This window comes from Pleurodeles waltl, chromosome 1_2, assembly GCF_031143425.1.
Source record: "Pleurodeles waltl isolate 20211129_DDA chromosome 1_2, aPleWal1.hap1.20221129, whole genome shotgun sequence".
In the NCBI taxonomy this organism is placed as follows: Eukaryota; Metazoa; Chordata; class Amphibia; order Caudata; family Salamandridae; genus Pleurodeles; species Pleurodeles waltl.
In genome coordinates, this window is record NC_090437.1 from 418,651,383 (window position 1) to 418,795,561 (window position 144,179).

Here is a 144,179-nt window from a genome sequence, read left to right on the forward strand (position 1 = left end):
ATCGTACAACTAGAATTCACTTCTGCTCTCCTTCTAGTGAGCTATGTTTATCCAATAGGCCTTGACAGTGGTACTGCATATCTACCACTCCAGGACAGGTGTCCACTCTTTGTCTTTCTTGCGACCTTCCGCCGGGAATAAACTACCCCTTGACATTTGCCATGTGAGATCTGAGCAGATCTTTATAGAAGAAGTTGAAAACTTGGCGTTTTGCTCTGACTTAACTTCCTGCCTTAGAGGACTAATGCTGGGACACTCCACTCAGACTTAACTTCCTGGCCAAGAGGTCTAGTGCGGGGACACTCCAGGAGCATCTGCATGCTTTATCAATTTATGATCATCATCAAAGTCAAGCCAGAAGCTTAACTGCTCTTACAGCCTGCAAGTGGCGGGCTGGGAGTCTAGTTTCACTCGTGTCCCATCCAGTGTGGCGCAACCAATGCGGCAATCCCTAGGGGGACCCTCTAACTTATATGCCATGGATAACATTTACTAGGGACATACAGGTAATCTAACTCAGCCAACTGGGTAGAAGCCAATTCGATATATCAGTTTAAGGGTAAGGGTCCAGACACTGATGTCTTGTTAGCAGGCATCAGTGCACCCTAAGGATTATTGAAAAAACAGGAGGTTCAGTCCAAAAACCTGGGGTAACCACAAAAAAGAGGCATTCCCTTACAATATCCTTTATCTCTCTTGGTGTCACCCTTTTTTGTATGCATCTGTCATTACTTTGTGTACTGGCTATTAAAAAGCTCTTGATTGAAAAAGTGGAAATGCACAAACCGGACCCTTGACTGTCTCTTTTCTGCTCAGAGAAGGCAAGAACCAACATTTTCCTCTGAGAAGGATTTGATAATGCTTTTTATTTTGAGAAGACAGAAGCCCACTAGGGTGGGGCACTGAATCCTCTCAGTGCCTAGGTTCACAGTAGAAAGGAAGCTGCAGTACATTCATTGCAATTCTAATATATAAAGGCCTTACTGTCTTATCACCCACATCACATACTAATATAGAATGGGGGGCACTGTTGCATTATGAACAAGGATTGAATAAAGTTCCCATTTTCAGATGATGTGCATGTCTGCAGAGAAAGATGTGACCTGTAGATCAGAAGGTTAAAGATCTGTGTGTGGGACTCAGATTCTATTCTGCCCAAGGTGATAAATTAGGGCCACTGTATGGGATAATTCAGACCTAAGTGAGACAGAAGTATATGAAATATAATTTCAGATTGCAAATCTAAAGATAGCATCAGAAATGCTCCAAGATGGAATTTGCACTTGAAAAGCCATGGAATGTGGGGATAGGCTGCAATATCACTAGTGATCCTTTCCTCTCACTTCCTGGAGAGGTTTACATTTAGCAAACTAGAGCATGACACGTGGTGGGGGAGATAAGACCTCCTTGCTCTAATGTGTCTGTAATGTTCAAATGCTCATCAGTCAAATAGTTGATAATGTGTTAGCAAAACTGAACAGTTGCAAGTGGCAATATCATGTGTGACACCTTCAGCCAGTAGTGCCTTTTTGGTGACTAGCACAGCAAATTGCATTGTGGGAGTTAATGTTTCACTTTTTAACATTGCAAGAATATGTTGTTACCAAAAAACAGGTTTGACTGTAAATGTTGCCAGCATCTTCATGGGGGGACTCCATATCCCACTCTGCACCTGTGGCTGACTTGCGAGGAGGAGGGGCCGCCTTCACCTGCAATGAGACATACAGCTCTTGAAAAGCAGCTCCTTCCACCCGTGGCTCTGGACTCCGGCATCTTCAGGAGGGACTCATAATCCCACCCTGCACCTGTGACTGACTTGCAAGAAGGAGGGGCCACCTGCATCCGTGATGAGCCGTACAGCCCTTAAAAAGTGGCTCCTTAAGCCTGCTGCGTGGGACGCACATGGTGTGTGACCAGGCCAAGAGCAGGCCCATGTTCTCCCATCCACGGCCCGTCATGGCTGGGCCACCCACCTTTTATTTATCGCCTGGTCAACCTCTCCATTGTTAAGGCTGCGATAAAGGTGGAGCATTTGAAGTCAGAGACTCAGTAAGACTTTTCTGCTGTTTTTATCTACTTATAAACTGTGAAGTATGGGGAAGCAGAAAACTCAGCGAAGTGGCGGTTCGAGGACTACGTTAACAGTACCATCACACAGCCCTTCCATTATAAACTATTTGTTATCAGTAATGGGGGCTCTTAACTCTGAGGTTGTGCGCTGAAGGAAAAAATTGGTGCAGCGAGACGGCAGTCTCTGTAATTAATAGCTGCTCCACAGCCAGTGGTACAAACAGCTTGTGACAGCCTCTTTCTGGTGGATAGTGACCTGTCAATACCCAGGCTTTCCAGAGAGGTCATACCCGCAGTTACAGGCAATCCAGGAAACCGCATCTCTGATAAGCAAGAGCCTAGGATTGACTCTTTACCAGTTCAAAGAGGAATGAGTGAGGAGAGGACCTTAATTATCACTCCGCCAGTAACTGACTTAGATTCCGACTCCCAGCAGGATTCACCCTAACAAAAAAGAATAGGTGCTATAAGCAGGTTCATACTACAAGGAAATTACTGTCCCAATTAACTTTGGCAAGTGGACTTAGTAAATCTCCAATGGTGGTGGAACATTTGGAGGAATGAGCCACTCCTCATATAGTAACTCAAGTAGAGAACCTGATAAAAATAAAGAATGAGATCTTACTTAATAGATTAGACTCACTGGTGAATTCTCTAAAGAAGGTCCTCATAGCCAAAACTGAATGAGGACTGAAAGAAATTGTGGCTTCCTATGGGCAGCTGTACAGATTCCTCAGGGAAAGACCCTAAAAAAAAGATTGACGTGACGTTGGGCCATATGTAACATCAAAATCAACTTCTCTGAATTTACTGCCCCTCCCTGGTCCATCCTTGAGTATGATGGAGGCTGCATCCAATGCTACATCCGCAGGACCCAACATGAACCAGGATAACCTTGGGACACCGACAACAGGCCCCCAAGGAGGAGAAGTGGGACAGGAAGGGGGAGGGGAGATATCCAGCCGGCCTAACAACAATACAGGATATAAATATCTTAAGTGGCAATATTTACCTCCCACTTGAATCAACACCTTATGTTATTATTTTGGACCAAGTCCTAAAACCAAAAATGGGGAAGACAGAAAAAGAGGAAGATCTGAAACATAAAACTATGCACTGTTTGTAGACAAATGCTTGCTGGGTGGGTGATCTATCAAGCGAAATACTAACTGTAAGAAGAGTAGAAGGGGCTGGTTGTAGCCCTAAACAACAATTGAGGAAGGTGTAATTGTAAACTTGAGATCTCCACTGGTGGTGAAGAATTTACTCTCAGCGCTCCCAACCCTTAATGATTGTTTCACTGCTCTAAGCAATTTAGAAAACAATTATTGATGCCCACCGGTCTATAGTCATTCCTCTCCTACTCCATACAATCTACTCCTATATCTATGCTGAGGGAGGGTGACCCCTCCCTCCATTGGTGAGACAGGAGTAGATGGACACTCAGGGTCTTTAGTCAAAAAGATGAATAGTTTCACTGGCTGAAATGATCTTGGTCAAACTGGAAAAGTGATAGCTTGGGAATATTGCTGGGATCTGGGCAAAATTAGGAAATTGGGACTAGTTGGCATTTGTGTCAGATTTCGAGTTCATTTGTCTACAAGAGACTAGGGCAGTTGAGGATTTCCATGTGGATGGCTTTTTCTCTTATTGTACCCCTGCTGTCCCTGCTGCTTCAGAGATGGCGAGGGATGGATTGACTACATTGATATCTGTCAAGTGTTATATGACAAAGACAAAACTACTAGATTCCTCACCTTGGTATCAACTGTTACACCTTACTGTTTGGGGCAACTTTGAAGTGTTGATCTAGAACTTTTATTGTAATATTTTTGATCATTGAAATACCTTGGTTGTGGCTTCTTTGAATGAGGCTATCATAAAAGCAATTAGTTACAGCCCCCACTTTCTTATTTTCTGGGTAGGGGATGTTAATTGTTCTATCTGCCCATTCAGTGATGAGAGGGTCTGTGGTATAGAAAGTAAGGAGGGCCATGCTTTATCACATTCAAACATTCTGATTATGGGGACGCTTTGAATAATATTTTGATTGCAAATTAATTTTTTATCGGAATGTGTGAAAAATCAATCTACATCATCTCCTACCTTTAGGGAAGGTAATAAAAATGTTAGCACCATAGATTTTGTTTATCTCTAGGGACCTCAGCAGTCTAGTATCTGCTTTTATGGTAATCCCCCACCTCATCAGTGATCATAATCCCTTACTGCCTATTTAAAAATTGATCTTTTTAAATCCAGGGCTAAGTAAGCAACTGTACCCATTCTAAGGGACAGGAATAAAGGGCCCAGAATAAAATGCACCTGCTTGATCTAAACATTTTCAAAGAAAAAATTGTGAACGAAAACCTTGATCAATGTATTAGCTGTATAGCAGATAAAGCTTCACCAGAGAATGTAGTTAAGGATTTTGAGAATATATGGAGAGCGGCATCACAGGCTCTACCAACTACATATTTGGTTTCCCCCACACGCTGGTTTAATAGCACTTGCTCAAAAGCGCAAAAGCAATTAAAGTTGGCTCTTAAGGCTAACCCAAGAAATAAGGAGATGATTGCTGGCCCTCGTAAATTTGATAAGGATACCATTAATGCCAGAAAAGCCGAGCAGTGGAACGAAGCCTGGGCAGATTTGATGGCAGAAGGAAGTGTGAGGGATATGAGACAATTTTAGGAGTTTATAAATCGCCCGATTTTTAGGGAAGGGCCCCCTTCTAATACATATTGCCTAATTCCTGAATCCTCTTGAGTAACACATTATGCCCATATTTTCAAGCCTTTCAATAAAGAGTTAGTTCTGCAAGAACAAGAACCGGATCTGGCAAAAGAAAGCAAATTGACTCACCTCTTTAGTCCTACCATCTTAGTAAAAAAGGTTGAGACAGCAATTAAACAAGGTAAATGTAAGAAAGCCCCATGCCCTAATAGAGTTCTTATGGAATTGTTTAAATAAAGTTCAGGCCTCTGGGCCCCCCTCCTTGCCAATGTCATTAGAGCTGCATTCATAGGCTCATTCCCTCCTTCGTGGAAAGAGGCTACAGTGGTTCCGATCTTCAAAAAGGGGGACAGAGCCAATCCGGTGTGTTACAGGCCGATCTCCCTAATTGAGTCTACAGTCAAAATCCTGGAAAGGGTCCTTCAAATATTATAGTCTTCGAGGCCCAATATGGCTTTAGACAGGGAATGGGCAAGGTTGAACAGTGTCCAAACGTATCTCTTATTAAAGGTAAGCACACCAAGTCCATGAGGAGGTCATTACATCTGGCCTTCGTGGACCTGTTGTGTGCTATTTACACAGTCAACTGTGCCAAACTGTGGGATATGTTGGGCAATATGTTGAGAATCTCTAGCCAACCTAGGAATACTACAGTTAAGATACATTATGGACCTGGTGGGGAGTGTACTCCCTCTCTAGTCTCAACTGAAGGTGTACGCCAGGGTTGTATTTTGGCTCCTTTTTTGTCTTTGGTTTATATAAATGGTTTGGAAGCCTATCTGCTACAAAAAGTTGGATTTTCCAAGGGCAGGACCCCATTTATTTCCAACACACCTTTACACAGACAATGCTGTCATTTTGGCAAGAACAGCAAATGGCCTGCAAAAAACCCTTGGTCCCTTTATGGAGTTCATACTTTCTCTGAATTAAAAAAATAATCACCAGAAGTCTTTTGTAATGGTTTGCGGTCCAAAAAGGATGAAATCCAAAACCTTTTATATCCAGGGAAACGTGGTTAGGAAGGTAAAACATTTTTGCTACCTGGGTCTCCTCTTTAACATACAATTGAACTGGGACTCCTTGTTGGTGTTAAGGGCCCAACAAACAAATACAGATGTGGAGGCAATCTATTGATTTGCTGCTGAATTGGGCCACAGACTGCCAAAAGAAATGGTAACCCTATACAAAGCAAAATGTCTCTCAATTGCGACTTATGGGGAGGGTGTGTGGGGGTATCACAGGTGCCCAAGATTACAAATTGTAGATTATGGTTTCATCCAAAGATTATTGATGGTCCCTCAAAGAGGCTCAACAAGTTTTTGCCACTTTGAGGTATGTATACATTTTTTAGATGGGGTGGGTTGGACCCCTTGTTATTTTGGATAAAAATATGGGTAACCCCTGAATTAGTTCTATCTAGACTTATCTTGCTGGATTGCGTAGGTTCGAGTAATGCTGGAAGTATCCCTTGGCTCAGGTATGTTAAACGTAATTTTGGAGAGTTGGGATTTATATTGTATTACAAGGAACCAACTAATATCCCTGCCACAGCCAAAGGTTTATTAAAGGCAGCCTATTATGAACAGGTCAAGTCTAAGTGGGGGATTCAGTTTCTCGAGTGTACATCTTTGGTGCATGTGGGAGTTGTGACACACCCACATGAGATGAAAGCTTATCTTTTTATTTTGGATAATCCTCAATATAGATTTAATTTAACAAGGACCCTTTCAAGCACTGTGCACTTTTTGGTGGTATTCCCAGTTCAAAGGAGGTGGTATAAAAACCTCTCCCCTTGTTATAATTCTTCAAGCCAGTCTACTTAACATGTTTTACTCTTTTGTGCACTTTACAAAACTGTACAATTAAGTTTTTTAATCCCTGTATTATGCATGCATACTTTTAACTCACGTAAGGAAGGGTTGAGTTTCTTAGTGAATTTTCATTTCCCCTTAGTTTGTTATGCTGTTATAAATATTATCAGGGGAGCTCTTTATATCAGGAAACAATATGGTTAATCATTATTTTTTTACTGATTGGTGTGAGTTTTGTTCTCTTTTTAAGATGGTAATCAATGTGGCAATAACTGAAGGGCGGTAGTGTATTGTAAAATGTATTTAGTTTTATGCTTTTATGCCATTTATTATGCCGACTAAAGATTTTATGACTGACTGACGAGCTGTGACACAGTGACTATGCTAAATACGTGGGGCCTGATTTAAAAAGGTACACTTTTGTGTACATTTACAATTTTTTTGCTATTCACAAACTGTGAGTTATTAGTAAGTTTATGACTGCGGAGACTCTGCAGTCTGGGTGGAGAATTCCACACAGAAAAGGATAGACAAGGCCTATCTTTTTGTGTGTGGAGCTCTCCGGCTGACTGCGAAGTCTCTGCATTCATAAACTCTTCTTGGGTGATTTTCGAAGCTTGGAGGGCCTCTGGGGTTCTTTAGAGTTTTTCCAGTTGTCCAGCAGCTCCTCAGTAGCAATTGTCAGATCCTGGGTGCAGCTGGCAGGGTTTGGTTCCTTTTCTTTGTTGCAGCAGGTCCACAGTTCTCATGCCTTGGATCTTCATGGTGCTGGTCTTCTTTTGTCTGTCAAATCTAATTACTTGGTCTAGGGATGTCCATTAAATACTGAATTTAGGGTGCATTTTATGGGGAACCTGGTAGGGTCCAATGGGCCACATACCTTTGGTTGGCTACACCCACTACAGTAACCACTTCCTTAGGGAACAGTCACCTCCCTATCCCTGACTGGCTATTTTCCTTCCATCTAAGATGGAGGAAAGTTAAATGAAGTGTCCACCTTGCAGGCAACACCTTAGGGGTGGTGCATGCCAGGTGGGGCCACTCCTCCTACCCTTTGTGCAGTTTCCCGCTTTGCTCCTGCCAAAAGTGGAGGTTTACAAAGGGGGTGACCATCTGCTGCTAGCAGCAGGCCTGGGGTAGAGTTTCAAAAGCGGTTAGCCCTTTGAGGCTCACCACCAGGGCAGTGCACCATCCTGAGGGTGGGGGTGTTAGCTCCTCCACCCAGTAAGGGCTGTGTTTAATAAAATAGAGTCAAATCTCTCCCCCAAAGTATGAAGATTGGGTGTCTGGAGGTGGCAGGCTGGATAGAACCAGTCAGCAACTGTGCCTGGGTAGTTGTTGTAGGGGCCACCTCTAGGGTGACCCCTGTGTAATTTGTATAATACTTCCAACACTGGCACCAGTGTGGATTTATCATTCGGAGTGGCTTGATACCAAACAACCCGGGGATCAGAGTGGCCATCATGTAGCTGTGAAACTCGTATTGACCAGTGTCCAGCACATGTTTTAAAATGGCTGCTCTGTTCACTCACTATGTCCCAGGTTTGGCAAGGGCACAATGGGGGCATATTGCTCATGCAGCTATGCCCTCACATATACTATGGTGCACCCTTCTTAGTGCTGGAAGGCTTGCCAGAGGGGTGTCTTACCCATAGTGCTTGCAGTGTATGGTGGGCTGAGCACACAGGCAGTGTGTCATGTAGAGTTTGTGTTTTAGGTTTGCACCATCATAATCAGCCTGCAATGGAAGTGTTGGGTGCATCTAGATGCATGGCCCTAGAGGGTAGCACAATCAGTGCTGCTGCCCTCTGGGGCCTACCCTTAGTACACCATGCCCTGGATACCCAAGTACCTTTAACCAGGGACTTATACCCGCAGCTAAAGATGTATCCAATTGTGCCAATGCGTCACAACAGTTTTAGGGAAAGAGCTCTGGCACAGGGAATCTGGTTAGCAGGGGACCTGGGCACTACAATTTCTAAGCTACATCATACATCAGGCAAAAAGTGGGGACTAACCATGTCACACGATCGGTGAGTTGTAAAATGATTTTGAAATATGTATTACAAGCAATCCAGAAGGACATTTAGCTGGAAAAAATGGTTTCAATGACTGCTGCCTGGTGCATCCTGCTGTTCTTGCACATGATTCACGTAACTCATTTACATTTTAAATTCATCATCTTATCTGCATCCCAGGTGATATCATTCTAGGTGACATCCTAGAGCTCTACATGCAATGTACCCAGCTTTACCACAATAATCTTAATTGGATATAATTTTGTGATAAAATAATATAAATGTATTTGACTCTTAAATTTTGCCGTTTTAATATTGTAAGGCAAAATTGACTTTTTCTAAAGAGTTACAGGACTTAATTTTTGCCATTGTATTTTGAGCCTGATTCACAAAGGTATTTACTTGTATTAAAGTCACAAGTGCAGAGTCCTCACACTTGGGTCTGAATGTCCACACTGCAGTACTCAGTGTGGCGATTCCACCCTGAGCGCTGAGACTCTGCACTCATAACTTTACTACACGTAAATACTTTTGTGAATCAGGCCCTACATGTTTAGGTAGCTCATGTACTCTCAACATGTTAACAAGCATTATTATCAGGCTCAATGGGGTTTCATGACAGTGCCACAAGACTTCAGGCCACATATACTAGTGCAACATTTTACGAGTTACTAATTGCAACTTTTTGGGACTCGCAATTAGGAACTCGTGAAATGCGATGTACAACAGTGTCTCAGCCACTGTTTGAGATTCCCAAATGGCTCGCAAAGTACCTGTCTCATCAGTATTCTTAAGGCAGGTTGCAATTTCTAGCGTCTGACGGCACTTACCGTCACATTATGACATTGGTGGGTGAAGCCAACCTGCCAATGTACCACTCCGACCACTATGGCGGTAGCAGGCGGCAGGCTGGAGATAAACATCTCCAGCCCGGCGGCCGTCATTGTGCTGCCGGCGGTATAATGACCCTGCCTATAGCCATGGTTTTCGTGGTATTCGTAACGCCACGAAAACCAAGGCGGTAGGGCCTATCAGAACAGGGAATTTCTTCCCTGTCACTGATAGGAGGCCCCTTCCCCCAAACCTCTCAAAACACCCCCCACCCTCCTACATCCACACCCCCCATTCACACACACACACACACACACTCACCCACACATACATACATGCACTCACACACCTTCAGACACGCATGCAAACAACACTAAACACACACTCGCATTCATGCATACACATACATGCACACCCCCCCCACACACACACAACAGCCCCCTCCCCTGTTGGAGACCCGACTTACCTGGATCCAGTGGGTCTTCTGGCAGGGGACTGGACAGGGTGCTGCTACCGCCAGCAAAACACCGCCAGGCCGTATTATTTTCCATAATATGGTTGGTGGCGGTCTACTGGCGTGGCGATGCTGGTGGTAGCAGCGCCACCTTACCGCCATCTGCCAGTATGGCCACAGCCGGATTTCCGCCCTCCTTGGGGCGGAAATCCGGCTGTGGTCATATTATGGCGGACGGATGGTAACTGCGGTGACGGTCTTTTGGTGTCTGTCGCCGTGGCGGTAGGCGGTTTTTTGCCACCATTGTCATAATGGGGGCCATAGTTTATGAAATCAAAGACAACAGGTTATCCCACAGCGAGTATTCTGAACTCATGTATTTGAAAGTGCTTACATATGTGATAATAAAGAAAAAGAAAAATCGTGAAATAAAATACTTGGCTAAGATTACACAATTTCAAATGACCAGACTAGTGGGGAAGCCATAATTTATCCAAGTTTTCTGGCTTCAATTTGTACAACTCAGCCATTTAATGGGTATATGTCTTTCCTTTTTCTCTGAAAATATTAATGCTTTGATTTTGCCTCTTTCTGCATGAGGGTAGAGCAATGGTGGCAAGAAGAAGCCACAGGAAATGTTGGCTTGTTATGGGCTGAAGGTTCCACTAGGACCTCAAGCTCCTCCAGAGCGAGGCTTCAGATTCGAGCCTGGCTAGTGCTTTCAATGGTTCACTTACCCCTGAGGTCCAATGTGTCCATTTCTGAAAGCCTCAACGAAGGTATCTTACTGAAATGTAGTGATAATATTTAGTAGACCGGCAAGTGCTTTTCGAAATATCACCTTAATGTCGAATGAGGTGATGAGGTGTTATTCTTCACAGGAGGTGGGTTTCAGGACTGAAGTAGAGCAGCAAAGTTTGGTATGAAGGTTGTTTTGTTTTTAATTGGGTGCAGTGTACGAATACTGGATGGGGATGGGAGAAATGTGTTGATGCCTGCAGATTCCAGGGCTTTTATTAACAGAAATAAAAGGAACAAGTGTGATTGTAGCCAAATTTGAGGTTTGCAGGGCATTCTGGGTAAGACAACATAGTGGGATCCACACGTCACACCACCCTGTACTTCCTGGGTGTTTAGTTTTCAAAAATGTCTGGGTTTAGTAGGTTTCCCCCAGTGGAAGCTAGCTAGGGCCAGCCCAAATACTGCTGCTAGCTACACTGCGAAAACTGGTCAATTTGCAAGGCAAACATTTACATTCTCCACATACTTTGGAGCTGTGATATGCCCATGTATACTAGTGGGGTACTCTTTTTGAGGAAAACTGTGGAATATCTGTTACCAATTGAATTTAGCTCCATTTCTGGCTTCAAAATGTAAGCCAGCATGCAAGAAAGAACACATTTTTCAAATATTCCATCTGAAAAATGTGATGGTGTGGGTAACTCCAAATTCACAGTTCCACAAATCACCACTATTCCTGAACTTAGTATTGTGGTCACTTATCTGTACATTACTTCTGTAAATCATTTCAATAATTAGTTTATTTGGGAAAACCATTAACTGTCTAGAAAAATTAGCCCTTACTTGATTGGGAATTTCGGGCCTAATTTATATATAGGCAGGTGGCCTGTTTCGCCACCAGGAAGACACAGTAAATTACTCTGTGGCCCTGATGAAGGTGCTGCCTGCCTAATTTAGAAATGATTGCCAAGCTTGTGGTCCTTTCTGAAGCACTGACAGGAACTACTATCATGGTGGTTGCTATCAATGTTGTTTACAGTTTGGATGAGGGCTCCGTCAACATGATGGAGCCTAGCACTGAAATTATTTTTATTTTTTACTTTCAAAAAGAAAATCCTGAAATGGGATTTTCTTTTTGAAAATAAAAAATAAAATTCTCCCCAAAAGGAGCATTTAGCAGTTTTCACTGCCCCTTACAGCCAGTGTTTTCCTGGCAGCGATGAGTAGTGAAAACTGACCTTTAATTCCACCCATCTAAATTAGGTGGGTGGAATTAAAGGTCTGCCTCAGATGGCTTTTACTCCACAGGAAGAAGGAGCAGTCTCTAAACCTGAGGTCAGCCGGCTTTTCAATTTGGTAGGAGGACCTTTATCTTAGAGATATGAATACTTTGTTGCTGTTGCAACAGAGTAAACCTACTGACAAGATATAAATCTGGCCCTTTGTCTACTTGTCAGAAATGTACAGAAAAACATCTAGTGTATTTTTCTGTACAAGCCTTTGACAAACAAATACCTCTGCCACAATGCAGAGCAAGAAATGCAGCAGATAAATAAAATGGGGTAACTCTTATAGGAGGCTGGCCCTCTATGTAGTGGGCAAAACTAGACACACTGTGTAAAGGGTCAAGCCAACCCTTGTTGGTTCACAGAGGTAAAAACTAGACCACTAAATGCTCTAATTTTTATGGCAGCTTGGTTGAGCAGTTAGGCTGTTCTTGGAAAAGTGCAAAGCATTTGATGTACTCAGAGTATCACTAAATGAGACCACACACTCAACAGAATAACTAGACACCAATTTACAAAAATACTTCAGATTTTTATAAAATGTTTAAGCCCAAGATCATCAAAATGAGGTAAATACGTTTTAAGTTCGGGTAAGTACTTTTAAAGTTATTAATTTTTAAAGGTCAGCTAAATTAGTCTTTTTGAGCGTAATTACACACCATAGGAATCAATAGAGAAATACTTTTAAAATGCATCTAAAATCAGGCAATGTATTTACCAATATCTCCTTTTGCAGGTATGCCGAGGTCATCAGTGTGCATTATGGACCAATTGGAGAAGTTTGGGTGGTTCCTGGTTTTGGTGGGAACAGGTGCAGAAAGTCTTTGGAGCTGGTGCCAGGCCACTGCAGGGGACCACTTGGAAAATCACTGCACAGGTGTACTTAAAAGTGAGTCCGGTGGTTCCCCTTGGAAAGTTGAGGTCACAAGGGGTGCGAGACCCTTAGGGCACAGCTGGTTCTTTGGTCCAGGGCACAGGGCTGTGAGCAAAGGTGCCCTTGGAAGCAAGAGGTAGGTCACTTTGAGGGTCGCTTGCAGTTAAGCAGGGGCACTCTGGTGGGAGGTCCTGGTGGTTTCTGAAGTACCTCAATGGGGCTTCCTTCTGGTGCTTTTACAGTCCGGAGTGGACTGTCCTTCAGGTTGTTCGATGTTAGGTGACCACTACCTGGGGCAATGGTGCACTTCGGCCACTGGAGGGTGCAGTGCCAGCAGTGCCACTAAACAAGGCAAACTTGCAAGGTTTGTCCTCATGGTCTGTCGGGTGGAGATTGGTCTGGCTGCGGCATCCTGTTCCTTGATCAGCAACCAGTCAGTAAAGTGGCCTTCACTGGGTCTTTGTTTGCAAGAGAGTGATGCCTTCACTCTGGAGGGAGATCTTTGGTGATTTTCAAAGAGTGAAGGTCCTCTGGAGGTTTGTACAGTTCATCCAGTGTCCAAACAACCCCTCAGCAGCAATTGCCACGTCCTTGGTGCAGCAGGCAGGTTTTGGCACCTTTTCTTGGTGCAGGAGGACTTCAGTTCTGGAGCCTTGGGTCTTCTTTGTTGCTGGCTTTCTTTTGCCCTTGGCATCTGATTATATGGTCTAGGGATGCCCACTAAATACTTTATTTAGTGGGCATTTAGGGGAGTAGCTATTAGTGACCAATGGATCATCAACCATCGGGTGGCTACTCCCACTAAGTGACCACTTCCTATGGGCAGAGATCACTTCCCTACACCTGATTGGCTATTTACCTTTTATGCAAGATGGAGGAAAATGAAATGGAGGGGTAACTTCGCATGCAACACCTTAGGGGTGGTGCAAGCTGGGGCTAACCACTCCTTCTGTCCTTTGTGTGTTTACCCGCCATTGGTTCTCCCAAAACTAGCAGTTTGCAATGGGGTGGTCATCTGTTGCTAGCAGCAGGCTTGGGGATCACGTTTCAAGAGTGGTAAGCCCTCTGAAGCTCACTAGCAGGGCAGTGCACATTCCTGAGGGAGGGGGTGTTTGCACCTCCACCCAGGAAGGACTTTGTTCTGGGAGCCAGAAAGCAGGATCTCTCACCCCAGGGTTTCAGAATCCTGTTTGGTGGTGGCAGGCTGGTTATGACCGGCCAGAAGCCATGCCAGGGTTGTTAGCTTTTGCAAGGAAGACTTCTAAAGTGACCCCTGGGTACATTCTGTAATCCAATACTGGTACAAGTTTGGATCTATAACTCTGATCTGTTTGATATCAAACAACCCACAGTTTAGAGTGGGCATAATATAGCTGTCAAACTCATACTGACCAGTGTCCAACACATGCATTAAAATGGCTGCTCTGTTCACATACTATGTCCTAGGTTTGGCAAGGACACAGTAGGGGCATATTGCTCATGTATCTATGCCCACACATACAGTATAGTGAACCCTGCCATAAGGCTTGAAGGCCTGCCAGAGGGGTGACATACCTATATTGCATGCAGTGTGTAGCGGACAGGGCACACAGGCTTTGTGCCATGTCGAGATTGCTTTTTAGGATTGCATCAGAACACTCAGCTTGCAAAGGCAGTACTGGATGCTGCTAGATGCATGGCCTTAGAGGGTGGTACAATCTTTGCTGCTGCCTTCAGTGGCCTACCTTTAGTATCCCATGCCCTCAGCACCTAAGAACCATTTACTAGGGACTTATAGTGGAAGTTAAAGGTGTTGTCAATTGTGCCAATGCATTACAAATGTTTTGGGAAAGAGATCTGGCCCAGAGAACCTGGTTAGCAGAGGCCCTGGTCACTAAGAACTTTGAGACCACATCAAATACCAGGCAACATGTGGGGGCTAACCATGACAAAGGAGGCCTTTTCTCACAACTCTTTACAGAGATACATTACAATGAAAGCCATTAGGTGTATTCCAATTTAGAGAGGTCCTGGGTTGGCAGATTGGCTGGAATGTTCCCAGTGCATTAGGATCAGAATTGCTTTGCATACAGCTAGGTCCAAACTGAGGAGGCATTGTGTGCAAAACAACAATGGACCAGGATAGGGCCCCAACTAATTACTAGTGGCTGAGATTAATTCAAGCATTCCATCAATCATGTTTTTGTATACTTGAGTATAGGAAGGCTGGTAGATATGTGGTCAGGCTTGTGTTGCTTCAGTGGTGGCAGGTGGTATGGTCCCTTACGTTGTAGAGAAGTACATCTAGGGTATTTAGAACAAAGGGCAGAGGGAGGAAAGGTACTTGAAATATTTTTGAACATGGGGGAGAGAGAAAGGCTGTCCCAGAGACAGAGTTTAAAAGAACCAACTGTACTGCACCGAATACTTGAGAGAATTGCATCTACAATCGCAAGGAAAGCATTTAATTCCAATTATATGGAAAAGGGTTTTGGCCCTCGCTATGACAAGTTTCTTCCTATAAGATGCATGTTTTTTAGAACCTTTTTTGACATTAAATAGACTTGAAGTCCTCAGATCAAAGAGTTAGGCAAAGATAATTAGAAAGCGTATAAAAGACACACAAAATGTACATAATATATATTTTTATTGCACTTGTTATATGCTGTAACCCTGCTTAAAGAAAAGCTTGCATCAGAATGACTCAATGGTTAGAAAAATCATCATCAATCTTGAGCAATCACATGTGTGCTTTTAGCCGTTTTTCAACTGCGTTGATGTCAGCTCCTGTGCACACGTTAACCTGCAAAACAAAAACAAGTATCCATATAAAAATGAGAAAGTGAGGAGCTATCCTTCTTCCCAACATGTATTATTAAAAAACAGAAAACATCAGGTTAAGTACTAGGGCACATATTTCCTAAAGGCTTGAGTTGACCTTGTGCCAAGGAAGGCAAGGCAATGCAAGCCCTTAAACCAGATTAACTGGGCCACGCAAAGCTACTTGCATGGCTCTGAGTGGCTTAGTAAATCTAGAGCAAAACACGATAGTCCAATCTGCAGCACACATGCAGAGGAAAATGCATCTGAGGATTGTTTTTGTGCAGAAAGGGTCCCTTCCTGCATAAAACAATCCTACTGGTAACACAGGCACCCTTGTACCATGTGTCTGCATTGGAGCTAGGCAGCACTCAGTGCTACAGTGGAGAGAGCAAAACGCCATATCCTAGTGAATATGGTGCAATTCTGCTCTCTGTATGTGATGCAATGCAGCAAGCGGTCTTGCTGCGTAGTGCCAAATGTTAATAAAACAGAGTCTGATGTATTTTTCTGTAAAAAGCCTTTGGGGAACACATACAACAACCACAATACACAGCAAGAAATACAGAAGTCAAATAAATAAAATGGGATAACTCTGTACAGAGATACATTGCAATGAAAGTCATTAGAGGCAGGACTGCATAGGATTCGGGCAGCATCAGCTGGGATCAGTGTTCACTGTTCTGCCCCTCACTGTAAGACGCAGAGTGTGATAAATTCGGTTGTTGGCTGTCTGAGGGGTGAGCTATGGTCAAGCAGCCACCACAATCCTTGACAGGATAAGACACAAGCCAACTCCAAACTAACCAGAGCTCAGTCCTCTCATAGCTTAGTACAGAGCAGTCAGGCTTAACTTAGTGGCAATGTGAAAAGTATTTGTGCAACACATCAAACAGGAACATAGTACAGACACACCACAGAAGGAGCCCACAACATATTTACAAACATAGAGTAGTTTTTAATAAATAAAATAAGATCCAAATCACAAACATCCAATTAGTAGAATCAAAGATAATGAATTTTAAAGTCTTAGGTAAAACTAGCACTAAAAGGCATAAAGCGCTACTGGGGATGTGCGGGCCAGCTACAAGGATCCAGTTAGGCCCGCTGAACAAAGTACATTACATTCTGGTTGTGGAGCGTTGCGTGGATCTGTGTCGCAGATGCGTCACACAGCAAAGTAATTCCATTGGTTCCAAGTTGACAATCCCATTGATAGGCTGGTGCTGCTTAGGCCAGTGTTGGAGGATGCGATGCGCAGTTGAGGCAATGCGTCTATTTCAAAGAGTGGTGAAGCTGCCATGGGAAGATTCAAAGTTGTCGAAGCTTCAGTCGATGAGAGAAGCAAGGATCTGCTCCGGGAAAGCACCACAAAGCACCAATTCTGAAGGCGATGCATCAGACCCAAGATGTGGGATGTAGTGGCAATGTAAGTCTTTTGTGATGGGTCCATCCACACAGCAGTAACGATGTGTCGGTTCTGCTCGGAGGAGCACTGCTCAGCTGAGGAGATGCATCAATCCACTTAGAGATGCATCGCTTAGAAGAGGGGATGCATCTGTCCACTGTTAAGCACCTTGGACCCACTTCCAAGGGTCCTGGACTATGGTGGCACCACTTGGCAGGGTAGGCTCACAGATGGCAGAGTCTAGGTACAAAGGCAGGGTGGCTGGAAGTCTGTTATGTCCCTGAGATTTCAGATCAGAAAGCCAGCCAGCTGGCCCTTGAAGTCACTGTGTTCTGGGTTGAAGAGATGTAGGTCAAATCTCACACATGCAAGAAGGCAGTAGTTCAGCACTGCAAAGTTGGCAACCAGCAGAGTGGCATTCCTTCAGCAGCACAACAGCCCTTCTTCCTGACAGAGTATCCACAGGTCCAGAAATGTACTGAGGTTTTGGTGTATGAGGTCCATCTTTTATACCCTTTTGCTCACCATGCTACCCCAGTTTGCACCCAGCCATATGCAAATCTGAACCCTAGGTTGTTTGGTATCAAACAACTCAGAATGATAAATCCAAACTGATACCAGTACTGGATTTATTATAAAATGTACCCAGGGGTCACCTTTGAGGTGCCCCCTGCAAATGTGAACTACCCTGTCATGGATGCTGGCTAGTCCCAACCAGCCTGGCCCCTCCAGACACAATTCTGAACCCCTGGGGTGAGAGCTCCTGCTCACTGGGATTCAGACCATTGCCCTTCTTAGGTGCAGGTGCTAACACCCCCTCCCTCGGGAACGTGCACTGCCCTGCTGGTAAGTTTCAAAGGGCGTACCGCCATAGAAATTCGACTCCCAAGCCTGCTGCTAGCAGCAGCTGGCAACTGGCATCCCCCTGTTGCAAACCCCCACTTTTGGGAAGAGCAACAGTGGGAAAACTAAACAAATGGTGGGAGGAGTGGGCCCACCTGGCATGCACCAGCCCTTAGGTTTTTGTGAGAGAGGGTCTCTTTTTGACATGGTTATCCCCCCACTTTTTGCTTGATGTTGGACTGTCCCAGAAATTGTAGTGCCTAGGGCCCCTACTAACCAGGTTCCCGGGGCCAGAGCTCTTTCCCTAAATCTGTTGTGATGCATTGGCTCAATTAGGTACACCCTTAGCTACCACTATAAGTCCCTAGTAAGTGGGCACCTATGTGACCAGGGCATGGCGTACTATGGGTAGGCCCCTGAGGGCAGCAGCACTGATTGTGCCACCCTCTTAGGCCACGCATCCAGATACACCCACACTGTTGTTGCAGGTTGAGTGTTCTGGTGCAAACCTAAAACATAAGCTTGACATGGCCACACTACCTGTGTGCCCTGTCCACCCTACGCTACATTTACTACGGGTAAGACACCCCTCTGGCAGGATTTATAGCCCTAAGGCAGGGTGCTCCATGTTATATGTGAGGACATAGCTGCAGGAGCAATATGCCCCCCTCTGTGTCCTGGGACATAGTGAGTGAACAGAGCAGCCATTTTAATACATGTGCTGGACACAGGTCAACACGAGTTTTCCAGCTGCATGATGGCCACTCTGAACCCTGGGTTGTTTGGTATCAAACAACTCAGAATGATAGATCCCCACTGGTACCAGTCTTAGACTAATCCCTAAATCCACCTTAGGGGTGCCCCCTGCAAAAGGTAACTATCCTGGCATGGCTTCTGACTGGTCCTATCCAGCTGCCACCTCCAGACAGCCAATAATCAAACCTTGGGGGAGAGCCCTGCCTCTTCAGTGTGAGAGGAGGCCTCTTTTTGCATGGTCAGCCCCCACGTTTTGCCTGATGCTGATGTGTTCTAGAAGTTGGTAGTGCCCAGGGCCCCTGCTAAACAGGTTCTCTGGGCCAGAGCTCTTTCCCTAAAACTGTTGTGGTGCTTGGCACAATTGGTTATACTCTTAAATACCCCTATAAGTCCCTAGTAAATGGGTACCCCAGTACCCAGGGCAAGAGATATTGAGATTAGGCCCCTGGGGGCAGCAGGACTGATTGTGCCACCCCCAAGGGCCCTGCACCCAGATGCACCCAGCACTGCCATTGCAGACTGAGTGTACTGGGGCAACCCTAAAGGATAAACTCGACATGGCACATCCTCTGTGTGCCCTGTCCTCCATACACTGCATATGTTATGGGTAAGCCACACCTCTTGCAGGCCTTTCAGCACTAAGGCAGGGTGCACCATACTATATGTGAGGGCATAGATGCATGAGCAATATGCCCCCACTGTGTCCTCGATAAACCTAGGACATAGTGAGTGAACAGAACAGCTATTTTAATTTATGTACTGGGTACTGGTCAAACACAAGTTCCCCAGCTACATAATGGCCACTCTGCACCTTGGGTTGTTTGGTATCAAACAACTCAGAATGTTAAATCCAAACTGATACCAGTATTGGATTTAACCCTAAATGTACCCAGGGGCCACCTTAGAGGTGCCCCCTGCAAAAGCTAACCCTAACTGGAAGAGTTCCTGGCTGGTTCCATCCAGCTGCCACTCCAGACAGCCAATATACAATGCCCTTCCTGGGTGGAGGAGCTAACATCCCCTCCCTCAGGAATGTGCAACACCCCGGCGGTGAGCTTCAAAGGGCTACAACCCATGAAACTCGAGCCTCCAGGCCTGCTGCTAGCAGCAGAGGGCTTCCCCCTTCGCAAACCCCCACTTTTGGCGGGAGCAAAGGTGGGAAACCAGACAAAGGGTAGGAGGAGTGGCCTCACTGAGCATGCACCACCCCTAAGGGCTTGCATGTGAAGTGGACCCTTTGATTCAGTTTTTTCCATCTTGGAATGAAGGAAAACAGCCAATGAGGTTTATGGAAGTGGCCCTTCCCAAAGGAAGTGGTCACTATAGTGGGTGTAGCCACCCAAGGGTAAGTGTCCCATTAGACACTACCAGGTTCCCCCTAAAACGCCCACTAAATTCAGTATTTAGTGGGCTTTCCTAGACCAAGATTTTAGATTTGAAAAGGATCCCAAGAAGACTAGCACCAGAGAAACTGCCAGGATGAGAACTTAGGACCTGCTGCACCAGAAGAGGTGCCAAGACCCCTGCTTGCTGCACCAGAGTCCCGACAATCGCAACAGCGGAGGAGCTGAACACTGGACCGACCCCAAGAAACCCAGGGGACCTCCAGGCTTCAAGGATCACCCCAGATCCCCCTCCTGAGTGGAGGCACCACTCAAGAAAAGCAAGTAAACCACAAAAGACCAAGAAACCAATGAGGGACACTTCACTTAATCACCAATATCTCCGTGACCGGAAGTCACAGCTGGACCCAACGACACACAGATGACAGTCCGGAAGTGCCTCCCCAACTGTACTATGTTTGGTGGTGCTGCAACCCCCAGTGGTCGAGATAGAGCAATACCCTGAGTCCTGGTCAACTGATGTCGGGCCAGGAGAAAACCAGCTCCCCCCAGCTGACAAAGGATCAGGAGGAAGCCCCAGTTGAGGGACTTCAGAAACACCCCGGACCTCCGACCAGAGTGCCCCCGTTGTCCTTCAAGCAGCCCTCAAAGAGACTTACCTCCAGCTTTAGTTGACTTTGTTGCACACAGCATCCAAGACCTCCAAAACGCCCTGCACCTGGCTGCCCTGGGCCTTGCATCGTGGGATCTGCTGTGTGTCCCGGGTCCCCAACCCCTTGTGACCTCGACAGCTTAAGGAGACCCCCAGGCACCACTTTGAATTTGCAAACCAGCTCCTTTTCCAAGTGGCCCATCCAGGTGGCCATGTGCCTGTGCCAAGAACTTTTCCAGCGCTGCTCCTGCTGAAACCAGGAGCTGCTCAAAGCTGCTCAAAGCTCTCCAGCTGGCATGAGTTGCCCACTGACCACTGCAACCACCCTGCAAAGGAAGAGACTGGTAACTCAACCGTGCAATTTTTAATGCATTTTTAAAAGTGACTGCCTATTGATTCCAATTGTGCGTAATTACGCACAGAAAGACTAACTGTTAAAACGTTAAAAAGTCATAACAAGAAAAGTACTTAACCTATTCTAAAGATTTTGGTCTCAAAAATTATATAAAAGTCTGAAGTAATTTTATAAATTCAGGTCTTGAATTATTCATTGAGTGTGTGTGGTGCATGATTGGATTTGTGAGTACAGCAAATACTTAGCACATCTCTTGGATTAGCCTAACTGCTCGACCAGCTACCTTAAAAATTAGAGCATTAGGTGGCCTGATTTGTACCCATGAAGACTAACACGTGGTTGTTCAGACCCTCTGCATAATGTACTTTGGTTTTGTACTCTACATAGAGGGCAGCCTCCAACATCTGGTTTTTAAGACAATGACCTTCCTGGGAGGAGGCGCTAAGCCCCCCTCCCTCAGGAATGTGCACTGTCCTGGTGGTGAGCTTCAAAGGGCTTACCACCCTTGAAACTTGACCCCTAAGCCTGCTGCTAGCAGCAGCTGGCATCCCCCTTTGCAAACTTCCACTTTTGGCATGAGCAAAGGCAGGAAACCTAACAAAGGGTAAGAGGAGTGGTCTCACCTGGCAAGCACCATCCCTAAGATGTTGCCTGCGAGTGGACCCTCTACTTTACTTCCCCCATCTTGAATGGAAGGAAGCTAGCCAATTAGGTTTAGGGCAGTGACCCTTCCCACAGAAATTGGCACTACAGTGGGTGTAGCCACTCAAAGGTAAGTGTCCCATTTGACACTACCAGATTCCCCCTAAAACGCCTACTAAATTCAGTATTTAGTGGGCATCTCTGGACCAAGAAAAAAGATTTGAAACAACAAAGAAGACTAGCCTAAAGAAGATCCAAGGCACGAGAACTGTGGACCTGCTGCACAAGAAAAAGGCGACAAACCATGCCTGCTGCACCCAGGACCCGACAATCGTCGGTGTCGAGAAGCTGGACACTGGACTGACCTTGAGAAACTCAGAGGTCCTCCAGGCTTCACAAATCGCCCAAGATCAAAGAACCAGCACCCCAGTGAGGGTCACTTCACTGGCTGGCAGATATCTCCGGAACCGGAAGTCGCAGCTGGATCCAACGACACACCGACAATCACCAGGACAAACCCTGCATGTGTGCCAAGTTTGGTGGCACTCCGCCCTCTGGTATGCGTATCGTACCAATACCCTGGGCACTCTTCAGCTGATGTCAGACAATAAGAAAACCAGCTCCCCCGGAGCTGAAGAAGGATCAGGAAGAAGCCCCAGTCGAGGGATTTCAAATCACCCTGGACCTTCTGCCAGAGTGCCCCACTGTCCTGTGAGCATCCCTCAAAGACACCTGTCTCCAGCTCCAAGGGCCTCCATTGAGCACAGCTCCTGGATCAACAACTCGCCCTGCACCCGACCTCCCAGCACCCTGCAACGAGGAACCAGTTGTGTCCCCAGGGTCCCACACCCATTGCAACCTCAACACCACCAGGGGACCCCAAGGCACCACCTTTAAATCTGCAAGAACCACCCTTTTCCAAGTGATCCCTTTGCGTGGCCCTGCACCTGCTCCAGGAAACTTTCCAACGCTGCTCCGCCGGAACTGTGAGCCACCTGACCCTCTCCATCTGGCACAGTGTGCCCACTAACGACCTTGACCAACCTGCAAAAGCAAAACCTGGTAACACATCTGTGCAATTTAAGATGCATTTTTCAGAGTGACTGCCAATTGATTCCTATGGTGTGTAATTATGCACAGAAAGACATGATTTATTAAAACTTCAAAAATTCATATCTTAAAAAAGTACTTAACCAATTTTGATAATCGTGCTCTTAAAATGTATATAAAAATCTGAAGTATTTTTATAAATTGGTCTTGAGTTATTTCTTCGAATATGTGGGATGCATGATTGATATTGTGAGTACAACAAATGCTTTGCACCCTTCCAAGATTAGCCTAACTGGTCAACCAAGCTACCTCAAAAATTAGCACATTAGGTGATCTAGGTTTTGCCTCTGGAAACCAACGTGTGGTTGCCTGGACCACCTACACAGTGTGCCTAGATTTGTACAATACATAGAGGGCCAGCCTCATACAGTGTTGCCTGTGAGGTGGGCACTCCATTTCCTTTTCCTCCATCTTGGATGGAAGGAAAATAGCCAATCAGGGATAGGAAAGTGACTCTTTCTCAGGACGTGGTCACTTTAGTGGGTTTAGCCACCAAAAGGTAGGTGACCCATTGGTCACTACCAGAGTCCCCCTAAAATGCACACTAAATACAATATTTAGTGGGGACCCCTAGACCAGGAACCAGATTTGATGGACAAAAGAAGACCAGCATCAAGAAGATCCAAGGCACTGGAACTGTGAACCTGCTGCAACAAAGAAAAGGTTCCAAACCCTGCCTGCTACTCAAAGGATCCTACAATCACCGCTGATGAGCTGCTGGGCAATTGGACAAATTATAAAGAACCCCAGAAGACCTCGAGGCTTCAAAAATCGCTATAGAATTCTCTCCAGAGTGGAGATAACACTCTACAACAGCAAGTAACCAGCAAGTCAGCGAGGGTCGCTGTACTGACCAGCCGCTAACCCCCGAACCGGAGGGTGCAGCTGGACTAAACAACACACTGTTGACCATGGAGACAAACTCTGCAAGTGTGCCAAGTTTGGAGGCACTGTGCCCTCCACTGGTCCCACCATACCAATAACCTGGGTAATGGTCAGCTAGCATCAGGCATTGAGAAAACCACCCCACCCAAGGCTGAAAAAAGACCAGGAGGGGGCCCCAGTTGAGGGACTTAAGGAACACCCTGGCCCTCCTGCCAGAGTGCCCCTGTTGTCCTGCAAACGACCTTTGAACCAACTTACCTCCTGCTAAAGAAGGCATCCTTACGCACAGCTCCTGGCTCACCAATTCACTCTGCACCCGGCCAGCCTGTGTCCTGCAACGACGAACCTGCTGTGCCATAAGGGTCCCCCACCCTTTCTGACCTTGACATCCTAAGGGACCTCAAGGAACCTTCTTTAAACTTACCGGTGCTATGCTTTTCCAAGTGGTCCCCCGCAGTGGCCCTGCACCAGCTCCTGAGACCTTTCATCACTGCTCCCGCCGGAACCGGGAGCTGCCCGAACTTCTCCAGCTGGCACAATGTGCCCACCGACAACCTCGACCAACCTGTGAAAGAAGAACTTGGTAACCCAATTGTACGATTTTATATGTATTTTCAAAGGTTACCTTCCATTGATTCCTATGGTGCATAATTACACACCAATAGACTATTTTTATTAAACTTCAAAAATTCATGTTTCCAAAACTCCTTAACCAATTTTGATAATCCTGGTCTTGAAAATTATATACAAATCTGAAGCTTGTTTATAAATTGGTCTCAAGTTATTCCTTTGAGTATGTGAGTTGAAAGACTGGTGCTGTGGGTACAACAAATGCTTTGCACTTCTCCAAGATTGGCCTAACTGCTCGACCAAGCTACCTCAAAAATTAGAGCATTAGGTGATCTAGTTTTACCCTGTAAACCAATGTGTGGTTACCTGGACCCCCTGCACAGTGTGCCTAGCTTTGCACACTACATACAGGGCCAGCCTCCTACAATGCTACAGCAAACACATTCCATCAGTTCTGAATTTACTCAAGTCTTGTTACCAATTACCAGCTCCCCACCACTTCCAACGAGAGCATTATACTTGGACATAAGCTACATACTGGACAGCTTGATTCTTTTCAGAAAGTCTTCTGCCAGGCAACAATCTCAACCAATATTAATTATTAGTTTGCGGCCCCTACATTTCTGTCTGAAACTCGTATCTTTAAAGAAATAAATCACCCCATATGTTAGGTTATGTGGCATTTGGATAGTCCACGTTTACCAATTTCATGGCCCCTTAGCACTTTGGTGCAGAGTTTGCCTGTGGCTGTGGGTTTATCCATAGTACGGGGATCTGTTGGTGAACATGGGAATGTCGTAGTCCAAAGAGTGAGTGTGAAGTAAAAAGAGTGTAGCCCCCCTGCCCTCCAAGGACTAGGTGCTGGGGAGAGAGGGGGAATCATTCAACCTGCTGTCCAAACCCATATGGATTTGTTATATGTGTATCTGTTGTGGAAACTATCACAAATTAATTGTTCAAAATGTATAATTAATTTGTTTTGTTAGAAATCAATGCTAACAAAGTGAAACTATGAAGAGCAGACAGCATACTTTTCATTAGAAAATTGTTGGATAGTGTAGAGTATCTTTGAATACCTTTTTAAAAAATACATACATTACATTATTGCGCTATACATTTTAGTAATGTACCTTTCTAAAGTAAAGCGATCAAAAAACTTTAAAAAAGTGTTGGAAAGTGATTTTGCTGATGGTGAATGGGTGGTGAATGCTGCTAACAGCCTTGTGTACTTGTCAGTTTCAAGTTGGCATGCTTGTAGTTTGGCCTGATCCTTTCTTTCAATTATATTAGGTGTGCTGTCTAGCTCTGTTTGAATCCTTTGTGAGGTTATCAGTTCTATGATACTATCCTAACATGGCCCATTGTCCCAGTTTGAGTTTCTTAATATCCGCATTCCTTCCGATTCCCAAAGGTGAAGTTCTCAGTCACCATCCCTGCTGTATCTGATCATTTAGAATCGTCGTATGACTGCATAAAAACACGTTTATACTTAACACACAAGGTTTGAGGGTGTTACTTTATGACTCCTGATCAGTGTAGGGAAAGGTGCGGAAGACATTGTGACGCGAAGGGGTAATTAGTCTGAGCAGTGTAGATGAGCGTGATGCCTGCAGAAACCTGAAACAACGTGGAAAAGTCCATGATGTCGGTTTCAAGCTTGTTTTCCAACATTCCATAGATAAAATTATCCGCAGCTGCATGTGTAAAAAGCAGGAAGTGTGGGAGAGGGACGCGAAAGTCGTTCTAACCTTGAGAAAGGGAGTCCAGGAAAAGGGCGGAAAAATAATGGCTAGTGAACAACAGAGCAGCCAAGGGACATGTGCTGATAACATAGCTAGAAGATGCGAGAAAGGGATAGAATCCAAGCTTCAGGTTATTTAAGCACTGAAGCGCGGGTGAGGGGATTGAAGCTCGCAGGTGGAGTTGAGCAAGCTGCCATCGCCCACATCCCTGCCTCCCTGGCTGTGCTGTTCTTAGACCGTGACGCTCAAAGGGGAGAGAGGTCCGAGCAGGCGGGAGATTGCTTCCCAGCATTGTGGATAAAGTTAAGTTCCACCCAGGGATGAAAGGCCTTTGTTTCTCTGCTTTACTCTGATTGATTAACATACTTGCGCTGTGTTTATATTCTGACGTATTCTGCACATTTATATTTGCTTTTTCTTTGAACGTCTTAATGTGAATATGACGCAGTAGCTGAAATATGCATTTCGTAGACAGTCAACCAATGCAGTGTTCCTATTGGTGCACTCTTTGCTCACATATGAATAGATGCTCTTTCTTGCTATTTTTCATTCTACTTTGTTTATGTGCCAAACCCATATATTTACTGAAAGTTCTATTAAAGCTGAGTTGTGAACATTATTGGTGAATGGTCCTTCATTGAGCGTCCTTATTGACTTATATCGATCAGATCAGGTGTCAATCAATCACCTGGATAAGACAACTCCATAAAATCTGATTTATACAAGAAAGAAAAATGATTAAATAACATAAAAAATGAAATTATTACACGACGTACCTTCTCGCAGTTCTTGATGAAAAGAAACGTGGGCATTGACGTAACTCCATATCTTTGGGTTATAGCCTATGTTGGAAACAAAAAAAGTAATATCAGACGTGCTCATCTCCTGTTCCTGCAAGCGGTTAGTGTCAGGGATGTTGTAAATATCACTCATAACTTATAGCTTAAGTAACCTTGAGGAGCCCCAAATGACACCTGGCCCAGCAACATGTAAAAACAACCATGAGTGTAAAAATACGTTGCTTAAGTATAATACATACTGCAAAACGCAAAACAATTACAACATCTATTGTAGCCTTCTTACCAGAAGCATATTGTCATAATCTGCAATTATCAGCCCTGGGTATCAGCTTTTAATTGAACTCACAAACAGGGACGATTAACTTAAGTGATCCCAAACAAAAATAGCACAACACGTCTTAAATGTAGAGTGCCACTTTTAAACATCCTTGACAGCTAGAAACAAACCTCAGGAATGTTAATCGATGGCAGGTCTGTATTTGCAGTGTCGTGCAAATGTGGAAATGAACAGTGAAAGAGACAAAGAAAATAACTCGTCGTTTTGTTTGTGGACTTGTATAGTGCATGCAAGGCAAAGGGCTTTACACAAATGCAATAAGGTTATTAGAATGTAGGCATTAACAAAAAAATGGAGCAGGAGAAAAAACTAGAATTCACCATCAAAACGTTATGAAGTGGTGTAAGTCCACAAACATAGTACGGTCGAGGTCAACACAACAACTATAATACTATTAACGTAATTTCTAGGCTACAGAAGTAAACTAAAACAAAAACATACTAAATACTACATAAGATTTCACAAAAAGAGGGTCCCTGTGAAATAGAATAAGAATTAATATAACAGGTAAAAATAAATGGCATAAGAATGATACACTTAAATCCCCGTTGCAAATGGGGCTAAATTCCGATCCCTGTGCAACCAGTCTTTGCCCTCAGATGGTAATTCAGAATCCTATGATAATTATTACACATTGTTTTCCCCTGAAAGGTTTCACGAGTTCAAGCATATCAATATTTAAAGGGCAAAATGATCGGGGGAAGAGGATTGGGAAAAAAACAAGCACACATATCTGCACCCCAGCCTAAAAAAAAAAAAAAAACAGTATCCAGATACTCACTGGGCACAGACATGCTCACGTGTGCGCCCAGTGAGGAGATTGGTTGCTGTTTGGGCTTATTTTTTACCACACATTTTTTTTCCTCAGAACCTGGTTCATTGGTGGGGAACACTTGAAAGCCCAGCGTCACCCACCACCTCAGGAAATCAGCCAAATTCTTGAAAACTAGGCACCCAGAAGATTCTTGACTGGTTTGGCTTGTGAGGATGCCACAACTTTTTCTTATGCAGAAATCTCTGCATAGGTCAAACATTGGTTATAAACATTATTTCCTCGCATTTATGAAAGAAAGCTCGAGAACGTGTTTAGAAAAGCAAAATTCCCAATATACAGTCTTCCAGCACACCTATCAATTAAAACAATACCTAATATATGTGAGTGGGCCTTCCATAACTGATAGGAGCAGACCAAATATGTGACAGTAAATATACTATCAATGTGGTGTTCACACAGTCTCAACCATAGCCTATATGTGCACTAGGCTCATCTACACATGTGGGGGACCAATTTTATTGTGTGAAATGTTGGAGCACCAGATGGTAGGTGTTACAAATTAGGTCTCCAGCTGGCAGAGTTTTGCACCCTGTCCAAATATAGACCATCACTCTAGTCAGGGCAAGACAAGTACACAACCTAAATTAACCTGTGGTCACCCTCTAGTAGCTTGGCACTGAGCAGGCAGGTGTAACTTGGAAGGCAATGTGTAAAAGTATTTTTCAACACACACACAGGAATCACACTGGGTACATCACAAAAAGACTCCACACCGATGTAGAAAAGTAGGCAATATTTGTAATTTTAAAAGTAGGCTACAATGACAGGAATCCAACCAACAGAAGTGGAGATATTCAAGTTTTCATATATTAAAGCAACGTGATTTAGCAGTAATCTGCGGATCTCGTTCTATGAGGTATGCAGTAGTTCCTTTGAGTAGCTATGAAAAGGTATTGCAAGTGTGCATGTCGCTTTGATATCGGGGACAGCACGCACGCTTCATTTGTAAGGATTACAGTAATATGATTAGCCATGCTCTTCCTGGCAGAGCAGCCGGCTGCTACAGGATTAAAACAGGTTTGTAAAGTACGGTGAGGGGAAGCACCAGATCGAGTGTGGGGACCACTTGGGGCAAAAAGAAAGCTGTAAAGTGCATTATCCCTGTTTCACAGTACCTTGTGCTTAGCTCTGTAGTTGTTGGACGAGGGGGCCAAGCTTCAGTCAGATTCGGTGGAGAGCCCAGAGAAAACTGCTGCCAACCTTGCAGCACAAGGTATCCATCACGGGAAGACTACTGAGGACTGGGGTGAGTGTGTGGCTTCTCAGAGTGCTCGTAACTGCAACAGCACAGTTTGTGTGACTGTCAGAGTCCTCAAGGGCATCTCTTAAGCTTTCGCAGTTGTAGCAGTACCGCTTGTGGTGACCGCTGGTCTCCCCCCCAAGGGCTGCAGAAAGTGTCTTTGCTGTTGAGATAAACACCTGCAACACAGGGAATATTGGTGTGGGAAAGGTGTGGGCAGCTTCGTTCCAGCAAGTTGTGGGGTTCTTGTGACCAGGGTGGGCAAGCCAGCTATCCTGGGAGACACTCTGGAGGTTGACTTGTGATTTCTTGAGCAGGGCAAAGCTCAGCAGGCAGGAGGGCAGTCCATTCAGGCAGGGCAGCAGTCTTTCAGAACAGTGAGCACCACAAGACGACAATCCTCCTGCGCAGCAGCATTTACTCCAGCGTCGTTTCTTCCAGGTCCAGGAGTATACCGCTTGGTGGAGTAAGAGACCCAGCAATTATATTAGAAAGTGCCTTTGATGTGGTGGGAAGGACTACAAATGAATTCTGTGAAGCGTACAGGTCCCTTTTGAGCTCAATCTCGGCTCCATACTATCAGTGGGGGAGTAATCAGCCCCTTTGTGAGCGCTCTGGCCACTATCCTTCGAGATGTAAGTGTGAGCTCTTCCCAACCTCCTCTCCAGGAAGAACCATCAGTATGCAGTTGGATGCAGATGTAACTGAGTATTCTATGCTGTGGGTGTCTGAAGGGAATGCACAAGTATAGCTGTCATCTAACCCTTGCCAGCCATGTATTGGAGACAGACTGTAGGCACACAGGGAAGAAAATGCAGAGCAAAGGTCCACTTTCTAAAAAAGGCATTTCTAAGACGGTAACAATAAATCCGATGTTACCAGCAAAGAGTGTTTATTACCATTCCAATGGTACTAACCATGATGCAGCTACTCCTCTCAGATCAGGAATTACAGGTTAAAGATATTATAAGGAATTCCTATTGTTGGCCTATGATGGAGGCAGGCCTCACAGTACTGAAAAATGACTTTAGGAGTTTTTCATTACTAGGATATGAGAAACCTAAAGGTACATGTCTTGCCTTTTGCTTACATGTCCTCCTGTCCTATAGGCTACCTAGGGTCTATCTTAGGGGTGACTTAAATGTAAGAAAAGGGGAGTTCTGAGCTTTGGCAAGAGCTTTTAGATGCCAAGTCGGAGCTACTTAAGTGGGTGGCACAATCTGTGCTGCAGACTCACTAGTTGCATTTAATTCACAGGCCCTGGGTATATGATATACCATTTTAGAAGGGACTTACAGGTAAACTAAATATCCCAGTTGTGGATACACCAATGTTACCATGTTGAGTGAAGAAGCACATTCACTTTAGCACCAGTCAGCAGTGGTAAAATACTCAGAGTCCTAACGACAATAAAAAGATACAGCAACAAAATAGGAGGTAAAAAGCAAAAAATATGGCAGGTCTAACAGTAGAACATTTGCCATTTGCTTGAAGCTCTTGAGTTTGTTTCACAGAGAAGGGAGAGATAGTGATTTTTTAGATTTGGGCTACTTTGTTATTCTTGGGAATAATACATATTGCACTTCATGTAAGATGCATCACAGTGTAATCCCCTGTGACTTTCGTTTCTGAAATGCCTGGGGTTGGTACATTAACCAGAGTGCACACAGACCCTGTTTTAACTACTGCAAACAACACTAATGGACTCCCCCCCATATCAAAAAACTGCCTTTTGTCTAGAGTGTGGCTCCATGAACAAACACACTGAAAATCCTGAACTAAAGGAAACTGTTTTGTTTTGGGGAAAATTACTGAACGCCTGCCAACTGTTTTGTTCAGCATGCTGTCCAGGTCAGCCAATTTGGGTGAGGGCAGACTGGCACCCAGTCATAAAAACCTTATGATGTGCAGATATTAAAAATAGACGGTTCCCATACAGAGCAGGGGTGATACATGAGACCAAAAGATAGGTACCCTACACTGGCATTTCACTTATTACATATGAATACCCTAAAACTATTGCTAGTATCTGAATACTAAGGAGACCCAGAGAAACAAAGTTTGTGGTTAAGTTGTGAAGAGATATGTTCCTGCACAAGATAAACTGAAGGGAATTACCATGTTTTGGAAAAACATTCAAAATAAATCTGACAAACATGGTGAATGCGATATCACGACTATCAAATCAGAGTGAGTAAGGACTGGCACCCAGAAATAGAAACTTTAGGATGTGTAGATGTTAATAAATATATGGTTGTGCTGTGTTTCGATATAGCCAAGGTCGTACTCTAAAGCAGAATTTTGCTTGCAAAACCCCTTATAAAATGTCAAAAATGCACAATACCCATTTTATCACCTTGGAGCGCCCAAATCCCATACATTTATACTCCCGCACTCATAAAGAGTAAAACGTTTAAAAAGAAATGGCACTTCATAGCCAACAGATGCTCTTTAGATCAGATATGATGGTAGATGAACTTTCGAAAAGTTTGGAAAAATTAGCCTAAGACATCTCAGCTGAAAGGAACCTTCTAGACAAGCACAATCTTAGAGGATATTGGCAAAAAATTACAAAAAAGGATTTGAAACTGAATATTACAACATTTACAAGAGAAACAAAGGATTATGAATGACCAGGTGTACACCTCGGCTGAAATATACCTGGATACTCACTATGATGAGAAAATAAGGAAGTATCAGTACAGAATATCAGTAGTTCAGATTAAGAACAGATCGCCGCCATGCATCTTAGGCTAGGGCAAATATGAAAGAAACAAGTCTGAAGAGTTGTTTCTCATCAAGTGCCTTTTTAGGCAGCTGTCTGGTTTGCTAAAGACATCATGGGGACTTTCAGAAAGTTGACCTAGGAATGCATTCCACTCATTAATTCTCAATGGCTTTGTGGTTTACAGCTCATAGTTTCTTGCTCTCCATTTACTAGGTTTTTTCTGTAGGCTCTCCAGGCTCAATTCATCCCTCCTGTTGCCGAAACTGTGTTTTCTGTATCCTTTCACAAACTTGCTTTTTGTTAACAGGCCTTTCCTCACATTTACTCACATTCCTCACATTTGCTGTGCATTTAAAGACTGTGGTAAAATATCAGAAGCTGTCTCCCAAGGGCGCTTGTTTACTTTTCTTTCTCTGACTTCAAACGGAGAGGATTTATGTGACTATCTTGCTGGACACTTAGGGTAAGAAAAATATTCTTTCCAGAACGTGACAGCGTTTAAATGAACTGTGTAAGTATTTCAGAATATATCAGAATTATGAACAAACAAATTAAGCACATGTTTTGTTTTTTCTAAAGTGTGCTGGAAACAAATACTTTTAATCTAAAGTAATCATTAAACTAGGTGATGCAATTTCCACACATTTTCGTCTGTGCACTGTTAAGTTTTGTTAGTAAAAGCGTGCAAATGAATTTGTCATTTCAATTGAAAATGTGTTGTCCGTAATGGTAGTATTCTACCACACTATGAATAATTCACTCTACGCCACTCCACTCCACTCTTCACCACTCCACACCCCTACACTCTACCCCACTCAACTTTACACCATTCCATGCTAATGCACTCTGCACTACTCCACTATATGCCACTGCACTTCACGCACTTTCACGCTACACCACTGTAATCTACCCTGTATCACTCGACTCTATGCCAATGCATTCTTCACCCCCCTACTCTACACCACTGAATTCTTTGTCACTCCACTCTACACCAATCCATTCTAGGCCACACTAATCTACTCTGCACAAAGTCACTCTATGCCACTTTACTCTACGCCACTCTGCACCACTGTACTCTATGCCATTGCACTCAATGCCAATACACTCTATGCCAATGCACTTTACTCTGTAACATTCAACTCTATGCCCCTGCACTCTACACCAATCCACTGTGTGCCACTCCTATCTACTCTGCACCACTGCAATCTATGCCACTGCACTCTAAACCATTTTACTCTACACCATTACACTCTATGCTACTCTATGTAACTGCACTCTATCCTTCACCACTCCACTCTACACCACTTCACTCTGCTCTGAAAAATCTGCTCTATGTCACTGAACTCTATGCCACTCTACTCCACTTTGTGCCACTGCACTCTATGCTACTCTACTCTTAACCACTGCACTCTGCATCACTGTACTCAATGCCACTTTACTCCACACGACACCACTGCACTTTGACACTCTACTCTGCAACACTGCACTCTCAGCCACTGAACTCTATGGAACTCACTCTGCACTACTCCACTCTACACCACTTCACTCTATGCCACTGTACTCTAAGGCACTATACTCTACTCTGCACCACTCTATGCTACTTTACACTGCACTCTATGCAGCTTGATTATACTCTGCAATCTACACCACTGCACTCTGCAACACTCAACTCTGCTCTGCTGCCCTCTGCCTCACTCAACTCTATGCCACTCCACTATGAACCACTCTACTCTACACACTTGCATTCTACTCTACTCTGCACTACTCAATTGTGCACCATTGCACTCTGCGCCAATCCACTCAACTATGCACCACTCTAATCTACGCTACTGCATTCTATGATACTGCTTTGTATGCCACTGAATTCAATGCCACTGCACTCAATGCTACTGCACTCTATGGTATTATACTCTGTAAAACTCTACCCCAGTGCATTCCACACCAGTCAACTCTATGCCACTACAGTGTAATCTATTCTAAGCGACTCCAGACTATGCCACTCCAATACACGACACTCTCTGCCACACCAGTCTAAAATACTCTACTCCACTCTTCACATTCCACTATACAACACTCCATGTCACTCTCCTCCATGCCATTAACTTTTAGCCATGCTGAACAGCAGCCATGTTGGTGGACAACATGGCTAAAAACGCATTGTCAAAGCCAATAGCTCTTGCATTGACAAAACCTACTGCCTTTGCCAGTGCTTGTTTTAAAAGTGGGTCCATCCTGCAAAAGACCAAGCAGATGGGAAAGAAAGCACAATTGAGAGAACAGAAAACCTAGTGGTAAATATATCATACCATGAATTGACAAAATGTAAGCAAACGTGGTATAAATGTTTGTTCTTTGTGCCTAACTACAACAGCTCAAGAGGTCAAACCTGTGTTATGGGGAAAAGGCAAAAACAGAATTATTGAGATACCTATGTACAGCGAATTTAGATCAGTTACTAACTTCACTCTTCCAATTATCACTGGATTGTACACCTATTTAAAAGATGTGTTAAGAGGACTTAGTGCCAGTTAGCAATCAGAAAGAATATGTTATCTAATCAAGGAGGAGATATTGACACTACGTAAATTACAATCTGATATGAATATGCTTATATGCACTGCAGGCAAAGGCGGTGCTAAAGTAATAGTAGATGAAAATATTTCTGAAGCACAAATAGAAGAACCACTATGAGATAAGAACATGTATGGATGGATGGAACAGAATCCTGTACATGAAGACAAATATGAAAGTTATTTTTTTAAGTGAAATATAAGGTTTGGAGAAAGGCAAAAGTAAGAGAATATCACACTCAAATATGTGCCAAAGTACCCTATTTATCTAGCCCGAAAGATACATAAGAATCTAAATGATTTGCAAGTAGGTGATTCATACAAGATGCCACTGCTTCTCACAACAAAATGGCTCATTTAATTATTTTTTACCTTGGATGACTCCTTGTGATGCAAAGAATTCAATTTAAAACCTTAGCCCTTTTAAACAATGTGGCCCATGGTTGTGCTCCACTGTTAGAAATGTGGATCTCTAGTTGGCAGTGGTTTGCATCCAGCCCAAGTAGGGACCCTCACTCTAATCAGGGTAAGGGAGTCACACAGCCAGGATAACATCTGCTCACCCCATTGGTAACTTGTCATGAACAGTCAGGCTTATCTCAGAGGCAGTATGTAAAGTAATTGTAAACACACAGAGTAACATAGTGAAAACACCACAAAAGTACCCTACACCAGTTTAGAAAAGTAGACAAAATTAATCTGAGTAAAACTAGATAAAAATGTCAAAAATCCAACATGCATAAGCAAAGATACAATTTTTTGACAATTAAATATTAGTATAGCTCTTAGAAACACAATTGCTTCAACTGAGGCTATCAAGACGTCTTGGCAGAGTTGTTCCCAACAGTCTGACACTACTTGTGAGGGAGTGTAGGCCAGTCATGGAGTTGCATAGACCCCAGGTACAGTACCTTGGAAAACGAGGAAACAAAGACGTTACTTAGAGTGAGGGAGGTGAGGCATCACTGGAGCTGGTGCAGCATTAGTTTCTCACTGGTACTGGAGAGGTGAGGCATTGGTTCCTTACAGTTAGGCAGGGGAGGTGAGGCCTCGGTTCCTTATGGCTCCAGGGGAGGTGATGCATCGGTGACGAGGCATTGGTTCCTTATGATCCAGCGGGGTCGATGAATCCAGCAGGGCAAGATGCAAGGCATTGACTTCATGGTGTCATGGTCACACCGCAGAGCAACATTTGCGGTGGCGGAGTCGAGTGTCACAGATGTTAGTGACACGCACTCGGGACTCATGCTGAGGTGGGACTTTGGAGGCGCTTCGGCAGCCTCAGGCCTGCGGTGTCAGCCACGGCTCCAGTGCAGGCAGTGGTGCAGAGTCAGACAGTGGCAGCGGTTCTTCCTGGTTACACCAGAACTCACTCCCAAGGGCCTGTGAACTGGACTTAGCACCACTTGGTAACACCACTTGGTAAGTCAGGACTCTCAGCAAGTGAGCCCACGTGCAGGCAGATGAAGTCGTTGATGTCCCTGAGACTTCTTAACAGGAGGCAAGCTCAGTCCAATCCGTTGGAGAACCTTTGGAAGCAGGATGTAGAAAGCAAAGTCCAGTCCTTTCACTCTTAGGACAGAAGCAGCAAGTAGCAGGCCAGCACAGCAAAGCAACAGGCAGAGTGGCAGTCCCTTCTACAGCATCCAGCTGTTCTTCCTGGCAGAATATCCTCAGTCCAGAAGGATTTTGACTTTGTGGGATCAGAGGTCCAGTACTTATACCCATTTCTGTCTTTGCAGTAGGCAAACACCAAAGATAAGTCTCTGTACTGCACAAGACCCTGCCTTTCCTGCCCTAGCCCCAGACACACTCAAGGGGGTTGGAGACTGCTTTGAGTAAGGACAGGCACAGCCCTATTCAGTTGCAAGTGTTAGGTCCTCCCAGCACTCTAGCTCAGGATGACCTATCAGGATATGCAGGGCACATCTCAACTCTCTTTGTATATCTGTCTAGAGTGAAATCACAAACAGCCCAACTGTCATCCTGACCCAGATGTGTATTCCAGACAGGCAGAGGCACAGAATGGTTAAGCAAGAAAATGCCCGCTTTCTACAAGTGGCATTTTCAAACTTACAAATTTGAAAAACAACTTCACCAAAAGATGTATTTTTAGATTGTGAGTTCAGAGACCTGAGATCTCTATCTGGACAGTTTGAAGTACACTTGCCAGGTTGAAACAGCAATTTAAAACTGCACACACACACACAGACACTGCAATGGCAGGCCTGATACATATTTATAGGGTATTCACGTGGGTGGCACAATCAGGGCTGCACGTCCACTAGTAGCATTTGATTTACAGGCCCTGGGCACACCTAGTGTACTATACTATGGACTTACAGATAAATCAAATATGGCAATCATGGATAAATCAATCAGCAATACCATTTAGACAGAGAGCACTTGCACGTTAGCACTGGTCAGCAGTGGTAAAGTGTCCAGAGTCCTAAAGCCAGCAAAAATGAAATTCAGCATAGAATCAAAAACAGGAGGTAAAAAACAAAAAGACAGGGGAAACCACACCAAGAGCCGACAGGTCTAACATGTGTCCACTCCCAGCTGAAAGTGGGAAGAACTACCCAACCTCTTGGGAGTTCTCTTCACTAAGTAGGAAGAACCAGGACAGACCATCAGCATTGGCGTGTTCTGTGCCAGGGCTGTGTTACACCGTAAATTTCACTCTGTGTAGGGAAATGGTCCACCGCAAAAGTTTGGGATTTTTACCCCTCATCTACAATAACCATCTGAGGGGCCTGTGGTGTGTCTAAACCTGGAAGAATGTCCCAGCCAAGTAGGGTCTTTGCTTTATCAGTACCCAGACCACATCAAAAGCTTCCCTTTCTATTGCGCTCCACCTCTGTTCACTGGGAAGTAACCTCCTACTAATCCACCTCTGTTCACTGGGAAGTAACCTCCTACTAATGAAGGATGCAGGTTGATCCAGGCCCTCTTAGTTCGGCTGTGAAAGCACAGCTCCCACACCATGCTCTGATGCATCTATCTGCACCACAAATTCCTTGGAGATGTCAGGAGCCTTGAGCACGAGTGCTGTGCACATGGCATCCTTCAGCAAATCAAAACTAGTCTGACACGCCTATGTCCAGATCACCTGAGGGACTGCTTCCTGAAAATCAGTTCTGTCAAGGGGCAACAATGGAGCCATACCCCTTGATGAATCTCCTGTAGTAACAGTGAGACCTAAAAAGGATCTTATCTCTGTCTGGGTCTTGCAGGGGATGCTTAACAACAATGGTGTCAACTTAGGTTCTAGGGGCCAATTGGCCACTCCCTTCCTGGTGTCCCAAATAAACAACAGACTCCTGCCCTATTTGGCACTTACTGCCTTTGATAGTGAGGTTTGCACCCTGCAGGGACCTCAACACTTCCTGGAGGTGGTCCTCCCAGCTGGAGCTGAAGACAGCAGTGTTGTATAAGTAGGCAGCATTAAAGTCCTCCAACCCTGCCAGAACCTGATTGACCAGCCTCTGGAATGTGGCAGGGGCATTCTTTACTCCAAAGGGCATAACACGGAACTAGTAATGCCCCTCTGGCGTTGAGAACTCTACCTCTCCTTGACCCCCTTGGTTAAGGCAATCTGCTAGTTCTCGGACATTAGATCAAACTTGCTGAGGAACTTGGCAGCTCCAAACCGGTCAATAAGTTCACCAGCTCAGGGGATGGGGTGCACCTCAGTCTTAGTGACAGCATTGAGCCCCCGGTGGTCAACAAAGAAAATCAGTTCAGCTGTGATTCTGGGTAGAGCAGCCTTGGGAACCAGAACAACTGAGCTGTACCAAGGACTGTTGGGGTTCTCAATCACCCCTAACTCCAGCATCTTAGAGACTTCCTCTTTGATGCTGTTCCTTACTCTATCACTTAACCTGTAAGACTTGTGCTTAACAGGTAAGCTGCCCCAGTGTCAATGTCATACGTACACCATTGGGTGACTCAAAGGGTGAGCCAGAACATGGAGGCGAACTGTCCCAGTAACTGGCAACAGTCCCTCTGCTGCTCTAGGGTCGGAGTAGGGGAAAGGTTCACACCCTCCACTGACCCATCCTGCTCTTTGGAAGACAGGAGGTCGGGAGAGGTTCACTCTCCTCTTTCACCCCATCATCCGTGACCAAGAGCATGGTCAACTCAGACCTCTTGAAGTGCAGCTTGATGCGGCTCACATCCGTGACCCTCAAAGGGTTCCTAGGAGTCTGCATGTCCACCAGGTAGGTGACATTGCTCTTGTGCTTCTTCACCTCAAAAGGCCCAGACCAACGGTCTTGAAGAGCACAGGGTTTTACTGGGGCCATCACCCACACTTTTGGCCAGGCCTCCTTCACCAAACTGAGAGGACTGTTCACAGGGTGCCCATATAGAGGCTCAAAAGGGCTGAATCCAACCCCCTTCCGTGGTACCTCCCTGTAGGCAAACAACAGGCATGGTAACAGGATGTCCCACTTACGCCTCATAGGTTCTGAGCGACCCATAATCATGCCGTTCAGGGTACTGCTGAACCTTTCAACTAACCTGTTGCTTTGGGGGTGGTATGGTGTGGTGAACTTGTAGGTAACACCACATGCCTTCTATGGTTCTGGCTATCAGCATGCTGTCAGCCGCATACACCAGAGCCGGTGTCAGCAAAGACCCAATACGTGGAATGTCCCTAACAGATGAACTTAACACTGGACACGTTATCAACATATAAGGTAAACAACAAAGGGGCCAATACACAGCCCTGTTTCACCCCTTTAAGAATACTAATCTGGTCTGAAAGAGACCCTTCATGAGTGTACATCACCACTGCCGTTAATTTCTGGTGAAGGTCATGCAAAAAGTTAAGACTGGTTACCATCCCCATATCAATTAACATGGACCAAAGCTTGGCTCTGTTGGCCCGGTCAAAAGCTGAGGCCAGTTCATGAACAATAAATACAACCTTTCATGTTTGGCCATTGTGTACTTACCAGCTATCAAATTCAAGTTCAAACACTGATCACGGGTGCCCGACCTCTCCTGAACTCATATTGAAAACAAGAACTCACCTCCTTTCCTCTAACCAATCCGACAGCCTTGCCAGAATTACGCTGCCCAATTCATGACGGAAGAGTCAATTAGTGGCATTGGTCTATAACAACTAGGATCTGACCAAGACCTTTCTTAAACACTGGGATAATGATTGTACAGCAACAAGAAGAAGGGGGGATGCATTAAAAGCACAGCTAGAACCTTTGCCCAAATCTCAGTATTGTGGCAAAACAAATCAGTGGGCATCCCATCATGTGTGGGGCCTTATTCTTTGACATAGCTACTATGGCAGTCCGACTTCCTCCTCAGTAAACCAGGAGACCATTTCTTTGTTAGGTCTGTGCTGGACCATCAATGTCGAACTGTCCACAGTACTGCCATAAATGCTAGGGAAATGCTTAACCCACCCAGCTGCTGGGATAGTACATTCTGTGGCCTTACAGTTTTCCCCAGTAAAAAAAGGCAACTAATAAGTTCCCAGTACAACAATTTTTTAAGAAATAGGAGTTCACCAAATCTTCCTACGCCTCCACCCTAATCTGTTTCTTACGGCCGTGTAGGGCTTACTCCCTCCAGAGCGTAGCAATTCTGGTCTTATTTATTGGATCCTCCGTAAGCACATGTTTCAAACTACAAAGCGCTTTGGTGCATGTAGTATCAAACCACATCTCACCTGGAAATTGTCTCCGTTTTCCAGTAATCCTAAATTTAACGTTAATCTGCCTGCAGATCCTAGTAAAAGCCTCCAGAACTAGGCCATCATTCCCCACAGTGTTCAAACACTGATCCAAGTCAGACTTACAGTGATGGTACAAAGTATCTAGAAATGAAGCTTGGGGAATAGTGCACCATTTTAATCTGCACCCTTGTATTGGGGAACAATCTCATCATTAGAAGGGTCCCTCCTCACAGACTTATACTTCCCAGCCAAAGAATCAAAGGCCAGGGGTAAAAATCTTAGCTGTTCAATGGGGTCTCCTAGTGCATAAGAATTATAGAAATGTATTACCGTAATGCTCAGGGAACCATTTAAATCTATTTTAACAGCCTGCAAGTGCCTGGCTCCCAGGTCCACCTGGGACCAGGTACAATTTAAGCAAAGAGAGATGAACAGCAATAAGCCACCTCTTGCTCTACCAGAGCAAGCCGGCTCAGCAGGGACTGAGAAGGTGACATAACCATCTAGGAAAAAAAGTGAGTCAACATCCCAAATCTCTTGCATGGCCACAATGTCAAAATCCCTTAATTTGCCCAACCAAGTTTGACCCTCTCTTTCACCTCTCAGACCCGCTATATTCCAACTGCATAACTTCAAAAAAGGGAATTTCTTAATCACAGGCCCAGTTGGTGAATTAGCCCCACTTCCCAGGAAATCCCTGAAGCCCAAACTCTGTCAGTCATTAAATTCAAATCCTCCAAAGGATGAAACCTATTGCTAAGTTCCAAAGGCGCCAAGTTCCCCTCACGCAAATAGGCTGGGTCCCCTTTCCTAGCAGGGTGCAGGGATTACGCAATATTAATGATAGTCCTGCACCTAGAGGGTAAAAGAAGCCTAAAGGAAGAACTTTTATCCCCAGCCCAAGCCCCTTAGCCCTGCTGATGAAAAGCGGTAGAGCAATCGTCCAGCTGTCTCCAGGAACCTAAAATTCAACACCACACAGTCCCCTTTTTAATGTTTTTCCCGTGGGCCTACCCACGCAATGCACCTGGCCATGATGACATTTCAACAGTCATAATCCGTCAAGCCCCCTTCCCACTACACCAATGTTTAGCTTTCCAAAGACGAGCACAAGTGAATTCCTTAACCCCTGAGCTGAATTCCTTAACCCCTGAGCTCAAGGGAGGGGCATCTGCCAGAATAACTTCCAATGGGGTAGCAACCGGGGGGAGCTGTAACCTGGGCAGGGCAGATCGCTGTGCACTATAAGTATGATTAATTGGGACCCCAACTCCAGGGGTGTCCCTACCATCCCTTTTAGCCATGGGTAACATGGTGGAAAACACCAGAGTCTGCTGATCATGTAGGGCCCTCGAACCACCCCTCTCCACCTGGTCATGTTGAACTCACGCTCAACTTCTGGCCCATCTCCAGTGTAAAGGGCTTTGTATCTAAACCCTGCAACACCACCAGTTGCAATGCTCTGACCCCCACCCTGTTTAGCGGGTGGCTGCTCCTCACCCACAAGAATCCTAGGATCAATTGGTCCAGGTTGCAATAACTTCCTATTGGCAGACTGGAGGTGCATGATATGGGTAGACTCTAAACGAGATTCGATTGAAGGCAGCCAAGCTCTAATGAAGTCTAAATGGGTGACCAATATCGACTCAAACCGATTGAAAATATCTTTCAACTCAGCCTCACCAAGGGTGAAGGACTGTGACTCCCTAGTAGGTCCAGAAACTGATGGATACTTTCTTTTCCCCCCACATTGGGGCCCTTGCTTCTTCAGTTTAGAAGCTGGTTCTGTAGGGGACAACAGAGTCTTCTCCTTCCTACAAGGCCCCCACCCGTCTCTGCAACCCTGGACTGCCCATGCTTAACGGAGCTCCTCCACTCTCTATGACCTTCTCAGAACAGTTAGCTGCCCCCAGCCTAGAAAATCCCAAACAAGCATCACCTACAGCCAAATTGTCCATTGGCCCTGTAGACGGTTTCCTTTCCGCTAGGTCGATCTCCCTTGACACAACCCCGATGACTCGCTCCAACATGGTGCAAATACAGGTGGGCTTGAGAGGAGCTTCCTGACCTCCCACCACTTTGCACTTACCCATGATCCATGTGATGGTGTAATAAACTTTCACTCCAGAACTTTCAACCAAACTCCAATGTCACAGCGATGGCCCAGCCTCGCCCAGGCACGGATGGGGGCAGACAGGCCTGCTCTTTGCTCAGTCTTCGCCTGGGCATGCACCCGGGCACATCTCACATGCATCCCTTGCAGCGGGGAGACTAGAGCTCTCTTATAGTGTGTGGCCTCCTCCTGCTAGCACAGGGTAAGCTAGGGAATGAAGTCCAAACCCAGCAGGGCCTCTCAGTCCCTGGTGAAAGGCAATAGCCCAGCAAAGAATGGCCCGCGGGGAGATTAGAGCGCTTCAACAGCACATGGCCCCTCCTACTAACACAGGGTACAGTGGGGAATGAAGCAGGGCCTTTCAGTCACTTGTGAAATGCAATAGTGCAGCAAAAAATTTCCCCTGCCGCAGGGAGACTGGAGTGCTCTTATAGACAAAGGGTTTGCTGGGGGATGAAGTTCTACCCCAGCAGGGCCTGTCAGACACTGGTGAAATGAAATAGTCCAGCAAAAAACGTCCATGCAATCAAATTGTTCAGCCCCAGACAGTCTGTTAACTTGCTCCCCTTCGCCCAACCATCCACTGCTCTGCAGAAAGAATCAACATACTCCACCCAAGTTTGAGACCCAAGTTTAGTTCTTTCCCTAAACTTCACCCAGCAACTCTCTAGGGTGAGACCATACCTCCTGGTCAGGGTGCCCTCTTGGCAGAGTACCTCATCCTATCCTCTTTTTCTAAAGCCAACAAGGTGTCCCTCTCCTCCACTGAGAAATACTTTCTACAGGCCTGTCCCCCACAATTTCTCTCACGGACCCTGTGCAACCTCTCTGTCCCTTAATAACCACTGAAACACTGCTCTATGTCATCCCCCACAACAAAATCCTTCCCCACATCCTTGGGTACACATATCTTCCCCTCAGACCACACTGTAGAACTGCTGCCACTATCTGTGCTGGGCCTACTTTTTAGATCCAGATCCTTCAACTTTAACTCTTGAGCTAAAGGCATTTTATTTTCCTCTTTGGCAATTTTCTCTTTCTCCACAGCAATTTCCCCTTTCTTTGTCTCTCTTTTGGAACTGGCTAGTTCCAACTGAAGCTCCATCTCATGCTTTAGCTTGAGCTTCTCGAGCTCCATTTGGAGCCTCCTCAGCCTACCTGTCCTCCAGTTCCTCTGGGGACAGACCTCTTGAGGAAACACTGGTGCTTGCCCTGGAAGGTGCCTTTCTCCCAGGCAGATCCTGTTTCGCTATGAAATCATCATGCAGATTTTGCTCCTCTCCCTCCACAATAACATTCTCCTCCCCTGTGTGCTCATCAGCCTCCTTTGCTGCCAACCAAGCCCTCAACTTCTTTTGCAGCCCCTCCTTTTTAGTGAGGCCTTTAATTGGACATTTGAGCTCCTTGCACAACATTTTGAGCTAAGGCACCGAATAGGTCTCCACCCTCTCCTGCTCAAACACCAACTCTGCAGCTCCAACTGATGGCTCACCCAACTGAGACATAATGGTGAATCAAATTCAAAAGTTGCAAAAAGAGAAAAATCAAACCAGTATGTTGGGGTGTAGTGGTCTGCGATAAGGAAGTAGTGTACACCACTCAATGAATGTAAAGTACAAATACAAGTCCTATCCTCACCGCTGATCACCAGTGTTAGAAATGGGGTCTGTAGTTGACAATGGTTTGCACTGTGTCCAAGTAGGGACCCTCACTCTAGTCAGGGTAAGGGAGCCACACAGCCAAAGTACCCCCTGCTCACCGCCATAGTAGCTTAGCACGAGCAGTCTGGCATTTCTCAAAGGCAATGTGTAAAGTATTTGTACACACACAGTAACGCAGTGTAACTACCTCAAAAGTACTCTACACCATTTTAGATAACTAGTTAATATTTATCTGAGTGTAACAAGACCAAGACGACAAAAATCCAACAGACACAAGCAAAGATACAAATTTTCAAAGACTAAATCTTAGGAAAGCGCTTAGATACACAGTAGCTCCAACTGAGTTGCCAGTAGACATATGCACCCAAACCTCTGATTAGGTTAAAAAAATAAAAACCTTATTATTTAAAGTAGTTTTCAATCTGTGTTAAATCGTGTTATCTGTTTGTTATTCCTAGGTTATTTGACTTGGCACCAAGAACCTCCAGTAATTGTGTGTTTAGGAAGTATCTCTGTAGTTACACAGACACAAGAGAAACCCAAGGATCAAAGGGGACCAAGGGCAGTCTGTGATTAAAGGAACAAGTGTCCCTAACAATAAGAATGAATACAGTACTCTGGGGAAAAGATATAGTACCCAGGAATTGGCCAGTCCACAATAAAGAGAACTTTTTATTTTAAACATTAAAATTAAAGGACAGTTTCAGAATTGCACCACGCGAGGGAGTACAGAACAAGTGTAAAAAACAGAAGAAACAGAAAAACATTCAGGCAAAGAACATAATGTGACCGACAACCACATACAAAATTAAGGTCACTATTTACAAAGCAGACACTACTGCACCCAAAATAGTTTATACAAAATCTAGTGGGTCAGAGTGTAAGTCGACGATGTTTCGATCTCTTTGAAATGTGAGATCATCATCAGGACAAGTCATAGTTTGCCTGGATCTATAAATCAATAATACAATGATAGTTATTAACACCTGGAACTTAATTATTCAGGAAGGTCAAAAGCGACAGCCAACCAGAGGCAGAAGCCCAGAGGGGGACAATAACTTGTGTGGACCATCTAGCGCTGATAGTGATGGGTCTCTGTAATATCCATTAATTAGTTCAGCCGTAGTCCAATGTCACTGTGAGATCACAATCCAAAGCTGTTTCCAGTGATGTTTACAGGTTTGCAGAGCAGGTTTGCAATGAGAATACTGTCGGTCGAGGGGGCCGACCGTGACCTTGTGGTGCCACTTGAGGAAGTGAAAGCGTGTGTGGAGTATCCTTAACATAACAACGTAAGATAAACAAGGCGGACACTATTACTGTGCACTGGACTTTGCATCACTATGTAAGTCAGTTGCACATTAAGAGTGTTTACAGAGTTAGGAATGGTTTACTCCGAGAAAGCTCCTAACAGTGATTAGTTCAAACCTGATAACCAAACCGATGCATAATGTGCTTTATTGCAATGTCGGTGTGGCAATAAATATTGCCTGTGAGCAGCTGGAATTACCACAGGGTCGACTGCTGCACCAGAGTAGCCAATTTTATATTCAAGTAAAAAACAGATGAGGTTTTACAGAACATCGATGGAATACAAATGCTAAATCTTTGACCAGATTCACTGTCAATTCTTCCTTGATACAGTCTGCTACTAACGACTCACTAGAAGTAAATACTGTACAGTGGAATGGTATACATGAGGGAATACAATTCATGCCTACCACCAATGGATATCCCTTAGCGATGCTGCGGTAGAAAAAGTTCTTCAGTAGCTATTAAAATGCCAGCTCATTGAAGTCACTGATTTATTAGCTTGCTAGACTGCAATAGTTTTCAAGCTTTTCAAAACTATTCAGTTTTCACAACGTATGAGTAAAAAGCAAAAATCAAATGATTATGGAAGTCAAGAACTGAGGGTCCCCTTAACACTACTGGAGAAGGCAACTGTAAACATTAATTTTCGTTGAGATAAATTACACTGCAAACTAAAAAAATAACAAAGGAAATTAATTTTGAAATATTCAATCTTTAGTCCACCAGTTGAAAGGCAATGGATAGGCATTGGACTGTATCACAAAATTACAATTTGTAACACAACTTAAATGAAAAGGCATGATTCGAGTATCAACTATCTATTATTGTGATGCCTTGATCGGAGTTATCTTCAAACAAGGGCACTCATCCACATTTAGGTTGCATTCACTGTACAATGTAATATTATTTCATCCTCACCGAGCAAAACATATTTCACTCAAAATATATGAGACACACAATGCTAAATCTTGTGAGTACAGGTGGAGATGTTAATACGGACTTCCTTATGTGGACAAAAATGACATGTTCAGTAAAACTAAGGTGGATATTATATGAATGTAATATGCAAGCCAGAGGAGTAGAGGGGCCATTATAACGAGGGAGATGTGGTGGGTTGATCCTTCTGGATCTTTAGGCTGCTTTTCACACAATGACCTACTCCTTAGCAAACCTTGACTGAAGCAGGCATGGCAGAGGATGCTACATTCCAGTGGGTTGTGACTATACTTAGCCTGTTAATCATGGACATTTTAAATATATTAGCACTTTGTTTTCCTTGAGATTCTCAAGGCTCCTCGCTGTTCTGAAAGTTGTTTAGTTTATATGTTTGCTCATTATCCACCATTATTGGATAGCCTAGCTGTAAAATAGTGCCATTTACAGACAATACTCACGTCCTCCCCAGGAAATCGGGTCCCATGCCCACTGCACAACCTACAATGCACTCTGGAAGCGGTCCAACAATTACTCCAGTGCAGTTTTCTTAAACTGAGCGCCAACAAACCTTAGGTCTTGACTTTTGTCAATATGGAGCACTTGAATGACACTATATGGCAAAAAGGTATGGGTTTTGCCTCAGTTCCACTCACAAATGACAAATCACTGGTGGACCTTCTCGCTAGAGAGCTCACTATGAAATCATAGATAAATGCAATTTGTTCTTCTTGATTTCTCTTGAGGGAACAAGATGCCCACTTGGTAGTAAGTAGTCTTTTGTAAAGGACTGATTATTACAACACCTTATGTGTGGTCGTACCTCTCTCCACCCTGCCAAAAATGCAGTCTACACAAAATACTGCTATGTGTCTCTTCATCCACAGTAAAGCATGAGCAAAAAGCATAGGAAGGTCACGAACTCCCTTGGCTTAGGGTGGCACAATGCATTTTCTGCAAGCGTTTAGACATCAAGTATCCAATGACTGAACAACTTAATGATTCACCCTATCCCAAAAGTAACAAAGACAGATAACCCATTTTAACCCAGCTCAAATAAAGAGAGACCTACCTGTTAATGAAGCAAGAAAGAAAGGTGGGTTTAACAAATGTTATTGGTTTTATCTGAAGTAATGATCAGTTTTATGAGGTTGGATCCAGATGACCGATTTGTAAAATCCCAGGGAATATGAAGTAACCGAAAAACACAAGATGCTATATCAGGGATTATGGTGGGGTGGTTTAAATTAATTGTGCATTCAGAGTGTTTGCCTCGCGCTATATAATTCATAAACCCCAATACATAAAGACTAGCAACAAAGCATGAAACAAACTGTTTGACAGAAAAGTGGAAGAGATGAAAATGAACTGTAACCTTGAACATCAGTGGCAGAAACCAATGTAGTCTAATCATATGGTTTAATGCAAGAGAAATCACCAAAAACTTACCAGTTCTAAAAATAACAACCCACAACCGTCAGCGAGGCACAAAAGCAACCAGGGCGGATCCTGACTGTCTACCACAAAGTAGCCACCTATTTTGTTTTTAAAGACAACAACACTTGTGTGAACCACCAGCGCTACTCCGCAGCAGCATTCCCCTACTTTTCCCTCATCTTTCTGCTCCACCAACCCAGTTCTGGTTCATACCTCCTTCACCGCCTTCCAAGGATTATCCAAGGAAGGCTCTAGACTGTGGAATGCATTGACCCCAATCATCAACCCAGTGTCAGCCATCTAGGTTTCAGGAAGGCCCTGAGAACAGAGCAGTTACAAATTGCGTTACCCAAAAATTCTTGCACTTGGGATCACAACAACGAATACTGGTCTTTGATGCCAACTATACACATTTCCCTACACAATGTTCATGCCACTTATAACACAGTCCTCTAAGGGATCTGAAAGCTTACACTATCTGCCTACAAAAACTTTTAATAAACATGCATCAGTAACTGAGCACATAGAAAAACACTTGCAACACAAATTATGGAAAGCACTGCAACTAGAGGAACATATACAACACAACCATGATGTTTCTGCCCTGTGTTGCAGATAAAGAGTGGGAGAAACCCTGTAAAAAAGTCAAGGTGGATGTAAAAATAAATAAATACAAATAAAAATGGAACTGTTCAGAGAAGGGTCCAATAAAATTGTTGTGGATTTTACATCATGATTAATACCAGTTAATGCCAACCCAAGGGAGTCCAGATCGAAGTTGCATCTACTAAAAGGTGGGAGTCAATGTCTCTTTGATATTAAATACATAACAAATGACAACATTATACCTATTAGTGAAAAGCTCAGTTTAATAGGGATCTATTTTAAACCAATCACTAAGATAGTTACTGAATAGGACCAAAAGCTAATAATTTAATTTTGGAGATGCTTTATTAAGTAAACAGTGCAATCTTGGTTAAAATGAAGACTCCAGTGTGCATACATTTGGAAGATGGAGCTTCTATACTCAATAAATCCTGGTGTCAATTCTCAAACTATTTTCAACAACTGGGAAGCTACTGCTCCTAATGCTTTGAAGTTGGGGGAAATGATGAGGCACTTGTTAAAATATGCAGACTGGTCTAATGTCACCTACGTTCCAAATTAAATTGGCATGTCAATCGGCATTCAATTTTTGACAGGTAGTTTTCTTTGGAGTTACATAAGGAAGCAGAGTTCCACAATGGCCTAGATATTATAGAATGGCTCGGTTTAAAATGTTAACCAATAAAAGCAGAGTTTAAATTCTGTTGTATTGTTGTTGCTGAGTAAAAGTAAAGAGGTATTGCATGAGAACTGAAAGATGTACTATAAGAAGCACTGCCAATACCAGCTCGTCTCACTAGTGCACAAAGGTAAAAAGATTACAGCAACCAAAATTGACGCGAAAGCCATGAAATCTTGAGAAAGATTTCACTTGCGGTATTGCAAGTAATACTCTCTGTGGCAGATAAGTTAAGTGGTCTACAGGGAGACCGCAAAAATATTTATTGTGGACATTTTCTCCTCAAGCCAGTCAGCCTGTACCTCAAGTAACCAATGAAAGTGTAGTTTCCCTTCGAATTTAATTTTCACTTGAGGTGTTTTCCCACAACCCCTACTCAGCAGGTGTACATTTCCCTGAATAGATTTCTCTCCACGTTTCCTCCAAACATGAAGGTGCATAAAGACTGCTGGAGTAGGATTCTAGAATAGCAGAGTACATCTAGAAACCATGTTCTGTGGTTACTCCTTAGGATTTGGTGAATCTCAAAAAGTGAGTAAATCCGAGGTTTGAGGCATTAGTGTATTATGCACTTTTTCGTAAACTGTGTCCATTTTGTGGCAAGAAGATTAACTACTAACAAAGTTACTTACTACCACGTCAATACAGAGAGATTTAAATAGTTGAGTCTCATTTAATTATAATTGTGTTTTCATGGGTAAAAATGTGAAGTTTTCGTGACAGCTCCACTTAACAAATAAACAACTTCTAGGAAGATGCTCTATTAAGTCATTTAGATACCAATGAACACAAAAAAGCTAGGCCAATCAGGTATTTGTGGCTTCCTGGGGATGTACAAATACCGGATTCACACTCTTCTGCACACATCTGACTACTCAGTGAGGATCTTGTTTTCGGCGGGTTATCAATGTTTTTGATAAATGAGGTCGCAATTTGGTTATTAGATATTAGCACACCCCTCAGTGAGTACCACAAGACTCCCAACAGTGCTGCTGTCATGCTTCAATTACTTACCAGTAATTGCAACACTTTTAGTCCTGCTCCCGCTGTTCAATTAATTTTACACTACGAGTCAGCCCTGCCTTCATAGACAATCTTATTTTCAAATATAAAAGTGCCCTCTGCCCGCCATGTCCTGCTTTTGCAGAAAGCAACAAACTTAACATACCAAGGCCCATGTTTATACTTTTCTAGCGCTGTATTTGCGTCATTTTTTGACGCAAAAACGGCGCAAACTTACAAAATATAATTGTATTTTGTAAGTTTATGCCACTTTTGCGTCAAAAAATGACGCAAATGCAGCGCTAGAAGAGTATAAATATGGGCCCAGGTTAGTCTGGACAGGGCAGGATGGACAGAAGTAATGAATTTAAGCGAGAAAGTAGAACTTTAAGCATTGCCTCATGGTCTCTCCCGCACTTAAAATCAGTACACTTTGAGTTATAAATAAGCAATTCCAAGACACCCTCATTAGCATGCACAATCATTTACTAATGTATGAAACGTGCTTTTCTCCTCTATTTACTACATAATGACAGAATCCTGCACCCAAAATCCTTCTTCTCATCGTTTGCGTTTCTAAAAGTGAACACCCTATCCAGGAAGATGATAACAAAGAAAAGGGTGCGTTACCAAGTGAAGGGAAATACTGTAAAACAAAGTCTTGCTCTCTAAAGAACAAAAAGCTTACATGGGGAACATACGAAGAGACGAGGTGCAGGATGATCCTATGCTGAAACGTTCTAAACAAATGTATGTTCACAGGATAAGAACCCCCAGGTCCAAGCCTTCTGGCACATGCGATTGTTACAAGAAAAAAGCAGTGTCAGCAGTCTAATGTCCACTGAATAGAGAGGTTCAAAGGTCAGGTCTTTTAAGCGCTTTCAGCACTACAAGGAGATTCCAAGAAGGAAGCACAAGCTCTGTGGGAGGTCGAGTGTAATTAAACCACCTAAAATAATGGACTAAACCCTTGATATCTGAAAGGGTTCCTCGTGACCTCCTGATGGGCATCTAATGGATCTTAAGGTCTTAAGTCTTAACTGCAAACCATCCTGAAGGAGCGAAAGATACAGACTAAATTGACCACTAACTGTGGTTAAAGTGCTTTAATCCACACCATTTGGTGATAGTATTCCAGCAATTAGAATACAATATTCTAACATCATGCCATTCTTGAACCCTGCAGTGTAGTACCTAACTGATCCGAAAGACCCCTCCTTAATACAACCATCTCCACCTCCCAGCCGTCATTTGAAACTTTGCCAGTGTACCCTAATGGGGGATTAGAAAAGTCAGAGGGGAAGGGGATGTGGGAAACACCTTCTCTCGATTAATCTTCATCCATATTAGAAGAGGATACCAGCATGAATCAGGTCAGACTGAAGTGATCAAAATCTCTGAAGCCTTCTGTCTCTTCACTATAGTCAATAGCTTTAGGATCAGGTGAAAGGGCAAGAATGCAGGGACAAGGCCTGGGGCCAAGGACAGAAAAGACCATCCATGTCTGCTTCCCCCACTTGGCTTTTTGTCATTTTGGGGTCAAATTTTACTCTATTTTTCTAATTCGGTTTAGGATTTTTATTGTTTTTCATTTCGACATCATACCTTTTTTGATACTGTATAAGTAATTTATACATTGCCCTAAGCTAAGGCTGTCTGCTCTGTGCCACAGCTAACAGGTAGTTTACCTCTGCTTAATAAAGTGACTTTGAGAGTTCATTCTGAAAGGGGTTGTGATTATCGCTTGAGGTAAATATTTACCCATCCCAAATAATGATCCAATTTCTTTCAGTCTCAAAAATCATTCAATGCCACAATAAAAGTCTATTAAATAAAATGAACTATTCTGTTGGTGTACTCCTTGTGAAAGAGCAGAATATCATTACTAACTGTAAAGTTGGCCAATAGATGATTCTGGCTCACCCACTGCCCATTCTGTATGCTGTAGTGGGAGGTAGGAAAATATGAATGACAGACAAAGAGCACCTTTCACATATGCAATATTCATTCTGAATCAGTGCTTTTCAAATGAATAATGCCAGTTGCATTAAGATTGACTAAACTAATTAATTATCTGTTCTCCAGTACCTTCAAAATGAGGCTACCTACTATGCAGTTTACAGCTGACTCGGAACTGTGGAAGTACCAAACTTTAAGAAGTAAATTGTAAAGGCAAAAATAGACTAATGATTAAGCAACATGAGGATATATCTTTGTATCACCAGCCTAATAGACATATCTGCTACAGCAATATAGTTAAAGATAACTGTAAAATGTACTTACTTCATTGTCATCAACATCCACTTTCAGGAATATTACTTCACTGTACTTGGTGCTGAGTTCCTGCAGAAATGTACAACATTTTGTAATGTATGCCAGTTAATGCATTTAAACCCATGACAAAAAACACATGCAGTAGGTGGATAGTTGTACACCAGAGCACATGGTATTTTATTGTTTTGGTGAAAAAGAAAAAGTTTACTCCTTACTACTAAAATTCCCGGATGGGGCCTGTGCTTAACAGCAAAGGAGGGTATTTATAGAAGTTAAACCTAAGATTTAATAGGTGTAAGAGAAGATACTTTTAAGAATGTAAATAAAAAAAAACTTTGGCAAAGCTAATATGTTAGGCATTGTCTTGCAGGCTTTTGGCTTTATCCATGCTTGTTTTGTCATGGCTTTTGGAAAATCTTATTGTTGGGGAGCTGCTAGGCCCTCACAAATATATAATAATAATAAACACAAAAAATTGCCATATATTTTGGTCTGAAGAAGCACACATTTCTTTTAAGATCACAGCAATAAAGGGACATCCTGTGGGCAGATGTTCTTCTGTGAAAGGATAGAGTGCTGCTGCTGGGAGTGAAGATAGCCAATGACCCACTGACCATGCTGTAGTGGCCAGGATAAAGTACCCTCTGCCAAATGATATAAGGATATTGCAAGCCACTAAGGAGTTCCATGACCATATAGAGGAATGGACAAAGTCCGAGTTCCTTTATAAGGTTATGGAATACAGGGGTTATTTGCAATATCCTTATGTACACACAATGGCAGTTTATTCCTTGTAATACCTGGTCACACCATTACCAAACCACCTAAAACCTTGATGCATAGCTCTTTTATAAGAAAGACAGAACATATTTGCAAACATGAACAAGAAACATAGAATCTTAGTGTAAAATTAGACACATCAAAAAAGCTGTTACATATCTGTTACAAAAAGATATTAGAATCAGTTTAATGCAAGCCAGTTTTTTTTTTTTTAAAGACGCAGTAGTCTGGAATGTGTAGAAACATGCAGAAACATTCAACGTTTTCTATAATTACCTAAGCAGTGCAAAAAATAAACATGCTACCATAAATAGCTCGTTTTTGCTTGTTACAGTACTGCTAGAAAAACAGCAGTAGAAAGAAAAACAACATTTCGTTTTGTTTCTTAAACAGCTGCACTAATTATGCTCTGTGATCTGACCTGTATTTCCCTTCAGCTGCTGGCTCTGTCAGTAGACATTGTGACATAAGAACTCAACTGTAGTAAGTTATTACAGTTGATTTCTGGCATCATAGTTTTTGTAATAGGTGAAATTAGAGATAGGTTTTTATTCAGGGATAACATATATGTTAGTACAAATAAAAGGCCATGGCTAACACCAGACCTAAAATGGTGGCAATTACATATACAAAAGCTGCTGTGTTAAGCACCAATGGTGTTCCTGAAACGTATTTGCTGTGCTGCCTGAAGTACAAATTACATCTGGTTACGTTTATATCCTATTGATCAGTAATCATGTTTGCATGACCATGATTTTTATGTACTATATTCAGTTTTTAGCAGTATGCAGTTCTTCAAGCTGTGGTCTAAAGGATACATCACCCAGTCAGTGAGTGCATTCATATAGGGCCAGATGTATGAAAATATTTTGCACTCGCAAACGGTAAAATAGGCCGTTTGCGAGTGCAAAATAGTGGTCTGCAATGCATGAAAGACACTCGCAGACCACAAAGATTAAATCGCTAAAATTGTGATTTTTAGCGTTGCGACCTGGATTTTGCGAATCGCAATTTGCAATTCGGTAATAGCATTTGCGATTTTTAAGAAATCGCTATTACCGAATCGCAAATGTGATATATGGCACTTTGCGGGTCGGTAATAGCGATTTCTTAAAAATCGCTATTACCGAATCGCAAAGGGCTGTGATGATACATCTGGCCCATAGTGCAGAGTTATTATCAGTTGCATTAAAGACTGCTCCTGAAAAGACAGAGATGCCTTAACAGCACCCAAACATACTAAACAAATACATACCTCAAACAGAGGTGCGATCCTTCTACAGGGCCCACACCACGATGCAGTGAAGTCAACAATCACCAGTTTACTACCTGCGTTTTTCAGCTCCTCGTCAAACTCTTTCTGCAAGAGAAAAAGAACAATTCTGAAAAAGGGAACACAAAACTGGAAATAAAATCCACAGAAAATTGACATTTTACTACAGAGATGAATTGTGCCGCATACTAACTGTCATTCAATAAATTTGCACAGAGGAGACGAGGTGAGAGGCCTAACTTAGTCAGCCTTTCTGGGACTGCGGCACATGGTGTGGTGTGAAAGAAGCAGACTATACACAGCATAAAGGAGTAATCTCTGCTGTCATTACACCAAAGATCAGCCGGCATTGGTGGTGGAAATGGTAATCTGTTGCTGTTGTCAAAATATAAAACAGCCCCAAAGTCTGGAGCGGAGATGCTCCTATTTTGAGTGAAGATTCTGCTACATTCAACTGTACTGTGCAAAGCTCCTACCTGCACTTGCTGAGAAAAGGACATAAGTTATGCAGTGATGAGTTCACTTCTAATGCGCATGTTGCAGACTAAGTACAGAGTGCCTTTATGGCACCCATCAAATCTCTGGCTGTGATTGAATGGATTCAGTATGTCCCAATGGTAGCCTAGGGTGATCAGACGTTTGTGTTATCAATTGTGGGACTCGAATTTCTGGGAGATTTTATTTAGCTCTAGGGTGATAGGCTTGGGTTCCTCATTTTAAAAGAGGTATGGGATATGGAAAAATAAATTACATAAAAACGCAGATGGTACAACAAAACTATTTTTAAAATGTATGATATTTGTTTATTTCAGTAAACGTAACTATAAAACGTCTATGAAAAGCACATAAAACATTAAAATCAAGGGGAAAAAACACTCTACCAATCCATGCTTAACAAGCACTAGCAATGCCAATAGGTCTCACATACGAGAAAGACAATGGCTTTGCTAATGTCAACTGTTTTATTTTTCATTTTCAATTTATGTGGCAAGAAAAGTCTAGTTAGGAATTTACAACGCTAATAGCTCTTATGTGAGCAAACACGAGACCAATTGCATTACAAATGCTTGTTTAAACTGCTAGCACGACAAGATGCAATACTGAGGGAGGGGGCAAGAGGGTGTGTAAATAATAACTAGGACGCATCCACATCTGGCCGTGTCACAGTGATTTATTTTGTTTGTTTATGGTAGATTGTGAGGCACGATGAAAGACGGAGGGTTGGTAAGGGGAAACATGGACAACATGCTGGGAGGGAGGAGAAGGGAGCAAGCTGAAAGAAGCAAGCAAATGAGAGTGACAATAAAGCAAACCAATGGTAATCAATAGGCTAGTCACTGTGATAAAACAAAAGGTCTCAAAGAAACAATGCATATGCTATCTAGGCAATACCTAAAAAGTAGGCATGAAGAAATATGAGCACAATGCATCCAAGACAAAATACTGAAATGGCCATAATATGTACAATCCACCATATAAATAGCAATAACATTGTCAACAATCTAAAAAAACAAACTATCATTTGTATTGAAAAATAGATATCCATTTTACAATTTCAAGCTAATTCAATCTGATTCCACTCAAGTAGTACAAAATGAGACAGGCATAAAACAGAAGAGGGGAGGTACCCGAAAGCACAATTCATAAGGCAACCAATCGACTGTGAATGCCCATATTACAAAAAATACTAATAATCCATTTCATCATGATTTTGAGCTAGAGGAAACAAGATAGGGGAAATGAACGACTGTCACAGGCTGCCTGTTACAATAACAGCAATAATGGAACAGTTTTTGGCAATTACACCAGTTAACAGTAAAACATGCTGAGGGTAGAGCACCAAATCTGAATTTCAAATATAAGATTTTAGCAATATATAGCTGTACAGAATCTAAGTAAGCTTGAAAAGAAGTATGCTTGTGTAATAAAAAAGGCTTACTGAGGTTAACATTAGTACTACAATATATTCTGCTCTGATCCATGGTTGCCCAAGTAGATGTTTTAAGGACTCTAGCGATAGAAGGTGTTATGAGTTACCTAAATGTTATCTCTAAATTTGAGTCCATTTGTTAATTGTCCAGCTCATCATGCTTGGCACATTCTTGACCCCGACACTGTCCTGCCCGTTCGCACCCTCGCCGTAGGACAACAGTACAGTAGGACGACCCATCGCGCCTATCCCTCCCCCAGACCCATTTGGAGCATCACTACCCGCAAGTAATCCCACCTCACTGAGGCAAATGCCTTCTCGAGATCTACCGAGAGGAGCACAGCACCAGGTGGTCGCTTGGCCCGCGTTGAGTGTAGGAGGCAGAATAGTCATCTAAGATTTAGGAAGGTGTTGCGCGCCGGTATGAAACCATTTTGGTCATCATGTATGAGGTGGGGGACATGCTGGATCAGCTGGTTAGCCAGGGCCTTACTTAAGATCTTGAAGTCGCAGTTCAGCATGGACAGTGGTCTAAAGGCCTCGTGTGATTTGGTCTTGGGTAAGGGAACCACCAATGCCTCCCTCAGGGTCTCGGGACTCACGCCCGCTCGAATGCCTCCGCATAAAGCTCAACTAATGCGGGTGCAAGTATATCTGAGTATGTCTTGTAAAACTCCATAGGGAGTCCATCCGTGCCCAGTGTTTTACCCGCTGCTATTTGTGAGATGGCGGTCTTTACCTCCTCCAGAGTCACTGGGCCACAGAGGGGATCTCTGTCTTCGGGGGGCAGAGTTCTCATTGGTAGGGGCTGTAGACAGGAACCCAGTGATCCCAGTAGGTCCACCTCTGGTTGTCTGTAGAGCGATATATAGTAGAATTTAATTGCCTCATTTATTTCAGACAGCTTGTGTACCTGGCCCCTACCCGTTCCACGAACACTTGTTATCAGGGCACCCTCCCCACTGGGCCGCACCAGTCATGCCAGCATCCTACCAGACCTGCCCTCTTCTGCATGTAAGGATGCCAGATGCTTCTGGTAGCTGTGACAGCGCAACCGTTCCAGAGTCAGGTTGTTGGACTCTTTTGCTCTAAGAAGCCTTTGTCGTGCAGTCTGGTCTTTTCTCCGGTCATTGTCTTCGTCGTGGATTACTGTTTCCAGTCGGTTTAACTCAAGCTCAAGGGTCCGTCTGATCCCTACTGATTGTCCCATACAGTAACCTTGAGTTGCTACTTTTAGGGTTTCCCACTCTATATGGCGTGATGTAGTGAATCCCTTGTTAATACTAATGTGCTCCAGAAGGTGAGATCGAAGTGCCTCCCTGTGGGCCAGGTCCTCAAGTGCTGTTGGCTGGAGTATCCACATCGGGATGGGGGGTCCCGGTTTCTGCACAACACCAGGCGATAAGTAATGGGCTGTGATCGGAGGTACTCAGAGTGGGTTACTTTGGGGGTTATGTTTCCTATGCACAACTCCCGGTCTATTCTAGTGGGTACCTGGTGCAGGCCTGAGTAGTAGGAGTAGTCCCTATCCCCTGGGAGCTGGATCCGCCACATGTCCTCTAATCTCCAATGAGTCGCCCATTCCACCAAACCCCTAGCCGTCTAGTGCGAGGTCGCTCGGGCAAAGGGAGGGAGGGAACGGTCCATCTCTGTATCGAGTACACAATTAAAGTCCCCCCCGACCAGTAACTGCCCTCCCCTGGTTTAGTCAGGTGGCCTGAGAGGTTCTGCAAGAAAGGGATCTGCTCCTGATTGGGGGCGTACACACAGCTCAGCACAACATGTCTTCCATGCAATCTGCCCTCTACTATCACAAATCTACCATTTTGGTCGACGTCTATAGATATGGCCTCGAATGGGACCCCTGCCCTCACCCATATAACTGCATCCCGTGGAAATGCTGGGTATGTGGTGGCAAATATCTGTCCCCTCCATCTACGTTGTAGTTTGTCTACTTCACGGAGGCAAGGTGTGTCTCTTGGAGCAGCACTATATGCACTCCCCTCCTTTTCAAGTAAGTCAGGACCTTGTAGCAATTGGTCATTGTCCCTATCCCTCGGATATTCCAGGTTAACAGTTTATAGTCTGCCATTTTATAGAGGCAATATCAGAGAGGGACATCCACCCCCGCCCAGCAGCAGCTGCTTCTCAGTTCCAGTGCCCAATCCCCAAGCATCAGAGTTAATCTTGGACCAGAAATTCTCAATCTCTTGCACGCAACAAAAACATGCAACTTCAATCCCCAACTCCCCATCCCCAGGGCAACACTCCAACTGTTGGTTGCCCAATAGGTGTAAAACAAGCATAACAGTAACATTAAGTCGTTCAGTATTCTCGCCATTCGTACTGCAGCGGTAGAGAAACCGGGGGGGGTCTGTAGCCAACATGGCCCCGTATTCAAGTAGAAAAACAGGTCGCAGGTGTCTGGGGAGTCACCCTGGGAGCCTCGTCAGAGTGACAGGACTCCGCATCCGAGGAGTTAGTATTGTGGTCAGAGCCCCTCTCGCTGGTGTCTTCAGGTGGGTCTGCGTTCCGCAGTGATGCCACTGCTTCCAGGGCTGCCTTTCTGTCCGATTCCTTCTGTCCCGGGGTCGGCCCAATACCAGGACAGAGCCTATTTTTCTGTCTCTTTGTTCTCTTGCGTCCATTTTGTGTCATCCGTCCCAGTGTGGCGTGGGGGTCCCCCCGATTTATTTGACTCCAGCCATTCCCACACCTCCTCAGGAGTCTGAAGGAAGGTGGTGGGCCCCTCTGTGATCACCCTCAGTCTAGCTGGGAATAGGAGGGAGTACTGAATGCCCTTGTCCCGGAGTGCTTGTTTCACCCCCGCATAGGAGGCCCGCTTGCCCTGCACCTCTGCTGTGAAATCCGGGAAAAGAGTTACATTTTTGACACGGAAGGGCTCAGCTTCCCTGGCTCGCTGTAGTAGCACGTCCCTGTCCTTGTAGTGCAGCAGCTTAGCCACAACCACCCGTGGGGGCCGGCCTGAGGCAAGTACTCTCAACGGTACCCGGCGCACCCTTTCCAGTGCAAAGAAGTGGGTAAGTTGCTCCGGAGCGACCTCTGATCTTAGCCATTTCTCCAGAAAGGTCACCATGTCGTTACCCTCAGCACCCTCCGGGAGGCCAATAATAAGCACATTGTTGCTTCGATTTTGGCCTTCAGTGTCTTCGGCTCAGCATTCCAGTCATTGGACTTGATCGTTCAGCTGGAGGACGGTGGCTTTAAGTTCCTGCTGTGCAGGTGAAAGGTCTGCAACCATGGTCTTGATGTCCAGGACCCTGTCTGACAGTTTCTGGTGGTCCGCTCTACACAAGCCCAGTTCTGCTGACAACTGGCCAACTTCTCACTGTAGGGTTGTTTTGGATTCTTCTATGACACCAGGATCTTGTCTAGCGTGGCCTGTAAGGAGGTCGTTATGAGGCTTGCCATGTCCATTTGGGCCATGTCGCTTGCTCAACTCTGGCCCTGTGCCTTAACCTGGTTTCCGGCTTTTGGTGGTCATCCGGTGTAATTGATAGTATCGTTGGAGGGTGCCCGATGGCAGCCCCTGCACCCCCAACCAGGGTTGTTTGTCTTCTCCTCTAGAGTAGGCTAAGTAATGGGGGTTCGATCTCACAGTGCAGCCCCTCGCTGCTGGGGCCACTCTCCACTGTGCCGCCTGCTCCTCTCTGATATGCCTTGCAAGAGTGGGGAGGTGTAGGCACGATCCGCAGCCATCGGCGGCCAAGAGGACCGTCCGGTGCCCCGTTGGAAGAGTGCCGCCACCCCCCTCAATGAGCTGTGATGCTATCCCAAGGCTGTCAGGGACCAAATCCACAATGAAATTTCAGGCGGGCCTTTCCCTGGCCAGGGGGCTCCCAACTGGAGCCTTGCCATATGCACCGCTCCTTTCGACCATCTGGCTTGCACTGTCCCCTTGCAGTGCCCCCATCAGCTCTCTGTCGCAGTCCACAGGCGTTGAGCTCAGCGACTCGGCCCTCTGCCCAGCACGGGCCATCTCCACCAGGCCCACCGCCTACCACTGTGTCCGTTGCCGGAGGGGCCACCGAGCCCCCCTGTTAAGGCATCGCAAACTACAGGGAGCGTCAGCGTCCCCCCGCCGCATGGTCTCTCGCAGCTTCTCCATGCTTAAGAGGGCACCCCCAGGTCCTTCTCACCGCACAGGGCCTTGATTGCACCGGCGACTCCTCCAGGTGCACAGTTGCCCCGAGTCACACCGCACCAATCGCCGCCTGCGCCTCCGGCGCTGCGGCCCACTCGCAGCTCACTTTCAGCAACTCCAAACCGCGCCCGGTGCCTCTCAACTGGGCTCCCACTGCAGTTTCACTGTCGGTGCACATCTCCGACCCCTGGCGGGGTGTTAAAAATCAGGATTTATGCTGGGCCCCAGCAGAGCGGCGAATTCTCGCGTCCGCCATCTTTGCCGGTTAGGCCACGCCCCCCACTCTACCACCATTTTAAGAAATATCCACTCTGTGAAAGAACGCTTTATGAACCAAGTTGGTCTTGAATGGTGCAACATGTAAATGTTGCAGACGCATTATGAGATAAATCCCAACATATCTACGTCCAGTGTAACTTGCCTCCTAGTTAATGTACCCCACTTCTGGGGACATAGCTTTCAAGTACCTAAGCATGGCAAAGGCAATTTGATCATGCCATATAGCTAAGTTAGGATTTTTGCCCCCGAGTTTTCCCCCCATGACTACTACTATGATACTGTAAGTACAACACATGCTTTGAACTTCTCCAAGATTAGCCTAACTGTTCAACCAAGCTACCACAAAAATTAGAGCATTAGGTGGTCTAGTTTTTACCTCTGTAAACCAATGTATGGTTGCCTGGACCCCCTGCACAGTGTGCCTAGTTTTGCACACTACATAAAGGATCAGCCTCCTACAACAGTGTTATTGACAATATTTTGAGGGTCATGAGGATGTACAGTTTGGACTCCAGTCTGTGCATTCTACACACTTGGGTGTAATGGCTTTGATCCTAAATATTTAGAACTAGAACAATCATAGGATAGCCAGTCGGCTTATAGGAAAGATTAAAAGTTTCATATTAGGTACCCTCAACAGGATCTGTGTTAAAAGAGGACCAGCATTCAATCATAACATTATTCTTCCTTGTGTTTATGCTATCTACATGGATGTAGATATCTCTATAGTTCTGTGATATAGTGTATGGTCCCACAAATAACTGCATGTATCCTATTACTTTGAGCATATGCGAGAAAGGAAAGGGTGCCAAATATTGATAAATATTGCATATAATTTTTAAGTCTACTTATTAATTGTTCATGCAGTGCCATCATCACCATCTCTCTTTCACTGTCCCAGTATACAGAGCTTGGCTATAGCTTGTGCTGTGTTGGCCCTTTGTTATTAGTGATTCACAATTCCAGGGATATCAGAGATAACATGTATTATGGTTAGCTTGTCTGAGATTGGACTCTCTATGCTGTTTGTTCTGAACAGTGTGAACTTTGTGCTGTTCCAGTATATTTGAAGAGCTAGATGGCCCCAAACAATACATACTATATCACGGGCTAAGTTACCCACCTCCACCAGTTAAAATTCATTGCTGGATACTGGGGAAAACTCCAAGTTCAGATTCTCCCACAAGCCTGTGATAGATAAAAGCACATTCCATGTACGTCATTTGTTTTTTTCTGGAATCCTGGACATTTGGTCACTGCATGGACAAGACTTTTGTTGCCTCACATCTAGAGGAGGTGAGAGGGGTGGGTCGCAAAAGCCATGGACTCACCAATGATGTGCTTTCCAAAGAAACCTGCTAGAAGCCTGTAGGCTGTGGCTGAGACCAATGGCAAGACAGACTGGGCACACAGGAGGTGCGCAGGTGTGGTCAGTGTTTTCAGATATGGATTTGTCTCATGTAGCTAAGCATAATGTCACCATTTGTGCAAGAAAATAATGAATTGTGAGAGTGCTCATTTAGTTTAAAAGGGGACATTCTGATTTTTTTACATTCTGGGTTATGACTTCTTGATTATGTGGTGCTCATAGCTGGTTGGCTGGCAGGTGTGGAGCTAGGCAGGTGACTGACAGTGTTAGTAGCTGTAGGTATGCTGTCCAAGTTGCAGCCTTTTTTCAGGAGGTCAATGTTTTGAATCTTACCTGCCACACTTCACCACATTTTTGTCATCATGGGCAAGTAACATTTTCATTGTATACCCCAGTTCTCATATACTGTGAGTGTCTTGGGGCAATTCAGGCGTACTTATTGAAAAGCAAATGCCCTATGACTGAAGATATTACTGACAAGAAGTAAACGTGTCGATGACACAGGACCATGTTTAAGGAACACATTGTCGGGGTTGTTTTCGGAATATTAGACATTGCACTTTGTGACGTCTAAACTTTCTCTTAGCTTATTACATACTAGTATAGAGTTTGTAAATGTAGAAAAAATTGGATATGACTGTTTTGATGTTCACTAAGATTGATTTTCAACCTATTTTCCAAGAATGACGTTTCATGTCTTTGTTAGCTTGCAAAGAAGCCTTCATTCCCTTTGCTTGTTTTGAGCAGATATGGGGATTAGACTAATCATTTTTAGACATTTTTGAATACCACTACACTTTTGTTTTCACACATTTTTTGGCGAAAGGCTAAATAACTTATTTGACATAGGTGTTACTTCCCCTTAGACACATCATGCAGGGCTAAATGTATCAACCCCTTCCCAATGGTTTTGATCTCTCCGCTGTCTCACAATTATCATCCCCATATGCATTTCTCCAATAATGCTACTTTTGTCCAGAGCATATGAATATTTTTTACTGTGAATTTTAACAGCTCCTGCGTTACATTGTGGCACATGTGCCATTGTTTCAGACTCTGGCCATACGGACGTTGCATTCTGGTACTAATAGTTTTTTTTTTCTTAGTATGGGTGTCGGCCTAAAAGAACTATCTCATACATGCAAAAAGTCATTGCTGATACCTTATTGGTAAAGAGGTATTACTAAAGTGTGACATTATACAGTGCTAGTTTCACATGTTCTTAAGAAATTATTTATACATTTAAAAAGGTCTTCCTGCCTTTATTGATTACAATCACAAACACTGCTCAAAGGTTTGATGGATCTGGCATGGTCAAGCACAGTAAATCATGTTTTTGGCACTTTTACCACTAAAAATTACAAATATTGTAGTTAGTTTTGGCATCGTTTTAAAAGTTCAATTAAAAGTTCAATTCAGAAATGTTTCCTAGAGGCTAGGTTGATGCTAATTAAATTATACCTGGGGTTGCACGTATTTTTGGTTTGTTTTTTGGTTCCCTTAAAACAAACTGCAAAATCTGGCAACACTTTTCCCAGGCGAAGTTTCAATTTTTCCAGATTATGTGACACATGGATGCATAGTATTAAGCCTCTCACTCCAATAGTATTCATTCTGCTAATCTTTCACTGTTATACTGGGACATCTTGAAATTGTATAGGTAGAACTGTGTATGTGGTGTTTTTCTGCAGTTGATGTCAGTAGGTACCAAATGGGCTCATTTCACGCGAGACACCTGTCAATCTTGATTGCAACCAAATCATGAGGATTACATATGCAGGTTGGCTTGTGCACTCCAAGGGGACAGGCAAAGTCCAATCATTCTTTCTTTAAAGTGGCACCAGTCAGAGGTTGTCTAAATACATCGTAGAGGTTTCAAAGCTATTTAGAGGGGTTGCAAATAGGCACTGTTGCACCCCTAGTTATTTACCAATCGGTAACTGCTATTTCAAGAAAATATGTCCTTAAATTTTGCTTTTTTCATTACGTGGTTATTTACGACTGTTATAATTCCTTGTATATTAACATGCTTCAGTCTAACGTTTTTCATAAAAGTTGATAAAATTACTAGGGCCCAACTTTTGAGTCAAAAGTATAGTGACGAACCACTCCGCCTTTCGCAGGATTCTGCAGTGTTTCAAATGCCTCTCTCACTTCTCTGTTTTGAATGTAACGTCCAACTGTGAGAAAATTGATGCAGGCAATGCTATTTGCAAATAGGTTGTGAATTTATATAACAGACGTAGTTGATTTCAGCCGCTTAGAAAAGGAACGTTAAGTAAGGCAAAACATCAAAGTTCCTTCAACACCAGTGTGAAAAAACATGACCCTCTGAAGGTCCATCTGTCCAATGGCTTCCACAGTGCTATATAACTGCTGATTACATCACGTCCTGTGACATCACTTCTGTTGATGTCCGAGAGGTCAAAGTTTGTGCACAATAGTTTAACCTCATCCTGGGAAATTTAGAAGTTGACTCAAATGCTTGAACAAACAACAGTGCTTTGAAGGTTCCTGGATGTTGATGTGTAAAGTATCTGTTTTCAGGTCATGTGTGATTGCAGACACTTTAGACTTGGAGTGGACAATTTCTTGCAAGAAGTACTACACCCGGAGGTTTACCCAGTCACCTCATCTGATGTAGCAGTTTGCCCCACGCATGTTTTAAAAGACTGACAGACATAAAGTAAGTTCAAAGTATACAGACTACTCATGTTAAGATACCAGAATACCCTTATCACCCATAATAACTGGAATTTCATTTAAATGCGGAGTCATAGATGCAGTTTCTTTTCTACGTAGCCCCTCCGCTTAAGCCCAATTTAACGCAGCAACAATAAGCTTGAGCGTTCACCCACAATCACGTGGAGAGAGAAAATTCAGAGCTAGAGTAGCATGGAATACATGGGTCAAGACTTCAACTTAGAATTTAAGGGGGGAAATGTATTAGAGTATGGCACATTTGTTGCAGGGCTGTTATCCAATGGACCTATCATGTTTATTTAATTAGTTCCAAACGATATCAGTTCAATCAATTGTGCAAAGTGAGGATAAAAATGCACCACCATAGAGGTTTGACTTGTCCGTGTGCATAATTACCAGTTTTGGGATCGTCTATACTATATAGACTCTATAGGGATAAATACACGAACATCTTTTTCAGTCTTGTGCTATTGAGAGGCAACAACAAACTTTTAGATGTTTTGACTGTTTAGATAACGGTTTTAGAAGAAGACTCGGTCCCGGTCTTTGGGGTGGTTTGAATCGATAAACAGGCCTTGTAGCAAAAAGTATTTAATTAGATTTGATTATACGGATTTTGAAGGGGTATTTTAGGCCCCCTGATATGGGTCTCTCTTTAGATACTATACTATAAACATCAGGTAGGTCCCTGAATTTCATAAAATCCTTTAAATTAAGAATTGAGATAATGAAGTGGGTACAATTCAAAGGGAAGTATCTGTTTTACAGTTAGCAAAGTAAGACTCATGGTCAGCTACAGATCTCAAATAATCTAAACAGAATTAAACATGCACTGCAGCCAGCCGATGGACCTACCCTTGGCTAGACCTATGGGAGGCCAAAGGCCAGTCATGCAACTGGGCTGATTAACTCCCCTTTAAAAAGGGAAAGCCCTACCACTAGCTCGGTTTGAGAGGTTTGAGATTGGAGGAGGGAGGCCTCACACCATGGTGCTGGGATATGAAATCCCAAAGACTAGAGTTCTCCTCGGACTCTTGCATGCCATTTTCGAAGGTGCAGTATGTGCCCTTCCTTCTATAAGGAACGCCTGCCCCAACTTGGATTCAGGAACAAGAAAGGTAGTGCTGGGCTCTACCATAAACTGGGACAGTTAAACATATGGCCAGAGCAACTACCACAACACTAACAGGTTATCTTTCCACCTGGTTGTGTACGATCTTGAGAGTTCAGCATTATACCGAGCTGGTTCGCATGGGGTTGAGAGGGCTTGGACGTCGCCGGATTCTGGAAGGGGTAGTACCCCCAATCACCCAAGTAACTCACTGCCTATGGTATTAACTTGTTTAGAGGCGACTTCTGCACTTCACTTATACAAGTCAGGCTTCACCACAAACTGGATTAGTAGGTTGAGAGGACGTGGTCCGGCCTCAACTGGAAGCAAGAACAGTCACAGACTGCCAGAGCTGGGCAGGTTGCAGTCATGGTTTAATTTCTTGCAGGGGGACGCATACCTTATTAAAGAAATTTAAAAAATGATGAAGACATCGGGAAGGGTCAAGGCTTTGCTGGGTTTAGAACATGGAGGCCCATATTTATACTTTTTGACGCACAACTGCGCCAACGCAGTTGTGCGTCAAATATTTTACCGCCGGCTAACGCCATTCCAACGCGCCATGCGGGCGCCTTATTAATGGAATGACGTTAGCCGGCGCTGCGGACTGGTGTGCGTCAAAAAAAATGACTCACACCAGGCAGCGCCGGCGTATGGGAAAATGGGGGTTGTGCGTCAAAAAATGGTGCAAGTCAGGTCTGAGGCAAAATTCAGGCCTCAAACCGGATTTGCGCCATTTTTTTTACGCCCAACCTCCATTGACATGACTCCTGTCTTAGCAAAGACAGGAGTCATGCCCCCTTGCCCAATGGCCATGCCCAGGGGACTTATGTCCCCTGGGCATGGTCATTGGGCATAGTGGCATGTAGGGGGGCCCAAATCAGGACCCCCTATGCCACAAAAAAAATCTGGAAAAAATACTTACCCGAACTTACCTTTACTTCCCTGGGATGGGTCCCTCCATCCTTGGATGTCCTCCTGGGGTGGGCAAGGGTGGCAGGGGGTGTCCCTGGGGGCAGGGGAGGGCATCTCTGGGCTCCTTCTGAGCCCACAGGTCCCTTAACGCCTGCCCTGACCCAGGCGTTAAAAAACGGCGCCCATCAGGCTGTGCGCCGTTTTTTAAGGCCCACCTCCTCCTGTGCGTCAAAATGACGCCAGAGTATAAATAAGGGGCTCAGGCCTTAAAGTCATTTTTTGGAAGGGAACGCCTACCTTGCATATAATTAACGCAAGGCTGGTTCCCCCTTCCAAAAAATTACGCACATGGTGGAATTTTGACGCCCGCGGGGTCGGACGTCAAAGTATAAATATGGGGCAGGGTTTGCGCCGACTGTGCGTCAAAATTTTTGACGCACATTCGGCGCAAACAGAGTATAAATATGCCCCGGAATTTCTTTGACTGATACCGACCCCAACTAGGGAGTTTGTTCTTACATTGATAGTGTTAAATCTATGCAATCTCTTTACTTCTTTCCTAAACACTTTAGGAGTGATTCACAAAGATAACTTACACTCTTCAGTAACTTTACACTTTGGAGTATGTTTACTACTTTCGATATTCCCAAACAAAGTGTAAACTTACTACAAATGAATAAGTTATATGTCACTAGCGCCAGAGAAAGGCAATAAGCTTACTCTTGTATGGCATGGGTGAGAAGTCTTCCTTAACTCCTGCTTGACCCTCTCTAAACCCCTCTTACTCCTACCTACTCCAATCCCGCTAAGCCTGTCCCTTTTCCTGCCCACTCCCCTGTGTACCTTCCACATTTACTTCTAAAACCTATACTTACGTGTGCAGAGACTCCTTAGACAGACAGAACTCCTCACACACAAGAACAGCTAGCACTTACATTATGTAGTACTACATAATGTGCTACAAAGTGCAGTCTTTAATCAGGCTCTATGGGTTTAATAAACACAGGTTGCCGGAAATGAAAGAAGTGACTATGTTCCTTGATTTTCTGCATCTTCGTGTAGTGACATCATCCAAAAAAAGGGAGCTTCTGGCGGAGGGTGAGATCTGCCCACATGCCCGCTGAGCACTCAAGGTGCCTCACAGATATGCAAAGGGCCTGGGACAAGTGGGGTCCCTCCAGAAAAGTATGTTCCCTTGCATCACATTGGGCACCTAATGTAATTCAAGTTTTTTTCTCGAGATGAAGGGACTCCGAGCCTATCCCGGAACAGTATTTGTACGTATGGATGGCACTTGAGCATGGACATGGTCAGAGATCTTTCGTAATATTAACTGCATTCTTAGGGCCTGGTATTTTTCCCCAGTGCCACCCACAACTCATAGCTATTGCTATATAAATGTGCTTGCGCAGCTTTATGACTTAACAAATGTATTTGTATTTCTGAAGGGCCAGTCTTTCATGTAAAATTCAGGCACTAAACCATATCACAAGGCAGCAGCAGTTAGAAACCTTGCCCTCATTCCTTTACTCATAGCCTTCCTCCTCGCTGTCACGAAGCACCATCCTTGTAAGCTTGATGAATGGTTCTGTGGTTCCCCCACGTTTAGCACTGTACAATCGCAGTCCTCTGGCACGGATAAGTTTGGGTGACATCTTGTAGAAGTTATATAGCACTTCAAACCCAGCTGTGTGGGGTCAAAGTTTCTTTTTAGCTATGTAGCATGACATGCTGTGGAGGAAGAGCGGTTGGCAACAATGTAGTAGCGTTTTGGTGTTGTGAGTAACCAGAGGTGCTCTTATTCTGTCCTATGGATGTAGAGCAAATGGTAGGAATTAGAGATAGGCACACAAAATGTAACTTAAGAGCTGGCAGTTATGATTGAAATGCAAATCCAGCGTTCTGTTTAATGGTTTCTATTATGCGACTATCAATATTTCTGCAGCTGGCTCAGCTCTTCTCATCACTCTGGTGTCCCATCATGCAACAGAGATAATATGGACTTCGGGCAACTTGATGCAGGGAAGTCTTAAGAAATTTTGGGGCCCTGGGCCAAACGTATTTTGAGGGCCATGGGCTAAACAAATTTTAGGGATTGCTTTGAATTTATGATCCAATGTCAGCTCTTACATACCCTCGACCAGGTCACTGGACAGTGCACAGACATACTGGTCCAAAGTCTATATGTGTTTGCACCTAACATTCAGGGACAGTGACGAACATTCAGGGATAGTGGCGCGTGTTTTCAAAGTTGAAACACAGCAATGGCTCACTAATATTACTGCAAATAATCTCTGTGACACCCTCTGATTTTTTTATATGTAATGTCCCATTGTAATCTAAAAGAACATTTTTTACGAATGTTGTAAGAAACATAAACACAACATTTCTCTGCAAAATATCTGTAATAGACTGTCAAACATCACGCACACTGAAAATAAATTATTGGAAAATAGTATTTGAAACAATCTGTGTAAGAATTTTTCGAGGTCATCGGGACAAGACTGTCTGCAGAACAGACCCGGCTCCATTAGAGCCCGCTGAAAGGCTAGGGCCCGGGGGCAGAGCCATTTTGCCCATACCATAAAACGTCTCTGTCCTGGTGACCATGATGTCGTCTCCATCATTTCTCAGTCATATCAACCTAGGTTTCGCCATATGTGAGAAAATACGACTGTGGGCGAGCGAACGGGCCGGAGATGGGTGGAAGGCAGGGTTGGATTCAAAGTGCCCCTTCATTTTCATGCAACTACCTAGGGGAGGGTTTTAGTCTACACGGGAGAATGCAGAAAGTCCACACCACTCACTCCCCTCTCCCCCTCCCCTGGGAACATTAGCAAGGCCTTGTTGACAACTGATGACTGTGAGAGCTCCTCTGGGGGCTGGGTAAAAGGTGTCATTGGTTAACGGTCACGAAGTAACCTGCAGGAATGGATCGGACTGCAGTGCTGTTCTTTTAATAAAAGGATTTTACTGGATGGGAATTCTGACCTGCAAAATTGGGTCCAGTGTTTCGACATTCTGGAAATCTGGGTGCAGAAGACCAGCCCACTTATAAATGTGCTCAGTGGAATTAGACATTGAAATTACGCTCTGCACTATTTATCATTTGGGTCTGTGCATGTAGTTTACCACAATTGTGGGGCTTTCTGTGTTAAATGCAACCTTTCATGTTGGCACTATTCTGTTTGGAAACGTGCTTTACATGCTATGCATGAAAAAGTAAAATAAAAACCTTGAACACAATTTTAGCCATATTGAAACAATCCGCAGATATGATTATTTTTACGTTAACACTGATTTTTTTTTCAAATTGAGGTTGCGTCCTTGTTGGTCTTTGAGCTATTTCTTCAACTTCGTAGAACAAGATTTTTCAAAAAGTGTCTTAGAGTAGATAGTGCTACAGTAGCAGGAAGGTGTGCTTCAGTGTTAGAGCCATGAAATGTAATTACAACAAACTGAATGAAGGGGGACAGAGCAACCTGAAATTTAGTGTCAACTTCAGTGCGTTGCTGGTTATGCAACTCCCAAGCCTGCAAAACGTGTCTTGTACACGGGTTGTGCCAGAAAACTCAGTTTAAGGATTATCATAAGGCCCCGGGGGCGGCACAAAGATTGTACGTCCGGATGTTTGAAGAAGTGGAATGCAGGGCGTGTTTTTCAGACCCTACATACCGAGTTCACATTTCAAGTAACTACACGTTTTCGAAAAGACAAGGGAGGAGGTGATGTTCTCTTATTTTTTTGTAATTGCCTTCCTAGAAAATGCAGACATTTATAAGTAGGCTGGTCTTATGCATTCAAATTTCCAGAATGTCGAAACACTGGGCCCAATTTTACCGCTCAGAATCCCCATCCAGTAAAATCCTTTTATTAAAAGAACAGCACTGCAGTCCGATCCAATCCTGCAGGTTACTTCGTGACCCTTAACCAATGACACCTTTTTCGCAGCCCCCAGAGGAGCTCTCACAGTTATCAGTTGTCAACTAGGCCTTGATATTGTTCCTAAGGGAGTGGGGAGAGGGAAGTGGGTGGTGTGGACTTTCTGCATTCTCCTCTGGAGAGTAAAACCATCCGGTACGTAGTTGCATAAAAATGAAGGGGCACTTTGAATCCAACCCTGTCCTCCACGTGCAGGTGAGCCCCAAATAAACCTGCGGCCTCCAGCAAATGCTACTTTTATAAATGATAACTCGTTTAGATGTAAAGGTCAAGGTTGAGCAAGCTGAGGTAATAACCACAAGCACAGCTTTGTCTTAAAGAGAGAAAATGGGACTTCAGAACATCTGTAAGTAAGCATGCAAAACTACTGCAATACACGTAGTTCTGATTGAGTGAAAATTCTCAACATTACCACCTTAATAGAGAATTCAGAGCGGTGTGGAATGAGTGCGTAGGCAGATTTACCACAACCAGGGCCTACCCTCGAGCCTCACTCTTCGGCTCTTTCTTCTTCTGAGCCGCTTATGCTCCTCCAGAGGTTCATGTGACCTAAACACGGATATTTACAAACTCAAAATATGCTGCGCCATGAAGAACATTCTTCTGAGTTCATCAATTCACGAGGACTCCAATCGAATGAGGAGACAGAAAGAAATGGGGGTAGGAGGGCAAGGAAATGATTATAGAAGTGGACAAAGCATTAACAAGCACTGGCAAAGCCAATAGGTCTGGGCCATTTTAGGGGAATGTGTTATCTGTTGTAATGGCTATGCACTCAAAGGAATACGGCTGACTATTTATCACAATGTGATTACAGGAGTCAGTGAACCCTCTCTGCAGAATGTAGTGAGCAGCCGCAATAATTTAAAAAATCCTATTACTGACAAAGAACAGAATGGCAAGGGAGACCGACAAGGTAAAATTAAAAATTTAAAATCTCTGGGTGGTGCAACAGTGAACAACGATAGCAAAATATATGGACTTCTGTTTCTGCTACAACCATTTCTACATCTATTGACAATAAGAATTGTTCACACACAGAGATGGCATGTAGGTGATTGCTGGCCTTGGCACGTTTTTGCCTCGAGCAGTGCTTTAAATGGGCCGGTACTGTTCGGTACTGAGTACCGGCACTTTTTTATTTTGAGAGGGAGAGTACCTGCACTTCTCAAGATAAACATAATACTTTTCATTGGACAGTACAGGCACTTCTCGGAAGCAAGCATGTACTCTGATACAGAGTACCTGCACTTCTATTTTTCCATTTCAAGCACTGGGCTCACGGATCCAAGAGAACCTTGACCTGAACTTGGCATCTGGTTTGACCTTGGCTCAAGCCGTCAGTTGCTCACCCACTTCTGTCACATTACAGCAATTAAGAGGAGAAAGGCACAGGATAGGATAGGAAAGATATAAGTTGAATAGCATCAAATAATATGGCTATGCAGGACCACAGTGCCGGACTCCTTGTTTTTTTCTAGATTCATAATTTTCTCACTTCACCTTATTTTTATATAAATATGTTAAGAAAGTAATAACCATAATTGTCATAAGGGCAGGCTGAGATTTAAAAAAAAAAATGCCTTCTGGTTCCATAGTTTCCAATCTTGCTCATTATACAAATACTGAGGTCTGAGTGGCTCTGATGGTAAGACTCAGGAATTACTATCACCAAAGAAATGCCACTGTTCTGTTCTGTTGAGCCCAGACTTTAAATACAGAATTCACAACCAGCATATTTTGTTAAGGTGGTAAAGTCAGGATGAAACGTCAAGTCTCATAGTGCAACGGTTAGATCTTTCCCACAGTCACATGTCCACGAGGAGGGGGTGGGTGTTCATGGCTGCCCATCTGCCAAGTATTTTTTATAGCACTTGCTACCTTAACAGAGCTTGATTCAATGTAATTCCTATTCAATAATAAAGCTTCTTCGTTTGTACCCTTGACTCACCAAAGGCACCAATAACAAGCAGAGAAGGCTTACCCGAGGGTGCGGTACAGGGACAACAACTCAGATATAGCAGAACACAATATTGTCAACTCTATGACTCTTCTAGAGACTAGTGGCCTAATGTAGAGGGCAATAGGGGACGAAACCCACAAAACAACTCTGTGACTCAATGTCTGCACCATATACATGCTTTGCTTTTACTACCCCCATCTCACACCGCCACCCACCCAGCCGATCCTTCTGGCATCAATACAACCCTCGTTCACAACATACACTTTGGCCCCTGGGAAGATGTTGGCGAGTACCCATGGTCGAGGTGCTATATTAGGCATATGAATGGGCAATCTCCACGAGACTGCTCTTTTGGTGGGGGGTCAGGAATCAAAATCCGAGCAAAGCACAAGTTGTTATAAACCAATATCATACACTGCCTTTGCACACTCGCTTTCTGACTGGCATACTCTACTGCACGTCTTCCTAAAATTACATTTTCTATGGGAACACATAGGACTCACATGCCATGTAGTGTCAATATAATTTTATGTAACTAGCACGTGACAGTTCATAAAATTATGATCTTTCTTTTAGAGTAGCATGTGGTGTCACTCAACACTTTTTTTAATGTTTACACAAAATAATCATATTCAACTGTCTTCGAATGAAAGCAAGTTTGTTTAGATACCAGGCGCCTTGCAATTGTAAATAAAAATGTTCATGGCATCAAAACATAATCCTCTATTATCCACAACATATGGTCAGCCCTACATTTTAGAACTAAAAACACTTCTTTCGCTTGCCTTCGAATGGGGGAGGAGGGCGCAATTCACCTATCAACTGTTTTCCAGACCTTGGATGAATTTTGCTTAGAGTTGTGTAGTAATCTGACTTTTTCTGAGTCACTATGTACTTATTAATGGTTTGCTGTGTCTTTGCGCAGGCTGAGCATATCAATCTTTTCATTAGCTTATGGCTGTAGCACAGAAATGTGCATAGTTTCAGAGTATAGCTGAATAAAGGGGTCATTTTCTCTTTTTCTGTCAGATGACCAATTACTTGTAATGCTGAAAAAATGTCCAAAATAAATTATAGGTGCCTCATTACCTTTGAAAGGGGGGTTATGTCATAATAGGCTCAAAGGTTTTTGCTACAGTGTGAATTCGTTTACCTTTTACATTAATAACACACTGAAGGCACTTTCATGCTTCGTACGCACATGCAGGGAGACACACATATGTGAGCACGCAGGCAAAGACACACAGATAAATGCAGACACGGCCAAACACACGCGTTTGAAGTCGGTATATTGTTCTTATAGGGTGTGTCACTGACCAGCAAACAGAAACCTAATGATGTCATAAATACACTTCGGACTTTTTTCTGCCAGGCGGCTGACGCAAGAGCGATTGGTGGCACACACGCACCACAGCCTTCATCGGGGTTGTGATGCAATTAGGGCCCAGGTGTCCGTGGTGCCACCGAGCGCCTCAAATGCTGTTGCTCTGATGCCACGCGCCACCGTGTCTCACCTGCGGGAGCTATTGGCTTCGTCAATGTTTTGTAGTCAAGGTGCACAGCAGCATAAGCAAAGCCAAATGGCAGTCTGTTGGTCAACTCAAACTGTGACTGAGAATGACAAGGAAGCCAATTGATGCAGAAACAGATATAACTAACCTACTATTTAACTCTAATCTTGGGTTAAGAGTCTTAAATATGGAAGATTTCAAAGGACTTTTTGCTGCAACTTGGAAAATAAAATGTACCATAGCACAGTCTGACTAAATCTTGAGGTTCTTTCACATGACAACATGCGTACAAAATGTAAACAACAGGTACACAGTGATTATTGTTTGTGAACCTGATCCTTGTTAATCAGAAAATGAATTGTCAGGTGAAAGGAAAAGAATATCCATTTGTCACATGCCTAAAGATTTCAATGTCTCAGGGCTCCCCATTCACTGCAAAGCACACCATAACATTATGATCAGACGAAACGTTATTATCACAGAAGAACTATTCTCAGTAACAGTTCACCAGCTTACGAGATTTAGAAATGGGCGGTGGAAAAATGTTTTCTTGAAAAGTAACAGGCATTTGCCCCAAGGTGTGAAGTGGAAGGAGCCCAGGACTTTGAGGTGTACAACATCACCCACTGCCCAAGATAGTGTGCCTAGAAACACCACAGGCTTATATATGCACCTCTTGGAAGGCATTCCCATCATCTCACGCTCACTGGGATTGCAGGCTTGCAGAATCATATACATAATGTCCCCTTAGTTCCTCTTTGTTAGTTCAGGTAGTGACTGCACAGAGGCTTCAGCCCGCTTCCCATTGCAAAGCCTAATTATTTCATCTCATCCTCACAAAAAAAAAAAAAAAAACTAACGTTAACATTTTGTAAAGTACATATTGAGGTGGGGTGCTTCTCTTTTAACTCTATTTCTCAGGATGCCCTTGAGACAGCCTTTATGTAAAGTGATGTTTCTCGTTGTAGGAATTACTGGATTTGGCTCTAAGCTGGAGCACCCACAACATAGGCACAAGGAAGTGTGAAATCTAAGCACCTGGCTGTATGCTCCTTCCTGGCCTAGCAATTAGAAAAATACAAAAGGCAGGTCTGATGAAGAAACTTCCTCAACATGAATAAAAAGTAGCAGTCACGCCCATCACCCCCGCCATGCTATGGCTCAGGAAGGCTGGCTCAGGAAGATGAATCGACATCTCCTTGTTAACCCATTTAGGTGCAACGAAGATGACAAAAGGGAACACATAGAATTTTTCTTCCTTGGGTTACAGTTCAATAATTGCTGTACAAAGTAAAAATAGGGCTGTAAAAAGGCAGAGTTGCAAGAATGGATTGGATGAAAAAAAATAAGATACATAAGAAAATTAATGAGGTTAATTGCTTTATTACAATGTACAATACAGAAATTGTACAACATTCTGATCAAACAGCATCGGCAAATCTAATATTGAAAAATGACTTAAATAGGATTCTCTCTCATTGCCTTCAAATGGAAAAACCCTTAAAAATCACCTGTGTCCCAATGACGATGAAATAACAAGTATCAATGATCAACAAAGCATAAGCCCTGAAATTATTTAATTGTAGTTTTAGATGCAGAAAACGCTGCAAATAGGTTGCAAACAGTATAAAAAAATACTGAAACGACAAACTATGGAAAAAAAATCATCACCTGAAATACAGTCTACTGTGGTTATATGATTGAATGTACATGTAGCAAACACTATATTGGTTACAGATATACACATGCTTTGTTTTGGAGAGCTATGGTATGTGACATGTTGGTCTTTACAGCTTTATACACACAAATAAACGCCATCCAGTAATAAAAGGTTATCAACTTTAAAGAGAATATTTGCAAACTTGAAGATATGTGACTAACGCTAAAAGTCAATTAGGGAAGGAACATGGAATTTCGATTTACAGGAATGCAGGAAAAGTTAAATCAAGCAAGGTGTAGGGCATTCCAAACATATGTATGGAACAAATGTTACAATTATGTTTAAGGGATCAACATACCCCATTTGAATTATGATAGGATTTCTATTGAAAATAGAAGTCTATGGTCAGAAGAGGCCAAGTGCAGGCACCTGTTTTTGAACTCCTTGCATTTTACTTCTGTGAAACAGCCCCCTCTAAATATGTTTAAATTGGCTTATCCTTGATTGACATAGTTAACATGCCTACAATAACCTACTATGTGATGTTATGGTGTAGGAAAGAAACTCAGGACTTGAAAGTCAAACGTGTAGCCTGACTGCAGTAGCCTCTGAACCTGTAAAACCTGTGAAAATAACACATTTTGATAGCTAGGAAACCCTGTTTTAAATAGCAATAATTCAAACCTAAGCAGACTCTGTTACCCACTAGGTAAGATGAATGATATTGAAAAGTACATGTATGAAATTAAAGTTGGTATGTTCCTACTGTGACTAGCCCCCAAAAGGTATTTTCTCTGGCAGGGCTGTAGCTAAATCCTAGGAAATGGCAAAGTACCAATTATAAACTTTAATCTTTAACTTTTGACAGGAAAAGGCTAGGATATTTATGCAACGACTAACTTTCAAATTTATGAAAAGTCTGAATCATTAGGACTGGACCTGCTGCCTCCTGCACACAGGACAAAGAAGGGGACCCCAATGGTCAGTTTTATGTCTTGTGTTGCTACAGGGACACAACTAGCTGCAAGAGACCTTTTTGCAGAAGTGATCAGTTTCCCAGAAACAATTGAATGTGGACTGCCTTTTCCTGGTGGCAGCTGCAGAAGTGAGTTCTGGCCTGTAAGTGCTGTCCCTGAGGTCCTCGGTGGCTTAAAAGTGACCATGGGGAGTTGGGCCACAAACCGTAAAAGTTGTGACTTATAAAATGTTTGGACTTGCAAGAGCCCAGGAACAGTCAGTAGAACCTTTCTTCAAAAGTATCAGATTTCGAAGCACCATCCTGGAATACAGCTTCAGGCTTGGCCTGCAGGAAAAATCTGAGCTCCATTTAAAAAAACAAAAAAGATTAAGTCAGAAGGTAAAATCTCTGACCAGGGTGAACCCGCTTGGCTTTTCTGACCTGTGCTCCACTCCGGTTGGCCTGAAATTGTGCCTCAATTCTATTTTACCTCTTCATTAGACTATTATAGGTATTTAGTGCTTTTTGGTAATATTTTTACTTAAAGCTTTAAAAATGTGAATTTCTGGTTTCCCCTTATTGGATTCTTGTAGTTCTGGTGTCATTTTGTTTGATACATTTAATTCTACTGTTCTAATTTGATTTGTGTTTTTTGTTTTTTACTTTATTAATGTTTTCTTACTGCATAAATACTTTACACATTGCCCTACGTTAAACTTGTCTGCTCTGTACCATAGTTACCACAAGATTGATCTCAGTTTATGTTGGTGACTTTGGGGTTCACCCTGGGAAGTTAGCGTCATTACTCTTTGAAGTGGGTGACTGCCCAGCCCAAATAATAATACACTTTCTCACAACTGTCAATAACTGTAAGCATATGACAACAACAAAAAATATAGATAGAGAGTCTTTTATTATGGATTATGACTTTTATTTGTCTTTTTAAAATATGGCGGACAATTATGAACTTTTTGTTTCTCTTTTCCAATTTGATTTTCTTGTACGATTTATTGTTTTCTATCAGTTTACCATTGAGCAAGTGCGCTCATGCTTAAAATGTACAGAATTTTCGATTCAAACACGTTGATGTATATCACTGGACTTTGTTTAAAAAAACGCACGATTTGTACTTACAATCCTCACAAGAGTAAAATTGGTGGTGGACAGAGATAAAGTGATTTTCTGTGCCTCAGAAAAGAATAACAAAATGTGTGGTTAAAATTGTATTTATTTTATTTTCAGCTTATGTAGAATGCATGCTTATCCATTTCATGTACTGGTGTTTAAATTAAACATGAGCTGGACGATGACTATGTTGTGAGCAACCAGATTTCACAAGAGATCACAAAATTAAAGGATTGTTCGGATATTAATATCTGCTGGGAAGGATTTACAATAGGTTATTCCTAAACAGGACACAAAGCACCCAGCTTGCTGAGTTATGCAAAAGTAAGGTTCTGTAGGAAAGTTTTCTGAATAAATCATGTTTTTTAAATGTGAGAAATAAGAAAATGGCTTAAAAAAAGAAAAGAAAACTCTCGGCCGCAGAAAGCCAAAGTAATTTGGCACAATTGCTGGGGATGAAAGCTCTGTGCGATAAGACCAGAAGAAGATGCACTGTGGCATTTTAGACAATCTGCAAGTGATGAATGATCTATGGAGGCAGCACAAGATGTAGTGTTTTACAGTTCCCTAGAAGTGAACCAATAATGGCTTGAATCACTGAAAAAGGACAGAAGAGTGAAGTAGAGGCACCATTCATATTCTTAAGAAGAAATGGTACTAACTCCTATGCTGCGTTGCAGTACCAGAGATGGGGGGGTCAAAGTAAATAACCATGTTACAGGATCTTGTACCGAGGGTGTGGGCAAGGCTTTCCCTTAGGCAACTGGATCTCCACAAGCAAATCAACAGAAGTAAAAATGTGAGTGTGTCCTCTACACTCTCACTTGATAGCCAGGTCAACAATGTGACACAAAGCACCACAACCACAATGAGAACATTACAACAGACATTTCCCTAGCATAATTTCCTTCACTCAAAGGATACAGGCCTCATCTATCCTTATTCCATCACATCTATTTCATGTCAATGGGCTACAAGTAGGACGTACAAAGCGACTAATCAACGAACTCCAATGAATCCAAAATGCAAACATAGATGAGTCCTAAGCTTGAACAGACTTGACCACATCTCCAGTTCCCTTCACAGTCTACCTGTTGCTAGAAGAACCTCTTTCAAAGCCCCTAACATCACCCACATATCTAGTGGGAGGATTTAATCGATTTCATCCAAATTCAAACTCTCCTCTCAAATGATGAACCCTGGCCCAAGATTGCAGCTCTTCATATCATTCTTCCTTCTCAGTTCAAATCTGCAAACTATGGAACACCTTTCTGAAGAAAATAGTGACAATCAGCGATCACCTAGAATATAGAAAAAGAAAACAAACTTGCCTATTTGTCCAAATATGACTCAACTCATTGAAGATTACATGTGATCTCAAGCTCGGTAAATGCTTGGTAACTGCTCCTTATGAGACAACCAAAGTGCCAGCCATATAGACAATGGAGCTGACACTCCATACATAAAAATGAAAGTTGCTGGGCTTCAATGTCACACTGGGTAAGACAAATCATATGAAGGATCCAGTTATTTTCCAAAACTATGCATAGCCTAATACCAACCTGTGGACTACACAGATGCCATCAAGTGTTAAACTTCTCATAACAATCTATACAAAAAGATGGTAAGCACCTGAATACGTTGCTGCCCTAATTCATACACAATCCTTAACTTCCAGGCCTAATCACGGCCTCCTAACTTCACCCACAGCACCCAATTTTTCCTACACAGAACAGGCTGCTACCACCACCCATTCAAGAGTACATCCACAGGGTGCCCAGGACGTCAATGAAGGTCAGAGCGGTCCGTGACCTTGCTGCAGTTACAAAGTGCTATATAAATTATACGTGCATAGCAGCAATGTACCAATCGAAAAATGTGTTTTTAAACTTTGCAAAAGATTTGGAAAGCTCCATATAGACAGTGATACAATCATATAAAGGGTAGGTAGGTACAGGGTGGGAATGGCCACTGAGTTCCTGCACAACCACAAACATAGAAATAGACATTTCACAAACTCCTATATAACCGATTCCCATTCTAGAAATTGCTGGGAAGGTACACTTAATAAGGTTAGGTATAAATCAGGTTTAGATGCTAGGAACGGAGCACCCCCAAAATTGGTGATGGTTTGGGGGAGTGGGGAGATGTATTTTACTTGCAGAGAGAAAAGAAACAAGCATTTGCAATGGAATAGGTCTCACATTTGCTTGAATTAGAGCTATAGCACTGTAAATGCATAGCTGGACTTTTCTTGCCATGTAAATTGGTGAACCCTGCCGGATATTTTGGTCCTCTCTGCCACATAATTCCAGTGGCCGTGAATGTAACTAAAACACTTCAATTTACCTTACTGCTCTAGCTGCAGCCAAAAAAATGAAAATATTGCCATTAATAATTCACACTCTGCAGCACAGTGCTATATTTTTGTGAGAGTGCAAAATAAATTGATCTGCCCTTTGAGTGTGTTGGAAACAGTAGAAAAGAGGCTGTGAAGGTTCTTGATCTGCAGAATTGCAAAAATTATATCAGGCTGAATAACACATTGGCGCCAGTTGGTAATGTGACTCTCAAGAAATATCGATCATAAACAGGAAAAGGATGTGAAAAATAAAGCTGATTTTGGAACGCAATGAAGTGCATTTAATAGGGAGAGAGGAAGACATGAAGAAACACTTGAGAATATGAAAGGAAAGCTATACGAAAAATATAAAGCTGTAAGTAAACTTGTGCATCAAGACAGATTAATAGACAGCGGTCAACAGTGTGACTACGACACAGCAGAGCTGACTGACCCCTGCAGCAAAGTTGTTACATCGAAGGCCGAAGTCTGGATGCCACGGCAGCTTGTTCAAGTTGTCTTCGTTTTCAAATTAGCACAACAACCAAGATGCCTTTGCGTTAAACTAACACCAACTGATGCTCTGTTCTCCAAGCCCTCTTACTCCTATACAAGGCCACCACATGAGGCAGTACGCAGGGCGGACGATGTCACGAAGCACTTGCGTTTAAGGATACAAGAAGCAAGAGTCACACCTTACCCTGTCAAAGGAACCAAACCAGCGGTGAAACAGCAGAGACAGTTAAGGAAGTTATGCTAATAGAAAATAAAGGGGCAGTTGAACATGGCTCAATTAAAGAAAGGCACACTTACAACCGCCACACAAAATACCAATTAACTAACGCTGTAGAATGACAGATGTGTGGCGGGGCTCTGCAAAAATCTAACTGTGTTTTGAGCAATGATAGTTTTAGATGCTGAGAATATTTGGCCAATAAGGAATATGTCTGAGAACGCCTACTGGATCGGGTAAATGCAACAGCAGAAGCAAGCAGCTATGAGCAGCAATGGCGCCGAAGATGACCAAGCACCAACAAGCGAGGAGAGAACCAAAAGAAAAAAAGTAGTGCTCGGAGGGGAAGCATATGGCCTATATCGAAAGGATCCATATAGCAGAGGCAGTCTCCAGAGCTGAAACAAAGGCAGGAGAAATGTAAAACATTTACAAGCATTTACCAAACAAACGAAAGGAAGTCTGAAAGACAGGCCAAAGAACGAATGAAAGTGATTAGCGTGGTTAAAGTCCACAAAGTAAATTACAACATGTCAAGAGAGCAGCGCATGCGCATTGCTTGGCTCGACCTAAAAATATGGCTGATGTCCACATTAGCAGATGCACGTTTATACCTGCTCATGTGCAAAAAAAATCACAGTCTTCTGCCAGTGCCTGTGACTTCTGCAAGTTTCAACGCACAGCTGGTAAGTTGTGAATTGCTAATGCTGAGTTGTAAACCAGCACGTGTGCATCTACCAGTACTCCGTAAAGCAAGCAACTAGAGCAGAGTGCAAAAAACAAGTTTTCTGCTGAATTATTACGCAATGACTCGATACATTTGTTCCACTCTGCTACAAAACAATTACAGTTAAGTAACCTAAATTATGTCAATTTAAGAGAATGCGTGTTCTGCGTAAGTATTGTTCCTGGCACACCCTGCTGAGGTATGTGCACTGTCGGGTGGACAATTTTCATCACCTCTGAGCTTCCATGATCACCTGCTGGAAAGCGCAAACGTGAAGGGAGTCATGTTCACTCCAAAACGTCTCACTCATGTCAGACAGCCGGCATTTACGGGATCGTGGCTAGACAATCAACCCACTGATTTTTTGATAGATTAGTTTAGGCTGGGGCAGTGTCAGACTAAAGTGGAGAACAGAAGGCGCGGGGCCCACAATCAGGGGAGGGCGACTCAAGTTCGGGGAAGTATCAGTATTCACCTCCACCTACCCATCTTCTCTCTTCAAACAGAACCCCTTCTTCTCCACCCTGTTACGACACAACCCTGTCCCCACCACAAGATAGTTAGGAAGCAGAAGACATACCTCACTCGAGATGATTTTCACCATGGCGGCGGTAGGGTGCGGCGTTAGCTGTGAGAGGAAATTAGGTGTAGGAGATACCGCAAATCACGAGGACGAAGGGGCAGGAGCAGCAGCAACAAGTACAGTGCCCAGACCAACCCCGAAAGGATTTTTTTTATCGGCAGAGAGGGTGTGGTGGTTTGCAGACACCCTGGGAGGGACCTCGTGACGCGCTGCCTCAAGTCTGTAACACACACTCACAGACACAATCTGCGCTCGTAGAGTAGTGCAGTTTCCGAGGTGAAGTGTTCGGTTGCATAGGAGTTGACTGGGCTGTGTCTTGTTTGGATCGTGTTTTTTTCACCACCAGACTGAACAACAGGTTTCGCAGAAGCTAAATGTGTAAGCCTTTAGCTAGATGCTACACCGCACGGGATCTGCTGTGTAAAATAAAATGAACACGAGAGATTGTCTCCAAAGCAGCTTTGATGTAATACAGTCTGGGCACCCTGTCTCTGTTTCCAAACAAACTTGATAGCTGACATCCCCCCAGCCCTATTGTCGCGTGCCACTTATACCCGTCGTCCCACTGCACCCATAGTGTTAACTGTGCAAAGACAGATCCGTACTGGGCGCATCCTTGTGACATGGCACGCGCTCGGTGACAGTAAATGCCTGCCAGGCTGGGCTGCCTTAGGCAACCAGGTCTTTCCTGCAACGACCTCACGCTGCAAGAGAGAGAAAAGTGCTGTGTAATGGTGAGCAGGAGTTTTTACATCCGCGCCCTTTCCCTTGTTCAAGTGCTCGTTCCAGGTTCCGCCTCGCTCCTCCTTTGTTAAAAAGCACACTTTTCAGTAATGCAAAATACGTTAAAGAAATATTTATCTATGAGCCTGAAAGCTAGCCACACAAACAAACTCTGTGTTTGAGGGGCGTAAGACTCTAATGTTTGGCATTCCTCGCGGTTTATGTGGCCCCTTTTTTAGACTGAAGCCTTTGAATGTCTGCGAGGCCGCTTATGGGCATGGCCCTTCGCTACATTCTGCAGGGGGGACCCCCCCCATCATTTTGTGTTATGCCGCTGTACTCTAGTTTTGTCACTATTACTAGCAGTTCTGGTTCTCTGCTCGAATCTAGTTGGTTCAGTGACACCATATCCCAAGTTATTAGAAAGTTGCGCATGGCAGCAATAGCTGCCCCTATAAGCAATCTGCAGGCCTCAAGGTAGAACCAAAAAGGGCTACTCACCTTCTCATCCTCTTGGGGACGACAACGTGGCTACCAAGAGTTTGCGTAATGTAGTAGTTACACTTGTTATCTAAAGCGTTTAGAAATAGGCAAAATAGGAATGAACCGTTGGATAAAAATAAAACGCAGCAAGAAGTTGTTTGTAGCAGGAGGGCTATCTCCAGTTCCTGACGCCACCAGTAAGTAGTTCACCCACACTGACAAAATGCCACCTTCGGACCCACCATGCAACCTCTGCCAGTTATTCCCACTCTAGGGCATATTTGACTTGGTCTCCCATTTTGTTTCTTTGGTCAATCCAGCCCCAGGGTTATGCTGGTGACTAAATGGACCACCAAGTATCCTTCTCACTTTAGGATTCACGCAAGCCATCACTTACACAGTTCCTTCATTAAGACCTAAATTTAGAGCTTCTACATTAGCATTTTGAATCTAGGCTGGGGCTGGGGCTGGTCCTTAGTTGCTGAGGAGTAGAGAATGACTCATTTACTTCTTGTCTTGTGCATGGCATAACGCAGGACCCTGCACCCCCTACAGCGCAGGGGGTTCCACCCTTTAGAGGTCTCCATTCAATCTACATGGATGGATATCTGTGAGATATGGAAGTATACGGTGCCCTTCATTACATTGTTTTCAGGGGCGTCCCATCATTTTTATAGGGCTAGTCTTATGGTTTCTTTGTGTGGTGATGAGAGCTCTTCTACCCTGCCTGTTATCTTTGCCTTTCTGACTCACTCTGTCTTTTCCCCTTTTGTATTCTACGTATAAAAGCCATGGGATGTTTGTTTGTGTTGCTTCAACAACATTTACGTTTTACTCAGGCTCTGCCTAACTGGGTGTGCCTGCAAAGTGGACTTCCAAGTTATACTTCCACCCACAGTAGACAGTAGAAGCTACCGCCACTCACTGGGGCGAAAGGGAGCATGCCTGTCGGTGACAGGTGATTTTATAGTGAGTGCCACATCTTTTTACCTGATTATGATATTCACCATGTAGATTCAGGGTTTGGGTCCTGTCTGCTAGGATTAGAGAATCCACATTTATTTAAACCCTGCCATAAAGGTGCGGGCTTGAGAGCAAAATAATAATTAACACTGGTCCTGGTGCCTTGGCAGGTGTTTTGGGGCCTTCCCAGAAAAAAACTACCCCTGTAACACAGGCATGAACTGTTAGCGCTCTAATACACATCTGTGAGGCCGTCCGTGGTCTTATCCTTTTGTTCCGCTCTGAGAGGGGTCCTGAAGTCATATAGATCCCAGTCAGGACGTCAGTACTATGTTTCTAAGTTTATATATATGTTTGTTCAGTTGGTGCCTTTTCACACCTCAACTTTGAAGAGAAAGTTCAGGAATGAGCCGGGCTTTGGCTGGCTAGACCTACTGGATGTTTAGCATGTTCAGTTATTCATTTTTTCCACCCTTTCATCACAGCCATGCCTCTTTCTGACCTGAATAAAGACGAAGGGCCTGATTTATGAAATGTTAGCACCGCCTTTGAGTCATTTTTGGACACAAAAGCAGCACAAACTTATTTGCGTCATTTTTTGAAGCAAAAGCGGTGCAAACTTACAGAGTATAATAATATTTTGTAAGTTTGCGTCACTTTTGCATCAAAAAATTATGCCAATGCGGCGCTAACTTTTCATAAATCAGGCCCTGAGTCTTCAGCCACAGTTTTTAGTAGTCAGACTTTGGAAGGAAACTTTACAGCATCAAAATGGAGAGATGTGAGCAGGATACCCAGCCCTGCTGTTCCACCCTACTACTGGCACCAAGACATCATCATCTAATTGGGTCATGTTGCTGTAATCTTCTGGCAAGACAGGAGCTGCACTAGCCTGGAGAAAAGGGGAGCTGCTTATAGGGTTGGACTGGCCTATAGGGCAATGTACAAAGGGCTGTTCTGACAGGTCACTGTGTGTGCCAGTTTTTCTTGCTATTTGTGGACCTGTTTTGTGGTGAGTTGTCCCACTCCTACAAAGGCTGCTTACCTAGTGTAAGGAAATGGGCCTTTAGTTGCATGGCCTGAACAAGTAATGGGTCCACATTCGCCCTCTACTGAGAACCCAATACTCCATTGTAAGTCTTGACTCTCTCAGGGTAGCGGAGCAGAGCAGTCAAGACCTACTCAAGGGAGGGGGTGTGGGCCAGTGATCACCATTCGCTGGCAGGCAGTAATAACACTGAATAAATGTCCAGTCTGTGCTTTTTCTTTTGAAAAAGGAGAAGTGTATTTATTACTCACACACTACTCAATACTATGCAATAATTTACAAATATACATGAAGTTGGTGAAAATACCTTTGACGACATTGCGTAATCACCTCTAACCCTGCAAAGGATTATATAAACACATCAGGTAAGTCTACTTGGTCAAAGGCTCCACTCCAGATCCACAAACCACGTTAATAGCTTAATTTTGTACGTAAATGCAATCATAAATAATAACAGCTGTGTAAATGCACTTATTACTGTTAATAAAGCATATGCACTTGGCTCAGTAAACACTGTCAACATTGCTATCGTGAGGCCTGGAGCTGGGATCCAAGGCCCTGCATCCTTCTCTCTTTGGCAAAGCACGGCAGCGCTCCCCCATTATTGCTGCCATCAGGGGCCTGAAATTGGTGTCCTAGTCTCCCAATCCATAGACCGGCCTATGGGTTGGGTTACCCAGGCCGTCTGTACACTGGGTGGGTGCCCCAGGCACAGTCCCTCCCAGCATGTGAAGATTAAAGATTCTCGGTGTGGCGATTCTCTGGCCCACTCCAGGGGATCTGGAACAGCTCTCTGGGATTTTGCTGGAGGTCCAAGGTCAAATCCTTCTCCTGCTTATATCTCAGGCCCATTGGGCCGTTTTGTATGCTTTTGAGATCTTTTTGCTCATGGAAGTGAGCCCTAGTCACCTGGACAACTTTCTTTCGGTGTCCTGGACTCTACGGTGGCAACGTTTGCAGAGAGCTGGTTTCACTGGTTTCCTGCATCAGATTTTCTTCTTTTTCTCCTCTGGGGGCTTCTTTCCTCTTTGTTATAGAAGCCCAGTTTTTTCCCTCAACTAGTCCATAGGGTGTTAAGGAGACCAGCTTCCTTGGTCCTCTGGAGAGCCCCACTGGTCCTGGGGGCAAGGTTTTCAGAGTCCTTAGTCCATATGGCATTCCGGAAGTTTCTCCTTCCAGTTGTCCATGGCCAACACCTCCACTCCCAATGTCTAGCAGAAAATCAAAACCAAGGGAGAGCTCTCCCTTTTGAGAAAGACCTTTTAAGTGAAGGCAGAATGTTTTAGAAGCAAGGCATTTCTGGCCTTTCCCAGGATGCCACTTCATCTCTCCACCTATGTCCTAACTGTACTGCCTAGCCTGCTGGTACAATTCAAAATGGCGTCACCCAGGAGCCACTAATCATATCTCCTCTGGGGGCCTCAGCTCTGTCCCTTGCTGAAATCTTTGCCAGGGCCTTTCCCACTAAGACTTCAAATGGAAGCCACCGGCTGCCTTGGGTGCAGTTGTCTAGGATTCCTCCCTTGTTCAGTGAGCTTGGGCTGTCCCATCCATTGTACAGTGTGATAGGTGATTGATGCAGATCCTTCATCCCCACCCCTTTCCTCCTCAGAAGCGGAGTGAAGCACTGTTAATTGTTCCCTTTGTGTGGAAAGACCTTTTTTGCTGCTGCTAGAGAGAAATGTAATTATATTGACCGAGCATGGTGGCAAAAGACCTGGGCTCATATCTTGAGCTGTGCTGGAGAAATATGACAATCCTGCTGACCCATAAGCTGCACATATACCATTTTGGAACTCTCATATTTTGGTCTGGCATACAGATTCCACTCCAGATTGATAAGTTACTTGCATATATAGGCTAAATGGATGCGGGTACAGTTACAGTGCTGCACATGACAGGAGTCTCCCATGCGCAGCCCTCATGTGTACACACTTGTTTGTGTGTAACCAGTCAAGTGCCCCTTACCCTTTCTGTATCGCAGCAGCCCTGTCTAAAAAGATGGACACTGGTGAAAAACATGCACAGTCCATTTATCGTGAGCATACCATCGGTGAGTCACCAGTGGTGGGGCTCACCGACAGTAAAAAGGCCACATACAGTATTGGTCAAAAAGCAAAAAATCTGGGCAGAACCCATCACCTTACACATAGCAACAGCAAAGGGCAGCTATTCCGCTCTGCATAGAAGATGACTCAAGAAACTGAGCCTGGGCTACAACACAGAGAATATGAGCCACCACACTGCGAGTGACAGAAAACATCTGCTTTCTCTAAGGATCAGGGGACTGCTAGGACCATCACAAGTGGTGTTGAGTCTGCATTGCCTCTGATCATTCCTGTAGTTGTGTAATCCCACACTGTCTCATTTACAAGTTAAGATTTTTTTTTATTTCACCCTTAAAGCTCCATATTACATATTGCTTCAAGCGTTTCACAGTTTAAAGGGACCAAATTCCAAGATGTAACTCCAGTGGGTACTACAATACCTGGAAATTTGACCTTAATGTTTAAAAGGGAAGGGCATGTAAATGTAGAATAGTCTAAGTACTTCTAGTAGTTGCTAAATCAATTCCAACACCATTTTAACATCGACTTTTAAACCATATGAAACTACAGTTCTGCTAGATCAAAGGGATTGAAAAGCATATGCTTAGATAGTTAATAGTGCAGTGAGAGACTAGAAAGAAAGCAAGGGAAATATAGCCATAATACGTTCATCAATCAATCAATCAAGGATTTATAAAGCACTGCTAATCACCCATAGGGTCTCAGAACGCTGAATATAGGCGTGCTGCTTAGTCGAAGAGCCAGGTCTTGAGGTCCTTCCTGAACTGCTTCAGTGATGCAGTACGCCAGAGCTTGACAGGACGTGTGTTCCATTACCGGGCTGCTAGATAGGAGAAGGATCCTCCTCCTTCTGTACTTTTCTGGATCTTGGGGATGGCTGCAAGGGTGAGCTGGGGCGAATGGAAACGTCTGTTGGGTAAGTAGAAGGTAAGGAGTTGGTTAAGGTATGTTGCTCCTATGTTGTGCAGTACCTTGAAGGTGTGGATCAGGAGTTTGTATATGATGCCCTTGTTGACTGGCAGCCAGTATAGGTCTCTGAGATGAGAGGAGATTCGGCTGTGTCGGGGGATGTCAAGGATGAATTTGGCTGCTGCATTCTGGACTCATAGTCTTGATTGAAGTTTCTGGGTAATGCCGGCATATGGTGCGTTGTCATAGTCCAGTTTGTTGGTGATGAGTGCGTGGGTGCCTGTCTTCCTCGTTTCGGGGGGAATCCATTTGAAAATCTTCCACAGGAGACGGAGAATGTGGAAGCTTGATGAGGAGACAGCGTTAACTTGGCGGGTCATCGACAAAGTGGAGTCCAGGATGATGCCCAGGTTGCGCACATGGTCTGTGGGGGTGGGGGCGTTACCCAGGGCAGTGGGCCACCAGGAGTCATTCCAGGCGGAAGAGGTGGAGCCGATCATGAGGATCTCTGTTTTGTCTGAGTTGAGTTTGAGGCAGCTGCCGCCATCCAGGCGGTGATGGCTCTCCCATTGTGGAAATGAGAAACCTTACGGCTGGTTTGTATGACTGTATTCGCTGTAAAAGTTCTGAATGTCAATAAAAAGCTGTTCTATTTAGGGAATACAATTGTGACTGGACATTGAGTTTTTTGTTTGTGATTAGTGTCTGATGATGTAACAGAGTTCTAAAGGTGCTCACTACTTATAGAATAACTGTTGAAAGCTCAAATGCAATAGCAACCAAGGCACTGTGCCACTGATAAAAGCTAGTACCCATTACAGATACTACACCATTACCTTCTTCAGGACCTAGTGCACAAGCCTGACCAATAGATCACTTTTTACATTGTTTTCTGGGTTTCCTGTTTCTTTGGGGGTGTTTTCCCTTCTTTTGAAGGAAACTATTTTTCTAGGGTTTCCATGAACCACTGTTCCTTTTTCTAGGGTGTCCTTAGCCCGGTATTCCTCGATTTCCGCTGACAAAAATACTTACTATTCACAGGGTTTTTTAGGGGCAGAATGGTGTGGTGAATCAGCGATCATTGGATTCTAATGCTGCTACAGGGTACCACACTAGTCCACCATGCCCTACTTGTCACAAAGGAAAGAAAACTGCAGCAGTCGTCTCTGGCTACTGCTCTGTAAAGCAGTCCTCACTCTGGGGCATGTATCACCACTGGCATTTTTATCCCGGAGTTCATGATTCAGTGTTTCAGACCAGTTCTCCTGGTCCTGTGTGACTCGGGTGCAGTTAAGCAATCCTTCTTGCATGGTTTGCCACGTTCCATGGAAACAGGTACTTTGGCAAGTTTACTGAATATCCTTTTTAGGCTTTGACTTTCTGCTTTAATAAAGTTGAACGTGTAAGCCTTACTCTTGGAGCACGGTGAGGGGGAACATTTTTTAATCAGGCTGTTCATGTATCACTTGCAATAAATAGATTGTCCAATTGGTATTATTCCTGCTGTAAAATATATGATTTTATTATTATTAATAAAATATGCAGACTAACTTTAATATGTTTATGGTATTAAAAAAAATGTGAGTACATATCATATGTTAGCCTGTAATTATAGTGTGTTCTAGACGTGCAAGCATTAACAAGGTTTACATTCACAAAAACAATCTGCAAGCACTACCCAAGCATAGCGCGTGCATGCAAGTGTTTGCAACATCACCGTTTCATACCTGTCAGTTTTTGTGATATTTGCTGCAGGGGCAAAGGTGAGCATGCAAACACTAGTTGTTTTCAACAGAGCTAAACAAGTAGAAGAAATTACTGGTAGTTCTTAGTTTAAGCTTATAAGTACTACACTTGCCTCCTAAAATCCATGTCAAACAACTATGGCACCAAACTCCATTCAATCATGTTATAGAAGATCTTCCATAAATATAAACTCACTGCCTTTTCCCCACGAAGTCTCTGAGTTTTTTTACATATTGACTTCAGCCTGCACAATAGTCATGTGTATATCCTGCAGGGGCGGCTCCTCCATGAGGGCGGAGGAGCGTTGTTGCCCCGCCAGCAGCGACGGCTGCAAAACCCTTACAAGGAAACGATAATAAACAGTTTTTATAATTGTTTACTTGTAAAGGGGGGGCCATGGATTGGCCGCAGGGCAGGCTGGGAGCCTGTGCCTGCCTGCAGCCAGTAGAGGAGGGGGGTGCGGCACGACTCAGCATTCAGGTAAGTTTATTTTTATTTAAAAAAAATTTATTATTATTTTCTCCCCCCTGGTGCCCCCTCCCACGCGCCATCCCGCCTCACCCCCTTTAACACCGCGAGCTGCAACTGATATGCTGAATGCACACTGTGAAGTGGAATACAATCTTGAATGGCACACTGTGGTGTTTAGGGCGAAACCGCATGCACCCTCTTTTAATGAGTATCACTACTGTCAGCTATCTGGACTGATTATCGTAGCAGGACAGGCCTTTTTACCTGTGGCGTACCAGAGATGCCCCTGGCTTCACCTGTTTATCGTCTCAGTCCTGTGCAACCAGGTCTTTCACTTCATTCATTTGGGACAAGGACAACACATGGATGTTTACTTTGTGCAAATGCAGTGCAATGTGCTTGTACTGTATATGCTGTGTATGACAGTGGCAGGCCAGAAACCCATTTTAATACCCCACACCTGAGCGGTACATGAGATGAAGGTTGGAGGGAGCCTTCCAGACAGGAATATAACCTTATAATCCACCATAACTGACCATACCAGTCACTAATGACAGTTTCCAGGGTTCAGCTCAGGCCTATAATAAGGGAGTAGGACTTTAATGGCTGCTATAGCCCACAATGGCAGGCTGTAGAGCTATTCCATAATCCACCCTTTGAGGTTTGAATGACTGGAGGCAAACGTCTCTCTGCAGACAAAGAGCTTCACAACCCACTACAGCTTCAAAGCTTCTCACACTTTCTTTCACAGTGGCGCTATGAATATTTGACAGTTGCCGCCACACATGACCCTGGTAGTAACTTTCTAATATACACAGTGGGAAATGTTAGTAAGGCAATCAGTCAGCTCCTGATTCTCACTGGACTCTGCCAAACTGATTTGTGTCTGTTTGGCAGACCCATGGGAGACACAGTACTAGCTGGACCGCAATTCCCCGCCTTCTTTCTGAGGCTCCATTGACTGGGTAGGAGGGAGGCTAACTCTTTGTCTTCATTGGAGCTCCCAACATTCCAATGTAATAATGCAAATTGTAGTCCTCATTCAAAGCATTCCTGAGGTTCATTGTATAGGGCAAGACACTATGATTTGGAGGGTAAAAAACAGAGGGTCCAGAGGGAATTGTGTGGAAATCCTTTGCCTCCTTTCTGTTCAATGTTTCCATAGAAATATTATTGTCAAGTTTTGAGATAGTTAACTGAGGAATCTTCTCATTTTTATGCCTTTGATTTGGGTCACCCCTCTTCAGAGAGTTCCAAACTCTATCCCACCTTCCTGCTGACAATAGGAGAAAAAGACTGTGGCTTGACCAGTCTGGGAGGAGCACACAAAAGTATGGAATTGGATGAAACTGTCTGAAACTGGCCCTGAAGCTGAACTTCTGGAATACATAAGCTTTGGCTGCATAAATAAGGATTTCTCATCAGCCCTACTCAAGTGTTATATAGCAGTCCAGAATGAACAACTCTTCTAGGCTCGAGGGTTTCTTCATTGACTGCCAATTCTTGTTTGCAAGGTTCTAGAACAGGAACATGAAAGTTAAACAATTTGCCTGGAGAAGAACTGTTTTGAAAAGATGAAGGCCTCATCCTCACTTTTATTTGCATAGCCTTGCTTTTACCAACTGATTACAAGACATGGAGGCTGGAGACAGTAACAGCGTATTCCGTGGTTAAGTTAGTGTGGTCTCGCTCAGTGTGCTATGGAGACTTCCCACCACTGGGAGCAGCACGCAGCTGGCAGAAGCAGGTCCTGCCAGCCAAGATCTGAACTCAAGTTGTAAGGAGAACTTTGACTTTTGAATAATTCATTCTGTTCCAGAAACCTAGCCACGATCATTTTTGGAAAGGGAGAGAGGTAAACAGAGGTATATCAGATTCTTACACACCACCTTCCTCCTTTTGGGAATGGGACATTTCTTGCATTTATTCTATCTGCACAATACTTTACCAGTGGAAATAGCGAGAGTCAAAACTGACTGGTTCATTGGCACAGTAGGGACTTCCCCTTGATGGCTCTGTACCATATTGTTGCCATCTGATGTTTATGAACAATATTGTATCAAGTGTTGAAAGTAAAATATGTTTTTTCTTCTAAGCAGAACCACTGGTTTGACAATCATTATTTATACTGCTGGTTTCATTGAGTTCTAAGTTTCTGCTCAGCACCATCTCCTTGCATGAGTCTTGGACTGCTTAACTTTGCTACCCTCAAGTCAAGTGCTGAAGGATTGTACCCGATGCTCAGTGCTAAGACACAGCTCTAACACATCAGTGGTAAATATATTCATTGTTAAAACCTACGCCTTGTAACATGTGTTTTCCCTGGAATCCAAGAAAATGTTATCACGCCCAATGAGCCTATTCCTTTGCATTCAACCCCCACAGCTCAATGCCATTCGAATAAGTCACTTAGCAGTGAAAGTGAACACCCTGACACACCTCTGCTATCAATGCGTTAGTCCGCTGCTGCAAGAATCTGTTGCAAACTACCTGCAATCTATCATTACGAGCAGCTGAATGTACAGAGATGCATGAGGTCAAAGAGCTGATTCAAACACGGCGAGGGAAATGCTGGTGCACTATAGCATAAGCTTTTCCTGAGTATGATATTATACAAAACCGTTAATACCGTAGCCTAAATCTGAGACAGTCATATAGCGCATGGCAAATGCATAGGTGAATTGCATGAGGTAGTTTTTTATTTGGAAAACCCCCAGTATTGACGCAGGCAGTGCACTGTTGAACAGTCAGGTAGTCCACAGTGTGAGGTCCAAGCAGAAGCAACTGCAGGCAATGTGTGGAGGCAATATTAAGCAACCAGGTCAAAGTAAGTAGGATAGGGGATACTCCTGTAGCTTTGTGTCACTTAAGTGAGGTAAGAAATTGAAGAGCAGCCAAAGTGATGGGAATGAAAACAACTTTTTAAAGTCCAGAATTGCCACAGTTAATTGTATATTGAAGGTTGAAATCTTTTGAGCAAGGGTTAACACCCTAATCCCCTCTCAAGCTCCCAGAGGGTCTCAATGGAGCATGAGTTCCAGTCGAGTCATTCCTACTTAGATTGTGGTTCAGACACTATCTAGACTGGGATCAGCACATTGGGGGATAAGTTATAAAGTGCTTAGGAGTTTCGTCCCTGAACGAGCAAGACCGAATTGACCTGTCCGATGTTATTCTTGTTTCCACACACTGCCAAGCAAGCTCAATACTCTTTTTTTTTATCACAAACTCAATATTGTGGTAAAAAATATTGTTTACTAAAATATTGTGCCAAAAAGATTGTTTACCGCAATGCCGTGCTCCTAAATATATTAGTAAGTAAAAAAATATCAGAAAAAATATAGTTGACATTAGTGGACAAAAATGCCAAAATATTGATTTTTTAATATAAATACGGTTTAAAGTAGTAAAACTTAAATAATGTAATGTATACATTTAATATGATGTAAATAAAATATATTGCACTAATATTTAATACTATATAAAAATATATTCTTATAGAAAAAAGTGTTTGAATTTATATAAATATATATATATATATATATATATATATATATTGTGACAATTAAAAAAAATATTACTTTTACATCAAATAATTTGTTTTATATTTTACATTTATTACTATGAATTTATACCTACATAATATCATCAATAAAAAAATGTCTTCTACATTAGATTATTTAAACATATTTTAGGCTTAATAATATGAAAATATATACTCTTAGTCATAAATGTAAATATTAATATACGTATGACATGTGTGTATATATATTTATGTATATGCAGATATCTTTGGCACGGTTTGACGAATCTTCACGAAAATTTCCATAAAAAGTGCCGGCTAGGGTCTTGTTCTGCATGGAAAATTTCAGGATGATCTGTCAAGTGGGGGCTGAGAAAAAGGGGTGGATCAAAAAAGTGTGTTTCCCATGTTAATTCTCATAGACTCTTTAGACAAGCCTGCGGGCCCGAACTGCTGGTTAGAATTACACCAATCTTTTAGCAAAAAGGTAGCTTTTGGTCCACAGATCATGCTTTTTTAATTTGGTGTGAATTTGTTCAGTAGCTTGAGATATTAAAGGGAAAAGACATTTGCATATCTAGTGCCACGGATCCAGGGAGATCTCCTGCTGAGATCTGATTGGCTGTCAACACTTCAACGACGAAGCGTTGGCAGCCATTTTGGGAGTCTGCTTCAGCTTGATCCAAAGAAAAAAGAAAGTAAAAAAAAAAAAAAAAAGTACAGGGTATGAGTACCCCAAGCCCCTATGCTTGATCCAGAGGTCCTCCTGGACCCCACCGGGCCAAAAAAGTAAAAAGAAGAAAAAAACATTTCAGTAAAAAACGTGGCTTGATCCGCAGATTTTACCATGAATTAAGAAAACAAAAATTGTGGTCTCCCGCCTTTTTTGTTTATGTTTCCCCTGGATGGGACATGTCCCGGGTGAGGGGGGGGGTATTTACAAAGGAGAGGGGAGCAGGGGCTCCCTTCAAAGGGCTTATTGAAGCCCCGGGACCCACTATCTCCCCGGGGCTGAAAGATTTGCTGTGTTTTATTTCCCGCCATGTAAGTCAGTTATAATGTGTTTTATCATACATTAGCAGTCACACACATTTACCAAGCATACTGGTTTTAGACGCATTCCTTATGATTTGATCATACATTTTAGCTGCTATTTTTCGCCACTAAAATCACAGTAATTCCCAAAACTCCAGTTGCTTACTATAGCAAGGTAAAGGTATTATATGGTATGACTAGGTGGTCTTACCATGGAATACCAGCACAATACCCAGTAGTGGACCTCGGATTCTCTCAGTCAACCGTAGCACAGTCCTGGTAGTGTGGCAAAGAGATGTCAGGCTACTTAGAGGAACATGTGTAAAGCATTGCACATTACCAACATGGACGATAAGTAAATGACACAACTCAACAGAAATATGACACTAATTTAGAAACATAGATTAGATTGTAATCTTAATTTAGACACCAAAAATTCTTTTTAGCTTTTGTATAACTGGAGTTGTGAATTTTTTAGTCTTTGGAAAATACAGTATTTTGCAGATTTAAAGGGCTTCCATTGAAGTCAATGGGGGAAATAGCAGTGTGCACTTGGGCACTTCTAGGGTGAGTTCCGGTGAACCCACAGGAACTTAAGGTGCTGCCGATAGCTAGACCAAGAGTCAACAGTCAGACCTTTGTTACCTTGCCCAGGGAGTCCGGTTGCAGAGGTGGCTTGGCACCTTGGCTGTCCTTGGTGCTGAATGGTCTGCAGTGGCTGGTGCATTTTGCACTCTGTGCAAACTGGACTTGGGGATGTGCTCACACTCTACCCTTTGGATGTAGAGTTTTTGGGGGGCCAAGACCAGGATTTTATGCTTGGAACATCACCACCTTGTCCGGTGGCTCTAGGTGCAGAGATAGCTCCTAGCTGTCATTCATCGGGCTGGTCAAAGCAACTTCCTTCAGGCTGAAAATCCACAGGAGCTGATCATTGGCGATGTCGGTCCCTATGCTGGGGGGATGCTCTGGAATCGGTGAGCGTCGTGTGACCATTGGTATCCGTGCAGGCGACAAGCTTTCTGGAGGCTGGATGGCGCTTGGTGGGGAGTAGAGGCTCGAAACCTGGCATGGGTCTCACTCCCACCATTAGATGCTGGACACCAAGTTTCTTTGGGCTCAGGCACTCAGCCCATCAGGTCCCAGTACTTGTCCACAGCACTTCTATACTCCTGCAGTTTGCAGGGGACTGATGCCACCAGTCAGGGGAGTCTTCTTTGAAGTTTTGGTGTTCCCCGGGGGTCCCCCTGGTTGGGACCAATGAGTTTTCACCTCTAGCACACACCGGACACACGGTTCCAGTACTGGTGTCCGCAGGTCACTGTGTCTTCTTCATGCTGGGGCTGGAGTCCAGGTCCTGTTGTTGGTGCAGGCATCTCTTTGTGCTTCTTTTCTTCTTGTACAGGTAAGAGCTATGTTCTGGTGCCAAGGGTGTGAGGGACAGTGTCCCATGGACCACTGTCCCTGCGGCTGGTCTGCCCCTGCATTCACAACTTCTGTGGGGAGTACATCACTGTCTACCCAGAACCCACTATTCTAGGGGTCGGTCAAGATGGCAGAACCATTGCAGACCTCCTACCCTACCCTAAAACGTGTGGTTAGTTTGAGGGACGTGTACAGCTCCTGCATAACTAATTTCCCAGCTGCCCAGCAAGCAGGCCAGAAAGGCTTTCTCCTCCATTGGGGGGACAACTACTTGCATATCAAAGACGGTGAAGCTTTTGAGGCCCACCGTCCTGATGCTTTTCTCACCAACCAACCTGCGAGGGAGGAAGTGTTACCTCCTTCCTGCCCAGGCCCTTTGCCTTACATCCTGCCAAGGTGCTAGCACCACCGGCAGGAGGTCAGACTCCTGTCTGTGGTGGCAGCAGCTCGGGATAGCCCACCAAAACAGTTCAGGACTGGTTAACTCAATGGGCACCCTCTAAATTTGCCACCTGGGTATCTGTTTTTTAATCCTAAACATGGGCATCATGTTCAGGGTTAAAAAGCACAATGTTTGATACCAAACATGGTGGGATTCTGCTAAGTCATTGCAGAGCTGGACATCTCAGCAGTTGTCAGATGCCAACCCATGGTATCCAATAGACCACCAGCTACTCGGGCCAGCATTGCAGTTTTACTTCCAGCAAGGGGGCATATGTTGCCATCCATTCCAGTTGCCAACATGTGTTTCATGGAATATCTGCTTCTTCAGGGCTATACATAGATGGCACTAGAATAAGAAGAATAAATAAAACACAGCACAAATAGAAAACCTAGACAAATTTTAAAAAGATATTACATTGAATTCAGACCTCAAATCTTCAACTAACAATCTATCTTGCGATATCTTATAGATAGTACATCATAGGGAGCTTATACTAGTTAATAGCACAAGAGACAAATACGCAATGACAAAAAAGAAAAGCAAAAGTATAATGTAAGTATATCAATCTGTGTATCAACCATTAATGGAAAAGGAAAAAAGAGAAAAGAGAAAAGGAAAAATAGCAGAACTTCAAAAGGCCATATATTATTGAAGAAATATTCAACTAGAACAGACACCTGGGCAAAAGCACCTTGGTAATTCATTAAAATATGAAAATTGCCAAAATATGCCTAAAAACATAAGCAAACATATACTTACCAAAATCCATTAAAAAACAAACCAACATAACCGTCTTAAATCTTGAAGCAATTGCTTCACAATCCGCAACAAAACTCATCACCCGAAACTGATAACTAGTAAAGGGCCTGAATAGGAAAACAGATGTAGGTGTATCAGTTCCCTGCTCCATTTGCATAGTCACAAAAACTATAATATCAAAACAAACCAAAACATTTCATACCTACCCATACTCTTGTTTATCTATTCAAATACTGCATCACAAAGAAACTGTACATATCCATTGCCATATGTGACATCTTCAATGATCCAGTGAAATTAGTCCTAATTATGAAAACATAAAAAATCTAAAAGATCACTAAATGTATTAATTAAATCTACAACAAACATTTCGTATTTCAAATACAACTAATATTCTTGTTCTTAAACTACATGCAATGAATACCCTGGTCCCCCACCCCTCACAAAGTTTATACCTTGGCAACATGACTTCAACATACTGAAACAATTGAATTGCCTCAAAACACCATGATATAGTATGTCTCGCCATTCGATTGTTTCGGAGCCTTTATTCTGGCTCCGATGTACACTGACTACCTGGCAAGATATTGCAGGTGAGATTGCCACAATATCGTTATTTAAGGACCCTTACAGATGGGATACATTTCTGAGTTGATTCACCTATTTGGTCACGGATTCTGAGGCAGTTAGTATTTCCCACGTCGTACCTAATTGAACCTTGAAAAAGTCACGGGGAGTATTCACTCCCATGACGACACACGTGTTGGCTGGCTGGTTTGTGACATATTAAAGATGAACTTTTCACTTCATGCACTTCCTCTGAACTCTGTTCACTTGTGCATAGCACTTGAATCGGACCATTGACTTATGAATTCAAGAATTACGAATTACGGACTTTACAATTACATATTATTTTATGAGTGCCTTGGTCTTTGTATTAATATTTAATGTATTTTTTGGAGGAATGGAAGGATCCTCCTATGCCGGGAGCACCGTACCTTCAATTGATTACTTCCTTTATTATTAAGAGGGGAATGTTGTGAGCGCTTTCCTTCCCTTAATATCTCTTCCCACTTAGTTTACTATAAGTATGACTGACACATGTCATTTTCATACTATCTTCAATAACACACCCCCACTCAATTCATCTGCATAAGTTTACCATCCATGGACACTTAAACTGCCTAAAGACCTCACAATAAACACTGCAAATTGCATATATTATTACATTTCATAGTGACCTCTCCTCCCAGAGTTCATTGTGCACATCCCCCAGGAAAAATATATTAAGAGGCAGAATCTCAATGTCCATTCAAATAACCCAAATTACATATTTAAACTGAGAGAAAGAAAATACAGAAATCAATAAACACATCAAACCTATAGAACAAGCCTGCACTTCACTTTACAAATCCCTAATTTTGTTTCAGACACACTTTAACTTGCATTTTTTAATCTAAAACTCTGAATTAACCCAAATTTCCACAATACGATAGTCACACGCTCAGCAACTAAAAAAAGCTATAGTATCCCAGCACATCCAATATTTACCTCAAGAATGTAGACTGGAATTGCTGCACAAACCTCCAAAGCGCATTCAGCGAAACCTACATTGCACTCAACAGTTAATTTATATAGTGTGTGCTGAGCTAGAGTGAAATCACAGGATTAGGTACCAACTGTACAGTTCGTGTTTCGTTGGGTAATGTTCATTTAAATTGAGACAACGTGAAGAACACCTCCAAAACCCGAACTGGAGCACGGAAAACCTCCCCGTGAAATATTTCACAGTAGTAGGAAAGTTCACCGTATTTTTTAACAGCAAAAATATTAAATGAAAGCAAGTAGCTGATTACTTCAAAATTATTATTTGGAGATTACTGGAAAATAAAAATAAACTGTTAAAACTACTAATACATGGAAGATTCTAATTCCCATCCACTACTGCAATCAGACCCTCACCTCCTAGAACCCATAAACCACAGAGTGGAAAATAACTGCATTTCCACATAGTGCTACTTTTGCATTCCAAAACTTCAGACATGGGTTCTAAATCAAATAGAAGAATATCGCAGAGCTAGTCAGCATAAGTTATTCCGTTGGTTAGAGTACTCCTAAAAACTGAATGAGAGAGTGAGAAATTTCAAATTCAGTATAAAAGTAAATAGAAATAAAATACTAAAGCCACTGAAACTTGAAAAATATATATGGGGTCATTATGAACTCAGTGGGAAAACCCGCTCAGTTTAGCGCTGGCGGTCAACAGAAGACCACCAGCGCGCAGAACCCCCTGCCGGCCACATATAGAATATCCAGCTGGCTAGCCAATCCAGCTGGATGCAGGGCCGGAACATTCAGCCGACTCCAAATGGAGCCAGCGGAAATATAGCAGTGTGGCAGGTGCAGCAGCACCGGTCGCGCATTTTACTGCCCGTAAATCGATGCTAAGTGCATGAGCAGTGCAGGGGCCCCCAGGGGGGCCCGAGTCACCCATTCTGCCAGCCTTTCCCTGGCGGGGTAAACCAACAGGGAAAGGCTGGTGGAACCTGGCTCATGATCCGGTGGCCAGCGCTGCCCTGTCGGATCTGAAACACCGCCACCGCCAGGCTGCCTGGTGGTGGAATCCTGGCAGTGGCGGCGTTTCCAAAGTGGTGGTTCAACCACGAACATCATATGGCGGTCTGGACCGCCCGGCCGATACCGCCATGTTCATAATGACCGCCATAATCCCAATCCACTACCACAATCAAACTGAAAAATCAAGATGATCACATCCTAGAACTCATAACCTGCCAAGTAGAGAGTCTCTGTAACTTCCACATAGAACCATATTACATTTCAAACCACCAGATACTAATAATTAATCACATTATTTGGAAATTACTGATAAATGAAAATAAACGGATGAAACCACTAACACATTGAAAAATCTCGAACACATTTAAAAAAGTATAATCCCATCCACTGTCATAATCAGACCAAAAATGTAGATTGCATCCTTGAACTCATAGCCCACTGAGTGGAAAGCAACCACACTCCCTCATAGTGCTACTTTTATAACTCAAACCTCAAAACACAGATTCTGAATCACATAACAGAACATCACCTTAAATTATTCCTATGATTAGAGTACTATTAAAAAGCTGACCGAGATGTTGAAAAAATACTGATTCAGTATGAAAGTAAATGGAGATAAAATACTAAAGCCACTGACATTTGAAAAGTATGATCCTAATCCACTACCATAATCAAACTGAAAAATCACAATGGTCGCATTCTAGAACTCATGACCTGCCAAGTAGAGAACCTCTGCACTTCGACATCGTGCCACACTACATTTCAAACCTCCCAACCCAAAAAACTTGATCACATCAAATGGTCCCAGAAATCCCAATGAATATGATACGTTTGTGTACATTAAGGAGAAATACACATGGCCATCAATGGTCGGTTGGAAATAATAACCAGTCAGATTGATATACCTCTAATAATCCTACCTAGTAAATGATTCACAGCAGATACACAATATATATATATATATATACATATATATATATATCTATATATATATATATCTCCACCAAGTGACACAAGGTCAAACACGGCACACACAGGAATCCTTGTGTTTGAAAATGTATTTTTCCAACAGAGATGAGTAACCCAAAACTCCACTAACGCATTTCAACCACCAAAGGTCTTGATCACGGTGAGTAAGTGATCCATTTACAGCTTCATTTATAGATTCTCCTATTGTCTGCCATTATGAGGCATTCTGGGATATGTAGTTATAACACATTTTACCATTATGTACCTCCACACAGTGACACACAAAATAAAAAATGTGTTTACATCCCACATACCACATTAATAAAACAAAAGCAAATGTGAATATTACAACTATTAAAACCAATTATTTGTTGACCTTTTCTTATTTGTACACATCAAATTAAAAATTTAAAATTTTAGATTTTTGGATTTTTACATATCTAAGTATTTCAAAAGGGGGACAGCGTACCATGAGAAGCAAATTCTATACCAAGAAAAATAATAACAAACAAAAACAACTATAAACTATAAACCTTATTGTCGTTACAGAGTTTTACCACTTTTGAGTTTTTTAGATTTATTTGGATTTCTTTAAGTTATATCTCAGAGTGGCAGGTCCAGTAATTTCCTACCCAACTAATATTAAAGAAATTTCTACTTTTCAAAGTGTCCCTGCCTTGCTTCTTCATCTAGGCAGCTCTTTGCATTTGCTATGATGTTGAACATATTTCTCTATATGTGTATCAATATCTATATATCCATGTACGTCATAGTCCTGACTTCGCACCAACTCATATACAAGTTACACACCCCCTCACAGAAAAGCAACAGTCAACCATGATTCTTCAAAAATTTGGATTTCTAGAGCAACTTAAAGATGGCAACATAACTCTTCATCCCCATTGATCCCATATGGGGTCTTAGTTTTTAATCTAGTTATAAGCCTTGATTCTAAGCATCTCAACTTTAGTACTCTGTCACCTCCTCTCTCATGTTTTTTTACCACCGCTATGCCAAAGACTCTCATGTGTAGACAATCCGCTTGCACATGATGTTTCAAGTGTTTAGTCATTGCATAATTGGTATCACCATTTTGGACTGCCCTTATGTGTTCTAAAATTCATTTTCTTAAAGGACAAATAGTTCTGCCCACATACCACAGAGACATTCTATCACATATACTACAAATGTAGTATCACATGTGATCCTTTCATCAATTATGGGGATCTTCTATTTTCTTTTTGTTGCTATCAAATTTACATGCTTTGCATTTATTACAACAAAAGAAACCCTTTTGTGAGGTTGACAGCCAATTGGATGTCAATGGTGATTCAAAATGACTTTTCACTAGCTTGTCTTGCAATGATGGTGCTTTCCTATACATTACATAGGGACGTTCACCTACTTTCTGACCATTATCCATATCTTTTTTGATCAGGTGCCAGTGTCTATTCAGAACATTCAGAATTTGTGCATTTTCCTTACTATAATCCAAAATCAGACGTATCTTATCATCTTGCTCCTTTTTCTTCTGATCACACGCTTGCATAAAAGTTTCCTTTCTAGGTTTCTGTCTTGCTTTTTGTTTTCCTTGTTTTACATCTCTGGTCTCATATCCTCTTGCTAAGAACCTTAGTTCCATTTCCTCACACTGCAACTCCATATCCTCTATTTTGGAACAATTTCTCTTTATTCTAATGAACTCCCCATATGGAATACTCTTAAGGAGTGACCTAGGATGGAAGCCTGATCCATATAGGATACTACTTGTGGCTGTTGGTTTACGATACAAAGTCGTTTGTAGTGAATTTTCTTCAATATACGCCTTAACATCCAGGAATTCTATAGAGACCTTACTCATTTTGTATGTAAATTGGAGTCCTATGTTGTTACTATTTAATTTGTTAAAGAACTCCACAAACAAATCTTCAGTACCACTCCAAATTATGAATAGATTGTCTATGTGCCTTAACCAGACCGGGACATGCTCCATATAGTGCTCGTTTTCTTCTCCCCAAGCTATGAACTTCTCCCACATCCCATGGTTAAATTAGCATAGCTTGAAGAAAATGAAACTCCCATAGCTGTCCCACAAATTTGTTGGTAAATGTCATGACTGAAAATGAAAACATTATTGTGCATTTATATTTCTATCATTTCTGCTAACATTTCTGAATGTTTAAGAAAATGGCTATTTCTCTGTTGTAAAACGTATTTCACAGCTTTCATACCCACATCATGGGATATTGAGGTGTATAGAGACAGTACATCAATGGAAATTAGTATATAATCCCCCTGCCATGTTATACCTTTCAAACATCTTAGAAAATATCCTGAGTCGTTAATATACAAATTAAGGTCCGTTACCATTGGGGCCAAGAAATAGTCTACATATTCAGATACTTTCTCAAAGTTAGGTTTATCCCTACTAATCAGACCCTCTGCACACCACTTCTCCAACTTTTTATTTAAATATAAAACTAAAGTGTTCATAGGATTTTTTGTCAATTTACGATAATTAGTTTTTACCCAAAGTTGTTTATAGGCCTCCTCTAAATAATCATTTTGGCCCCAAATCACAATGTTTCCTCCTTTATCTGCAGGTTTCATCACAATGTCCTGATTTGCCATCAGATCCTTCAGAGCGTCTTGTTGTTCTTTTGTTAAGTTTTCTTGTGCTTTCTTGTTTCCATCACATTGAATTTTCTCCAAATCCATCACAACCAAGTCATGAAACATATCAATCTTATTTCCTGGTGTTAGGACTGGGCAAAATTTGGATCTGGATTTATAATTTGTGTTCTCTCGTTGCTCATAATCAATCCCCAGTGTAGATAGTACTTGTGTTTCCAACATCGTTTCATCCTGCAGATTGTGCAGAAGATCATAAGCCGTTTTCAAGTCAGATTTTTGCTCAATTATCATATTTCATTTCCAACTCTCTTCTATTGATTCCATTGTCATATTCAATTCACAGTTCTCTTCCATGTGTCCTGTTATATTGGTATTACTCATTTTTGTGAAGTGTTTAGCCAATTTCAATTTGCGCACAAATTTAAATAGATCAGTCCTTGTTTGTACACAATCATGGTGTTTTTCCGGGCAGAGACTTAGGCCTTTCTGTAATACACTTTTCTCAGTGTTCGTTAGTTGGTAACTTGACAAATTCACAATCAAATTCTCTTCCTTTCCCTCCTTCATTTTCTCATGCTGCGTAGCATATAATCTTTTTCTCTCTCTTGTACTCCTTCTCGTTTGTCGGGATCTTTTGTTGCCTTTGTTTTTGCCCATCCTCGGCCTCTGCCTCTTCCTCTGGTCCTTGGTGTTTTCTGGTCCAAGTATACCAACTTCATTTCGTCTAAAAAAGTGGTCTTTTTTCCACTAGTGCTCGGTCCTTCCCCTTAACTTTGATCCATCTCAGATCAAATATTTTCCGTACCTTCCACCTCCTCTAAATTAATTACACCTGTATGTACCTGTTGCTTCAAAATGTCAAACCTTTTGGTGAAGGTCAGAATGCGACCTGCTTCATAGTCTTTTTCATCTCTCAGGAACTTGTTCCTCGTTCACTCTTGATTTTCATACTTGTCCAGAGTCATGTTGAGTGTTTTTTTGAGCTTTTCTTGTTCTTCACCCTGATCCAATGCCTGTAATCTCAGCTATAATTCTTTTATATCATCCCTTAAATTCAGGATGTCCTTTTTAGCATACTTCATAATGATTTCCATCATACGTTTCGAACATTGCATGCTGTTTGCTCCCCATTCTTCGAGCATCTCAGGACTAGTATCTGGGTGATATGGAAGCGTGAAAATTTGTAGCCCCCTTGGTATTCTTTTAATTTGTATATATTTTTCTAGAGTAATGATTTCCCAACCTTTTGAAATCTCTTTTTTCATCAGTCATTCCAACTGTATATAACGTTGTTTAATGTTCTCCTTTGGTGATGGCGTTCCTTCTCCTCTAGGCATTTTAGCCATCTGTGATCCATTTGGCCTACTAAAAGTAAGTTTGGCATGTGTATTCTTTTCACTGCCCTCTCTTCTATGATTTCTTCAGGTTACCTTTCCAAAACAAGAATATCTCAAATGCAAAATAAGTAAAACGTCACAAAATCACTCTAATTGGGCATTCTCTCTCTGATGTTTTTTGTAGATTCTTATGTTTTGTTGCCAAACACAGGGACACCTGGGTTCTGTTAGAGCAACCCTATTCCGTCGCATCTATGAACCACTGTGAAAAATGCGTTTATATATCAGCCAATGGTGTCAAATGCTCACCTGCGCTCAAACCAAACATATATTATGGTATCCACAGATCACCACTCCATTGAGTTATCAATAGGCAGCTTCGACCATATTAGTAATTTTCTTTGATACTTTTCTACCTGGGACACCCACATAGGAATGTTCTCTATCCTCATGAGGCATTCACCACGCAAAAAATAAATAAATATATATGTATATATATATATATATATATATATATATATATATCAGATCTCCCACTGCCCAAACAATTAGTGCAAGGAGGATAAAATCCTTCTATCTTCCCTCATCACAATGAAAAGTTCAATATCCATGTCCTCCTCTTAGGACATGTTTTCCATCAGGATCCAATTAACCTATCAAAGATGTGTACATTTCAGGATCAACATTTAACCCATATTGCACAGTTTGCAAGCAATTGATCCACCAACTCTCCTTGCTTCGTCATTTGAGATCTCTATCTCTACCCCTATGATGAGCTACAATTTGATAAATTCCCATAAGTGTAACTTGACGTAATTGATCCAACTGATTATCCCAAAAGTGTATTGGCAAAGGAGATCTAAGGTCTGCATATCTAATCGCTCCCAAATGTTCTTGCCATCTTATTTTCAAGGCATATTTTGTTGAGCCCACATATTGACGTTTGCAAACACAAGTGAATACATAGATATAGTATGTCGTATTACAATTCATAAAATGTCTAGTCTGAAAACTTCTTAAGCCATCAAAATTGTGAAAAGTCACTGTTTAACATTGACATAATGACAACAGACCCAGTTCCCACATTTGTAACTTCCCAGTGGTTTAGGGTTCAACTATGTCTTATCAGAATTAGGAATATATCTAGATAATATCCGCCATTCTATAGGTGACCAGTTGCCGCAGGGATAAAATACGGTTTAAATCAGGGTCAAGTCTTAAAATTTGCCAATGTTTCAATAATATTTGGAAAATCCGCCTATTCTCTGCACAGAAACTCGTAATAAATCGAATCTCTGTCATGGTCCTATGTCTGTTTCTGATCTTCCCTGTCTCCATCAACAGGGAAGTACGTGAAACTTTCCCTGCCCTAGCTAATGCTGTTGCCAGAGTATTGCTTGGATAGCCTCACGCCTGAAATCTCTACAAGCATTGCAATGCTTGTTCCTCCAACTCCTCGGTTTCACCACAGTTACATTTGAGTCTAAGCAACTAAGGGATATTATTATTCTGTTTGTAAGGATGCCCAGAACTATACAGCAATATACTATTTCTTGCTGTGGGTTTCCAAAATGTTAGGCTATGTAGCACTTTATCCTTCACATATAGCTCCAAGTCCAAAAACGTTATAGTGTGTTTATCATATTCTAATGTCAGTTCAATGTTTAAAGAACTGGCATTAAGGAAGGTGTAATATTCCCGCAATTCCCCTCTGACCCATCCCAAATACAAAAAATGCCATCAATGTACCAATACCATACGAGTACATGGTGATAGCCACCATGCTGTTTCTCATTCCAGGCATGTTCCCTCTCAGACCAAACCATGAATAGATTGGCATAAGAGGGAGCAAACCTAGCACCCATAGCTGTACCCCGCAATTGATGAAAGAAAAATTGTTTTCCAATACAAAACGTGTCATGTCCACAAGAATTTGTACATGTTTATAATGACTCGCACTCTTGAATGAAAATAAGTATTGGAATGCCTATAGACCATATGGACTCTTAACATCCATAGTTACCAAACAATATGATTCCTCCCAAGGTATGCCAGATAATTTGTTTAGCAAATACTTTGTATCTCAAAGATATGAAGGAAGTGCACTTACCAATGGTGACAAATACATGTCTATATACTCAGACATCCTTTCAGTTGGTGAACCAATACCTGAGATAATAGGTCTACATAGTGGATTAGTACCCCCTTTATGTATTTTTGGTCACAAATAAATAATTGTAATAATAGGATCCTTGACAAATAGATAACAAAATTCCTCTACATCAAAAAAGCCTTCATTAGTCCAACCATTCAATAATGTATGACATTAGTCCACAGCCCTATTGTAATCTATACAATTACATATTTCATAGTCTGTACTTATATTCAATTGTCCCAGAGCTTCCTGTTTATAGCTGTCAAAATCCATTATAACCACATTTCCCCCTTTGTCTGCTCTCGTATAATAATAGTAACATCTTGTTTAAGACCTTTCATTGCAGCTAACTCTTTATTAGTCAAGTTGTTAACATATTTGTCCCCATACATCAAATCCAAAAATTTGACAACAAGATCATAGAATGTATCAATCAGGTTCTCTTTTTGGAAGAATGGGAACAAAGGTGGATTTACAGGCCAATCCATTATCCTGAAGAATGTGTTCCTCTATTGACAGATGTTTTGCTAAATCCTCAATGTCCAGCATATCAGACTCATCCAAACCCATAAGTAGATGTGATTTAGAGAAGTCTTGTATAGTCAAGACAGAATAGTTGTAATGTAACAGGTTGATGTATGACAGGTTTGTTCAAAAAATGTTTTTTTAAGTTTCAATAGTCTAACAAATCCATAAAGGTCAGATTTGACTTGAAAGTTATCACAATGGAATGTCGTAGAGAAGGACAAGCCTTTTACCAAGACCCACATCTCATCAGAATTAAGCTGCCTTGATGATATATTAACAATCAAAGAGAATTCGAGACTCTTGTCCCCTCCTTTGTCATTGACCTGGTTTGAACCCCTGAATTGAGTGGACCGCCTCCTAGTACCTTCTGCCCACCCCTACTTCCTCTCTTTGAGTACGTTCTTGATACAATTTTCTATCCCGTTTCCACAAGTTTTCTTCCAATCTCATTTTCTTGAATTTGTCTAAAAAATTGCTATTAGTCATCTGACCTATACTGCCAAATGTATGGGAGCTCCATGAATCTACCCTGTAGGAGTCTGAGAGTGAGATGCTATCTAACTAGGGAGTTTTAATTGGGAGTTCTCTCCTGTAACCTGAATCAAATTTATAGGCATATGAATAAATGCGCCCGGAATTATAGTCTCTTTCATCCCGTAAGAATTAGGAACGTTTCCTGTCCTTGATCTCTTCCTGGTACCTTTCAAGTACACCTTCCAAAATTTCATAGTTCTTCCTAGTACCCTCTTCTAATTTAAAGTCCGAAATGGCAGTGTTGTTATCTTCAATTTACTTCCTCAGTGTCGCCATTTTGATCTCTGCCTGTTCAATTAACATCCTCATAAGATAATTAGAGGTTTCAGATAATTTCCTTTCCCATTTTTCAGCCTGTTCAGCATCTGTGTCTGCTACCAATGGAAAAATATTAATGTGTAGACCCCTAGGAATCCTACCACTTTCCAAATATCTTTTTAAAATTACAATTTCCCATCATTTTTGGGATTTCTTCTTGGGGAAGTGTTCTAATTTGAGAAATACATTCCGTAATCCTATAGGAGTAATGCTCCAACCATTCCTCATTTTACAGTAGATGTATTAAAAAGGTTTTCTGCCAGCTGTTTCAGGTTTTAAGATAATTAGCCATTATTCCAAACAAGAACCATTACAAATGTTCAAGAATCATGCAATAAAAATGTCAGGTCTGAATTCAAAATCAGATATAACAAAACAAAAATTAGATCAGTAATCCATATCAATCATCAACATAAGAAGCAGCAGTGCCTCTCAGTCACATATATTCAATGTAAGTACCCTTTCTAGGTTTTCTATTTGTGTTGTGTTTTATTTATTCTTGTTGTTCTTGTGCCATCTATGTATAGCCCTGAAGAAGCGGATATTCCACGAAACACGTGTTGGCAACTGCTATGAATGGCAACATCAGCTACATCCTGTTGATGGATACTGTTTGGCAACTATAATCAACATATGATTTATATGCCATGAACATTATAGGTGCAATTATAATTTACATGTAATATCATTGGAGCATTTCACTGTTGAAAATGTTATATGGGAAACAATTATCACGATCAGGTAGATGATAGACAAAGTGATTTGTCTTGTCTTTTTGATACTATAAATTTGCTTTAATTGAATAATATAATAATTATTTTTCAATGATTTAATATTTGTGGTGTATTTATTTTGTTTTTGTGTAAATGTTTCTAGTATTGAGGTTTTTCTCCCCACATTTCTGTGGTATAGCGGAATATTTAGTAAGGGGGATAAACTGACTACTGTGGGTGAGAGCGCAGGGCCACTTCTCAGTTATCCCATACTTACGTTGTTTGTATATCACTTGTATTGTTTTTGCCATAATTCTATAATACCCCCCACCTCTAGTCCTCGCACCCCCCAGGTTGATCTACATATCAGTTAATATTAATAGGAAATTCCTGGGTATAAATATAACTGTGTCAGCATATGCATCAGAGCACTCGCGGGCAGCACAGACAGGTGCCCACAGACATACAATATTCACATGGCGCACGAGTGGCAGATTTGTGGTGCCTGACACCAAGTGCAGGGGGTCCACTCTTTATTATTCACTCCCAGCCCTGCTCAAAGCTCCCCATCGTGGCAGACTGCACAAACCCCAAGCCTCGAGGAAAAGGTGAACTTTCTTGGGGCTCCAGGGGGCGCAGAGCATAGCTTCTCATTGGGAGACATTGGATCACCATTAAACACTGAAGCCATGGGTAGGGCAGGGGATGGGGCACATGTGAGCTGAGCCACCCATTATTACTTTACCCAAACACAGTGCCAGAGAGACACATGTGTGCACAGGTGTACACAACAAAACATGAACCCAAGTATTTAGGTACTTGAGTGTTTAAATAAGCATCTTTGAAAATACATATACTTCACGCGTGTGTGAGATAAAAGGTCTGTCTATTATATAGAAATATGAAACACATACCTGTGTACGCAATACCACATACAGATCTTTCTACATAATGTCCCTGTACAGCGATGAGGTGCACATCTCTGTATAACCACTTACACAATCACATCCGTATTTATATGTTTTTATTTTTATCTAAGATCTGCACATCTGTATTAATATATTTTTATTTTTTCTAGGACGTACTCAATATACAGAAACATACTCGTCAGTGCAAGTCAACTGCAGTGCTGACATATGTGCATGAATACAACCATTTTGTGTTTCATGTTTATGTTCTTTGTACACCTAGATACATACTGAAATGTGCTTGTCCACACTGTATATATGCGTACATGTATCACATATACTTGTGTTTCCGTGTGCATGGATATGCAAAAGTTGGGTGCAGAGTTTCAAACACGTTCAAGTACAAAGTGAGGCTTCTACATATTGATTTGTTTGCTTTTTTTAACCAACTGTGTATGGTTTAAATATATGTGTGTGTACAGATTATGTTCACATATATATATATATATATATGTATATATATATACATATATATATATATGTATATATATATACATATATATATATATATACCATTATATCTTTGTAAACTATTTTTTAAAAAAATACATAAAAAACAGCAAAATATATATATATATATATATATATTCACTTTAATAAAGTTTACAAAGATGTTATAGTTAGGTTCATTTACCTGCAAAAACAAGAGAAATTAAACAATTATTATTTAGAGATATTTCAAGTAACTATACTTCGCCACCCCCACCATGCATTTTTTTTCTTCAATATTGTGACCTCTAATTTTCATTGATATTTTTCTTGACATTATAAAAGTTGTCATGAGTGCTGTAATATCTTGGGTAATTAACAGTGCATGGCAAGGGCGTAAGTTATAGTTACCTTAGGCCACAGGTTATTGTTACTTGAAATACCTCTAACTATGACTGCTGAAACAGAATTTCTCTCCTCCTTTTTCCAAGATGATGATTCAAGTTCTAGCCAGACAATTGCACTTGGCTTCATGAAGCAATTCAGACGGGATGGGTATGAAATAAATAGCACAAGGGACCATGCACAAAGAGGGGGAAACTGAAGAAACTGACACACACTAAATCTTGGATCACCCTGTATTTTTATGTGCTACAAAATTGCAAAGGGATACCCAACATAGGTACTTGACCTCACATATAAAAATGCACTGCTTTTGTACTCTTCATATCAGTCTGGAGCGATGGGTCCCAGTCATAAAAGGAGGCAACAGTAAGCAATCTTCTTTCCGACATTCAGGTTAAAAGGCTTGTACTGCTCTCCTATAACCACGAATAATGTCATACCCTGGTCATGTAGTGCTTGAGACACTCACCTTAAAAGGAATACTACCTTTGATGGACTGTAATAACCCAGCATAATTTAGCACTGTTGGTTAGCAAGAAACTATAAATGTGTGGTGATTTTGTCAAGAGACGTATGACACTGGTCTTCTGCACAAGATGCTGCTTCTGTCACTAATGTAAAATGAGGAATGGGCTTTAGCTGCTTCAGGTTGCTATGGATAAGTTTTATTACTAACCACTTTCGAACCATTAAATCTAGTAAGTCATTTCAAGGAACACTTCAAAACTAATTGGCTCAAATGGAAACTTATGATTTAATAAATCAACACACCCATTTGTGGCAGCCAGCAAATGATGCACTAGAGGTAAACACCAAAAAAACAAAAGTAGGCCCTATCCACAGAACCCTAAAACAGTGCTAATTCTCACAAAGAACCAACTAGGAAGCAACAGGAAGATTGATCCAGAGGAAGTCTCATCTCATCTAATGAAAAGAAAATAAAGAGGCAACCTAGGCCAGCACCACTCACCAGAAGCAACCAGACAGAGTGCAATTGAAGGGTGTGCGTATAGGAATCACTACCTACCCAAAAGAATAGAAAGAGCTACCCCAAGTCAGCACCCCTCCACTCACTAGAAACAACCAATTATGAAACAATAGAAAGTCTTGCCCCTCTACTTCTTTAAGAAGGCCCAAAGGGTATCCTCATCTGACTTTGTCAGCTAAGTGTGGTCCTACAAAGAGCCAAAGCCCAAAACCCTATCCTTATTCATATACAATCACTGTACGTACTCATATTCATGCAACATGTGATTCCTGGAAACACCTTGATGCACCCTATACATATCTCATGTTCAGGCATACTCCACAAATACCCCGATTCCTTGATGCAAATGACCCAAACAACCACATTCCTTTCACCACAATAAACAAACACACTGAGAGCAAATTACATTACATCCAAATCAACACATATTCAATATTTTAATATGCATCAAGCAAAGAAGACATCATCACTACTCTCTGACTTCACACCATCTTTATTACTGACCAAGGCTGTCTCCTATTTCCACACACAGACTGCTGCATCCTGCACATTGACTCACACTATAAAGGGAAGGCATTGTTGTCATCCACAATTAAACATGGACCTGTATACTCATGAACCAACCATGGATCAGCATCTTTGATCTCCTCCCCTGAAACTTCCCTTTGCAGTTCAAACCATCACATTCAACCTGGTCTGTCCAGCCCAGATTTACCTTCTGCTCTAGGATCTCCAACCCATAAACGGTTTGTTACTTTAACTTGTGCAAAAAGCATCTCCTGGACTTAATTTGCAAAACGAGCATCAAACTCATTTGGAATATATGATAGCTACTTGACTGGGCTGACCAGACAGCTGCCACCTAGAAAACACAATAATAACACTGAAGCTGGCGCCAGAACAAAAGAACCAACTCGTGACACACGTAAGTGGGCCCATTTCAGTATCCTATCCTCTGAGAACTTCTCAAACCTCATGAACTCATGGTCCCCTGATCATATGAAATCAGAATCATTCCAGGATCATCAGTGAATACCATCTCTCTCAATATCCTCAAACCATTCCCCATCATCATCAATACATCAACCAAGCCATCTTTCCCAATTCCCTCAAGACTGACAAATACTGCCTATCCTGTAGGAATGTGACAAGCAGGCTGACTAGTTGAACAACTACTGAACAACCACGCACTTGCAATCTGTGGGTAAGATAATTGAAAAACAGATTACCTCTCAACCCTATTGAAAGATCAAGAACAATACCCTCCTCCGAAACTACCGTTCTTGATTCAGACCAGAATGTAGCACAGAGACAGCCACCATCCCAGTAGTTGTTATCACACTTCAAATCACTAACAAGGATGCCCTATCTCTCATCCTGCAGATTCTCATTACAGTCTTTAACACTACCATCAACCCTTCTCAACACCCAGTCCTCAAGAATGGATGTCAGTGACATTGCCCTCCACTTGTTCACATCGAGATGAAACACAGACCCAATCACCGCCAGATGAGTTCTTTCAAGGCTCAATAGATACAAAAGACGTGCTGAGTCTCCTGGGGATCTAGCGTATCTCTATTATTCCTTAACCTCTCCATGAAATCAGTTGAGGTCCTCCTTACCCACAAAGGTATAGAGATCCAACAGTACATAGGTGACCCTCTCTGTACCACCAAACCACATCCGGAAATTATATCACTCAGTCCAAAGATTGTTCTGCTACTATGAAGATCTTGATTTCTCTATCATAATCAAAACTAAACTCCTTAAGGACAACTTGTATTTTAATAACCATTAACAATCAAAAGGAATATAGGCAAAAAAGGGCTATCAAAAATGAGCCTTGAGAGCTTCATCTCACAACTGGACATTTATGGCAGTCCATTAAGCCACCACCCATAGCTTCACAACTCACATCTCTTGCCACGTATGAGAAATTTAAGCATTAAGTGTGTGGAGCACAAAACTAATCTAGCATCTCTAAACATTCCTGAAAATTGGGCACTATCTCAAATCACCGAAGGGTAAAAAGCAAAGACAATAAATACAAGCTCCATTTAAACCTTTCTGATTAAAAAAGGATAGTTTATAATTATTATGGTTATTCAATTACCCGTGACTGTACTGACCTGTGAGTTACCAACCTTTATTCTAGAATTCAAAAGGATCAACCCTCTCCCTGCTGCAATACCTGATCATTTTCAGTTTCTATGATGCTCTGGTGATTTTTTTAGCACAGTCCTATAAATTCTCCAGAATGCACAGAGTAATCCCCTTGTTCCAGTTTGAGTTGCCTTGTTGACTATCTCAGTTGTCGCTTCTTGATTCACTAGCTTACATTCCAATTCTTGTGTATTTTCCCACCATCAGATTCACTGTGTTCTCGTGAGTTGAGTTCTGTCCTTCTGCTGTTGACAATGCTTGTAATGAGGGAACTCTTTTTTCCATATTTCTTTGAGCACTCCTGGGGAGTGCACATGCTTTCTTGCTCTCCCCTCTCCGGGCTTCCCCTTGATATCCATTTTCCTTCTAGACATGTTTTCTTTATTGTTTTTAATTAAACCCATCTTGCTCTCACCCCTGGGTGGTTTCCACTTTCCCCGGTCCCCTGCTGTGAGAGGAGGCCTCTTTTTGCATGGTTAGCCCCCACTTTTTGCCTGATGTTGATGTGTTCTAGACGTTGGTAGTGCCCAGGTCCCCTGCTAACCAGGGTACATGGGCCACGCTCTTTCCCTAAATCGGTTGTGATGCTTGGCACAATTGGATACACTCTTAAATATCACTGTAAGCCCCTAGTAAAGGGGTACACATGTACCCAGGTCATGGGATATTAGGGGTAGGCCCCTGAGGGCAGCAGCACTTATTGTAGCACCCTCTAGGGCCCTCTAGGGCCCTGCATCCAGATGCACCAAGCACTGCCATTGCAGGCTGAGTGTACTGGGGCAAACCTAAAAAGGTAAACTCGACATGGCACACTCCCTGTGTGCCCTGTCCACCCTACACTGCATAAGCTATGGATAGGTCACCCCTTTAGTAGGCCTTACAGCCTTAAGGTAGGGTGCCCCATACTATTTGTGAGGGCATCACTGAATGAGCAATATGCCCTCACTGTGTCCTTGCCAAACCTGGGACATAGTGAGTGCACAGAGCAGCCATTTTAAGTACATGTACTGGGCACTGGTCAAACACGAGTTCCCCAGCTACCTGATGGCCAATCTGTGTCAGATGTAACCCTAAATGTACCCAAGGACCACGTTAGAGGTGCCCCCTGCAAAAGCTAACCTAACCTGGCATAGTTGATGACTGGTTCCATCCAGCCTGCCACTTCCAGATGGCCAATATACAAACCGGGGGGAGAGCCACGGTTCTCTAGTTTATAAGACAATGCCCTTCCTGGGTAGAGGAGCTAACACCCCCCTCCCGCAGGAATGTGCAACACCCTGGCGGTGAGCTTCAAATGGCCCCTGAAACTTGAGCCTCCAGCACTGCTGCTAGCAGCAGGGGACTTCCCCACTTGCCAACCCACACTTTGGGCAGGAGCAAAGGTGGGAAACCAGACAAAGGGTAGGAGCAGTGGCCTCACTGAGCATGCACCACCCCTAGGGGCTTGCAGTTGAAGTGGACCCTCCATCTCATTTTCCTCGATGTTGGATCGCAGGAAAAAATCCAATAGGGTTTAGGGAAGTGACCCATCACAAAAGAAGTGGTCACTGTAGTGGGTGTGGCCACCCAAAGGTAAGTCTCTCATTGCACATCTCCAGGTTCCCCCTAAAGTACCCATTAAATTAAGTATTTGGTGGGCTCCCTATGACCACGATTTTAGATTAATATGGAAGAAAGAAGACAGCACCAAAGAACCCACCAAGATGAGAACAGAAGAACTTGCTGCACAAGAAGAGGCTCCAAGAACCCTGCTTGCTGCACCAGTGTCCCGACAATCGCCGATGCAGAGGAGCTGACCACTGGATTGACCTCAAGAGACCCGGAGGACCTCCAGGCTTTGCAAATAGCCCAAGAACTCCCTTCTGAGTGGATGCACCACTCAATAACCTAAAGAAACGTGCCAGGAACCTGCAACCCGGTGAGGGCTACTTCACCGACCGGCTGATATAGCCTCAACCGGAAGTTGCAGTCATACCCGACGTCACACCAACAACAGCCTGGATGAGACCTGCAAGTGTGCCCAGTTTGGTGGCACAGCGCCCTCCAGTGGCCGAATTGTGGCCATACCCTAGGTACTGACCTGTGAACGTCAGACATTTCCAACAACAGCTCCCCAAAGCTGCAACTGGACCAGGAGCAATCCCAAAGCTGAGGGACTTCAGGGACACCCAGGACCTCCCACCAGAGTACACGTGATGTCCTGCAGGACCTCAAAAGAGGTCTTACCTCCAGCTCCAAAGGGCCCTTTTGCGCACAGCATCCAAGACCTCCAACTCTCCCGGCACCTGACTGTCCTGATCCTTGGATCGCGGGGTCTGCTGTGTGCTCCAGGTCCCCAACCCCTTGCAGCCTCATCAGCTCAAGGGGACCCCCAATCACCAACTTTAAATTTGCAAACAAGCTCCTTTTCCAAGTGGCCCCTCCAGGTGGCCCTGTGCCTGTGCCAAGAGGTTTTCCAACATTGCTCCTGCCGGTACCAGGAACCACCCCAGGCTCTCCAGCTGCCACACAGTACCCACCAACTACCTCGACCACCCTGCAAAAGAAGATACTGGTAAAGTGTGTGGTTTTTAGTGCATTTTTAAAAGTGACTACCTATTGAAACTTATGGTGCGTAATTACGCACAGAAAGACTAACTTTATTAAAACTTCAAAAAGTCATAACAAGAAAAGTACTTAACGTAGTCTAAAGATTTTGGTCTTAAAATGTATATAACAGTCTGAAGTATATTTTAAAAATCTGCTCTCGAGTTATTCATTGAGTGTGTGTGGGGAATGACTGGATTTGTGAGTACAGAAAATACTTAGCACATCTCCTAGATTAGCCTAACTGTTTAACCAGCTACCTTACAAATTGGAGCATTAGGTGGTCTAATTTTTACCTCTGGAAACCAACGTGTAGTTGCCTGGGCCCTCTGCATAGTGTGCTTGGTTTTGTACACTACAGAGGGGCAGCCTCCTACATTTGGCGTATCAGCGGTGGGATAAAGACATTGTGTTTGCTGATACCACTCTTACAATTGTGTTAACACACAAATAACTCTCTAATTGTCTTCTAGTTAATTGTTTTTTAATTTTTCTAATTGACTAACATTTTTTAGAAATTTCTAAAATATCTGTCAGGGCCCTGCTTAGGTCCCCACAACTTAGAAATGGTTCTTAAAAGTCTTTGCTTTAGTTGGTTATCCAAAAAGGGGAACTTTAAATTCCAAAAAGGCCCCAACTTTAGTAAGATAAAAATGTCTGATTCAGAGTCCAGAAACCAGGAGCTCAACCTGGAGCCCTATGAGGCATGTACCCATGACCAATTAAGGGGGCTCTGCAGGCTATACAAGATTAAAACTGGAAATAGCCCCAAACCAGAGAAACTTAGGTTTCTTGTGGCCCAGTATGAAAGAGATCACCCCCCTGTAATTGATGATGATACACCTGAGGTGGATGAAGAACCTGTCGTACGCCGACGACACCCAACTGATCCTCTCCCTCACCAAGGACCCCCTCACCAGCAAATCCAACCTCCACGAAGGAATGAAGGCTGCCGCCGAATGGATGAGGAACAGCAAACTGAAGTTGAACTCAGATAAGACGGAGGTCCTTATCCTCGGTGCCAACCCCTCAGCCTGGGATGACTCCTGGTGGCCGACCGCTCTGGGAGCAGCCCCGACACCCACCGACCATGTACACAACCTGGGCGTCATCCTCGACTCAACACTCTCCATGACCAAGCAAGCCAGCGCTGTCTCCTCATCCTGCTTCAACACCCTCCGCATTCTCCACAAGATCTACAGATGGATCCCCACAGATACAAGAAGAACAGTCACCCAGGCCTTTGTCAGCAGCAAACTTGACTACGGAAACGCCCTCTACGCAGGAGCATCAGCCAAAACTCCTCAAATGACTGCAATGCATAAAAAGCGCCTCCGCACGCCTGATCCTCGATGCACCCCGCCACAGCCACATCATTCCCCACCTGAGAGACCTACACTGGCTCCCCGTCAACAAAAGGATAACCTTCAAGCTCCTCACCCACACACAAAAGGCGCTCCACAACACCAGTCCAGCCTACCTCAACAGACGACTCACCTTCTACATCCCATCCCGCCAACTCTGCTCAGCCGACTTCGCTTCGCCACCGTCCCTCACATCCGAAGAGCGACCACTGGAGGCAGATCCTTCTCCCACCTCAACTCCAAGACCTGGAAAACCTTTCCATTGCTCCTACGATAGACCGAAGACCTGCTGACTTTAAGGAAGTGCCTTAAAACCTGGCTATTTGAGCAGTAGCAGCACCCCTTCCCCTCAGCGCCTTGAGACCATCACGGGTGGGTAGTGCACTCTACAAATGTATTGATTGATTGATTGATTGGGGCCAAAGGTGGTGGGGGTAGCTCCTCTTCTCACATAAGCTCTAGAGCACCCACATGGACAGACCTGGATATTGCCAGGCTGACCAAACGAATGGCTTTAGAAAGTCAGCTTTCGGAGATAGAAAAGCAAAGAAAAGAGCTGGGCTTGGCACCCATCTCTGGTGGCAGCATACAAGTGTTGTATGAGAAAACATTCAATAACAATCTCCCAAAAGGAGTTGTCCCTATCTCCGCTTAACGGGATGATATAGTGAAATGGTTTCCTGCCTTTGAAAGACCCTGTATTGGGTGAGAAATTGAAAAGAAACACTGGGGCACACTGATGTGGGAGTTATTATCAGGAAAGTGCAGGGATAGGCTCCTGACACTGAATGAGGCAGATTCTAAATCCTTTGACCTCATCAAGGGTACCCTGATTGAGGGCTTTGAATTTACAACTGAAGAGTACAGGATAAAGTTCCAGGAGGCTCAAAAATCCCAGAGCCAAACCTTGGTTGACTTTGTGGACTATTCAGTAAAAATGCTGGGTTGTTGGTTAGCGGGGAGCAAGGTACAAGATTATGATGGGCTGTATAATTTATTTATGAAAGAGCATCTGTTGAGTAATTGTTCCAATGATAGACTACACCAACATCTAATAGACCTAGGTCCACTTTCCCCTCAAGAATTGGGGAGAAAGGCAGAACATTGGGTCAAAACAAGGGTGACCAAAACTACTACTGGTGGGTGTGACCAGAAGAAAGAGGCCAAAAAGCCCCCCCAAGGGAAAGATGGGAGCCAGGGTAAAAACAACAAAGAGTCTTCTCAGGGCCCCGAAAAATCTGCACAGGAGGGTGAGCCCAGGGACTGCTCACAGTCCAGGGGAGGGTACAAAGGGAAAAACTTTGACCCCAACAAGGCTTGGTGCCAAGACTGTAAGATAAAAGGGCACCAGACTGGAGACACTGGCTGTAAAAACAAGAAAAATGCCTCTAATCAACCTGCAGTAAATGCAGTTGTTTGGCTCTCACTTCAATGTACAGACCGACCACAGGCCTCTCAGATGGCTACAACAAATAAAAGGTAAAAAACCTGAGCTGCTTAGGTGGTCCATTTCCCTAGAGGGGATTGGCTTAAGTGGAACACCAACCTGGGACTGCCATTGCCAATTCAGATGGCCTCTCCAGGTTCTTCCACGTAGAAGATGAAGACTCACTAGGGAACGAGTAGTCTCATCCTCTTTCATTTGGGGGATTAGTGTTAGAGGAGGCCTCTTTTTGCATGGTTAGCCCCCACTTTTGCCTGGTACTTGATACAGGTTTGGCTGAAGTGCACTGGGTCCCTGCCAACCAACTTCCCAGTGCCAGTGTCCCTTCCCCAAAGACAAGACAACAGGTCACTTGATTCCCAAGTGACCAAGCCTTTAGCACCTCTGTAAGTCCCTAGTAAGTGGTACTTCTGGTACTTAGGGCATAGGTACTAAAGAGATTCTCTTAGAGCTGCAGCATAGCTTGTGCAACTCTAAGGGACCCAGCACCAACCTCATGCAGACTGCTACTGCAGGCTGCGTGACAAGATGCTCTAAGAAGGGAAAACCGGACATAACACACACTTGTGTGCCATGTCCCCTAGCATCTCATGTAATATTTGTAAGTCACCCCTGCAGCAGGCCTTACAGCCACAAGGCAAGGTGCATTATATTACATGTGAGGACATATGCCCCTGTGCTGGCCAGTTCAATTATTGACCGTACAAGTGAGCAGGGAAACCATCTTAAGATATGTAATGCACACTAGTAAAAAGGAGTTTCCCAACTACACAATGGCTTCACTGAAACCTATGGTGTTGGTGTCAAACACCTCATATGAATAAACCAACATTGATTCCAGTGTTTGAGTTATTAATACATGCACCCAATGAATACCTTAGAAATGCACCCTGAAAGCTTACCAACTACTAGTGTGCTGACTGACTAGTTCCAACCAGCCTGCCACCGCAGATGAGTTTCTGACCCCCTGGGGTGAGAGCCCATGCTCTTGGGTGGCCAGGAACAAAGCCTGCAGGGGGTGTTATACTTCCCTTCCAACAGGATGACCTGTGAATTAGCATTACAAGGCATGGAACCCGCCGCCTTTGATATGCAAATCTGGCTTTCCTCAGAGGTAAGGTGATGGCCACCCCCCTGACAAGGGCCCATTTGTCACCTGGACAGGAGTGGAAATTAGCTATGCAGGAGGTGTGTTGCAGTTGCAGGCTGGGCACACCTTCATGGTGACCAGCCTGAAGTGAATATGAAATTAGGAACTCTACCATCTTGTGTGTGGTGGAATTAGGAATTATGGGACAGGGTGATGACCACTCCCCAAAGGAAGTGGTCATCTAGAGGGCGTAGTGACCCCATTAGTTGGTAGCCCATTGGCTACTACCCCTCACTCTCCTTAACACCCATAAATTGAGTATTTAGGGGAACCCCTGATACCAAGATGTCAAATTTTGGTGGACTGAAAAGATATAGTGGACAAGCAAGACTGCTGACCGAAGAACTGAGGAGTACAACTGACTTGCTACCAAACTTGGCAGCCTGCCTGTTGCATCTGACCTTTGTTTAGCACTGACTTGTCCTGCCACTGTGCTGATTCCAAGAAAACCGGAGGACTGCTAGTGCTTCGCCAAATGCCAAAGAAACTCCCTTGGATTACAGGAGGTACTTCCCTTCAGCTGCAGGCACCAAAAGAAGCAACAGCAATATTTTGGGTATCAGACCCCTTGCAGCAGCCAAGGCTTGTTGTGTCCAGACCAGGCACCAACACCAAGAAAACTAATCTGCACATCGAGGGCACTTCAGGGACAGTTAAACCCACATTTTGAGTGGCCCAGCTATCCTCCTCACTCCTCTTCCGCAGAAACCAAGAAAAAAAAGAGAGCATCTGGCATCTCAAAGTGCCTCTGCACCCACTCCCTGCAGCGCGAGTCCGAGGGAGGTGATGATGCCAATGGGGTCCTGAGACCCTCCAAGGATGAGCCCACCCTTGGGTTTGCCAAGATTGGGCTCCCAGTCGCTGCCTGCAGCCTCTTTGTGCAGGCCCCCTCTAGCATGAATACCTCTGGTGAATGAAACCCTCAAGACACATCCGCAAATGGCCGCCTGACCCAAGGAGAAGAGGACCAAATGTGTCCCCATGTCCTTGAGCATTGTGAGACCTGAGCCAACTTGTTGGTTCAGCCAGACTGGACTTGCAGTTGCGGCCTGCAGTCTCTATCTACAAGCCCCCTACAACCGCACTGGATTCGATGCCTAAAGACAACAGTGCACCCTAGCCCCACAGCCCGAGGGGAAGTGGACTAATGGTGTCCCTACGTGCCAGAGGACCTCAGGAGTCAAGCCCCCTTGTGAGTTCCCCCAGAATGGCACCCCAGTTCCAGCCTGCAGCCTCTTCCCAACCAGACAGTTCCTCATTGAAGTGAAAGGGACACCAGACGCCGTAGCACACCTTTGTACCCGAACACCCTAGAGCTTCCAGAGGTGAAATGTTGGTGTGGCCTTGGATCTTCCCCCATACTCACCTTAAATCCCAGAGAGCAGTCCCATAAGTCCCTGTTAAGTGCCCAAATGCAGTACACGTTTTCCCCCATAGGATAACATTACTGCATCCAAAAATTGTACTGCCAACTTTAGAAAACTGTAAAAATGTATAACTCAAAAAGTATTTACCTGATTCCAATGATCTTGGTATCTAAATTCATATAAACTGTGTGTCTCACTCACTGCCTTTGTGTGTGCAAATACATGCCTAGCACTAACCACTAATATGCCTAACTGCCTGCCCACACTACCACAAAAGAGAGCATTTGGGGTATAATTTATGCCTCTATAATTCCTTTGGGGTTTGCCTGGGCTCTTTACACAGTGTACCTCTTTTTGGTCCACTATACAAAGAGGCAGCTTCCTACACTCCTTTTCAACAGCTGGTGCAGTCCTTGCATTATGCCAGAGTGCACTTATGTATCCTTGATGAACACAATATGCCCAGAGTCTTTTGACAGTTTTGGGGTAAGAGTTTGTTTCCACATCTCTGTGTAAAAGTTTCACAGCACTCAAACAGTTTAGGTGGCCTGTTTGAAAGAGCACCATCCTCAGTCTGTTTCTGTTGCCTTGTGATTGTGAAATCAAATACTAGACTGACAATTTCTTCTCATGGTCATCATATAAGAAGTAGTCAAATGACATTTATATTCAATGAGCGACTGAGTGCTTTTGTATACTAAGCAAGCTGCTACTTACAATAAGTACAGATTTATTAGATGGCCTTACGCCACTGGTACACCTTCCTTTCGGTCTTGGACTGTGAATTAGTAAATGAGTGCATAACTGGCCTTGTAGTCTGTTCAAAAATGATTTAAAAGAATAGTTTTGGAAGCCCAGCAGCTGCAAATTACTGTGTTTTTTCTCCTTTTCCAAAAAGTGTTTTAAAGCACATTTCAATTATTTTTATTCTTTCATCGTGAAATGTAAAAATAGCTAAAAAAAGATAGTGGCCATTTCACACTATACACATGTGCATGCATGGTTACGTATGTACACGTACATGTCAACATAATAGACATCTGTAACATCATGATGCATTCATGATGATGCATGTGCAACAGACGTGTCATAGAGTGGAGTGATGTAGAGTATAGTGGACTGGCATGCCATGGAATTGAGTATTGTAGAGTGTCTCGAGAGAGTAGAGGTCCATACAATGGAAGGATGTAGAGTGGAGTAGAGTGTTACAGTGTACTACACCACTGCCCTCTATCTTGCACCACTCCACTCTACCTTGCATCACTCCACACTACTCCACTTCACTTGACTCCGAAACAATCTACTCTATGTCACTGCACTCTACACCACTGCACTCTTGCCACTCTACTGCACTCTGCACCATTGCACTCTGTGCCGCTGTACTCTGCACTCTGTACACCATTGTAACCTATGCTGCACCACTCCACTCCATGCCACTCTACACCACTTCACTTTATTCCACTCCACCCTCCGCAATGCCACTCCACTGTATAATATACCACTCCACACCACACCACTCCAGTCTATGCTACTCCATGACAGGCACCCGCATGTGCACAACTTTGAGTATTTGCGGAATTATTTGGCAGTAAGTACATCTAGTTCTTCTCACTTGAATCGTGAAAAAAAGTTAACAGAAAGCAAGCAAATGTGAGTTACAGACTACAAAGCCAATCTACCATATGCTGCACTGTCTAGTAGACTTCAACCAACAAAGTGTGATGCCACGTATGTACACATGCAAATAATTCCACAAATACACGAAGTTGTGCAAATGCGGGTGCCGGTATCACATGTGATTGTAATAAGCTTGTTCAGCCAATAGACACAGGCGTTAATTTCCCCCTATCGACAATCCTTATACTTATAACTTTTATTGAAGTGAAGACCTACCTGTTCCCATTTTACTTCTTTCAAGGGGCACATTCCAACCTAGTGGTCCCTAATTCTGGCACCTAAAAAGAAGAGGAAATAAAAGAGAGATGAAGGACATCTGCGGACTGTAGTACATTGTAACCTTGGAAAAAAATAAATACATACAAACAACGGACAGTGGTCTGAGTTATAAATCCTGCAAATTTGACAGTTCACTTTTATTTCTTTTGTTACTAGGGTCCAGTAGCCATAAAGTGCTGTTTTTTCTTATTCTTCCTTTATTTGCCCTTGTACACATGTTCTTTTCCTTTTCTTTGGACCCAGCAAACTCTATTTTTATACCCCTGCCCCTCCTCATCTCCCTGATACCATCCCCTACAGGAATTTTTTGGTTGACTTTTTTACGAGTGGGCCACACTCAGGCCATCTTTCTTTCTTCTTTTTTTCCTTTTAATTTACTCACCTAATATGGCCGTCTACATGTGAGACTGGTAAGTTAAAAATGGCAGCCATTGTGTTGTTATGCACATGTGCGCATGCGTCATAATTAATGTATTGCATGTTATCTCAGTAAGTCTTTTCTTTAATGGACACCTCATTACAAAACTGCCAGCCATGCATGTACACCAATAAAAACAATTGGCTAAGTCAACAACTCAGCCTTTTACAGTCATCACCTCTAGCTTTGCAAGTGAGTTTGATATATTTACAAACAGGATCAAGAGCGTCTTAAAAGCAACGAGGGTACTGGGTACCACTATGGACAATTTTGCGGCATGCCTACATGCTTCCACTGTTTGGATATGGTATTACTTAATGACACTAAATAAGAGAGAGGATAGAATTCTGAGCGCCATTGCCAAAACATTCTTGTGGTACTGGTTATGGACCGTCCTCCTTCGATCCTATTCTAGTTCTTTGTCAGGGCTGCAGAACTTGGGAGTCACAGTAAATTCATCGATGTCCACAATCCCAGGATGAAAGTTGTGACTATGTGATGCTTCCTTCAGGTCTGCACTCGAAAGCTGCTTCTCAATAAAGTATTAATAGCAATAGCATCGGTTTCCTCTCGCACTGACTAATGTAATTCTATTTAGATCTCCAAGGACTTTGATTCATGGATTGTAATTGATCCAGAAGTTCACTGCTTGGGTTCTGGTGAATTCGAAAACTCATAACCACGTCCATCCAGTTCTGTGTTCCCTTTATTGATTACCAGTGCCAGGAACGCGTAAAAGCAAAAGTCCCTCTGCACTGTTCATAAAGCTCTTCATTGAATGGGACCAACTTTCTTGGCCATGATTTGAGTTATACCCTCCTGGCACCCCATTGCTCACTTAAGTTGTTCGATGATGTGCGGCTGGCAGGCCTGCCTGTGTTAGGAAACACACCTGGGCCTGTATAATGTAAAATGACATATGATGGCTGTCCGCACCATGTTCAGGTGCGTCTGACGCACAAAGGGACAGTGTGCACCATATTATATTAAATGTGCTGTCAAGCCTGGCACAGGGACAGGGAAATGTTGCTTTTTCTAGAAAGAAATAGGTATTAAACAACGTCATAGTCTTATTTCATTTTCCGTCTTGGTAAAGTAAAAGAAAATTATAGAAACTGCAAGAGCAGACACATGTTGATAATTGTAACTTTTGCAACAAACGAGGTAGGGTGATATTGTTTTTTTTAAGAAGTTATGGATCCCTGAACAAGGAAGGTGCGTCAGGACAGAAACAAGATGCTGATGGAAAACAAAAGAGCTAGAGCAAGCGTCTCCCACAACAAGATGGGCAAAATCCAGGCTCAGAAGTGAGGCTCAAATGAAATATAATACCAGCTGTGAGACGTGATGGGATGGTTTACAACTGGGGCTGTAATGTCAATTCATCTTTATGCGTTCAATTTACTCTCAATTGTGTACAGAAAAATGCATGTCCTTCACAGCTTTTTGTCACTCTCTACATTCTTAAACAGTAGTGCTTATTTTTATCACATAGGGCAAACTTTTTTTTTATCTTAAGGAGTTTTATCTACTTTGCCTTGTCTCTTTTGACATGACCTCATTAAAGTTTTAAGTTCTCCATACAAGAAATAGATTTTTTCTAGTTTTTGGTTGACTTTAAGGTTTATGCATAAACATAGGCACTTGTATGGTTGTGTGGATGTTCTGATCGCGAGGAGTTTGTGAAAACCTCATGTCATCTGTGCTCGTTACACCGCCCTGGGTTTCATAAACTTTCCATTGTTTGCATTGTTGCTATGTGTCCCTCACTACAAAGCTTTTCTCAGACAAAAACTATTTGTCGTTTTTTTTTTTGGAATGTGGTCCAGCAACAGTCGGATTTTTTCTTGCAGCTGTGTCTTCTTCCCACACAAGTATTGTCCTCTGCTCACTTACGTGACTCTCGTGATGTTGAGGGTGGAGCTGGTCTAAGTGGATTTGCATATGTCACGCCATTTAGTTATTCTGGTGGATGAATTCGTAATTACTGGGGTGCACAGTTGTGGGGCCTACATACTCCCTTAAGATTGTAGTGGCAGATAAAGTTCATCAAGCTCTTCACAGACCCTACCTACTACAACGCGATAACTTTACTTATTCTTCGGCAGTGTCTTTCCTCTTAAACTCTAAATTCTACTCATTGTCTATCCTATGCCCATGTGAATCTTGTTTGTGGTGTGGCCTGACACTTTCTCTGTGAGTCTGTTGCATACAGTTATTTACATGTTGTTTTCTGTGAAAATGTTCACTTCTTATGTAATTCCCAGCGTCCCCCATATAATACGTTCTCCACTGGATTGTAGTGAATTCACCTGCTTTATTGATACACCTGACGTATTTGAGACCTTCTTTAATATTTCTTCTCTGTTCCAACGTATGAAGAATTAAATACTAATATCTTAGTTTATAGAATCTCTCCGGATTAACTATTCCACTTTGGTGACTCTTCTCTAACTCCGGCATACCAATAAAGAAATGCTGACGTCAGACATGAATATAATTCTCTACATGACACCTCACCAAAGATTTATACAGTGGTATCATATCTTCATTTATTCTGCTAGTGTAACTTCTCTCTGAGCACTCCAGCATTCCTCTGGCACATTCTGTGTGTTCCTTGACAAACCATTTCCCAGACATACTCTACTGATCCCTGGAGTTCCCCAACTTAGTTGGATAAATATTGATATCTGCTTTTCTTTCTGACCACTCTTTAGGTGTACCCAAACCTCCTCCTAATTTCTTAAATTCACCCAGACTATACATTGACAGCCCCGAAGCTGCAGTCAGAACAAAGGTGTAACCTTGTGACACACTTAATTGGGCCCATTCCAGTACCCTCTCCAATGAGTACAGCTTCCTCTTCTCATGGTTCCTCACAACATGAGAAGTCAACATCATCCCTTCATCAGTAGAGAATGCAATCTTTAGCAATATCCTCAAACCACTCTTCAACATCATCAGTGTGTACTTCACCCAAGACATCTTTCCCATTTCTTTAAAGATTCGCAAATACTGCCCCCTGTTGAGAGCTAACAAGCAATTATGATAACTATAGAGCAATCACACAGTTGTAATCTGTGGGTAAGGCAATTGAGAAATCAGCCCTCTCTCAACACTACTAAAAAACTAAAAAATATTAACCACCTCCAAGACTAGCAGTCTGGATTCAGACCATGATGTAACACAGACACCCACCATCCCAGTAGTCAATAACACACTCCAAAAGAAAGACAATGTGAATTTCTGTACAGCCTTCAACACCATTGTAGGAGGCTGGCCTGGCTTATAGTGGGTACCTAGAGGTACTTACACCTTGTGCCAGGTCCCGTTATCCCTTATTAGTAGATTAGAAGTGTTCTAGCAGCTTAGGCTGATAGAGGTAGCTATAGCAGAGCAGCTAGGCTGAACTAGGAGACATGCAAAGCTCCTATTATACCACTTACATCATATAGCACTATATCACAAGAAAACACAATACTCAGAGTTACCAAAAATAAAGGTACTTTATTTTAGTGACAATATGCCAAAAGTATCTCAGAGGATATACTCCCTTAGGAGGTATAAAATACACAAAATATACACACAAACCAAAATCAGGTAAGTAAAACACTTAGAAAAGTAGTGCAAGCACTGTAGAACACAATAGAATGCAATAGGAGACAATAGGCCTAGGGGCAACACAAACCATATACTCAAAAAGTGGAATGCGAACAACGAATGGACCCCAGGCATAGTGTAGTGTATAGAGGGTTGCTGGGAGTGTAAGAAAACACTAAGGGTGTCCAAGATGCCCCACCCCGAGACCCTGAAAAGTAGGAGTAAAGTTACCCTACTACCCCAGAAAGACAGTAAAGTCGAGACAGGGGATTCTGCAAAGAGAACAACTGACTGCAAAGCACTGAAGATGGATTCCTGGACCTGAGGACCTGCCAAGGAAGGGGACCAAGTCCAAGAGTCACGCAAGTGTCCAGGGGGGGCAGGAGCGCACTAAACCCCGGATGAAGGTGCAAAAGGGCTACCTCTGGGTGAAAGAAGCCAAAGATTCTGCAACAACGGAAGGTGCCAGGAACTTCTCCTTTGATCAGAAGATGTCCCACGGTGTGCTGGAGGATGCAGAGTTGTTTCTATGCAGAAAGACTGCAAACAAGCCTTGCTAGCTGTAAGAGTTGAAGTTGAAGGTTTTTGGTACTGCCAGGGCCCAGGAAGGACCAGGAGGTCGCCTCTTCAAGGGGGAGAGAGAGGGAGCACACAGCAACAGAGGGAGCCCATGCACAAGCAGGCAGCACCCACAGAAGCACCTGAACAGGCATTCAGAAGATCTGACCATGGTGGTCGTCTCAGCACAACAAAAGAGGGTCCCATGAAGTCAGAGTCCAACTCAGCGAGTTGGGCAATGCAGGACGGGGTGCTGGGGACCTGGCCTGTGCTGTGCATGAAGGAAGTCTTGCAAAAGTGCACAGAAGCCCTAGCAGCTGCAGTTAACGCAGCACACAGAATTACTGTCTGGCGTGGGGAGGCAAGGACTTACCTCCATCAAATTTGGACAAAAGGGCCACTGGACTGTTGGGGACACTTGTATCCAGCTCCTGTGTTCTAGGGACCATGCTCGTCAAGATGAGAGGGGACCCAGAGGACTGGTGATGCAGAGGTTTGGTGCCTGCGTTAGCAGGGGGAAGATTCAGTCCACCCACGGGAGATTTCTTCTTGGCTTCCAGTGCAGGGTGAAGGCAGACTGCCCTCAGAGCATGCACAACCAGGAAACAGTCGAGAAAGCCGGCAGGATGAGGCACTACAATGTTGCTGCTAGTCTTCTTGCTACTTTGTTGCGGTTTTGAAGGCGTCCTGGAGCAGTCAGTGGTCGATCCTTGGCCGAAGTCGAAGAGAGAAGTGCAGAGAAACTCTGGTGAGCTATTGCATTCGTTATTTGATGAGAAACCCACAGGAGAGACCCTAAATAGCCCTCAGAGATGGATTTGCTACCTAACCATGTAAGAGCCTATCAGGAGGGGTCTCTGACGTCACCTGCTGGCACTGGCCACTCAGAGGTCTCCATTGTGCCCTCACACCTCTGCATTCAAGATGGCAGAGGTCTGGGACACACTGGAGGAGCTCTCTGCACCTCCCCTGGGGAGGTGCTGGTCAGGGGAGTGGTCACTCCCCTTTCCTTTGTCCAGTTTCACGCCAGAGCAGGGGTGGGGGGATCCTGAACTGGTGTGGACTGGCTTATGCAAGGAGGGCACCATCTGTGCCCTTCAAAGCATTTCCAGAGGCCAGGAGAGGCTACTCCTCTCAGGCCCTTAACACCTATTTCCAAAGGGAGAGGGTGTAACACCCTCTCTCAGAGGAAATGCTTTCTTCTGCCTTCCTTGGACAGGGCTGCCCAGGCCCCGGGGGCGATGAATGGAATTGTCCCCCAATACCAGAATGGCATTGGGGTGACAATTCCATGATCCTAGACATGTTACATGGCCATGTTCAGAGTTACCATTGTGAAGCTAGATATAGGTATTGACCTATATGTAGTTCACATGTGTAATGGTGTCCCCGCACTCACAAGGTCTGGGGAATTTGCCCTGAACAATGTGGGGGCACCTTGACTAGTGCCAGGGTGCCCTCCCACTAAGTAACTTTGCACCTAACCTTCACTAAGTGAGGGTTAGACATATAGGTGACTTATAAGTTACTTAAGTGCTGTGTAAAATGGCTGTGAAATAACGTGGACGTTATTTCACTCAGGTTGCAGTGGCAGTCCTGTGTAAGAATTGTCTGAGCTCCCTAGGGGTGGCAAAATATATGCTGCAGCCCATAGGGATCTCCTGGAACCCCAATACCCTGGGTACCTAGGTACCATATACTAGGGAATTATAAGGGTGTTCCAGTATGCCAATCAAAATTGGTAAAATTAGTCACTAGCCTGCAGTGACAATTTTAAAAGAAGAGAGAGCATAAACACTGAGGTTCTGGTTAGCAGAGCCTCAGTGATAAAGTTAGGCACCACACAGGTAACACATACAAGGCACACTTTATGAGCACTGGGGTCCTGGCTAGCAGGATCCCAGTGACACAGGCAAAAACAAACATACATACAAGTAAAAATCGGGGTAACATGCCAGGCAAGATGGTACTTTCCTACAACCATTTACTATCAACCCTGCACAACTCCCTTTCCTCAGCAATATGCATCAACAACATTGTCCTTCAAAGGTTCTCCTCCTCCATCATCCACAGATCCCAGCACATCTAGATGAGCACCTCCAAAGCTGGCTCTATACATGAGACCTGCAAAGTCTCCTGAGGAGCTCTCTCATCTCCAATATTTCTTAACCTCGCCCAGGGATATGTGCAGGGTCTTCCAGATCCATAAGAGTTCTACTGTGCATTCCGTATGGTGATGACATCCACCTGTACCAACAAATCTCATCAGGAAATGGTGTCAATCAGCTCAATATTTGTCTCGCTACTATCCAGACTTGGATGGCTAAGTCATACTTGAAGCTTAACCCCTAAAGATAGAACTCATACTAATGACCTGTGACAACCAAATGCCAAAAATGCAGGAAGGACTGTCAAAAATTAAACTTCAGGGGGTGTGAGGGCCACAAAGCAATATGGTGGCACACTATGTCAGTTCCCAGCCAGCCTGGTGAAATCCGCCAAATATACTGAGAAGTAGTGCTCATCAGAATCCCCAAAACAGGGATGAGTTGAAGAAAATCCAAAAGGAAAGGTGGACAGTCAAGAAAGGGAGGAATTGAAAATGCACAGCACTTGGAAGAGCTCCTGCTGCATGTATCACCGAGGTAGTATGGCGGTGGGCTGAGAAGTAGACAAGCAACGAGTGTCCCAACATGCTGCTCAGATATAGTGAAGAGCGGCAAGCAGCAGGAACAAAAAGAGCCCAGTCTGAGGAGAGGTGAATGCCATTGGCCTTGTCCAGACAGACCTCCAAGCATGGAGAGAGGCGTGTCACGCAGTGGAGGCTTGGGACAAGTCACAAGAAGCTAAGGAATGGGCAGGACCTAGAGAGCTGGCAGGCTGGTGTATTGAGGAGTGGTACAGCATGGAATGACGGCTGCCAAGAGAGCAGTTGTCGAAACCAAGCGGGTCAGATCATTCCAGGAGGCCCAATCAATGAAACAACGCAATGGAGAGATGGACAGGAGGGGAGACGTTGACCCATGCACAGGGAGAGAAAGAGGCTTTAACAGAGAAGGTCGAAGTAATGCAGTGGTGACCCACAGAAACCAAGACCTTGTAAGAGATGGTGATTAGCCCTATCCTGAAAGGCAGCAAGAACTGATAAGAAGACTCTTTTGCTGCCTTCCTCTCATTGGGCTGGCTCACTGAAAAGGAGGAAAAAAGAATGCATGGATCCTGCAGTCGAAAATTGGGCCCCTAATCCATAGGAAGTGCAGAGGGCCAGATCCTAGGGATTATCAATTGGTGGGGGAGAGGCCTTTATCTGCAAAATGAGGGGGCCTGGACCTAGAACTGCTAGAACGTGGGTCCCTTGCCCACTGTGCCATTGGATTTAAGCTAGCCTGGCTGATGAAAGGTGAAACCCTGAAACCGGTCCCAGGATGTTTGTTTCCGGTCCAGTGAGGACCTAACTTGGCAGTTCGGGCTGGACTGTTCCCACGAGGAACAGGGTCAAGACTGATTTGCATATGGCTGGGTCCAAACTGGGGTGGCATGGTGAGCAAAAGAAGATGGATTAAACCCAGATCTGTGACTGGGGGTGAGTGTTTGCGTTGTTCAGCACTCTGTCCATCATCCTTTTGTGTTGCTACAGTTGTCCTAAGTGGGAAGCCCGTGGAAGCCACTGGATTCAAACTAGCCTAGCTGATGAAGGGGAAACCCTGAAAAAGGTCCCAGGATGCTTGTTTCCGGTCCAGTGAGGACCTGGCTTGGCAGTTCCGGGTGGACTGTTCCCATGAGGAACAGGGTCAAGACTGATTTGCATATGGCTGGGTCCAAACTGGGGTGGCATGGTGAGCAAAAGAACAATGGTTTAAACCCAGATCTGTGACTGGGGGTGAGTGTTTACATTGTTCAGCATTCCGTCCATCATCCTTTTGTGTTGCTAAAGGAACCACAGCATGGCACAAGAGACAGGGTGATACAGCCCACCCCCAAGCAACCCACCACTTTCCATACCTCACTTAGACCCTCTTGAGATTATGAAACAAGAAGTCAGTAAGGAGGAGAGAACCATGAGCCAAGTGATTCCTTTGTTGCACCTTCTACAGGATCATCTGCAAAAGGTGGAGCATTTAGCAACATCAGTGAAAATGCAGCTGCTTTGGTCAACAGCTTAAGTCTTCACTTGAGCACGATCAAATTCCATAAAAAAGAGATTGTGTCCTCCCAGGCATACTTCTGTGCTACAATACTGGATGTATAGCGCAAAAAAGTGCAGCCCACTTTTATTCCTTTCTCATCATTGGATGTCTTGATCTACAAGAATTGTATTGCCGGGAAAGTGGGTGATCTAGAAGAAGAACAAGTGCAAATTTGAGGCAATAGCAGAAATGAAGTGCAGACTTTAGCCTCCGGAGAGAGAGGTGGTGTTAGTTCTGAGTTGTCCAAAGAATGTCACTACAAATGCAGCAGCATTACCCAATACCACTGCTGGCTACTACAAAGCTAACAGAAACAACAGCTTTGCTTCAACCATCTGCAATGGGTTGATTTTATATTGCAGGACCTAAATTAAGTGCACATGGGCAGACAATGCAGGCACGGCAAGTCACAGGACCTATGATGTTTGAGAAGGTGGTCCAAGGCTATCTGGATGACCCATCAGGAGTACTTGGATCAATATCCATTGACCTATTGGCATGGGAAGAAGAAACAGTGATCAGAACTTAACAGGATGACAATAAAGTATCTAGCACATCCAATAACTTTTTAACGCATGGCCAAGAGTTATTAGATAAGTGCGTTCTTCTCCATCCCGCCTGCTTAAAAAGCACTCCCCACAGGTGCTGAGAGGTTATGTGAGCACCCAGTGAAGTGTGTCACTGTGGCATCCCCTCACAGTTGCGGGCTTTGTGCCACCTCACTGAGAGTCAACACGTTCTTCATAGACATCCTTACACCAGGACAGGTATCAAGAAGACCCGCCTTAGTCCCTCACATAAACCACAAACTTTAAGACCATCAAAAATATGACTAAATGAAGGAAGGGTATGCCCATGCAGCACTGCCACTGTAATTAATGTTTGGTATATTGAAAAGGTATTGTGAGAGGGCAAGTCTGATTTGTAAAGGAATGCCCCCTGTAAATCAGGCCCCTCATGCACATATGCCCAGGAACATCAATTCACCAAAATGCCAGGGTAAGCGGAAGTGACATCACACTCCCTTTGACCTTCAATTTCACTCAAACACACATACACACACTCTCTCTCACTTAAACACACACTCACTTGCAAACATGCACACAACATACATTTAAAAGCATTTTTTACTTACCTCAACTGTTCGAGAACATCATATTCCATCTAATTGTACTACATTTTCTATTACACTAATAGTGAATAATTAAACATTATTCACTATTAGTGTAATAAAAACAGAGAGAAAACAAAGCCAGTGGAGCCCCAAACAACATCTATAATGACCAGCTGCCACTGTGTTCCTGGCACTGGTTTTGCTACCTCTGAGGCCAGGGGATGCGAAAGCAGTGCCAGGGGTAGCAAGGGGCATGCTAGGGGTAGCAGTTGTGACCCCTAGTGTAGGAGGCTGGCCTGGCTTGTAGTGGGTACCAGTGGTACTTACACCTTATGCCATGTCCAGTTATCCCTTATTAGTAGAGTGTAGTAGTGTTCTAGCAGCTTAGGCTGATAGAGGTAGCTATAGCAGAGCAGCCAAGGCTGAACTAGGAGACATGCAAAGCTCATGTAATACCACTTATATCATATAGGTACTATACCATAAGAAAGACAATACTCATAGGGCCAGATGTAGCAAAGGGTTTTTCCCATTCTGTGTCAATGGGAAAATGTGTTTGTACATATGACCCATAGTTACTAAAAATAAAGGTACTGTATTTTAGTGACAATGTGCCAAAAATATCACAGAAGATATACTCCCTTAGGAGGTAAGTAACATACACAAATATACACAACTAACCAAATCAGGTAAGTAAAACAGTCAGAAAGTAGTGCAATTACTAAAACACAATAGGATGCAATAGGCCTAGGGGCAACAAAAACCATATACTAAGAAAGTGGAATGGTAAACACGTAGGCTCCCCTAGGCAAGTGTAGTGTGTAGAGGGTCGCTGGGAGTGTGAGAAGACACTAAGGGGGTAAAGGAGACCCCACCCCAAGACCCTGGAAAGTAAGAGTAAAGTACTACTATTTCTCCAGAAACACACTCAAGTTGTGTTAAAGGATTTGCAAGGACCACAACAGACTGCAAAGCACTGAAGACGGATTCCTGGACCTGAAGACCTAAAAAGGAAGGGGACCAAGTCCAAGAGTCGCTAAAGTGTCCAGGGGGGCAGGAGCCCACTAAACCCCAGATGAAGGTGCAAAATGGCAGCCTCTTGTTGGAAGAAGTTGCAGGTTTTGCAGCAACAAAAGGAGGTAGGAAGTTCTTCTTCTTATAAAAGATGTCCCACGGCTTGCTGGAGGATGCAGAGTCGTTTCCTTTGCAAAATACTGCAAACAAGCCTTGCTACATACAAGAGTTGCATTTGTAGAAAAAGGGTTCTGCCCGAGCCCAGGAAGGACCAGGATGTCGCCACTTGGGGGAGGAGCAGAGGAGGCCCTCAGCAATGTAGAGAGCCCATGGACAGGAAGGAAGCACCAGCAGAAGTCCTTGAACATGGGTTCAAGAAGTCTGAACACAGCAGTTGTCTCAACACTGCAAAGAGGGGCCCCACAACACCAGAGATCAACTCAGAGAGCTGAGCATCACAGGGCAGAGTGCTGGGGACCTAGGCTTGGCTGTGCATGCAGGATTTCTTGGAAATGTGCACAGAAGCCCTTGTAGCTGCAGATCACACAGTGCACAGGATTACTGTCTGGGGAGAGGAGGCAAGGACTTACCTCCTCCAAATTCATACAGTTGGACCACTGGACAGTCTGGGTCACTTAGGTCCACCACCTGTGTTCCAGGGGCCACGCTCGTCAGGATGAGAGGGGACCCAGAGTACTGGTGAAGCTGAAGTTTGGTGGCTGCTGGAGCAGGGAGAAGATTCAGTTGACCCACGGGAGACTTCTTCATGGCTTCCAGTGCAGGGTGAAGGCAGGCAGCCCCCAGAGCATGCCCCACCAGGAAACAGTCGAGAAAGCTGATAGGATTAGGCGCTACAATGTCAGTGGTAGTCTTCTGGCTACTTTGTTGCAGTTTTGCAGGCATCCTGGAGCAGTAAGCCATCGATCCTTGGCAGAAGTCAAAGAGAGAGGTGCAGAGGAACCCTGATGAATTCTTGCAAGTCGTAATCTGAGGAAAAGCCCACTGAAGAGACCCTAAATAGCCCTCAAAGGAGGATTGGCCACCTAGTCAGGTATGCACCTATCAGGAGGGGTCTCTGACGTCACCTGCTGGCACTGGCCACTCAGAGGCCTCCCGAGTGCCCCCACACCTCTGGAAATAAGATGGCACAGGTCTGAGACACATTGGAGGAGCTCTGGGCACCACCCCTGGGGTGGTGTTGGACAGGGGATTGGTCACTCCCCTTTCCTGTGTCCAGTTTCGCGCCAGAGCAGGAACTGGGGGTTCCCTAAACCGGTGTAGACTGGCTTATGCAAGGACAGCACCATCTGTGCCCTTCAAAGCATTTCCAGAGGCTGGGAGAGGCTACTCCTACCCAGCCTTTAACACCTATTTCCAAAGGGAGAAGGTGTAACACCCTCCCTCAGAGGAAATTCTTTGTTCTGCCTTCCTGGGACTGGGCTGCCCAGACCCCAGGAGGGTAGAACCCCATCTGTGGGGTGGCAGCAACTGTAGCTGCAGAGAAAACCCCAGAGAGCTGGTTTGGCAGTACTGGGGGTCCATAGTGAAGCCCCCAGGATGCATGGAATTGGCTCCTCAATACCAGATTTGGAATGGGGGGACACTTCCATGATCTTAGACATGTTACATGGCCATATTCAGAGTTACCATTGTGAAGCTACATATAGGTATTGACCTATATGTAGTGCATGAGTGTAATGGTGTCCCTGAACTCACAACGTCCAGGGAAATGGGCCTGAATGATGTGGGGACACCTTTGCAAGTGCAAGGGTGCCCTCACACTTGGTAACTTTGCACCTAACCTTCAGCAAGTGAAGGTTAGACATATAGGTGACTTATAAGTTACTTAAGTGCTGTGACATAACGTGCATTATTTCACTCAGGCTGCAATGGCAGTCCTGTGTAAAGGTTTATCTGAGCTCCCTATGAGTGGCAAAAGAAATGCTGCAGCCCATATGGATCTCCTGGAACCCCAATGCCCTGGGTACCTAGGTCCCATATACTAGGGACTTATAAGGGGGGTCCAGTATGCCAATAGAAATTGGTAAATGTGGTCACTAGCCTACAGTGATAACTTTAAAGGCAGAGAGAGTATGAGCACTGAGGTTCTGATTAGCAGAGCCTCAGTGACACACTTAGGCACTACACAGACATACACATTTAGCCCACAAACTATGAGCACTGGGGTCCTGGCTAGCAGGATCCCAGTGAGACAGGCAAAACACACTGATGTATAGGTTTTTATCTATGAGCACTGGGGTCAGGGCTAGCAGGGTCCCAGTGACACAGTAAAAACATACTGACACACTCACAAACAGGCCAAAAGTGGGGGTAACCATGCTAGAAAGAGGCTACTTTCCTACACCTAGCGACCCCTAAATGACGTCCATGCATACGCCAATGTCCATATTGTTGGGAACCCCACTGTCTAGGATTTACCACCAAAGGGAGTCCTGGTCTCTCACCGCAGATCTACCCATAACACGGTGGACATTTTAGAAGCTTTCAAAATGAGGTCTTACGTTTCCAATGGATTCGTTCAGGAGCTTGAACACCTCGCCTCCACTACTTTTAACCATATGTAATCCCAGCACATGATCACATAAATTCTAAAATAAAAGCATATATGTATATGTATATACACATAAATTCTAAAATAAAAGCATATATGTATATATATAGTATTACATTCAAATATAATACGATACACACGTTCTGGTAGTCGAAGAAGACAGCCACGCACTACAGGTTCATAAGTGCAATAAAAGAAGCTCAATCGCACAACCTGAAACAGATAGCAAAAGATGCACATGAAAATGTACTATTCACTGAAAACTCACAGAAAAATGCAGTACAGAAATGTCAGATAGGAAATACAAATGAGGTAAATATGTGTAACCATTGGCGTAACAAAATATGCGAGGGCCTTCCTGTAAGGTACATGGAGCCATGGAGACCCCCCAATATATTTCGGACCCAGTCCAGAGTACTGCGCTGAGGAGGTCCCCTGGTGCTGGGCCCCCAAGCCTCCCGTCCCCCTGCACCGAGGGGTCCTGTGTTACGCCATTGTGTGTCACTCAAACACTAACCATGACCCAACGCAGCAGCAGCCACAATGTACTGAATGACAGAGAGAGGCAAAGACAGGCCCGCAACGCAGTGACAAGACGTATTTGCCAACGATGTGGCCTGCGTCTTTAGGAAAATAAGGTGTACTTCCTCATATACAGCCTCCAATACAAGGAAAAACAGAACTTCTCCAACAAGGAATACGCCTGCACTACCTCCGATTGCACAAGGTTTGAAGATGAGTAAACGATCTGCAACTGATTGGGAAATTCCGGAGCAGTCAGAAAAGCCAAGAGAGAAACCGAGAGCTTTACTTCCCCACAAGTCACAAAAATACTGTTGCAACACGCACTGCAAAACTGTTGCACCGCCTGAAACCTTCGCGTCATGCCGATAAAACATGCTTTTGTATTCCGTTGTGTTGTACATAAATGACTGGGGGCGTAGAGGTACTGCAGAGACTAATCAGGGCTAAGCACAGCTCAGAATAAGCTTAACATTTTAGCCTTGCTGACAAAATATAAGTGCTTTGTTTTATCTCTGCTGAGGGCGCCCCAGACTTGGTGAGGATCAAAGAGGTTATGGGGCGATAAATGCATGCTGTCATGCAGTCCCAGACCAGCAGTGCAACCTTTGAAAAAGCAAAAGCAAATAGAACATTAGCACTATCACCAATTTGTCCCTGATGAAGAGGCACCAGAAAACAAAATGGGGGAGAGGGGATCCTTGGCACTGAAGTCAGGCAGTGATGTAAAGACTGCCTGAAAAGAGAGCAGACAATCATAGGAAACGGTAATGGGTGTCTCTGTCACATATATGAACAAGTGAAGAAATAAAACGAGAGGAAGCAGGGCGCTTCACTGGCACTTAAGATCAGAAGTCAAGAAAGATGAGAGCATGATTTATATTAGGTAAAATTGCAGAAGAGTGGACATAGAAAAGGAGTGAGTACCACTGCACCTTATGGCTGGGCACCTCTCACTCAGCATATTTTGAACGGAACTGACTTGATTTTATGTCAAGACAGGAGGCTAGTATTATGCATTAACCTTTTATTCACTTCCTCTGAGCAGCAACCCATTAAAAGTATTAAACAGAACCTTAACAACATCATAATAGAAAAAACAGAAAGTTCAACTCCATATAAACTTTGTGTCCTTCATTTTGATCCTCTTTTGTTTGCTGCTTCTGAGCAGATAAGTGTATGTAACTGATAGTTATGTTCTTTTATTGGTTAGTATATGTGATTAAATTCTGTGTATGTTTTTACCCAATTTATGGGTAGAATTAGTTTTGGTAAGAATTTTTTTTTCCAGGTTTTAAGAATAATATAAAATAAAAAAATTAGGGGTAGTTTTTTTTTCAACATTTAGTTGTCGGTATGTAGAACTTATTTAGTTATGGTATAATTTTGTGTGTGTCTTTAAGCGGTTTAATATAGTGACTTATTCAAAAGGTAAGTGGCTGTCTTACTTTTACTCATTTTTCTTGTAACCCGCTGGGCACGCGAGGCAAGGTCTTCATTCGTTTTTCTGTTTGAGACCGTGATGCTTTCTGAACAGATGTGCAGGGCTGTTCAGAGAGGTTCGAGGAATGAACGTTTCAACATTCTTTGCCTCTCCTGTAGGACGCTCTGACATGTCAGCACATCGGATCTGATTTCAGGAAACTTTTTTTCCCTTGTTTCGAAAGGAGGTTGGGCACATTATGAGCAATTCAGCTTATTTTTGAAGCTGATTGCTGTAGTTGTGTGTTTCCAATGTAACAAATCACCGTTGGTGGTTCGTTACGAGGAAAAGTTTACTGATACACACAAGGGTTATTATTTAGGTGATTCAAACATTATTACATTATTTTTGTGAGAGAAAAAATATATTTTTTATTAATTTGGGAAGGATGTCTGAAGTTAAGAAGTTAAAAGAAGGTACTCACGAGGATTTCATTAGGAAAATCGTTTCTGAGGAATTAAAGGCAGTGGTTCAGGAGTTAGTGAAGCAGGCTTCGAGAAAAAGGAAAGGTACTGAAGAGGAATAATTTTATTCTTTATCTGAGGATGAGGACCGTTTTAGAGGTCCAGGAGGTAAATGTTTAATTAAAAGAAAGCATTTAGTAGAGCTGCACGACAAGCTTGGAGTCCAAAGCAATGGTGGCCTTTGGACCATGTTGCCAGTTATATCAAAGTTACATTACGCAAACCTCTAGAGAGAGATAAAAGAAACATAATGAGGGTGGAGTGTTCCAGGCCCATCATTGATGAGAAGGTGTGTTTAACACCAAATTTGGATCCGGAGATGATAACTGATTAGAGATCCAAGAAAGGAATTGCAAAAGTCTTTGAAACAGGTTCAGGATAAATTGCTTGATGTGCTGGGTCCTTTTGGTATGATATTTGACACAGTGAGGATGCGTACTTGAAGGGGAAGAATTTGGGTGTGCATCTGTTACGAGGTTGGTGTCAGAGAGCGATTTGTTTTATTGGAAATGCAAATGCAGGACTTTTGGCAGAGAGAAGGAAAACGGTCTCAATGCATATAAATCCCAAATTATCAGATTTGGTTAGTAAAGAATCTTCTAAGGAGGCTTGTGGCCTTTTATTTGGTGATGGCATGGTCAAGGCATTGTCAAAAATATATACGCACGTTTACTAGTTTAGATAAGGTGCATTTCTCTATGACAAGAGTTTTTGCAAACAGAGATTTATATGGGAGGGCTGGTAGGAGAGGGCAGCTTACCAGCCAAGTGCATTTTAGAGCCCAATATCAAAATCAAGGATCAGGCTTCTTGAGAAAAAAACATGGAGGTTTGCAATTCTATCCCCAGAGAGGGAGAGGACGTGGTTGTGTAACAAGAGCAAGAGGTAGTAACCTGGACATGTACAAAGTCAGAGTGAGTATGAGGATTATTTCTACTTCTATCCCTATAGGTGTAGGAGGAAGATTGAAGAATTTCAAAGAAAATTGGGAAATAATCACTAAGGATGTGTGGGTTTTGCAAACCATACAGGGTTATGTAATAGAGTTCGAACGAGAACCGGTGCAGGAAATAGAACCAAGAGAATTAGAGTTTCACAGGGAATTGGAACAGATTGTTCCTGTGGAAATAACTCAGATGTTGTCAAAGAATGTGATTGTGAAGTTGGAGGAGCAGGAGAAAGGTTTTGTAAGCACTTTGTTTTTAGTGGAAAAGAAAGACAAGGGTTGGAGACCGGTGATCAATCTGAGGAATCTGAATCAGTTTGTGTCCTACAATCACTTAAAAAAAATGGATGGAATTCATCTTTTACGAGATCTCTTACAAGAGCAAGATTGGATGGTGAAGTTGGATCTCAAGGATGCTTACTTTACAATTCCAATAGCGTAATAGCAGTCAGAGGTCTTTGCGGTTCAGTTGGAAGAACCAATTATTTCAGTTTCAAAGTTTTCCCTTTGGTCTTGCCTCAGCACCTTGGTGTTTCATGAAGGTATTGAGACCAGTGGTTGTTTTTCTCAGAGAAAGAGGTGTGGGAATGATAATTTATTTGGATGATATATTGATTTTAATTCAAGAATTAGGAGACTTGAAGGAGCATTTGTGTCTTGTAAAGGATTTATTGGAAAATTTAGGTTTCATTATAAATTTGGAGAAATCTGTGTTGATCCCTATGAGGAGAATGGAATTTTTGGGTTTCATAGTGGATACAGAGTTATGTCAGTTACAGCTGCCGGTAAGGAAAGTGAAGAAGATAAAACAAGAAGTACAGTCTTTGGTGAAGAAGCAACAGGCAACTTTAAGAGATTTGGCACGCAGGACTGGGCTTCTGTCTTCGTCTATTCAGGCTATTTTTCCAGGTGCATTACATTACAGAGCATTACAACGTCTGAAGATGACTGGTTTAAGGAAAGGTTTGTGGTACGGAAATTGGGTATCCATATCTCAAAAGCACAAGAGGAGTTAATTTGGTGGAAAGGGAATCTGGATGCATGGAATGGTCGAGCGATTTTTGGAACAAAACCAGATTTCATATTAGAAACAGATGCAAGCAATATTGGATGGGGTGCTCATTGTCTGGGATTGGAAACAGGTGGAATGTGGACATTTTTAGAAAAAGAGAAACATATACATTGTTTATAATTACAGGCAGAAATGTTTGCTTTGCAGAGTTTCAAGGAGGTCCTGAAGGGGAGAGCTGTACTTTTGAAAATGGACAATGTCACTGCGGTGCAAATTGGGAGGAGCACGTTACAGAAATTTGGTGGAATTGGCAAAAGAGTTGTGGGGTTTCTGTTTGGAACACAAAATAAGTTTAAGGGCAGAATATCGGCCAAGTGTACAAAATGTTATAGCAGATTGGAATTCTCGTCAGATGAGGGATTTCAGCGATTGGAAATTAAGGGAGGATTTTTTCAAGGAAATCAATCAGATTATGGGTCCTTTGGAGGTAGATCTGTTTGCTTCCAGGATAACCTTTCAGTTGCCAAAATATGTCAGTTGGAGAGCGGATCACGGTGCTTATGCAGTGGATGCACTTATGAAGGATTGGAGCAGAATGAGGGATTATGCTTTTCCACTTTTTTCGATGATTCAGAGTGTGTTGTTGCAGGTGAGACACCATTAGTGTCAATTAGTCCTGGTGACTCCTTTTGGGACAACTCAACTTGGGTCCCAACGGTGATAGAGATGGCAGTGGAATATTCCATTTTAATAAGGTGTTGCAAAGGTTTGTTGTCAGGTGCATACGGTGAAGAACATCCCTTAGTGGTGTCGGGTTCGCTGAACCTTCTAGTTTGGAGGATATCAGGCATTCAAGAGAGTTCACAGACCTTTCGGAATCAACTGCAGTTTTTTTTGGAAGAATCCTGGGCACCAGGGACAAAAAAGAGATATAGGAGTGTTTGGAAAGTTTGGTCTCGTTGGTGCTTACAAAGGAGTTTGGATCCCGTGAATGATGTCCAAGTAGCAAATTTTTTAGCAGAACTGTTTGATAAGGGTATGTCTTGTAGAACAGTTAATTGCTACAGATCGGCTATAGCTGCAGGTCATGTTCTTACACAGGGAGTATCCATTGGTAAGAGTCCTTTGGTTTGTAGGGTGATGAAAGGAATTAGTTTGAAACGTCCATCTACTACGAAATATCATGTCCATTGGAATGTCAATTTGGTTCTCAAATTATTTTAGAGGTGGCCAACTAATAAGTATTTGAAAGAAAGGGAGCTTTCTTGGAAGTTAGCGACATTACTATGTCTGATATCTTTTAGAAGGGTTTCATATGTGAGGGCTTTGGAAGTCTCACATAGATTTTTTTCAGCCAACTGGGGTGTTGTTTGAACTGTGTAAGCGTACAAAGACGATGTCTGGTACAATATTTTATCCATTTCTTGATGAATATCCAAAGATTTGTGTGGTTCATTGTTTGAAAGAGTATGAATCTAAGATGTTGGAAAGAGAAGGAGCAGGAGTTGAACAACTTTTGATTTTCTATGTAAAGCCTTTTAAAGGGGTATCAAGCACTACTATTGCAAGATGGGTGAAAGGTGCTATGAAGGAGGCTGGTGTGGATATTTCTAAGTTCACAACTCATTCGGTGAGAAGAGCTATGGCAAGGTTTGTATGATGGGAGGAAGTTTGGCTCATATTATGAAAGCTGCTGATTGGTCTTCAGCAGAAACATTTAGGAAATTCTATTTTCATTGTATAGATCATGTTTCAAAATGTGTTTTGCATGACTTTAAACATGCATAATGCTAGCCTCCTGTCTTGGCATAAAATGGCGATTCTTAAAGAATCAGGATTTTATTACAGATAAGGAGGCTAGCATTATCCCACCCTCCCTTCTCT

At 43.3% G+C, this 144,179-nt stretch overlaps 1 protein-coding gene and 1 long non-coding RNA gene across 2 annotated transcripts; both read right to left on the bottom strand.

Annotated features, from left to right (window-relative positions):
* Positions 1-15,427: 15,427 nt before the first annotated feature.
* Positions 15,428-82,382, bottom strand: LOC138300767 (thioredoxin-like). Its single transcript, XM_069240530.1, has 5 exons — positions 82,219-82,382; positions 54,189-54,293; positions 52,163-52,222; positions 26,700-26,765; positions 15,428-15,600 (listed from the first exon to the last, which is right to left on the bottom strand). Exons 1-5 carry the CDS (start codon positions 82,240-82,242, stop codon positions 15,538-15,540), a joined length of 318 nt encoding a protein of 105 aa, XP_069096631.1. The 5' UTR covers positions 82,243-82,382; the 3' UTR covers positions 15,428-15,537.
* A 15,438-nt stretch (positions 82,383-97,820) lies between these two features.
* LOC138295632 (uncharacterized) lies at positions 97,821-140,000 on the bottom strand. Its single transcript, XR_011203646.1, has 4 exons — positions 139,845-140,000; positions 124,343-124,404; positions 98,027-98,123; positions 97,821-97,927 (listed from the first exon to the last, which is right to left on the bottom strand). It is a non-coding gene; the product is annotated as an uncharacterized lncRNA (long non-coding RNA).
* Positions 140,001-144,179: the final 4,179 nt, after the last annotated feature.

Excerpts from the sequence above, each read along its gene's own strand:
- LOC138300767 (XM_069240530.1), bottom strand. The coding sequence starts at position 82,242 with ATGGTGAAAATCATCTCGAGTGAG. Across the intron at positions 52,223-54,188 it reads GGATCGCACCTCTGTTTGAG|GAACTCAGCACCAAGTACAG; the intron begins GTATGTATTTGT and ends ACATTTCTGCAG. Across the intron at positions 26,766-52,162 it reads TGGATGTTGATGACAATGAA|GCTATAACCCAAAGATATGG; the intron begins GTAAGTACATTT and ends TTTCCAACATAG.